At 35.8% G+C, this 144,179-nt stretch overlaps 1 protein-coding gene across 1 annotated transcript; it reads right to left on the bottom strand.

Annotated features, from left to right (window-relative positions):
* Positions 1-67,571: 67,571 nt before the first annotated feature.
* Positions 67,572-123,450, bottom strand: Clvs2 (clavesin 2). The gene is made up of 5 exons (XM_042670926.1): positions 122,941-123,450; positions 107,246-107,420; positions 77,134-77,244; positions 71,774-71,994; positions 67,572-67,659 (listed from the first exon to the last, which is right to left on the bottom strand). The coding sequence occupies exons 1-5, from the start codon at positions 123,327-123,329 to the stop codon at positions 67,572-67,574; spliced, it is 984 nt and encodes a 327-aa protein (XP_042526860.1). The 5' UTR covers positions 123,330-123,450.
* Between the last annotated feature and the right edge of the window lie 20,729 nt (positions 123,451-144,179).

The raw sequence follows: 144,179 nt of genomic DNA, 5'->3' as shown, positions 1-144,179 counted from the left end.
TAGCTACTCGAATAGATATAAAGCATACATAACAATGAATCCTACTCCCAGTGTTACCTAACAGAGTGCCCTAGGACATTTTACTACATGAACTTGTATATCTCTCCATGTGTATACTAGGCGCTTGAAGAAAAACAGTCTGGCACAGTGGAGACTGACAAAATAGCTTTACATAAGCTATGACATTGAAATAAATTCCTGATATAATACTTTTGGATATGACATTGGTATTCTTGCTGAGAATTTTTTACACTTATTGTCATTTCTTTCAGTCTCATTATAAAAATTAATGAAAAATAAAAACATGACATTTTATTTTAATTAGAATTTAATTAAAACAGATAAAATGATAACAATATTAGTGGTAACTGTTGGGCTTACCTGATTAAAGTTACAATGATCATAGTGCTTTAAAAATATACAAACTGTCATCTGTTTGGATTTTTCCACCAAATAAAACATTTCTAGCCCTTCCAAGTATGATGTTTCATTTTTTAAAAATGTTCTTATAAAGTTGATGTACAGAGGGGCTACAGTTCTAGAAGTCAGGTTATGAGTACATTTCCTTTTGAACCCTTCTGTCATCCTTCCCTCATTCTCTCCTAGTTTATCCCCTCCTGACCTTCCTCTTCCCCAAGTTGTATAGCTCATTTCCAACATAGTGTCTAGTGGGTTTCACTGCTGAATTGGTTCACCCTTTGTCCATGTGCTTCTCCTTTCCCTCAACAAATCAGATAAATATATATATATATATAAGACAAAACATAGAGAAATCAAAAACAGCCAATGGAGAGACATGATTAACTCAACAGCAGTCTATACATTTACATAGTGAGAATAAAGGAGGGCAATCTTAGGAGAGAAATGTAAGGGCTCAATTGCTATGTGAGTATGACCATATAAAATGATGCCTATTGAAATGAACTCCAAGAAATGGATGCAAGAGGGCTTCTTTTATGTGTTTGATTTCAAAGGAAAAGATATAGGGTTGATTCAATCTCCTTGTCTTTTTTTTCTGTGCCAGTGTTGGGGCTTAAACTCAGGGCCTGGCATTCTGCTTGACTTTTTGGCTGAAGGCTGGCACTCTACCACTTGAGCCATAGCTTTACTCCTCATTTTTTGGTAGTTAATTGGAGATAAGGGTCTTAAGGACTTGTCTACCTGGGCTGATTTTGAACAGTGATCTTCATATATCGCCACCTGAGTAGCTAGGGTAATAGGTATGGGCCACTGGCACCCAACAAGGCTTTGTCTTTGATAGCTCATTCGTAAGTTGTTTTTTAGTGTTTTTTTTTTGGTCATACTGGACATCAATATATAAGCATTTAAAATCTGGATTTTGTCTAGTTAGGATGTTTTCTTCCTAGTATTCTACATGGTCCCACTTTCACTCCACCTTAATAATTAAAGGTGTGTAAAAATATTTATTTTACCTAAGAGTTTCAATTTTTATTTAGTATGCAAAAGGCCTGATAGGTCATCACTCTAATGAGATAGATTTTTTTGCAATTTTCTTTATTAAAAATGCTTCTTTGATGATTTTTTTCTGTTCCATGCTGTATTAAACTCCTCAGATAAATATTTATATTTCAGACCCAGTAGTGCACAGATTCAAGGATTGCGCTTTATTTTCTCTACTGGAAAAATAAAAGCTCTGTGGAGAACAAATGTTAATGACAAAAAAACCAAAGATTATTTAGCCCTTGACACATACAGAAAATGAAAATAATTCCTACAACAACATAGTGCCCCAAATTAGCTACTAAACCATGCCTTGAACGTTAATTTGAACTCACACCTTCACTGTGTTACTACATATCTTAACTAATTTTTCTAGCAGCTTTCCAATTATAATTCCTGTTAGAGCTGTAATTCTTTCAGGTTGGACTTATTTTTTCTACTTGAAAGTTGAAAAGGCCTCAAAAGCTTGTCACACTTATTCTTTTTAACAATAAAGAAAATAAGTTTAAGAGCAGTTGACTCTCTGAGACCTTCAGAGCCCCTTTCTCCTGCCCCCACACCCTCCCTACATTCTCTGCATAGGCACATGTGTGAACCCACATTCAGAATGAGAAGCCATTTTTATATGTTCAATGTATACAGTTGGTATTATCTACATAGAAGGCACTTCTTTTGCAAAAGAAACAACACTTTAAATAGAAAAGAGATGTTGTTATAAGTTTTAGCAGTTTTGAGGAACACTGTGGTAAGCAAAAATTTATTTGCTTCTTTGGAATGTATATACATGAAAGAATATATTCAGGATGGAAATATATTAAACTTTTTCAAAATCAAATGATATGAAAAGTACGGATGGAATGTGTAGCTGCATAGTAGGCCTGTTGGCCCAAATACCCTGTTAAATGCTTTCAATCCTACTTCTAAATAGGATTATAGTCTTACATACCCATTCTATGCAAACACAAATGAAAACAACCTGTGTTCTTTTTTTTTTTTTTTTACACAAAAACATCATTTAGTACTCCCTTTTTAACAGTGTTGCTCCAGATCTTTGAAGACGTTTTCTAAGATTACTTTAGTTCAATTTTATCTCCTGGTGATTATGAAATTCTTATAGATTGAATTTACTTATGACATGAGAATAAGAATTTTATTTTTTGAGTTTTGACTATTTGAATATTCCTTTTTATGTAGAGACTGACTAAGCTTTATGAACATTAGTTCATCTGATTTTTGTATCCATATTAGAATTCTTTAAATGTATTATCATGAATCTTTAAGTAGTTGTGAATATAATGAATATGTCATGCATCTATACTTACATTTTCATTTTTTCAAGTTTTATCATATCAGTTTAAAATTAAAATAGTCTAATTTACTTTTCTTTTCCTTTATTAATCATTAGGGCTTCAATTTTAAAAGGATCTATGTATGCTAGGGTCATGAAGTTTCTTTTTCTATGAACTGCAGAATATTTGTTATCTTTCACATTTAGGTTTGTTGTGTAATACAGAAATGTAAGAGCTCCCACTTTTGGGCATTTATCCAAATGTTCACAAACAAGACCATACTAAAACTATCAGCACAACTGTATTTATTGCAGCATTATTTACCATAGCTAAGATATGGAACCAACCCAGATGCCCCTCAGTAGATGAATGGATCAAGAAAACGTGGTATATATACACAATGGAATTCTATGTCTCCATCAGAAAGAATGACATTGCCCCATTTGTTAGGAAATGGAAAGACTTGGAAAAAATTATATTAAGTGAAGTAAGCCAGGCTCAAAGAAACATAGGTCCCATAGTTTCCCTTATTTGCAATAACTAGTATATGTCTTAGACAAGCAGAAACGGTCAGATAAGTTGATGTTAGGGAAAATGAACCCCAAGATAAGGACTCAAATAGTTTTTCTTTTTTGCTACTGTTTCTATCGTATTTATAAGATGATTTCTTTGTTGCTTTGTATGTCCCTCCCCCATGGTATAACCCCTGTTTTCACTATATTTGATGTTGGTATAATTTGGGGAGGGGAAGGAAAAAAAACAATTGTTTAAATAGGGATACAGGTGGACCCATTGCAACAATGAGCTGTTGAAAAATGAACTTTACAACTTTGGTGCAGGGAGTGGGGGGGTGGCAAGGGGAGGGAGATGGGAAGAGATGGTAAGGGGAAACAAAGAAGGAGACAACAATGCTTGATAAGAAATGTACTCATTACCTTGCTCATGTAATTGTAACCCCTCTGTATGGTATTTTCACAATTAAAAACATAAAGAAATGTAAATCCATTTCTGAATTATCTGTTCCCTTTTCTCTGTCTCTTTTTATGTGCATAAACCACAAGTTTTATTCATGATAGTACTGGAGATGTTGATAACTAAATTTCTCAATGTATTTTCTTCACTGGCCTTCACCTGCTAATGTGATCTGTTGAAATTGTTTTCCATACCATTGATTTTGCTTTTATGTTTATAAAAGTAAACTTTGAATTTCAATTGTTATTTTTTCTATCTTGTTCAAATTGATAATGACATTTTTATTTCCACCTTTCTTACTCTTTCATGTATAACTAAAACACGCATGTATATGTATGTATATATATGCATTTTACCCTAAGGATTGCTTTTGGTTCCAATAAATTTTCTCACATTCATTAGCACTAAGTTAATATTTTAACTTTCTTATTTCATTGTGACATTTCTTTTTTATCTATTTTTTATTTTTATTTTTTTGTGAAAATACCAAACAGAGGAGTTACAATTACATGAGCAAGGTAATGAGTACATTTCTTATCAAGCATTGTTGCTTCCTCCTTTGTTTCCCCTTCCCATCCCTTCCCATCTCCCCCTCCCCCGCATCCTCCTTCACCTCCTTCCCCTCCCCCCCCACCCCCGCCAAAGTTTTAAAGTTCATTTTTCGATATAACATCTTGTACATTTCATTGTTGCAACGCGTCCACCTGTATCCCTATTTAAACAATTGTTTTTTTCCCTTCCCCTCTCCAAATTATACCAACATCAAATACAGTGAAAACAGGGGTTGTACCGTGGGGGAGGGACATACAAACCAACAAAGAAATCATGGTATAAATATGTTAGAAACAATAGCAAGAAAGAAAAACCATTTGAGTTCTTATCTTGGGGCTCATTTCGCCTAACATCAACTTATCTGACCGTTTCTGATTGTCTCAGACATATACTAGTTATTGCAAATAAGGGAAACCATGGGACCTATGTTTCTTTGGGCCTGGCTTATCTTCACATTGGCCCATTTGTTAGGAAATGGAAAGACTTTGAAAAAATTACATTCATTGTGACATTTCTTGAATGCACAGGTCATTTAAAGCATATTAGTCCTTTGAAGACAATTAGTGGCTTTCTAATTATTTTACTGTTTGACTCATACCTTAATTAAACTGTGTGTTTTCAGTCTAGGTTAAGGTTTTCTTTACCTCAGTCAATTCCTGCAATCTTGAGCATTTGTTGCAATGGTAGGTTTTATCAATATTAATTATACTGGTTGCATTTTAGGCATGGCTTTGGCTTTTCGTATTGTCTTTGCTAATTTTGCTGAAGACACATGCTTTTAAACCATTACTTGTTTGTATATTTATGTTCAATGTATAATCTTCAGAAACTACTAAAACTTGGAATTTGCAAAGTTGCTCTTTAACAAAGAGAATAAAATTCATTAGAAATGAAAAATGTTTTATAAAGTAGAAAATAGAATAACACTTGTAAATGGCAGTATTCCATTGCTAATATCAGTCTAGTGATAATTTTTTAGATAACCGAAACCTTGCACAACCTTTCTATTAAAAATTATCTATAAAAAAGTCTTCTTTGCCTAATGGTCTTCGTAAGAAGAGTTAACAAATTATATTTGCTCCTTTTCAAAAAAGTTTCACTGTGGATAATAAATTACTCATCTTTGTAGAAATATAAGACTAAGATTTACAGTATTAATAGGCCAATTTAAATAACAGAAATTTAATATCTTCCTAGAGCTTTGAAAATAATGACAATCTTAAATCTCAACATAGGACATACCAGTAATATTTTTATGTCAAAAGCTATGATTTATACTATCACTACCTTCAGTTTTACAATTATAACTTTGATATTTTAACAGTCTTGTTATTCTTCTAAAGAATCCTTGATAAAGAAAAAATCACATTTCATTTCATTGAGTTTTGTTACAGCTTACAATTACTTGTCCATTGAATGGATTTATGTAAATTCTTTAATTGTCAAAAACTGTTCAACACCAAAAGACTTAAAATCAGCTCATGGTGTTGGTATTCTTTCTACTAAAGTTGGTTATTATAAGTTGATTTCAGGGTCTTTAAATCATTGGTCTTAAATTCTCTTCTCTAACAATTTTTTCACTTAATTTTTATGTTACAGTAATTTTTGCATTCCAAGATCAATAGAAGAGAGGGATTAGAAGAGGGTATTTTGTACAAACCTGGAGGAGTTCACATTATTATTTTTTCCTTCAAATGTCTGTCCATTCCAGTAGAAAGTTTTTGCTAGTGTTATTGGAAGAATTTTAAATGCATATTCAGATTTTGTAGATAATGGATTATTCAAATCTTCAGCACATTCTTCCATTGTCTTTTTAATGGTTACAGGATTGGTAGCTTTTCATTCCTCTCAGTCTCTCTCTCTCTCAGTGCTCAGTCTCTCTGTGTGTGCATACACTCTTTTTTGTATCTTATTTCATTTTTATTTCTTTTAAATTTAATGTAATTTAATTGCAAAGGTGATATACAGAGGGATTACAGATACATAAGTAAGGTAATGCATACATTTCTTGTCAAACAGTGTTACCCCCCTCCTTTGTTTTCTACCACTTTCCTTCCTTACTTCCCCTCCCCACAAAGTTGTAAAGTGCATTTCCAACATAGTGTCTTGTGAATATTGCTGTTGCATTAGTCCTAGCAGAGGATCATAATAGCTATGTGTGTATGACCATATAAAATGATGCTAATCGAAATAAACGCCAAGATATGGAAACAAGAGGTTTTTCTTTGTTCTTGTTGTTTTTAATGTACTATGTGATTTTTTGTTTTTTGTTTTTTATATGTTCTTCCCCCTATGGTATATCCCATATTGTTACTGCATTTGATTTTGGTACCCTGGTATTATATATACATTTCTTGGAATTAGGAAAGGGAAGGGGAACAACAGAATGGTAAACAAAGGACAGAGAGGAACCAAAGCAATAGCAATATACATAAGACAATATGCTGGAAATGATCTGCACAACTTGGGGGGGGATGAGAGGAGAGAAAATGAGAGGAAAATGAGGGAAGGGGTAACAAGTTTGACAAGAAACATATTTATTACATTGCTTATGTAACTGTTACCCCTTAGTACATCACCTTGACAATAAAAAAAAAATCTTTTTTTTATTTTTATGAAAAAAAAGACGACTTGTGTTTTTGACTATGCCTGCTAAGCCAACATGTGTTCATAGAAAACCATCAGTTTCTCTAGAAGAAGGTTCTGAAGTTTTTAATTTGATAACATAATATAACTAGAACTGTTTATAACAGTGATAATATACCATCAGAACCATAAAGTGTTAAATATCCCAGAAGTTCTGTTTTTTTTAAACCAAGTAAGTACAAATATTATCTCTGAAAAAAATTCAAGATATGATCGTTTTAATTTTTCAACTTTATATTTGTTCCTTTTTTCTTAAAAATGTAAAAGGTTAGCAAGTCAATAAGGTAGTTGAAGGCACATTTTTAAATGCTAATTATCACATTCTCACAAGAACATTATATCTCATTATATCTCTTCTACTACAAGGATTATCCTCTCTCCAGTCTGTGAAATTATTCATGTGAAGGTAATAATTCTCGAAAATAAATTTGAACTTTTTTCTAAAAGTCCTGTCTACTCAGGTTCAAACTTCATATTCCTGACCTCTATTTTATTAGCCTGCTGAGCTTTTCTATGTTTTTTGTTTCATTTTCTTCCCACTTAACTTTTGTTTGGTAAGGTTTTTAATCTAGGAGCTCATTACACGATCAAAGAAGAGTCCTGAAAAATATATGGAAGGAAAAAAAAAAAACATGTTAACAACTGTCCTTGTTTCTCTACCCATCTTAAAGGATAAAGATCTCAAGAAGATAGCAAGTCCACACTTCAGGGCTATATTCACATTTTAAAAGAGTAAAGGCTTCTGTCATCATTGACACATCCCCTAGATTCAGGCTTTTCTCTACTAAAGCTCATTTGTCACAGCTCTTCTTTTCTGCTTGGTCTACTGTAAACTGAGAATATGAGTAGAGAGAAATACTTGTTCACTTGAGGACTGGAAGTTAATTGTAACATGAGAGCATCACTGTTAGAGATAAACTTTCATGCCTATATTATTCTGCATGTTTATAATTGACAAACTTCTTTCTGTCACTATAGTAATTTTATAGAAATTTTATAGTAATTTTCTAGAAATTAATATACATAAAATTGTATGCATACTATTGGGTTATTTTTTTAATTTTACTCAACTTCTAGCTTTGGATCCTACTCTAAAAATTATGCATAGCAGCACTCAGAGACACAGTGGGAAATTTAAAGAGATGTCACATATTTGTAGATTTGGGAGTGAAATATAATGACATTTGTCCAAAGCTATGTATATGTGTACCTTAATTAATATGTAACTTCAATATTAAGTTATACTAGGATTCTTGTTTTGACATGAAGTCTTTGAAAGCTGTATTTTCAGTGATTGTTGCACTAAAAAAAAAGAGTTCTGCATGAAAGTTAATATGGAGAAAGAAATAATGGTGGCAATGTCCATGTGGAATTAGTTCATGCAGAAGGTACATGAATACGATGAGGAAATAAATATGATTTAAAGAATGAAATAAAAATGTGATTACATCAAATATATTGTTCTTTCAATTATTAATATTTTCTAATAGCCACTCTACAGACAATACAGTTTGAAGCTAGCTTGAGCAGGGCAGTCTGTGAGATGTTTATCTCCAATTAATCACCCCAAATCTGGAAGTGGAGCTGTGGCACAAGAGGTAGAGCACTAATGTTGAGTAAAAGTTAAGGGTCAGCACTATAGCTCTGAGTTCAAGCCTTAGCACAGGCACATACATTAAAAAACAAAAATAGATTACTTAAGCATAACATATTTTGTCAGATGATCATACAAAATGTATCAAATAATTGTGATGATGTACTAAATATTGGTATACATAATATATATGAATATCCCTTTCATAGGCTATGAGAATTTCGATTTCCTTTTGATTTTAAAGTTTCTTTACTTGTTCTTTACTTTTTCATTCCATTTTAGCTTCTAAAAAGTCTGCTTCCTCTTGGCAGTTGTTCCCTTTCTAAAAATCAGGTGCCCACAAAGCATCTTATCTAGTAATGTTTTTTTTAAGAGAAAGTAATTTAATCAGCATATGTAATTTTCTGCTCCCCTGCAATTCATTGCCATATCCTAAAACCACCTTTTTCTCCATTTAGTTCAATTTCTACAGAGCTGTGGGGAAACTATTATGCTAATAATGAAACAGATAAGTGGTTTACTTAAACTAATTTAGCAAACACATCCAATTACTCTGCAACCATTTTGAACTTAACAAGAAAAGTTATTATAAGCACAGGAGAGAAAAGGCTTGTGGGGTTTTTTTGTTGGTTTTTTTTTTTGCCCATCTTTAGCAAAAAACTTCATTTGTGCCCAAAAGTTCCTATCAAAAGGATTAATGGTTGACTGGTTTAAGTCAACTCTTCCAACTTGAAAGTTGCCATAAAAAGAAAGCTTGTGATCCAGCTTGTGTCTCAACTGTAAGGTTATAACACTGATTGGTTAATAAACTGATAATTATGTCCCCAAAATAGCTTCTCTGTTGATATACCTATAAAAGCCAAGTATTGGCTCTCTTTTTAAAAGAGATTGATACACATTTCCTGTATTAGTTTTAATTATCTCTTGGGAGCGAATGTTTTAGATTATACAATACATTGCTTCCCAATAAGAATTTTAAGCAGCAATCTCATATTCATTCATTTACAAGCATTTGGTGAACATCAATTGAATTCCACATACATACCCCAGCCATTGGTGGATGACCAAGGAATGACCAAATTTTGAGACTTTTAGGCATTTTCGGTTCTGAAGGAGAGACAGATCAGTGAATATGTATAAAACAATATAAAATGATAACCAACATTGTATTATGAAAACCTAGAAGGGATGGCCTAGGTGGTTTAGAAAGTGGCTCAGTGGTAGAGTGCTTGCCTTGCATGCAGGAGGCCCTGGGTTCGATTCCTCAGCACCACATAAACAGAAAAAGCTGGAAGTTGCACTATAGCTCAAGTGGTAGAGCACTAGCCTTGAGCTGAAGAGCCCAGGCTGAAAACTCAGGACCCACGACCGAAAAAAAAAAAATGACTAAGGAGCATTTACAAGGAGAACTAAAAGGTGAGGAACAAGGTAATAGAAGGCAATTTCAAGGAAAGGAAATATTATAAGAAAAGGAATAATTCCATTGTGCATATATACTACATTTTCTTGATCCATTCATTTAGTGAGGGGCATCTGGGTTGGTTCCATATCTTAGCTATGGTAAATGAGGCTGCAATAAACATAGTTGTGCTGGTAGCCTTAGTATGGTCTTGTTTGTGATCATTTGGGTAAATGCCCAAAAGTGGGATTGCTGGGTCATAGGGGTGCTCTATGTGGAGTCTTTTGAGGAACCTCCCTACTGCTTTCCAGAATGGTTCAACAAGTTTACACTCCCAACAAAAATGCAGTAGGGTTCCCTTCTGGCCACATCCCCTCCAGCATCTGTTGTTATTAGAGTTCTTGATTACAGTCAGTCTAACTGGGGTGAAGTGGTGTCTCAGTGCTGTTTTGATTCACATTTCTTTTATGGCGAAGGAGGTTGAGCATTTCTTCATTTGTTTATTGACCATCCTTCTTTCCTCTTCAGAGAAGTTGCTCTTTAAGTCTTTAGCCCACTTATTTATTGAGCAGTTGTTTCTTTGAGGATTTGCAAAAACAATGACATTGCCCCATTTGTTAGGAAATGGAAAGACTTGGAAAAAATTCTATTAAGTGAAGTAAGCCAGGCCCAAAGAAATGTAGGTCCCATGGTTTCCCTTATTTGCAATAACTAGTATATATATAAGAAAAGCAGAAATGGTAAGATAAATTGATGTTAGGTGAAATCAACCCCAAGATAAGAACTCAAATGGTTTTCCTTTCTTGCTATTGTTTCTAACATATTTATAAGATGATCTTTTTGTTGCTTTGTATGTCCCTCTTCCACGGTATAAACACTGTTTTCACTGTATTTGATGTTGGTATAATTTGTGGAGGGGAAGGGGAAAAAACAATTGTTTAAATAGGGATACAGGTGAACCCATTGCAACAATGAGATGTATAAGATGTTATGTTGAAAAACGATCTTCACAACTTTGGCAGGGGCTGGGGCCAGAGATGGGAGGGCAGGGATGGTAAGGGGAAACAAGGAGGAGGCAACAATGCTTGATAAGTAATGTACTCATTACATTGCTCATGTAATTGTAACCCCTGTGTATGGCATAAAAAAAAACTTAATTAAAAAAAGAAAAAGAAGAAAAAGGCTCAGTGTTGTAAATGTTTAATGTGATGACAGTTTAAAAAAAGCAGGAATAATAATGCCATGTAGAAGCAAAAGGTAAGTGGTAAGTTACAAAGAGAATGAAGCGGTACTAAGGAGTCCCTTCTGCTGAGGTGAATGAGTGGGATACTCATGGCAGGGAAAATGCTGACTGAGTGTGATGGCGCCTTCTGAAATCCTAGCACTTGGGAAGGGATGAGGATCATGCGTTTCTACCTTAGCACCTTGCCTTTCTTCCTGAGCCCTGTCTCCCACATCTGACTATTCTATCTTCTTCGTGTCTATTTCCATCCTTCTGTTTCCTTGGTATTCAACTACCTATGGTATGACCCTGGCAATGTTGTAAATCATCTCTGTGCTGCCAGTCCTCCCCCCGTAGTCCATTTTCCTCATTGCCTTCAAACTCAATAACTTCATCTAAATGTCAAATTACATCATTGTACTACCTTCCAGTTGGTGATACACAAAGTATAGAGTTCCAAGTCGACATAGGACTGATCACACTCATGCTCTGTGCTTACCAGATTCCGCTCAGCTGACTACCTTTAGCCTTTTCTATCACCGTGTTTTGCAATGTGAGAACACTATTCGTTGTATTCCTACTAGCACATACTAAACTTTCAAACTGTAAAGTCTCAATTTCCTCATTTTATACCTATTCCTTATGAATTAATTTCATAGTTAAACCTTGGAAGAAAATATGTTAAACCTGCAAGAATGAGTAAATTGAACTGCCAATATAAACTCTGGAGACGTATGTTCTCTTTGAATTGTGAATATTTGAACACTGGAACTCTATTTAACTTACAAATATAAATATCATGAGTACCCAGCACAGTTCCCAAATAAATTTATATCTATTTATGAAAAAATTGACAAATTAATTTTAAACAGTAGACTTGTCTAATTATCTTTTGTACATAGACTCAACTGAGAAATTTTTCTTTCAGACTCTTTATTTGACAAGAGTAAAATTGTACAACATGCCTTAATTTGTGGGAACATTTGAGAAAGATGTTTAGATATCAAAGAATTCAATGACATACTTGCAGTGTTCCGTTTTCAGAATTATTCTAGCTCCCATTCTATCATTGTCTGATCCCTTGACAGTTTCCCTAATCACAATCCTTGTTTCCCTGAATTACTCCGGTCATTGCATGTGTTTAGACCAAATTACCTTCTCAGTTACAGAATTATGTCTTCTAAGTTGCAAAAAACAAACCTCACCCACCCACAAAGAAAACAGTTCCAATAAGAATAAAGTCAGATTCATCTCGGTAGCCTGCCTTAAATTTACGCATTCAAACTTGGCTTACTCATTTCTCTCCTTTATTTAAATGATCATCAGTTTCCATTTTCTCACTGGTGGCCCAGTGGGAAAACTTTCAGGTTTAGTTTCATAAGAAACAAATAATAAATGTGTCATTGATCCAAGTTTCTTTCAAAGTCATGTAACACCTATGCTCTAATCAAACACATCATTCCACACACACAAATTTTAGCCTGCTAGTTGAAGGAGTATGTTCTCACATAACTGCATTAGCTACTCTTCATTGTTTGTCAGCTAGAAGGAAGATAATGCCATCAAATAGTGTGGAAGAACTGTTTCCTTCTGTCTATGATTGATTGGGGCTGAATTAATTCTGTCAGGTCATCAGGTCACATTATAGGGATGAATCTAGTAGCTATTTAATGTTTGTTTGGTTTTTTTATTTTTTAACTCACAGACCTAAAAAGGATCTTTTGTTTCTCAAAGTGTTATTTTAAAACCAGCAGCATCGGCAAAATCAGAAAAGTTCCTGAATGGCCATTAGGATCTGGGTTTCTAGGCTTCTGTGTTAAGGAAAGATCATTGACTTATAAAGCCTTTGTCTGGTAATATGTAATTCATAGAAGCAAACACTCTATTTCAAGAAAAAAAAAAACCTTAGACTACAGAAATTTAGATGTCCATGTAACACTATGTTCTGATAGTGACCAAAATTAGATGTTATTCATAAAAGAAAAGAAAAAGATCTGGAAAAGGAAATTCAGTTCACATCCTGAGTCCCTGTTAAAAATTTTTATTAGTTAAATCATGAGAGATAGAAAGAGATCACATGACTAGACCATTCTACAGTTCACATTCTTCAAGTTCACAATGCAATTTAATGTTGGGAGAATATAATAATGGTTCTGATCTATATCCCTCATGTGCTCAAAGTTCGATACACATTTTGTAGTACTATTTACAGGTAATGAAACAAGATTAGGTATAAAGTTACTCCCAAATTGAATTTTTGTATCTCTATTGAATATAATACATGGATATCACTGAACATTTTAGGTTAAGAGTTACTTTTCTCTACAAGGATTTTGAAAAACTATTGAAGTCAACATTTTTTGGAATTTCTAAGAAACAATTTTTTTTTCTTTTGGTCTGTCATGGGGCTTGAATTCTGGGCCTGAGCGCTGTCACTCAGCTCTTCAGCTCAAGGCAAGTGCTCTACCACTTGAGCCCCAGCACCACTTCCAGATTTTTTGTGATTTATTGGAGATAAGAGTCTCAGACTTTCTTTCCTGAGCTGGCTTTGAACCATGATCCTCAGAACACAGCTAGGATTATAGGCGTGAGCCACTGGCATCTGGTCAAAGCAGCATTTGTTTATTTTTTTATTTTAAAAATACTGTACAGAAGGGTTACAGTTACACGAGCAAGGTAATGAGTACATTTCCTATTGAGCATTGTTGCCTCCTCCATTTTTTATGTCATACAACTTTATTCTAAACTGCTGTATAGGTTTAGTTTTTGTTCTTTTATTCTGTGGAATTTATTTGTTGAAGATATATGACCTTTGTCTACACAGAACTCCATATTCTGGATTTTTTCTCATGCATTGCAATTCTCTAAGAGTATTTAACCTGTTACTCTCTGATCTCCTATGTCCTGTACACTAATGATTAGTTCTAGGACTTAAAAGATCTAGAATGACAGATGGATAGATGAATGCATTTCTTCATTCATACAAAGGCACCTTATGAATACTTTCTTTTGGAAGCAAGCAAAAACTATCTGATTTGTATGTCATTCTATGAAATATGCATGGACTTAGTATTGAGGCACTAATTGGGCCTCAACTTCCTGAACTGTTCAAGAATAAGGATATAATTAAGGTCAGATAAAGATTTTAAAACAAGTGCCAATGTCCCCAGCTAAAACTTTATGGTAATTTTTAACACTAGCATATAAGATGATCCAGCCTGCTGAGAGAGGCCATATCTTTGTAGTCATAGAGATAACTGGTTTTAGGAATTCATTAGCAACACAGAGATTGAGAGCACATAACTGACACACACAATTGGCTCCACCCAGATGTTCCTCAGTGGAAGAATGGATCAGAAAAATGTGGAATGTATACATAATGGAATTCTACTCATCCATCAGAAAGAATGATATTATAGCATTCATGAGGACATGGAAAGACTTAGATAAAAGTATATTATGTCCCTAACATCAACTTATCTGACCTTTTCTGCTTGTCTCAGACATATACTAATTATTGCAAATAAGGGAAACCATGGTACCTATGTTTCTTTAGGCATGGCTTACTTCACTTAATAGAATTTTTTCCAAGTCTTTCCATTTCCTAACAAATGGGGCAATGTTGAAGGATGCTGTAGCTCAAGTGGTAGAGTGCTAGCCTTGAGCAAAAGAGCTCAGGGAGAGTGCTCAGGCCCTGAGTTCAAGCCCCACAACCAACAAATGAAAACAACCAAACAAATGGGGCAATGTCATTCTTTTTGATGGAGGCATAGAATTCCATTGTGTATATATACCACATTTTCTTGATGCATTCATCTACTGAGAGGCGTCTGGGTTGCTTCCATATCTTAGCTATGGTAAGTAAGGCTGCAATAAACATAGTCATGCTGGTAGCTTTAGTGTGGTCTTGTTTGTGAACATTTGGGTAAATGCCCAGAAGTGGGATTTCTGTGGGGGGGGGGAGGGGTGGGAGGAGAGGATGGGCTGGGAAGGGGAAACAAAGGAGGAGGCTACAATGCTTGATAAGAAATGTATTCATTATCTGGTTATGTATATATACTCTTCAACTTCCCAGATGAATATACTGTAAATATTTTCACAGAAAAGAGAGGACAAGTATATAGGTAATAGATGTTAATTAGCTTAATTAATCATTATTTTGAAACATATATAATTATAACATCAAAAATGTGCCTATAAGTATATAAAACTATTATTTGTCAAGTGTATTTATAAAATAAGATAGAAAATTCTCCCAGTGAAGAAAATACCTTCAGATTATATACCAACCTTGTAATGCTCTGAAAGACCTAGGGTATAGACTCTCTAGGTAAGGTCCATATGTATTACTGTGTCTTAACTGGAATACAAGGACTCTGATCAAAGAAAGGCTGATTGCTCAGAGTGACCTTTGTTAGGAGAGTCCTTAGGTTTTATTTTCCATAAAATGTGAACTAATGGGCCCTGCCTGGATAAGTCTCTAAATCTCCCTGAAGCAATTTACAACCTTTTTTCTGTGCCCTTCAATCCTGAGACCCAGCTCTGCACAAAGAAAAAAAATCCAATGTTGAAGCATTGTCTTCTAACAACATACTTGACTTTTTGCTAGTTGCTCTGCAATCCTCAGAGTACCAGAGATATCTTTCCCTGAGGGAAGTTCTAAATTTCAAATTCTTATGGGTTATTTTTCAAAGTACAAAGGGTAGTTCAGGGATAATAAATGGCATTATGATTTTTCATGAAAATAACAAGTATATATCCAAAGATTCCTTAATATCTGACTGATTAACTGGGTCATGTATTCATTTCTAGAATAATCAACATCAAAAACACATCTATTTTCATGCTTATTTCAGTTTTGGTGCATAGCAAATTGGTAGTAAACAAATCTGGTTCTGATGGCAATGCCTTATATGTGAGAAGGTCTGGTACAGCATGTTGGATTTGATCTTTTTCATTCAGTGTAAGCACTAAGCATGGCTACCCAGGAAAAACAGAACCAAATGTAGAGGCCCATTTCTTTAAGATGTATACATCTGGTAGCAACAATAGATATTTAAAAACCTGAAATTGCATATGGCTACATTAATCAAATCTGTGTTCAGTATTAAGAATTAAATGTTTTCTTTTAATTAAAAAATATTTAAATCAAACTTATTTCCAGGGTAAACATCTTGCAATTTTATTATTGCCCTTTAGTATTATTATCATACAATGGCAACTTAGACTTGACTATTTTCTATGTATTATAAACATACAAATCACATATAAAATGTTATTTGTATAATGAAAGCAACAAAATATCGTGGTCATTACATGAAATGAAAAGAAAAACTTCTGTTAGAGCCACCAGCCAATTTGTTAACAATCTTTTATTATTAAAGTAAAGTACACTAAAATGATGGGGGGAAAGACAAGAAAGCCAAAAATAAAGAAGACTAAAATTCTAGTTTAAGAGTCTTTAATATTTAATGGGGATACTATATGGGGTACATTTATTTTAAAAATCTTCCAAATTAGGAATAGATATATCCTTCAGTTAGTATATAATTGTACCTTTAGTATACCCAAGGATTTTTCTGCCAAAAAGAAGGGGAGGAGCTACTCAACAAGTCCTGGTTTTGGGCTCTGGTGTTGATTTTCTTCTGCTTCCTAGATAAGAGTGGTCAGCAGTTGAAAGTCATACAATTGTAGGAGTAGGGGGAAGAGTACTATGTAAGATACATAATACCTATCAGAGTTAGGGATTTGGGATTCTACAAAGTAAGTCTGAGCATCACGGAGGAACAGATTTTACATATTTTTAGCTTTTCTTGTCCTCAGGCAAGCATGTATTTTGGATTTTAATATTTCATCACTTTTCTTGCATTGTATTTCCTTTAATATTCATTTTATGTCCACTTCACTAGTGACTTCGTAATAAAAAAGAATTTCAAAATTGAGAAATGGCATTAGAAAGAGACTAGAAAATTGTATTATATTTGAAACGTTTATATTTCAGTGCAGTTGAAATAGAACTGCTATTTTCTAAAATTTGAAGGCTTAGGATAATCAGCAGTGAATTTTTTTTCAGAAAAAGTGTTAGAAACATTAGTTTTTATGATGACATTTTTAAAAGTTAGAGTGAAGGAAAAGAGGACTATCCTCTATCCAAAGGATACAAGAAGTAAAGTAACCCCAGAACATACTAGGATTTTAATCAGATCATTGTAAGACCTTAGCAATGTTGGAAATTATAAACAACTCCAGTGTTCTTACACCAATATTACCTTATGACTCTTAAACCCAAGCAATGTGTAACAATTCTCCTAAATCAAAAAGAACTTTATTTTAGAGCAGGGGCTGAGGCAGAAATATAAATATACGTAATTTATTGAGGAAGTAGTCTTCAAGGAAGAGCCATGAAAGAGTCTAGCAAAGATGTAGTTCTACATAGAGTCTAACCTTAATAGTGGACAGAAAAGAAATAAAGAAAGGATTTGGGGATATAATTTTGTTTTTGCAAAGCTGTATATATTTATGAACTTCTGAGTTTTATACTACCTTCTAGGGAAATCATGTAGTAAAAGGATAGTAGGATATTATTTAGTTAGGGTCCCATCATTCATACGTAAGTTTAGGCCCAGGTCACAAAATAATCTATTAGCTGCCAACACATGTGGTTGCTCCAATGGGTACTTAATTACCAGTAAAAACATTAATGGCATCTGCTACACTTATCCTATAGCTAAAGTGTATTCTCACATCCATTCATCCATTCATTAGACAAGTATTCATTGGAGACAGGATGTGAATACCACAAAAATATGAACAAAGAAAACCATATAATCTGTCATTTCAAAGTGACTACAGAAAAGTTTCCTACAAAAATGAGCAACACATTTTGAATTGAATTAGGACAGGCAATAAATGAGCATGGAATAATTTTTTAAATCATCTAAATAACAAATATTGTGGTAACTTTTGACAGATACAAGTTGAAACTTGTAGGGACCACTTCAATTTTTTTTTATTCTGGAGATTAATCATGGCTTAGACATTCAAATTAAATAAAGAAAGAAATTCTAGGCAGAAGAAATAAAACGAGTAAACATATAAGGATAAAATTTATGAACAGAGTGAGTAAAAATTGGCTGAGCGTACTTGTGAAGATAAAGTGATACATTCTTGAAATAGAGAGAAAAACAGTATGAAAGGAAAGGTGTAGCTAAGTTCAGATTGTGAAAGGCCTCACATTCAGGTTTTCTCTAGGCAATGATAAAATGAGAGAAACTTCTGTGGAATGCAGATATGCCTTGTCTTAAAACCATGGCTCTCTCATAGGCAAATATGAATAACCAAATAGGATATTTACTGCTAAATAGCCCAATATATACTATATTTTATATATTACTGAGGAACATTGTAAGAAAATTAGCTGTCTGTAATTTTTGAACATAAGAAAAAGAGCTACAAATAACATAATAATGTAAGAATTAATGATAATGATAGAGCCTAAACAACCTTGTTCTTGTATGAACTCTGTAAAGCATACTTGCACAAACTGGAGATGGTTGATCCTACTGTACTTATGTCCTACTGTATGGATTACTGTTGCTAGGCTACAATCTTGTACCACCAATTGTAGAACTATAGCACCATTGTAATGTTTATATTTCTGAATACATATAAGCATTCAATAAGTAAAGTAAAAATACAACACAATAGAAATCCTTCGGCAGCTTTAGCATGTGCCAGAACCACAAAAGTATGAGTGGTCTAAAGTTCACCAAGCTATCGCTATGACTGAAAATTGTTCATTAAGATGATTAGTTAAAATTAGCATACACAAAGTCCTAGGCTCAATTTCCAGCACCACAAACAAGAAAAACAATAATAAAATGTAGATATATTACGTATAGGGAAATATCTAACACCTAGTTTACTTCACTACTTCACCTTAAAGATATACTTACATTTAGGAGATGTTTACAGTTGAAACTTTTGTGTATTTTTTTCTATCTCTTACCCCATACAATCAGTCTAATCTTGAGGGAAAATTACTCTATTGCCTTCTATATTTAATGGTTACAAAAGCTATTTACAATGAACACTTTAAGATATATGAACTCTTCTTTCTGAATTATGCACAAATATGAGTCCAATATCCATTTAAAATCCAGAATTTGAATTACTATTTTCGACCAACACTATTTTCTAAAGCACTTAAAAAAATCTGGTCAGCATCATTGAACTTTGTTATAAATTGGATAGGTATCTAAAACAGTAATTTGAGTGTTATTACATGAATGAACTATGTAATTTAATCATTATTCCCCCTATTAGTAGACAATTAACACGCCATGTAATTGCACTGTTCAATCAGGATGGCAATGGAATGGAATGGCAACAGAATTAAATGGAAGTGTGAATGTAGAACACTGTAGTTTTCACTGAAGACTCACACATTAGGTTTGCAGTTACAACTGTTTGATGATGATAATCTAGTGTCATAGTAGACTACATACTCGAAAATCAGAAGGGATTTATTTTGGTTAACAATTCAATTGAGTTTAACAAATATGTTCTTAGGAAATCTTTTTGTGCTCTTACTGTTTACAATAAAAATTACAACAAATATATTCTCTGAGTTTAAGAGTGATGCAAATAATACTGTCTGTCAAGTTATAGAAAGGCAATGCATATTATCACAGGTCAAGTAGTGAAAGAGTGATAGTAGAGTCTATAGGCATGGTGTTTGATCCCTCTCAGTGGTCAGGGAAATGACCTAAAGGCAGGATTCATATAAATAGGATCTAGGATGAAGAATCACATCAACAAACAAATTAAAATTTTAAAGATAGAATAGTAAATAAGGTATATAATAAGAAGGCAAAATCGACAAATTACATGTCTGTTGTTCCACTTTTTCTGTAACTATACTTATTTCCTAGGCGGTAACCTTTATACTGATAGCAGGAATTGTATCTCCAGCCCAGATACTTAAACTATAAACTCCAATTTTTAAGTCAATCTGCTACCCAATGTCTCTGCTACATTGTCTACCTGACATATCAATCTTATACAGAAACCAAAGTAAGCTCCTAATTCTCTAGGATTCCCTGTCACTAATTGAAAAAAAAAAAACCTACCTGCATTCACCTCAATCACTCAGGAGGAAACAAAAGAAGTTGTTGATTCTTTACTTTCTCCAGATACATTATAAATGTGATGACGTTTTGCTACTATTATCATTGTTTTTTGTCTTCCAGTCAACATCAGCTCTTTTCAGAGTGGTAATTACCTTGCAGATGTTCCCGACAGATATCATTCAGATCCCCACAACATTCACAATAATTCCTTTCAAGTAAAAATTATATCACAATATCTTTTCTTCAAAACCCAATAGAGATTTTTCATCTTCCTCTGAACAAAAAGCTGTGAATTCTCTTCTACCAGATGCCCTCACCCTGTGTTCCTTCACTTCAGCCTGTGCTCAAGTAGTTCCCTCCTGAGAGGCCTCCGTTAATTCACAGTCCAAGAAAGTACGTTCTGGTGTTCTCTATATCATTATTCTCACACACACACACACTTTTTTTTAAAACCATATCACTTCTTCTGTCCCTAAAGAAAGGAAGTTTAACTTCTCTTGCCAACTGCATTTATCTCAAGCCCTGCAATAGTCCCAGACATATAAGCGCTCAGTAGATTATTTTTTAAGTGAACAGATGATTATTATACCTTGAGATTTGTTGAGCAAATGAAATCAGCTGATAATAGTTTCATGTGGCCTCTTGTTACCAGGAATTAATTAAAGAATTACCATAGATACCATCTGCAGTAGGATGCCAATTAACTGGCTAATTGACTAATCTGTGTCTTTATTCCTTTATTCAAAAGAATATTTATAGAAGACCCTTATGTATTTGATACCAATATTCTAGTGAATAAAACACATAGTTTTTAATCTCATGGGGATGAATGCAAGTGGAAAAGAGAGAAGTTCCAGTACTATACTTAAAACTAAGTGCTATAAGCCCGGTGCTGGTGCATCACACCTATAATCCTAGCTACTCAAGAGGCTAAGACCTGAGGATCATGATTTGAAGCCAGCCCAGTCAGAAAAGCCCGTGAGATTCTTATCTTCAAGAAACTACTCAGAAAAAGAGAAACGTGCTGTGTTTCAAATGGTAGAATACTAGGCTTGAGCTCAGAGATAGTGCCTAGGCCCTGAGTTCAAGGCTCAGGACTGCCCCCCCCTCCAAAGAAAATGTAGGTGCTACAAATCTGGGTGCTGGTAGCTCACATCTGTAATCCTAGCTACTCAGGAGGCTGAGATCTAAGGATCAAGAATCAAAGCTAGACCAATTAGAAATGTCCATGAGACTTTCTTATCTCCATTTAACCACCCAATATAGCGGGAAGTGGAACTATGGCTCAAATAGTAGACTCTCACCTAGAGCATAAAATTTCAGAGACAGTGTGTGGGTCCTGAGTTCAACCTCCAGGACCAGCACACACACACACACACACACACACACACACACACACACACACACACACAATTTTAAGGTAATGTTCAGAGTCTTTGACAATGATCACCTATAGAAAATGTTTAAAGCGAAGAAGAATGACAGAGTCCTACCCACTTGGAAGTCTTGGATGATATATCCTCATCAACTCTCTATAATTAGGAAGTTGGTACTTCAGGGATATCTTAAATGTAATTTAGAACTATAACCACACTTGTTATGGTCACATTCACAAGAAGAGAGAAGAGAGGAAACATACGGAAAAGAACATAGATGCCAAAGATGGAAGTAAAACATAAAGAGCAACATGGTAGCACTATCTAGCAGAGATCAGAATCATCGTAGTTTGGGTATCGCACACAGGATATACTTCTAATTCTCAAACTATGAATTAATGCATCATATATTCCAGAAATTATTTCAATATGCATCATTTAATTACAACCTTATTTTAAACATTCATTATCACAGGCAAGCTTTAGTTACAAAACTGTGTGTAAGTAAATCTTTCATTTAGAAGGAGAGAAAACGTCTTTTTTATTTAACGGTTCTAAGATCATTAAAATCATTTCTTTTTCTGATAATTTTTTTTAAAGGTGGTGATTTAATTGTTCTGGTTTCCTGCTTTCCCATTTCAAAGTGGTCTTTTAAAATAGAACTTCTGACAGCTCTGCTGGGCAGACTAGAAACTTTAAATGAGAGAAATTCAGCAACTGATAAATGAAGCACTGACATTTTGAGAAAGAACTGGGAATTTGTCTATATAATCCTTATGCCGAACAGAACAGCCTGATTCTACTTAATCTGATGTAAGAATGGAAAAAGACCTTCACTGTGGTACCCTACCAGAGAGCCCAAGGTAAGACCCCAAATTGGATGTTAGTCTGCTCCATTATTGCTCTGGGCCTGGGAGCTTCCATCTCTGCTAGAAAATTAAGTTGTGATACTGACCTATTGCTTAAGTTTTTCTTAACACAGAAAAACTTTCCAATCAATTCTGAAGGTCCTCTGTAGTAGTGCAATGTTACTCAAGGGTATGATATCATTGAAATTGTTATTATTAATTATGCTACATTAAAATTTGCCTTATCATTTGAAAAAAATGAAAGAGATCAACTCTATAATTCCTGGGATCATTTTCTTGACTTTTCACATTGGAAACACTATTATTCCACTGCTCATTCTTTTACCATTCAGTTTCACAGGCAACTAACTTGTAGAAAATTTATACTCCCCACAACTTCATTTTTGTTTGCATTTCTGCATATCATTATTAATTATAATCAGAAAGTGAACTTTATATTGAAGAGGAAATCAAACAGGACAAGCTTGCTTTTGGAAAAGTTATTTGAAGGATATTGTTAAAAGTTCTCTTTGAGATGTGTAAAGAAATAGAGATAACTAGCCAGGCGCTGGGGGCTCACACCTGTAATCCTAGCTACTCAGGAGGCTGAGATCTGAGGATCACGGTTCAAAGCCAGCCTGGGCACGAAAGTCTGTGAAACTCTTCTCTCCAATAAACCACTAGAAAATCGGAAGTGGCACTGTAGCTCAAGTGGTAAGAGAGTTAGCCTTGAGCTGAAGAGCTGAGGGACAGCGCTCAGGCCCAAAGTTCAAGCCCCATGACCGACAAAAAAGAAAGAAAGAAATAGAGATAACTGTCAGGTTTATAAGCATAAAATACCCCTAACCACTTGTACAAGTATGTGTTGACTTTTCCATGTATAGATCAGATCTAAGACTTATTCCAAATCATGAATAATTCTTTAGCTAATTATGTACTTGGTAGTAAGACATTGAGCTCCAACTTCTCTGAGGGTGGCATCTTATTTACCTTTCTAATGATCTATGAGAAAGAACAAAGTATTTAAGAAAACCATTGAGTAGAGTAAAAATGGGTAAGTTAATTTGCCTTTGTTTGGCAACACCTCATTTATTAATAGCTTATAACCCGAAGGCACATTCTGTAGCTTTCATCAGATATTTAGCTGTAGCTAATAAACTGTCAGTTAAAAAGAAAATTCAAGAAAAACCTTGTTCAGCACATATTTGGGCTCAAGATACCTACATACTAATGAACCATTTGATTTTGAAGATTCTTTGTATGCAGGGATCTTATCACTCAAGTTTTAATTTAAAAACTGTAATGTCACCATTAATAAACGTTCAATAGACATTTTTGTTCTTAAACTTACCTGTGTTCTATTCAATATATACTTGGCCTCTTAGAAGAATTGACATTATTAATAAACTTTGTTTCCTGCTCATGAAAGCATACTATTGTTATCTTCTTTCTTGTGATATACTCCAGATAAGAAATATAAAAATCCAAAACAGAACACTCATGCGTCAGGCTGATTGTATATATTTGTTTTAAATTTACAGTGACTATATAACTTATTATCTAAACAAGGAAACTTTAGGGTTAACAAAAAGTATTATTAATAATAATAGTTGTTTTAATCAATATGGAGATTGGGGCAGGAGAAAGAAATATTCTCCATGGGAGGAGCACTAGTGGGAGGAGATTAAACTAGCAGTGAGGATGAAAGGAGGATGACTATGGCCTAACTCAACTGTTTGCAGAGAGAAAATAAAACAATGAAATTTCTAAAGTTATTTTGGTAAGAAGAAAAAACAAAGGAGAATGACAGAGGTATGAAAATGATTGGGATCTATTATTAAAATTTGTGGCATGTAATAATTAAATTCCATACTCTATAACTAATGTAAGCTAAAAAAGAAAAGAAAACAATAATGTTGAGACAACAGGCATCAGCCAAAGAGCTCTTTTTAAAAGTAATAGACCTAAAGGAAAAAAGTAGATAATTGTGTCCATTATCGAGAGTCACCTATATTGTTCTCAATGAAAATTAAGGGAAGAGCCTGCTACTAAAACAGCAATACTAGTTGTCAGTTATTAAAGAACTAAGTATCTAGATCATGATGCTACATATATAGTTTCATTTTGTCACAAAATGCTGAATATTTGTACCCATTTTATAGATGCTGATTGGGTTTAGAATTAATATTCAGCAAAGATTCACTTTAAGTCTTGATTTTCAGCTGATACAGTGTATCATTTTGGAAATTTAAGCTCCCCATTTACAATATAAATAAAAACACAGCGGTAGGGGCTGGGAAGGTGGCTCAGTGGTAGGGCGCTTGCCTTGCGTACATGAGGCCCTGGGTTCGATTCCTCAGCACCACATAAGCAAAAAGAAAAAAGCTGGAAGTGGCGCTGTGGTCAAGTGGTAGAGCGTTAGCCATGAGCTGAAGAGCTGAGGGACAGCGCTCAGGCCCAGAATTCAAGCCCCACGACCGGACCCAGGAAAACAAAAAACAAAAACACAGAGGTATAGACTCTAGGATTTTCAGTATTCAAATTTTAGGAATCTCTTTCAGCTGAGCACATGCATATCTCATCCTAGATCTATACTTGTAAAAATAATGAAAAAAATCTCATTCACTTTAATTAAGGAAAAAAACATGTACTTAAATATTTCAAGAAGGAATAATTTTAGTCCCATGGACTTTCCTGCCTGGCTGGCTTTGAGCAGATGATCAAGTATCCTTTCAATAAAACCGCAGTTGAGACAGATGTTATTTGTAAAGAGAGAAGTTATCTTAATTTAAAGAATAAAGAGATGGAGATTATTTTCATGTGTGAACATTGAACCTTTTGGGTTCTCTTGAGGAATCTTTTGAGGTCATTTTGTTATAAAAATTGATAATATGGTGTGCCATTTTAAATCATTTCAGAGGGAGAGCGTATAGAGAATGAAAGAAAATGTGCTTGTATTACAGCTGGCATTGTAATCCTTGCTTGTCTATAAAATAATGGGATTAATGAGACTATAGTTTTCTTGTCTTATTTGTTTAATTTTACTTGCTCTTGTCATTTTAGTTGTCCTTTTATATTAGACCTTCCTTTTTTGAGAATCTTATAGTTTTATATAATTTAATTTCATATATATATATATATATATCCCCACTTATAGTCCATTCTATATTTTTATAGACAGAGATGAAGAGAATAATTTCTTTTTTTTGATTGGAGAGGATATATTTTTAAAAATATGTTTTCACAGAACTTACAAATTACAAATTAACCACTTGAACAAAGATAATTTGGAGATTTCCTTCAACATAATACCATCTCTGGCTTTGCTTTTGTATTATGTGCCTTAAGTGACATATGGTAATATATAAAGTGAGAAGATGCATCATAATTCAAACTCTGAGGGGTAAATCAAAGAGTAAGTGTGACATCCCTCAGAATGGAAGAGAAAAACGAAGGGAGAATTGGGTGAAAATCATAATAGAAGCTCTCTTTTTAACCATTCTTTATAGTTTATTATAATGGAATGCTTAATGTCCTTCCATATTGTGTTTTAAGAACTTTGCACATGCTGTTCCTGTTTGCATATCATTTTTCACTATAACTCTCCTTGGAAATATATGTAAAAATATACCTTTTGCCCAACAAAGAGTTATTTTGTTTGCTTCTTCATTTTCAGGATGTTTGTTCCTCCTCCCAACCATGATGGTGCAGGGGAAAAATGTCATCTCTTACTTTTACCCACTCTATTTCAGCCTCTGCTAAAGTGTAGACACACTCTAGGTATCCAAGAAATACATATGAGTGAATGTTCAACAAACCTGGGTTACTATCAGGAGTTTGAAGTGCCATTCTAACGACCTCTAATGCTGAGCCATGTTCAGTATTTACGTTTCTCCATAGACTCTACAAGACTAAGCAGCTTTCTTCTCTTCCCCCCAGATCAACTGTACAAATCAAATGATTGTAGCGATCTCCAGATGTCCACCAGTGCATAATTAATCATATATGTATCCTAACAGGTACTAAGATAGTTGTAAATTTAGATACTCCTTAAACAAGAAGTATTTATTCAGTTTTCAGTGACAGAGATGATGGGAAGTTGTTTTACTCTCTCAGATAGCCAATACTGTTATTTTAGTATATGTGTAAAATTCAGAAACATGTAATTCAAAAGAAAAAGATGGATTACCTACCATGTGACAGACAGGGTGCAGCATTTTGGCTTCATTGATGTAATGTGATAGACCTTGTTTTAAAACTTGTTATAACTAGACTTGTACAAAATTTGAAGGGTATAAATAGAGATTTAAGTTTATAGATTAAGGTGCTTCATACTTTTCTAATTTGGATTCAAAAGGTTTAGATCCTAGAGAATGATTAATTTAGCTGTTTGGGCAAAAAATACACTGTCAGTTAATAATTTTTCTAAAATGTCTAACATCCTCTCAGATCAAATAAGACTTTTGATTCATCTTCTCAATGTGAATAGAGGGATTTCGCTAGTGAGTTCATGATGTATCTATTAGCATCATAAAGGATGAAACAGTACAATGGGAACTAGGTATCATTATATACAGTGAAATAAATGAGAAACAGAAAGACAAATATCACTTTATCTAACTTATAAGTGGTATCTAAATACATTGATCTCCGTGTAGCTGAGTATTGACTAGCAGCTAGCAGAGGTGGAATAGGCAGAAGAGAATAGGAGGAAGGGAGAGATGGAGAAATGTTGCTCAATAGTACCAAGTTACAGGTAGATAGGAGCAAGACATTCTGGTGTGCTATTGCATGGTAGAGGCTATAAATTAAAATAGTATATTATGTATTTCCAAAGCTAGAAGGGATTTTGAGAGCATTACGAAGCATTACAAAGTAATGCTTAGGAAGATAGATGTTGTACATTGCATACATGTACTAAACATTACAGAATACCCATTAATATGTAAAATTTTTATATATCAGGTAAACATAAATTAAAAAGAGAAATAGATAAAACTTATAGAACTAATTATAAAATAACAAAAAAAGAAAAAAAACTTTTGTATTTTCTTACTAGTAAAATGGAGATTACAGAGGTAATTTGGGGAGAGGTGGAATTTATCAATTAACAGAAGAACAATAGATTTTTAAGAGATGACTGATCTTCAGGGAACTGTTGGACAAAAATAAAGCGTTCAATATTTTTTGTTATTATAAAAGTTTGGGGAAGAAAAAGGATGGGATATTCAAAGAAACAATGCTTCAAAACCTTACAAGGTTGTCAAAAGACAAAATCATATGCGCTCAAGGATATAAGTGAATTCAATTACCATAAACCTAAAGAATTCTACAGAGAGATACATCATAATTAAACTTCACAAAATTGAAGGACAGAAAATGAAAAGCTTTCATAGATAACCAATGCATTACTAATAGAGAACAGTAATTTGAATGAGAATGAAAAGAAAGCAGTACATATTTCAAGTGCTGAAAACAAAATATTGTTGGCCATGAATGTCTCATGATACCACCCACCCATGGTCACCAGGCTCTACTTTATTCCAACCTTGGGTAAGTGAGGATGCTCCCACTGTGTGTCTTTAGAGACTTCAGTCATGCCTACATGTGGGGAAAAATAGGTCTTGAGAGGGACTTTGAAAGGGACTTGGCTAATGGAGAACTGGCTATATTCCAGCCTCGCTGCTACTGCGAGGCTGAAATCTATAGTAAATAGTAAATCTTCCTGTAGCTTCCATTTTTCAGTGCCAAAGATTGAAAATAATGTAGCAATTTTCCCCCAAAAAATGCTAAAGAAGGTTTTAGTGTGCAAGAGCCTGATTACTTTGCGCTCCATATTGAAAAATCTATGAATTCAGAGAGTGCTTAGCAAAAACGATATATATATTACATACATATTATATATTTTTCTCTATAATCCCTAAGATTTCACTTAGTGAGGAGAATGAATGTATGACTCTTGGTGAGGAGTACATGTTATCAACAATGTAACTATTAAAAACTATGTATAATTTCAATAGTTTTTTAGTGCTATCCTCTGAGAGGACCATAATCAGGTCTTTTAACTAATTTAGAAGCACAAGCTTTAGTTTATAAAACCAATCAAGCACAGTGATTGCTCATTAATGGAAAATTAGCACCTTGAGAAAAATTCTGGCCACTAATTACAGAGTGCTAAATTCAGAAAATTACCTCCTGTAGTAAATTTAAGTCAAAATAATTAAATGTGTTGACAGAGGGATAAAGACATACACGTGAAAATATCACGTTATAAACCGAGACTTCTGTTCATCCACTTTTTTAAAAAAAAGATTGATAGCTCATTCTGCAAACAAAAGAGAACCCTGATTAAAAATTATATTTTAAATTATTTCCACTATTTTGTGGCTCAGAAACATGAATTTTCATATTACTATGAAGTTATTCTCTGTCTGAGGCAAAATACACTTGTAAATACAAGAAGAGTTATTGGATACTGCTTTAAGTAATGCGATGTAAAGTATAGTGTGGTCAATGTTATGGACATGGAACAAATTTTGATTAAAAATATATAAACTCTGGCTTTAATTACCTGTGGGACTTTAAACAATTTTCTTCAATTCTCTTTTCCGTTTTCTTCATTTTAAAATTGGTGATATATACCATAAATAGGATTATGGCACAGGTTAACTCTCTGTATTGTGTTTTACATGGTAGAAAATTAATTATGCAAAAAATACTAAAAAATGATGATGGTAGGGATTAGTTATGCTTCAGTCTAGACATTCCAGCTGTTCAGATACACAGTTCCAATTATAACTTGATGTTTAAGTTAAAAAATTCAAACATATTAACATATATTTTAAGTAAAATGTTAGTCTTCTAAAAATTTAAAGTGTGAAAAGATTTTAAAAACTGCATTATAGCAATGTTTGCTAAAATATGGTATGAAATAGTCTATTGTTTCACAGAATATTTCTGTATTTTATATAATTATATGCTGTCTCTGTCACTATACATACATATATTAGAATGATAACATATTATGAATATATATACTTTCATGTAATCAATACATATATTTTATATAATTTATCTTTAATTTTATTTCAACAATATAATTTTATAATGAGTTCATCTATAATTTTATAAAATTCAACTTAGGTAGGTCTTTAAGGTGAGATTATGGAAAGAAATTGAGTCAATTTAAAATAGATTTAGAAGTTTGTCATGGTAGTATATGTCTATAATCCTAGCTACCTAGGAGGCAGAGGAAGGAAGATCATTAGTACCCATTCTAGCTAAAATCAAAAGAAGAAAGCTGTTGATTTTGTGATGAAAATAAAATCATGAGAAGCACTAAATAAATTACAGTACAGGATATATTTGGTGAGTTTAAGCATGGTTCTTTAACCAGGAGGATGTAATGTCCTTTTTTGTGTAAGTCGTGATACCTCTGAAGTCAGAGAGTTGGGCAGATGAACTCTAACTCTATATAGAAAAAAAATAATTAAAAATGGAAAATCTGCCTGTATCTCCTCTACACAAACCCAAGAGTAGAGAATTCTTGGATTTATGATCATCTTCTCTTTAAAACTATCTTTTAAGGCTGAAGAATTACAATGTGTCACTAACAGACTATTTTTCAAAGTCAGCCTTAAGCACATTTTTTTGCCATTTTTTTCTCCCATCATAATAATTCTGTTTGAGATACACTTCTTTCCAGTCCCAACAGAGAATGTTCCCTTTAGTTCCACTGCTTAAAGAAGTTAGAATTTGCCCTCAAAATTCCAATTGTTCAATCATAACATTGCCCAGGAGTATTATAAGGATTCTTGCTGACCAAAAGAATCTTCCATTTCCAGAAATTTAAAAAAAAATCTGTAAGAGAAAATTATTGCTATCCTTAGTGCTTATGTACTGAATTTTGGGCAGAGAAACTATTTTCATTGCTACACTCCAACAACAGAGATTTTGCATGTGGATAAAGCCTAGACTAACACTATCACTTTCCCATGTCTTGCTGCTTTTCTCTCTAAACAGACAAAGCATAACCTTGCCCCCAACACAAACATACTACATGCAATCACATTTTTGTAAATAAAACAGTATAACAGGTCATTTTCTAAGGAAGATATGCCCTATAAAACAAGCTGTCACTTGCTCTACAAGCCCCACTTATTATCTCTGCACAGCTTCTGAAACAATACAGTGTTCTAGATGCGTACTAGTAGAATTATTCTAACAGTCACAGGAAGAGAAAACTCAGGTTTCCTTTCCCGAGTCTTTTGAGAAGATATAGCTATAATTCAATTTGGAATACAGCAACTGTCATCCTCATCTCTGATGTATACCTAAAATTTCCATCAGAGCTTCTCCTTTGAATTTTCTCTTGACTCTCACAATACCAGACAATCTTATTTACCCTTTGGAGAAAATAAAAGTCTTTTGATGTAGTACTGCTGAGAGAACAAGAGTAACTCTATCTTGCTCAGGCCACGTTTTATGTTTAACTTTCTGCCTTTGTCCTAAGCCCTGTTGACCAAGATGTTTCTGAGAAGTGTCATTGTGCTGAGAGGTATCATTATGTGTTGAAATTGACCAGAACCTGCACAAATTACGAAACCACCAGACCACAACTATCCTCCCACCCCTCGAAACAGATGGCCTATCCTGCTGACGCTAACCGCCCTGCAATGCTACCCCTAGCCCTGAGCCAATCAGATTTGTACTCATATGTAATTTTGCTTAAACACCTGGTTAATGTATCTTTTTGTGACTTTGTGGTTTTTGCCTTTATAAACCCTACTGAAATGTTGCTCGGGGTCTCCTCCCTTCCTCTGCTGGAGGAGGCCCGAGCCTAGGCTTGTTCTGAATAAACCTTGCGTTTTGCATTGTCTGAGTCTCTGGTTGTCTCCGGTGGTCTTTGAGGAGTGGGCATTTCACTACTGTGTACTTCAGCTAAGATTACTCTACTCTAGTAGCTGTCTTCTTTTTAAGAAGCTATTCATAGTCATTTTAACCAATTTCAAACTACTCAGAAGTATGCTGTGTCACTACTCTTCTACAATGGTAAACGTTTTTTAAAATAAAAGTTTTCTTGCAGGGGAGAAAAAAATGAGTTATCCATACTGTAAACATGAAGAGAAACAAGATGTATCACATTCACAAAAGCCCAAATCTCAAATTTAATAATTTAATATAAAGTCAAAATAATAGAGCCTTCTATCTTGACTACAAAAATTAAAAGAAAATCATTTGTTCAGTACCCAGTCTCTAATATTTACATCAATCTATTTTTGACAATCAGTAAAAATATTATCATGACAATCAAAAAAAGAGGGAGAGAAAACTGGACAACCACTGAGGGACTACAAATACTACACATTTAGAGTTATCAGAGGAAAACTTTAAAAATGATTAAAACAGAGTAATTAGATAATAAAATGGAAAATTTTGTTGAAATTTACAAAGAATTTACAAAGATTATGCAGTGGCATTCTAAAATAAAAACTATAATAACAAAAGTTATCTTTTATAATAACAAAAGTATCATCTTTGTTATTGGTTTGTATTCAGGCAATGACAAATATTTAAAGTGAAGTATGAGGAAAAATAATGGAAAATATATGTATAAAAGACTATATATTGAAAAGTCTTTCTATATTATGTATAATCTTTCTATATAATATATTGTATATTTTCCTTATCTTATACATATATATTTTATATAATATATAGAACCTCCCAATGTGATCTCATGAAACAGGCTACGATGGCTGTACATGGGTTCCTAAAGCCAGCAGATCAATGCATACCTAGCATCTGGATATACTATGTGTCAGTGGCCTAGACACTAGCTGAGAGATGGCTAGATACTTCTGGAACTGCTTCTATCCACATAGACCTATTCAAAGAAAATATCATGGCTCTCCAAATCCCACCAGTACCACAAATAAGCTAGATTTCCCTGACGTCAATAGCATGAGGTCTGTTCCATTTCTCTCTTTCTCTTCTCTAGGTATATATCTATATATGCATAATATGTAAATAATACACAACAGCTAGAAGATACACAGATGCATGCACATATATGACATATGTGTGTATGTATGTATATAATTCAAACTAAGAAACAATTTTTTTTTTGGTCATGGTGCTTGAACTCTGGGCCTGAGCGCTGTCCCTGAGCACTTCAGCTCAAAGCTAGCGCTCTACCACTTGAGCCACTATGCCACTTCCGGTTTTCTCCTGGTTAATTGGAGATAAGAGTCTCAAGGACTTCCTGCCAGGACTGGCTTTGAACTTCGGCCTCCTGAACAGCTAGGATTACAGGCGTGAGGCACCAGTGCCCAGAAATTCTACTTTTTGATTGTATCTTCTCAGCCCAACCCTAGAAGTCTGGTATATCAACAACAACAACAACAAAAGTTTTCATGAAATATACTAATTCCATACTTTGACATAAAAATATTAGGAATTCCAATTTTGATTGGCTTGAAAACCTGTGGTGTGTTGGTCAGATAAGGAATTTTAATATGAAATCAGTTGAAATTTAATGGACAAAGTAAAAAGAATCAACATTCAAAATTGAAACATAATTTTCTTGAATGTGGCTAAAGAAAAGTCAGAAGTTTACCTTGAAAATGAAAACATACTTTAGAAATAAAGCATGAGATTTGGTCTGGAGATTCAGTGTTCATTTGGTTTATTCAGTCTATAAGGCAATAAAGCAAATATTAATATAAAAACTTCTGTGATTCTATTTATATATACTTTAGAAAGAACTTCCAGGTATTACTATAAATCCTTAATATATTGTTTTAGCACTACTAATTTAATGCGGATGTACTCTAAATAAAGTTTCACATTGTTAAGCTCTCATTGTTCTCAGGGGAACAGAATTCTTTGTCCTCTGTGACTCTGAATTTGATATTATGTCTAAAATTTTATGTAGCAAGGGCAAGGCTATATTGGAAAATCCAAGCATTGTAAGTAGCATTGCATGAGAAAAACATTAATCACTTGCAAAAGTTCAGTTATCATCTATATAATTTGTTCCAAACTATATATTTAATTATATATATACATATATAAAATGAAAAGGCAAATCATATGCACCCAGTTTTTGAGACCACTTTATTATGTAAAATATGATCTATATGAGTTAAACTCTTCAACTCAATTCCAAGTCTATCCTGTTTTATATAATGTATTCAAAATGAATGCTCATGCCCTACTTCCAATGTAGTATTCTCAAGTTGGTGAAAATCATATTACCATGACCTTGACCCTAATAAGGAACAAAAACTAATCTGGCTGTATTTTGCAGATACATATTTTTGCTAATGTATCTACTCAAGATTTCATTTGTTAAAAACACACCAGATAACAGTGTAACATTTCTAATGACTATCAAGATAATGTCTTAAGTGATAATTTATAAGATAATTGCAGAAGTTCTATAATAACACAAATTGAAATACTATGATGAGATTTACTCTTGAACATTGTAACTGCTTCTGCAGGGAGTTGAAGAGAGTATCTTTGATTATATTAACACAGTTAGAAGGAAAGAATTTACCAACTGCATACTGTTAATTTTGTTCCATGGTTCAGCTTCATTTGGCTGCATTTCCCCTAAGAATAATTTGTTGAAATGATTCCCTATAGCCATGAATGATGAGATTATAAAATATTATAATTCAATTGTTTGTAATTACAAAGTTAAGTTTTTGATACTCTTCATCTTTTAGAATATGCGTAATGTGTAATCAAACTCTTTCCATTTTATTTTTGAATTCCTTTTTTTAAATTTAATTTTATTGTCAGGTGATATACAAAGGGGTTACAGTTACATATGTAAGTTGGTAAGTACATTTCTTTTGAATTCCTTTTTGTATTCTACTCAAGGTCAGCAATATAACACTAATTGGATCAAATTCCCTTGAGCACAGTCTCATCTCTTTCTGATGCACAACAAAACAGAGTAGCTTTCATTGTAGATACAATAGAGGGCCCTAAAAAATGAAGTGAGGACAATACCATTGGATATTTCTAAATGCAAGAATGATTTTCTGCAGAGATGAATCTTACAGCTTTTGCCTTTCATGTGTGTATTTATATTATCATTTTACGAAAGCACTATTTCCAAAGAGTTTTTGAATGTATATCTCTCACTTTTAATAAGAAATCCTAAGTTATCTGTAACTATTTATAAATGATGTTCATATCAGTCCTGGTTAAAGGCAATATGCAGACCTTAATTTGTCTACCAGGTAAAATAGGAATAATTTTCCCTTGTACATTGTTGCTAATGAATTCTTTCTCTCTTTAGATAGGTAGGCAGGTAGGTAAGTAAGTAGGTAGGTAGATAGTGTGTGTGTGTGTATGTATATATACATATATATGCATATATATATATATGTATATCACTCCTTCCCATATAGTTATAAGGGAGGCAGAGGAGGGCTCCCACACTCACCATCCTGCCCTCATTCTCCAGGCTGCACCATACCTTACCTGTTCTCTATTCTCTGCCCTGTCATGGACTTATGAAATGCACTTGGCCTCTTTCATTCTGTTGACAAGCACTATATACCTCCTTATTGTCTTCTATATACATTTATTAAAATAATAAGCTTTCCATATGACATTTGAATTTGGTGGAGTTCATCATGAGAACTTTAAATACAGAAATTATGTAAAGGTGGATGATAGAACTACATAATTTAATGCAAAAATTTGCTGTTCATGTTCAGGAGGGAAAGCATCCTACAACAAGTAGCCAGTATCCTAAGTAATTTACCTTTATTACTGTAGTTCCTCTTCACTGTAACACTAGGAGTTATAAATAGCTTATTAAATAACTATTTTATAAATAATGAAAGTAAAGCTTCAAAAGCAGTAAATTTTTCAGAGGTCAATTGCCTACTTAGGAAGATAAAATCTTAACTCGGGTCTATTTTGCTGAGAGAGTTCACAACATTTCCCAATTATTAATCTTAACAAATGTGCAGAGTGGTTTGAGCTGAAGAAAGCTAGGTTCTTTAAATGACTAGAGACCCTTTAATTCATCACTTTCGCTAACACTTCCTACTGTCACATGACTCTTACCAAAAACTGCTAAACACTGAAGACATTTGAGGTTATGATCTCTGACCTGACCACTTTGTCAACTGGTAGGATTATTTCTCCTTTGCTTCTCTTTCTGGTATCTATTCTCAAAGAGTACCTGTTTTATATTTGCTATTCATTTTTAAAAATTAAATTCTGTACATAAGAAAAAAATCTGTTATTTGCCTTTCTGCAATTTGCTTATTTAAGATCACTAGTTCTATTTTCCTGCAAGCAACCTGATTTAATTCTTCTATTGGCTGAATAACCCATAGGATACCAGCAACGAGGAACAATGGGGCCTAAGGCTGTCACTAGCAACCTTGGATATCTGTTGCCTTCTGCAGCAACAGCTTTACCTCTCCCATGAACCCTGTGGACAGGAGTGGGACTTCTGCTTGTACATGAAGCACTGCGTAAGTAGAAGGTTACTGCTCTGAAGGAGCACTGGAAGACTCCAGGTGATGTGGTGTGGCTTCCATGACCAGCAACTGCCTCTCAGCCTCTGGGAGATGGTGTTCATAGTCATGAACAATTCCATCTCAGCCCACCTAACCCAGACAACCTCAATTTCAGAGCCTACAACATGGTAAGAGGGGAATAACAGAAAAAGACTTTTAAGACTCTTGGCCTGGAACAGACATTTTAATCCTACCCATTATCTTGCCCATGTAATTGTAACTCCTCTGTATGGTATTTTCATAATTTAAAAAAAAGCAAAGAGTAGGGAAAGCAATTATTTTTGCTGTTGTTGTTATGTAACAAAGTAAAAGGAAGGTTGGAATCATTTTAAAAAAAAAAGAAATGCAATCTGAAATATATCTCAACTTCCACCACAAGTCCTACAGCCTACTGGGGGCATCCATCTTCCACTGTAAGTAGAGCACCTATTATTCCACCTGGCTACCTTATTGTCATCCTATCTCTGTACCTACCAGGTGGCTACCTTTCCAAAGTGTGGTACCAGTAGCTTGTATTAGTAGCCCCTCTGGAAGCACTGTTCATGTTCTTTCTCTTCCTCTGCAAGCTTCTACATAGACATCAGGTCTACCATATCTTGGTGCAACTGCTCCTGAGTCCTTGAGCTGGATGCTGACCTCATGACTCAGAAGAGGACTCACTCAAGAACAACGTCCTGGAGAGCTCCCAATGGCAGCTGCGGGCCCTTCTGCAGCATTTCTACTGCTTTGTGTGCAGACCTTCCACTGATATCAATCATGTACTGAGACCCTATTCTGTTCCTATCTTGAAATGGCTACGCAGAGGGAGAAAAAAAAAGAGAAAGAGAAAAAGAAAGTGAATTATGACAATGCCCATCAACAAAATTTTCATGCAGGAAAGTGAAGCAACTTTGATGTGACTGGGAGAATAATCCAGTCAAGAAATGCACGTGGTAGCACTGGTACCTAAAAAAAGAAGAGCTGACCAAGATGGAGAACATTCAGAAATGGTTTCCTGGGCCAGAATACATCTGCCCTGGAAGAGTAAATAAGGATACTCCAGTATTTTAATAATAAAAAAAGGAATCCAGGAAAGACAATTTTAAGACTGATAAAGATATGAAAAGCCACAAAAAGGAGAGATCACAATGAATTCAGGTTCCTGAAATTCTTCCTGAGGTATCAAAGCTGATGGTCCAAGGAAAACAGTGGCAAAAATGGAGCTTATCTGCTAAGTGGAACTGAAATTATGTGGACCACAGTGTGCTGTGAAAGAATCTTGAAATTATCATTGCTAAATCTAGCAAAAGTGCTACTCCCACTTCTTCTACATAGACTCTCCAGCTTCAGGAGACCAAAGACAGAACAGTGACCTGTCAATGTTCATTTTAATTCCTGGTGATAGAAATGACTCTTCTGATTTTCTATTCTCTCACATTCTTTCTTGAACTCTGATCATCTTGCAAGATAAATATTTTCCTGATATAAAAAAAAATGTAGCTGTTTGAAAAGCAGATTTTACATAGGAGGAAAAGGTAAAAGAATTTGATGAAAAGAAGAGCAAACTGAATTTTGAGTACTATCCATTTCTTGGTTAAAAGCATTTTCTTGTTTCTCCTCTTGGAAAGCATTAAAAAAAAAAACACCGATATTCTCCACTTTGCCTACCATCTGCCCCACTTCATAAATAAATCACAGTGTAGTTTTCCAGTCTATTTTGTATGCTTTCCCCCAAAATCTTACTCTACAGCCTATGTTACTAGATCACTCTGCCTGAGATATATCACCCTCCCACACACACAAATACATACATTCTCCACATCCTTACCATGTTTTACAATGTCTTTCTCCAATAGTCTATCTGGAAATGATTTTGTTAGTCCTCAAACACAAGAATAATTATTGTCTCCTACCTTCACACTCTATAATTGTTTTTTACATCCCCAACCCTACTTTCAATCAGAACAAATTAGCTCCTTCCACAGTGCTGTCATTGTACTTGAAAATTCTTCCCTTTCTTATGCTGCATTACATTTACTTGTGTTTGTGCATCTTCCTTCCTTACTGGTTTGTAATGCCCTAGAGAGTAACAACTGCTTCTTATTCACATTCAATCCTAGCAACCAGATGAGCCCCACCAAATATTAGATGTCCAGTATGTGTTTGTTGAGTTAAATTGAAATGAAACCTTGTCACAGAGGGAAGAGTGGATCGGGCTCCCCATGAACATTACTTTTATTTATTTAGATACCCAACAGAGCAATCAATCATGCAACAATTTGTAAGGGTCATAAAAAACGAAAGCAACAAATGTAGCTCTGTAGTAATCTTGCTATTTTCTAGAAGCAAGAGGAACTTAACAAGCCAGCTACATAGATTGGCTTAGCTGTGTTTATTTAAGGATTTCCCTATAATTTGGCTAGCATTACTTTAAAAAGATGGATATCCATGCATAAGTAAAAAAAACCTGCAAATAATAATTTTTAAACTATTAATAACATGTTTTCCATTTAATAAATTGTCATTGGATACATGTTTAAGGGAACTGTAGATTGAGTTTATTTCTTTAATTTCTCATGAGCCAAACTTTTAAATCATGGAAATAAATTACTTTGAGTAGCTTGAAGGCTACCTGAAAATAATTGCCTATATTGTGATGCCATATAAAAAATTAGGATTCTAGTATGAAATAAATGCTTTCAGTCAAAAGAGGGTCACATTTATACAAATAAATCACTTTATGAGATTGGAGCAGAATCTCAAATAGAGAGCTGGCATTTTATTAATGTGGTTTCCCTTTGTTTAAAGAATAAGGATCGTGAGCGCTAAAAAAATATAATTCATAGAAAATGAAACACAAGTGGCACATACCTGCATTTCCCAGGTACTTGGGAGACTAAGAAAAGAAAACAACTTCAACTTAGTTATATGAGGCCATCCTGGGCCACACAGCAAGACCCCATCTCAAAAATAAGAACTAAAATAAACAGAAATAATACATATTGGTTTATCATTTTCATATAGAAAAATATAGAAAAAGATAAACCAGTATGTGCCTATGTGCCACTCCTAACAAATATCTATTCGAACAGTATACATTAAGTTTACAGTTTGAATAGTGTGCTGGATAATCCTTAATCCATTGTTATTGAAGTTTAGAAAGAAACTCTTACAGTACATTTAAATTTTAAAGAGATAGTATAGATACCTGTTGTTCATACAGAGCAGCCACCTTTGCCCATTTGTTCCAGAATCCCTAAGCAAAGACTTGAAATTGCAGATCAGTGCATACTATTAACTATGGGGTTTTTCTTTCCTAGGTACACACATAAATTTAGTGTCTTTTATCATCATAACTAACTACGTTAAATTTATCATCTTCACTAAGTGCATACACAAACTCTGATGCGAAGTTTGCAGTCGAGATATGACAGCAAGCATGACATAAATTTTTTCTTCACAACTCCTGGCATCAAAGATTTGTTCTCACTGTTGGGCTGAGCAACCTGTGTGTAGAATCTTTTCTGTCAAGCTGAGAACTTTCACCTTGTCATGCAACACTCTCCCACTTCTCTTCACTACCAGCATCCTTTGTATTGCACCTTGAGGCTATTATTACGTAAAATAAAAGCTACTTGAACATGAGAGTGTGCAGTAGCTCAACAATCACGTTGATAACTGAAACAGCTACTCAGAAACCAATGAATGGGTAGCCTACTCAGCATGGATATGCCAAACAGAGGGATGAGTCACGTCTTTGGCAGAATGGGAAGGAACTGTATGACACAGCATATTTTATCATATTACTCAGAATGATTCACAATTTAAAACCTTGTGGATTGCTTATTTCTGGAATTTTCCGTTTAGTATTTTCTGATAATGGTTGGCCATGAGTAATCAAAGTTGTGAAAGTCATAGACAAGGAAGGCGTAGTCTTTTTGAGGATGCTATATAAAAGGTACTAATTCTAAATCAACTTTTTATTGAGAGCAAAAGGAAAATGATTTTTAGTTATCCAAGCACCTTGTTCAGATAGGCATATAAACACATTTCTATTAATAAAATTCAAATTTAAAAAGGACTATCTTCTGTTTTCCTCTCAGTCTAATACCAGTTGTTTGCACAGAACTTGTGTTCAAATAATGATTGTGAAAAAAATCCAACTTATTTATAAACTAAGTCTAAATTAAGAAACGGAGTGTATTTTATATTTTTATAAAGACCAATATTACTATCTCCTCGAAATAGTTACTTCTCCAAAGAAGAAATCACAGATCTATTACTTTTAGCTATTACTTCTTTGGAAGAGTTACAACTTGATTCTAAAAGATTAAATTCTAAAAGATTAAATTATTGCTTCTTATGGTGCTTATTAATTTCAGTGGGTAAAAACAAGAAGTCAATTCATTGTGAATTGTCACAAAGCCACACACCCAGGATAAATGGTAATAGAATAGATGGGGTTACTGGACTTGTTTTTGGCATCTGTATCTTCATAATGAATACTCAAGCTGAGCATGGTACGTTGGGGAGGCTGAAGTCGGCCTCGGCTGCACAGTGAGGTGGAACTCATTTCAAAAAATAAATAAATAAACCACAAAATGAGAATTAAAACTCATTGGTATATGCTTCAGTTCTTACAGGTTTTCATTCCCATTGGTCAGGCAACCTCTCTTCCTGTGTCTAGTTATGATTAAATAATTTAAATATCACTTCTTAGTATCCTATCAAAAAAGGATTATATATCATAGATATGTATATAACTAAGACCTATATGTATCTATAGAGATATTCTATATATTGTACATCTATATATGTTCATATACAATTGCATGTTCATATACACATGTACACACCCACATATATATGCAAATATACAAGTTAAGTTGTTTTATTCTCATTTTAAGAAGAATAAAATTCAAGCTTTTGAATTTGAGAAAAGATAATGACTTTCTCAGTGTCATTCTGTAAGTAATGCAACTAATTTCCAAATTCAAATAAAATTATGCTCTGGGCATAATACAAAAATATCTTCACTTTATCATAGTGAAGGAGATATTTTATCTTATTTTATCAAAGAGTTAAGAGTGTATTTGTGGAAACCACCCTCAGAAGCTCTACAAGGTCCCAGGGGAGTCACCACACCAGGACTGAGGTGAGGACTCAGAGAATCACTCCCCCCTAGCCATTAGGAAGCAGTGGAGATTAATGATCAATACATGGGTTGGCCCACACAATGCACGAGGTTACCAGAAACCACTTAGATTTGTCACCATATATGACCTCAATCCACTTCCTTCATCAAGAAAAGTTGGCCATTGCTACAATGGCTAATATCTTCAAAGGAGTTGACAATAGTTGGTCCTATGAATGCTTGGACCTGCACAATATTTGCCAAGCCTAGATTGCAGATCACAGCTGATTCACATCTATTCAAAGATCTCCTGCTTTTAAAAAAAAAATCTCCTGCTTGCAACATCCACTAGGACCAGGCATACATTATCTCATTAATATTCGTAAAGTTGTTGCTCAGAATCCAATTCTTAGCTCATTTAATTACTTCTCAAACTACCATCACCACAAATTTCTGAACTTCTTTTCTTGAAGACTTAAGCACCTCTTCACAGTTATATCATCTTTAGTACTTGTTACCATACTAGGTGAATACAATAGCATCGTGGTGGAAACATCCTGCAATGCTGACTCTGTTCAATGATCTCTTCTACTTCATCTAAGCTGCCTGCTCCGATAATCACAACCTGAATCCTGACATCTCAACACTCATAAAGTACCCATTTTAAATATTCTATTCTTCCAATCATTTCTCAAGTACCCAGATCTGTGCACTAAAATAAAAAATAATTATTCAGAATAACTCATTGAGATCATCAATGTCAATGTATCAGCTATGGACAAATGTTTTATGTTACTCTAAATTTCACATATTTGGTTCTTTTTAATTTTTTTAATTTTTATTTTATTGTAAAGACGCTGTACAGAGTGGTTACAGTTACCTGAGTAAGGTAATGAGTACATTTCTTGACGAGCATTGTTACCCCCTCCTTTGTTTTTCTCCTACTATCCCTAACCTCTTCACTCCCCTTACTCCCTGCCCCGAAGTTGTAAAGTTCATTTCCAACATAGTGTCCTGTGAGTCTTGTTGTTGCAATGGGCCATCCTGTGTCCTTAGTTCAGCATTTTGTTATTCCCCTTCCCCTCCCCAAATTAGATAAATATATATACAAGATGCAGGGTACTAAATTCAAATACAGTGACAACAAAGGAGATACCATAGGGGGAAGAACATACAAAAGAAACAAAAAAAAATCACATAATACATTAAAAACAACAACAACAAAGAAAAAGCTCCTGTGCCCATATCTTGAGGATCATTTCATTTAACATCATCTTATATGGTCATGTACATAGCTTTAGACCTTATCTGCTCATCTGATAAGATTATCCTAGACATACACTAATTATTACAAATAATTAGAGAACTATATTTCTTTGGGCTTACTTCACTTAAGATTTTTTCCAAGTCTTTCCATTTCCTAACAAATGGGGCAGTATCATTCTTTCTGATGGAAGCATAGAATTTCAATGTATATATGTCTATTATTTTTCTTAATCTATTCATCTACTGAGGGGCGTCTTGGTTGGTTCAATATCTTGGTGAATAGTGATGCGATAAACATAGTTGTACTGGTAGCTTTGTGATCATTTGGGTAAATGCCCAGAAGTGGCTTTGCTGGGTTGTAGGGGAGCTCATTGTGTAGTCTTTTGAGGAACCTCCATACTACTTCCCAGAGTGGTTCTTAGACACCAAAGTATTCGTTGTCAAGGCTGCCTGTGGGGAGGTTATTAGTGCTCTTATAAAATAGATTCGGAAGTTTTTCTCCTTTCTAACATATGAAGACACACCAGCCTCCATAACTGTGAGAAATAAATTCTGTTACTAAGCAGAAAGTATTTTTTGTAACAGCTGAATGGAATAAGACTGTTATTCATCCTGTAGCTCTCACTTTTTTAGCTAATATCTTTCCTCACACAACCTGTTTCATAGTCTCTTCTGCCACAATCTTATAGAAACAATTAATTCCCCAGTTCTTTCTTCTTTGTCACACCCAACTGAAAAATTCACAGTAGCAAATGAGTTCATCTATAACATTTCTCATTTATTCCTTTAAGATCTTCTGTGTTACCTGCTTAAACTGCCTCCTCCTCTAGCACTTCAAAAAGTTGTTCCTCTAAAGGACAATGTCACCCAAAATGCTGTATCCCAGGAAAACAACTCCTTTGTCTTTTCTACAGGACTCATCAAATTGACCAATGACTTCTTTTTCTCTCATCCTTCTAGATATCCTCTTAATTTTTCTGACAGCCCTTTGTAATGACACAGGCACATCTTTCTCATACAACAGTCCTTTGCTACTGGAATTTTCCAACGTTCAGATGTACGCTATCTACGTATCTGAAATTATTCCCATTTCTTAAGTTTGTATATCTAATCTTGTTTCTTTTATGTCATGATTTCAAAGCAACTTTTTTTTTCTTTTTTGGCCTTTCCTCTAAATCTTCATCCCAAATCCACCTACCTTACAAATGTCACTGTAAATTTCACCATTACGTTGTATATTCATTTAATTAAATTCTAAGTGATTCCCCTCCAATTTATCTAACACTGTTATTGAATAAAATGGAAAATAACTTAGGTATAATCAATATAATTTCATACCATGTTTCCTAAATGTTCAAGACTCCAATGAAATATTTATAAGATTTATTTCCTGAACCCCTATGAGAGACCTTATATTCATTTCTCTTTGGAGCTGTACTTGGCTGTTCACAAATCTTTTCAAATACACATTGTCTGGTTTTCCCTTCAAGCAAAATTTCCAATTTTGTTTGCTTGTGAGCACCAATTATCTCTCCCAAGTTTAAGACAATCCTTGAAAGACCAGCAAATATGATGGTGATGATGAATTTATGTTGTATTACTCTACAAAGGAGAAATTGTAAAGTCTGAATGTTAATAATATATGTGGTAGTTTCCCTGTATCTGCTGAGTGACCTTGTACATGTTTCCATTCTGAATTGAATATGCATTCTGTGTGAACAGTCACAGGTTTTTTTGTTTTCGTTTTTTTTAAATTTTTTATTGTGAAAATACCGTACAGAGGGGTTACAATTACGTGGGCAAGGTAATGAGTACATTTCCTATCAAGCATTGTTGCCTCCTCTTTTGTTTTTCCTCTACCATCCCTTCCCTCCCACCTCCACAACTACATCCCCCTTCCCTCCTTTTCTTCTTTCCTTCTTTCATTATTTCCTTCCTTTCTTCCTTCCTTTTTTCCCTCCCTGGTACCCACCTTTCTTCCTTCCTCTTCCTTCCTTTTTCCTTTCTTCTTCCTCTTTCCCTCACTCCCTTCTTTCCTTCATTCCTTCCTTTCTCTCTCTTTATCCCTTTCTCTCTTTCTTTGCCAATTCTGGGGCTGTCCCTTTGCTTTTGTGCTTAAGACTTGTGTTCTTTGACTTGAGCCACTTCCAGCTTTTTGGTGATAAATTGGAGTTTAGAGTTACATGGACTTTCCTGCCTAAGCTATCTTCAAACCTTGACTTCAGATATCAGCCTTTTATGTAGCTAGGATTACAGGCATGAGCCATCACTGCCCAGCTCCATCATACTTTTTAATTCTTTGTGTCTCTCAAGGATATAATGGTGAGTAATGGTGAATATATTTCTGCTCCATGAGATGCAGAACACATAAATGGTGACTACATCAGTGAGCTGGTGAATATAACCAGCATCGTTATTAGTAGTGAGAGCCCTGAATAAAATACTAAACTAAAATCAAATAAACTAAAATCAAATAAAGCTTTGTGACAAACAAACTTCTAGAATTATTCTTTGTTTGTATTTCATTGAAGGAAAATCCCTGTTCTTAGTACCAATCCATTTCCAGCATTGTGTAGGCATGAGCTGAGTGCCTTCTCTCATTAAGACTTTTAGAATTAAAGTCCTCTAGTTGAGAACAACATCCTGTCTGTCTGACTTTGACTCTGGAAAATATGTTTATCAACTCAGAGATGAATCATTGCAGCTGAATCGACAATCCAGGGCCGCATTGTTATTTTCCACTGCCACAGCAGCCCTTCTCTTCTACTTATATCTGAACCTCAGCACACTCCTGTTCAATAGCAAGACTGGCTTCCTTCCAAGACTTCCCAAATCTGATAACAAAATCCTAGGAGGGCAGACCTGACCGAGGCTAGCTCCAGCTCTGTGAAAGGCAGGCTTCTGCATTTAAGTGGTATGTGATGGAGTTGGCAGCCACTCTGACTCATCAACAAACATGAGTCGGAGAACAGTGTGTCCTGAAATGATGTAGGGCAAAGCAGAGTCTGATTTCAGCTTTGTTCTCTACTGATTGTTGGTAATTTGAAAGAGAATTTTGATTAAAAAGGTTCATGTTGACTTTTATCATTCATTAAAAAGAACGTATGTCCTCTGTGAAGCAACATACCATGGTGTTTAAAGAGAGCTGCAATCTGAAAGTGTATTTCTCCCCAAAAGTTGTATGTTAACATGTTCAGTCCCTTTGGAAAGTGCTTAGACCATTGGAGCAAAGTCAGATAAAAGAGGCCCTTGAGGATTCCTTGCATCATGTGCTACGTAAGAGTAGAGTAAAAAGACAGCAATCAGTCAGAAAACAGAACATTGCCAGAAGGTACTTCTGTTTTGATCACATATATATATATATATATATATATATATATGTGTGTGTGTGTGTATGTATATGTGTGTGTGTGTCTGTGTCTGTGTCTGTGTGTCTGTGTGTCTATATATGTGTCTGTGTATATATATATATATGTATATAAAACCGGCATAACCTTGTAAAACTACATTTCTTTTGTTTACAGAACACCCAATGTATTGTATTGTTCTAGCAGCCCAAATGGACTAAACTGCCAAAGATACATATTTATGAACGAGAAATACCTGGATTTAGATCCTGAGATTTACCACCTCATGTGTACTTGAAAAGATTAATCAGTGCAAAGTCAGCTCCCTTACCTAGGAAATTTGGCTAACTTTTGCAACTAACATATGCAGTGATTTTTAAGGAAAATATGTATATACAAGAAAATATATCAAAGGCAATGCATAGACCAAGGTTCAAGTTATGGGCTCAAACCCTGGCAGATTAGAAAAATCCTAGAGTACTTTTTATTATGTCAAAAATCATAGGGTATGATGTATAAAACTCAGAAGTTGCTAAAACAATCTACCTCTGTTTGGAGACAGTGCTTGCACGGGGTTTTCAGTCATGTTGGCAATCCCTCTAAGAGATATCTATTTTAGCTAATTCAGTGCAATTGACAACAGTGCTGAAGTTATCATTTACTATTCTTTTTTTTTTTATTATTATTTCGGGTCCGGTCGTGGGCCTGAACTCTGAGCCTGGGTGCTGCCTCTCAGCTCTTCAATTGACAACAGTGCTGAAGTTATCATTTACTATTCTTTTTTTATTATTATTATTTCGGGTCCGGTCGTGGGCCTGAACTCTGAGCCTGGGTGCTGCCTCTCAGCTCTTCAGCTCAAGGGTAGCGCTCTACCACTTGAGCCACAGCACCACTTCCGGCTTTTTTTTTTTTTTTTTTTTGCTTATGGGTGCTGAGGAATCGAACCCAGGGCCTCAAGCATGCAAGGCAAGCGCTTTACCACTGAGCCACCTTCCCAGCCCCTCATTTACTACTTTTGACACAGTTTCATAAGATATTTTATTCCTGCCGGGTGTCGGTGGCTTAAGCCTGTAATCCTAGCTACTCAGGAGGCTGAGATCTAAGGATTGTGGTTCAAAGCCAGCCCGGGCAAGAAAGTCAGTGAGACTCTTATCTCCAATTAACCATCTGTTTTGACCATATATGTATATGTGTATGTATGTGTGTGTGTGTGTGTGTGTGTGTGTGTGTGTGTGTGTGTGTGTCTGTGTGTCTGTGTGTCTGTGTGTCTGTGACTATATATGTGTCTGTGCTCAGTTTTCTGACCATGTTACTTATATTTGTGGAGGTGCAGATCTTTGCGACAAGAGTCTGCTTGCATTTGCAAGCCGACTCCTAATTCTACCTTTCAAAATGTGGCTTCTCTCTTTTCTTGCCATATAACACTTTAATTACTAAAAATAATTACATTTTCATTCTATATCAGGGGCCAGAAACATCGAGATGTTTATAGCTCTGGTTTCTCTTAAGATTTCCCTTCTTGCCAGTCAAAGAAAATACAGAAAAAAATTTATAAAAGAAGAAAGAAATCTTGCCTAGTAGTAAATCTGTAAAATCTCCAATCACCTGTAATAGATGCCACACTTGTTCTCAGTTATCACAAAATAATAAACTGTTTACCCAAAATAATAAAAAGCAATTGTCTGGTGATTATTTTCAAAGTGGTTGGAATTTCTACATAAACTTCAAACACGAATTTCCTTTTCAAGATTGTTCATTCTGATTTTCAACTTGCATTTTTTATTTAGGTTAGCATTTAATGTAGAAATAATGATACTAGAATTTTCACATCACCAATAACTAACTAAAATTAGCTGAACTGCATTATTTTATACTGCATTATTTTATGGGTACATTTTCTATTCCTTTTAGTTCTGACTTTGTCGATACACTTTACAAATGTGTGAATGGAAAAACTACATTGAAGAGCCAGGGGCTGGTGGCTAACATCTATAATTCTAGCTACTCAGGAGGCTCAGATTTGAAGACTGTGGTTTGAAGCCAGCCCAGGCAGGAAAGTATGTGAGACTCTTATCTCCAATAAACTACTCAGAAAAAGATGGAAGTAGCACTGTGGCTCAAGTGGTAGAACACTAGCCTTGATCAAAAGATGTTCAGCGACAGCGCCCAGGCCCTGAGTTCAAGTCCAAGGACCAAAAGCAAACCAAAAACAAAAAAACTACATTGAATAAGAGAGACTTTTTATTATTATTGAAAACCAAAATGAACTCCAATAGTAGTTGTATAATCTAACAATGTGGATTATAGAAATCATGTTAAGTCTAATATGTTGCTAATTATACTGCATTATACTGCAAAATCCCCATTAATTGAATGACTTTAAAGTTTAGGATACCTTAATTAAACTAATTTTCTAGTAACATTCTATTATTTTCAAGTAGCAGGAAGTTGTAGTAAAATAATTTAGATGTTAAGTAAGTTTTCAAACCTTGTTTCTACTATTTGTTATTCTGAACTCATATTAAGGAATCCTCCTTTTAAAATGTAAACTGTGGAAAAAAGTCTTTTCCTCTTATGAAAATAGTAGTTGGTATATAATATTTTCTCCCTTATTTCATTTTTATTAAAATATTTATAATAGAATTAGTTACATATTAAAATAAGTAAAGTAATAAGATAGCATTCTCAGTGACTTAATAATTAATAACCATTCATTTTATTGAATATATTTTCCTTTTTTGAATTTCTTCAAATATTTTCTACTTGTACATGTAATTTTTATGTGGGCCAGTAAAAGTGAAGGATAAATTCACAAATATACAGTTTGGCATCAAAAAAATAATCAGTTTCAATAAGTGTTGATATTTCATTCCTAGAAGTTGTATCAATGTAAGGACAATGTAAGAGAAAATATTTTCATCACTATCTCCTTAAGAGAATGTTAACAAACTATAGAATACTTTGAATTTATATCAGCCTCAGTTTGAGTATGGCATAGAATCTTTTCCAATTATTAGAACCACTCTACTTTTCTTTGAACTATCTGTTCATTACAACTGTTAATTTTTTTCTACTGAATTATTGTTTATCTTATCAATATCTAGAAGCCTTTTGATATATTAGACAGTTGAGTTCTTTATCTGTGATATGAATTGACAGTTTCCTAATCTTCCAGTTGTCTTAACACTGATTATGATTTTTTCCATTGAGAAATTTTAAATTTCCATTAATCAAACTTATTTTTTATTTTGAAATTTAAAATACAATTAAAGAAGTCTCTATTCCAAGGTTATAAAGGCATTCATTTGTGCTTTTGTTGATAAATGTTATGCTTTTCTTTCTTATTTGAAATTCATTATTGAATTTCTCATAATATATTGTATCTGATATATATATATATATATATATATACATAGAGAGAGGGCTATACTGTTTAAAACTGTCACTCCTTTTCCCAAAAAGTAAAATAAGTTTAAAATAAGTTGTCTTCAACTTACAGTAGAATCTTAACTATGGTTTTCTTTAAATGCACTATATTACAAGAGTACAGTCTGTGTGACATTTACATCATTATTGAAGATACAAAACAGTGTTTTTGTACATTTTTAAAAACACAAGCATGCATTTAGGAAATTAGACAAAATGATATTCGCTGAGTAACTCAATGTCGGTGATCTCCAAATGCAACAATAGCAATGCTGAGATAATCTCAGACAAAAGCAGTAAGAGAGTTGTTGTATTACCTTATAATAAAATTTTTTCATACTTAGATTAAAACAATTTATTAAGAGCGATTCATTTTCTCCAGATTTCCATTTTTTTAAGATTTAAGAAACTTAATCTCTTTAAAATCCTAGCACATACAGTACTGATGTAAAAGCATATGTCATATATTCTCAAAATCAGGGAATATTTATGAATCATCCAATGAGAAGGCCTCTCTGTACTTTACAGTATCACAAATCTCCAAAATACTGCACAGCGGTTTGTCAACTATAACAATAGCAATAACCTGAAACACCCTGACCTTAAATTACTGATAAAAATAGAGAAGAAATAGAGAGGAAAGTTAAGAGGTATGGTAAGTAGCTGTCAAGTTGCTCCTTTTTCCATCAGCTAAATAAGGCTATTAGAAAGGGCACACAGAAAAGTCGCAGGATAATTGGCTTCATTGAGAGCTATCATTTGACATACAGGTAAGCCTGGTGAAATCTCATGTTAGCGCTGGATTGGACTCATTTCAAATCCATAGATTTCCACAGTCCTATAAATATTGGGAATCAAGCATGTCCAATCTACTTCTAATCTGAAGGTCCCAACTGCTGCTACCATTCTTTTCATTGATGGAAGTTTTTTTCTAATGAAATACTGTTAGATAGTTTAAGTAAATAAAATAATGTGAAGAAAATCAAATGGGGTCCTGTGCAAAGAGAGCTGAATTTGAAGAAAGAAAATTAAAAGAGCCAGAGAAAAGGGTATGGAAATCAATACTAGCATTAGACATTTGTTAAGGGATTTTTTTTAAAGAAGGAACATCTATTTTCTCAAAGAAAAATCATCCCAAAGACCATGTGTCCCACGAAAATACACACTCATGAGAGTCTAAGTTTGGATGCTTTAATGTTTTTTGAGCAAAGGAAGTCAGTTACGTCTTAAGTTCACAAAGGACCACGGCATCCAGCTTGTACTAACAGAATCCTCCATTTGTATTAACAGGACTAATGACACTCTATGTTTTATCCAGGCTTTGGTTGTTTGCTGATTTCTTCTTTGTTTCACCAGAGAAACTTTTGTTTCATCATGAGTTTTATTAGATGAGTTACAGTCAATATCATGTGATCCTTCTACTCTGCCCATACTTAGATTTTTCTATGATATCTATAAAATATCTATGAAGACATTTTATCATATGGCCACTTAACAAAAACTAAATATTCTCATGGACTTTGCATATAAGCAGGAAATCATCCATTTAATGATATCCAATTACTTACCTTGAAACCACAGTGGTTGGTGCTTTCTGTAACTGAGCTTCAGAGAGTGTGCAGAAACCTTCCCATGGTTCTGCTTGTTAGCAATAAGAGCTAAGTGATTAAATAGAAAGATTAATTTTTCTAATCTATCAAAATTTTGAAAATCTTGTTTTCTGTTAGTAAATCTAGGGTCACTTTTCAGGTATGATGGATTAAAGTACAAACAAAATTTACCTAAAGAGGTAAATTTGACTCTGGAAGATCATAATTGTGAGGTGTATTTGCTTTAATAACTCCCAAATAAACACCAACCCTAAGCAGAGACAGAGAGCATAAATCCTATTAGGCTTCTCAAATCATCCTAGGTAAGGAGAGTACATTGAATTTTTTTCATAAAATGTGACCAGATTAATAAAAGGATACATAATAAAATTTAGTTAATATGGTTGTAAATATTATTGCCCTATTTAAGATGTGATAAAGCAGTGTGCTATAGGTCAGACAATTTGCAACTCATCAATGAATTTACAACACCTTTACTTTTGTGTCTGTCACTAGAATGTGACTCTTAGAAAGCAGGGCCTTGTTTTGTTTATGCTTATGCTCTGAACATAGTTAAGTGCTTTAGAAGCTTATTAATTTTTTTTAAAAAAAGGAGAAGTCATCATGTACTCCACTGATTTCAAGAGGAAGACTTTCTAGGTGACACTGCTGTTTATAGAGATTCTGTCATATAAAGAATCAGCAAGAGTTTTCTCATAATTTGGGATGATAAAAGTTTTACCAAATAAACAACACCTTCAAAATAACATCATAAGATAGCCTTATGTATTCATGAAGTCCACTCTGAAAGAATGTTGCTCTTCCAAACATTAAATTATTGGTCTCATATTTTAATGACAAATTTACAGCTTTTTTCTGGATTGGTTATGGGGCTTGAACTCAAGGCCTAGGCACTGTCCCTGAGCTCTTTTGCTCAAGGATAGTGCTCTAACATTTTGAGCCACAGCTCCACTTCCAGTGTTTGTGTGGTTAATTAGAGATTAGAGTCTCATGGGGACTTCTTTGCCTGGGCTGGCTTTGAATGATGATCCTAAGTTCTCAACCTCCTAAGTAACTAGGATTACAGATGTGAGCCACCTGTGCCCAGCCAAAGTACAGATTTTTTTTAATCTGACATTATCTACATTCCAAGCAATTTAATATCTAAAGATAGAATGGGCACACGTACATACCTATATTTCAGAATCTAGAGTTTCATTTAATGATAGTTTATTTAACAGAGCTCCATTCATCATCACAAATCAACAAAAAACTGAAATAGTGTTTTTAAAAATGAACTGAAACATTTGTGTTATGATTTTAAGAAAATGACAAACAATGACCTATTAGAAGATATTCTAAATCCATCACAAATTAAATTTAGTTGATAAAATTTTTTTCAAAGAACACATACTTAGGACTTGTTCAAAGAATAATTATGAAAAGAAACAAAATTCAATAGAAAGAACATGAACTTTAATCTTCCATATACTATGCATTTTGGAACTCTTTATTTCTATAGTATAGTACTAGGGCATTCTTAAAAGTTTGTGTGAAAAAATATTACAGAGGCAAATTGATTCCACTGTACAGACTGACAAGGATCAAATAGCTATAAATACAAGAAAATCCTGCCTTGTTCCTGAGCAAAAGTCATTTTTCTATTCTCTATAGAAGACTTTCCAAGGTAGCTGTTGACACTGATTGTCATATGTTTGTGTAACTAATGATGATCATGATTTCTATTGAATGGCAAAGTGCTGCACAGAACACAATGAGAAACATAGCCTTTAAATGCCCAGAGCCACTAAAAGCCTGTCTGATTTATTAATACCTTTTTAAGCATTCTTCGGGCTATACTTCCTTCATCAATAATGCCTGGCAATCATTTGCTTTCAGTGTCTTCTTAGTACAAGGCCTATTGGACCAAAGTACACAACAACAATGTTCTTGAAGAAAGGAATAACTTAGGTCGGTAAGACCAAAATGATAAACTAGAAAAGATGAAAATGAGAAACACATTACATCCAGAGCCAAAATTTAAGTTAGTTACTGAAATTAAGGTGCACCCAGTTCAAACACTTCATAGTGACAATCTGGATAATTCAGAACAACAAAGAAGATTATTAAGGTTCTAATAATTTTGCTGACATTTACACAGAGGAGAAAGTAGAAGTTTGGATCCCATGTTAGAGTACATGAACATGAGCAATTCCTATTGCTATATCTCAGACATATAAATTATCTAAAGAAAAGATATATATCAAATACAAAATACAGTTGATGTAAGATGAAGGTTAAAAGGGTTTCTTGTAATTTCTAAGTCATAAATGGATCTTAAATCATCAAAAGACATTTTCTTCACTTATACACAGAAAAATGATCACAATTGTTTTCTTGCGGTTCTTCTTCCTTTAGCTTTACAAGGAAAGTAATTATGGAAGTGTAGACTCTTAAACTGGCTTCTAATATTGGAGGGATTAGAATATTAACTCTCTGCAATTTTAAAAATTAACTAGGGGCAGATCACCAGGTACCGGATTGCAGAACAGCGGATCGCCAGGAACAGAGAAACCTACCAGCCGGGAGTCTCCAGGAGGATCCCACCCCCACCCCTCACTCTCCACCGGAGCGGAGAGGCTCCATCCGCCAAAGCCGCCCGGCACCAGCAGCGCCACAAAGGGACCTGTCGCGATCGCAACGACCCGGCGGGGGGCCGCCCAACCCAGCCCGCAACCACCCCAACTGAACTCGGACTGCAACAACAACTGACGACCTACAGGGTGAGTACCCATCAGGGGACAGGGAATCCATCAAGGGAGACCAGAGCTGGAGGGAATCCCCAGACCCTGACCTAGACTCCCTACCCCAACACCCGGACCACAGGACCCACTAAAACTGGGAACTGTTCGAGAGCCCCACCAGCCGGTGGAGCACACTCTGCTGGCCAGGCCAGAGCAAGAGCGCCCCGGGAAGGGAGCTTAAATGCTCAAGCCAGGAACAGTGCCCCTGGGTCAAGACTACCAACAGTAGAAGAAATTTGAACTGTGTCCTCCAGGCTGCATAACCAAGGTGGTATACACATTAGCACAGGCCTAACGAGCGCGCTCCAGGCTGGGGCCGGAACCAGGCCAGGGGACCGGCGCCTGAACAAAGCAAAAAGGGTCAGAAGTGGGGCTGTGGCTCAAATGGTAGGGTGCCAGCCCTGAGCTGAAGAGCTGAGGGACAGCACCCAAACCTAGAGTTCAAGCCCACAACCAGCCCAAAACAAACAAAAACACATCAGGAGCCCATAGCAGACTCCAGTATTTGGGAGAGTGCATCCAGAGCATCTGATCTTCCCAAGAGCACCCGCAGGAGCAAACACAAGCAGTCTAGGCTGCTCAACCCTTCCAAAGGCGGGAATTGCTACAGCAGAGAGCTGAGAATCCTAAGTGAATAGCAGCTGGAAATAGGCTCCCAACAGAATCCAGATCAGACACAGACTCTCTCTACCAATAGAGAATCAGCAACCAAGCAAAGACAGACACACCAAAACAAGATTGAAGAGCAGTCTCCTGAACCCCCATGCGAAAATCACAGAGAAAAATCACAAGGTTTACCACTACCCAGGACAGCAAGCTCACCTCAAAAGCCAGCAGCCACGCAGGGGAGAGCCCCAGTGGGAGCAAAGCAGGAATGGAAGACAAAAACTACATCCAAGGGTTGCTGGAGGCAATGACTCAAGAAATAAAGCGAGAAATGGATCAGAAATTGAAAGAGCACAAGGATGAACTATCAAAAGATATACAGGATATCAAACAAAAATTGGATGCAAAAATAGAAGCTGCACAAACCTCAGTAAGAAGTGAGATAAACGCCAAATTAGAGGTAATGCATACTGATATCACCTCATTGAGAGGTGAGATCAGTACTCTGAGAACCAACATTGAATCCATAAAGGGATCCATTTCCATCATGCAAACCACAATAGAAGCCACGGTCAACAGAGTGAATGAAATGGAAGGTAGAGTGTCAGATACAGAAGACAGAATACACCAACTGGACCAAAAAGTGACAGATATGGAAAAATCACTCAAATTAAACCAAAGGGAAATTCAAGAGCAAGCAGATAATGCTAAAAAATTTAACCTTCGCATAATCGGAGTGGACGAAGGTGAGGAATTCCAGAGCAAGGGAATGCAACACCTATTTAACAAGATAGTCAATGAAAATTTTCCCCACCTCAAAAACGACCATCTTAACTACATCACAAAAGCTTATCGAACACCCAACAAGCAAGATCCCAGGAGAAACACTTCTAGGCACATAATAGTAACAATGATGGATCTGAATAACAAGGAAACAATCCTGCATGCAGCAAAAATGAAGAAGGAGCTATACTACAATGGGAAAAAAATTAGAATCACTGCAGATCTCTCCACACAAACAATGAATGCAAGAAAAGCCTGGGAAAGCACCATACGAGCCCTGAGAGCCAATAACTGCCAACCCAGACTGATATACCCGGCAAAGCTAGCATTCACATTCGATGGAGAACTGAAAACTTTTAATAGCAAAGAAAAACTAAATGAATACATAAACATTAAGCCAGCATTACAAAGAATTCTAAGAGGGGGGACACAACCTGAAGAAAGCAACCAGGAACTGGGACCTGCCCCAAACAGGCATTACTCAAAGTCTAACTGAGCAAGCACAGGAGGAAAGGAAAGAAGAAAAACTTAGGAAAACGGAATGGCAGGGACAACAATGCATCTCTCTATACTTTCTCTTAATATAAATGGGCTGAATTCGCCAATTAAAAGAAAACGAACTGAGGACTGGATCAGAAAACAAGACCCATCCATCTGTTGCCTTCAGGAGACCCACCTCTCAGCCAAACATACAAACAAACTCAGAGTGAAGGGGTGGAAAAGGATCTACCAATCAAATTCCCCCAATAAGAAAGCAGGTGTAGCTATCCTGATATCTGACAAAATAAACTTTTCATTAAAATCAGTACAGAAAGACAAGGACGGACATTACATATTAATAAAGGGAACAATCCAAGAGGAGGATATAACCATCATCAACTTATATGCCCCAAATATCGGTGCACCCAGATATGTTAAACAAATGCTCTCAAACTTACAGAATAAAATAGATCCCAATACGATAATACTAGGAGACTTTAACACGCCACTCTCACCAAAGGACAGGTCTACCAACCAGAGGATTGGCAAAGAAGCTACCGAATTAAGTGAGGCCATACTTCAAGCGGAATTAACTGACATCTACCGAGTATTTCACCCTAAAACAACACAGTACACATTCTTCTCAGCAGCTCATGGAACTTTCTCCAAAATAGACCATATCATAGTTCATTCAAGGAACTTAAGCAAATACAAAGGGATCGACATAATCCCCTGTATCCTATCTGACCACAGTGGAATCAAGCTAGCTCTCAATAACAAAGCATACCGCAGAAATTTCTCTAATACATGGAAATTGAACAGCACACTCCTTAACAAGGCCTGGGTAACAGAAGAGATCAGAGAAGAAATAAAGCATTTCCTAGAACTCAATGAAAATGAAAACACCTCACAAAGAAACTTGTGGGACACAGCAAAAGCAGTCCTGAGGGGCAAATTTATTGCCCTCAGTGCCCACATCAAGAGAATGGAGACAGACCAAGTAAATAATCTCATGTTGCAACTAAAACAGCTAGAAAAACAAGAAAAAATGGGACCTAAAGCTACTAGACGAAGCCAGATAACCAAATTGAGAGCAGAGATTAACCAATTAGAAAATCAGAAAACCATAACCAAAATAAACCAAACAAAAAGCTGGTTCTTTGAAAAAATAAACAAAATTGATGGCCCGTTGGCAAGATTAATTAAAAAAAGAAGAGAGGAAACCCATATTAATAGGATTAGGGATGCCACGGGAAACATCACAACACGTACCCAAGATATCCAAACAATTCTAACAGACTACTTTCAAAAGCTATACTCTCTAAAGGAAGAAAATCTGGCGGAAATGGATGCATTTTTAGAGAAATACAAGTTACCCAAACTGAGCAAAGAAGAAGTTAACCAATTAAATAAGCCAATATCCTATAACGAGATACAGGAAGCTATCAAAAGTCTTCCAACAAAAAAAAGCCCAGGACCAGATGGATTCACAGCAGAATTCTATAAGACCTTTAAAGAAGAACTAATACCCATACTCCTCAAGCTCTTCAGAGAAACAGAGAAGGAGGGAGCTATCCCAAACTCATTCTACGAAGCCAATATCACACTCATCCCCAAACCAGGCAAAGACCCAACCAAAAAGGAGAATTACAGGCCAATCTCCTTGATGAACACAGATGCAAAGATCCTTAACAAGATTCTAGCTAACAGAATCCAGAAACGCATAAAAAAAATAATACACTATGATCAGGTAGGCTTCATCCCAGAGACACAGGGATGGTTTAACATACGTAAGTCAATAAATGTAATCCAGCATATCAACAGAGCCAAGGTCAAGAATCACATGATTATCGCCACAGATGCAGAAAAGGCCTTTGATAAAATTCAACATTCATTCATGCTAAAAGCTCTGGAGAAAATAGGAATAGAAGGAACATTTCTAAAAACAATAAAAGCCATTTATGACAGACCAATAGCCAATATTATACTTAATGGGGAAAAGCTACAACCAATCCTCCTAAAAACAGGAACAAGGCAAGGATGTCCACTGTCTCCACTCCTCTTCAACATAGTCCTAGAACCCTTAGCCAGGGCAATAAGGCAAGAAAAAGACATTAAAGGGATCCGCATAGGGAAAGAAGAAGTGAAACTATCCCTTTTTGCAGACGACATGATACTATACCTCCACGATCCCAAAAACTCCATCCCCAAACTTTTAGAAATCATAAGTCACTTCGGCAAAATAGCATGATACAAAATAAACCCACAAAAATCAGTTGCCTTCCTATACACTGATAACGCACAGGAAGAGAGGGAAATAAAGGGAGCAACCCCATTCACAATAACCTCCCAAAAAATAAAATATTTAGGAATTAACCTAACCAAAGATGTAAAAGAACTATTTAATGAGAACTATAAAAAGTTAAAGAAAGAAATTGCAGAAGACACTAGGAAATGGAAAGACCTCCCATGCTCCTGGATAGGCCGACTTAATATAGTAAAGATGGTGATACTTCCAAAATTAATATACAAATTCAATGCAATTCCTATTAAAATCCCAATGACGTACATCACTGAAATACAGAAAACAGTCCAAAAATTTATATGGAACAACAAAAGACCTAGAATAGCCAAAACAATTCTAGGGGATAAAGACAATATGGGAGGGCTATCCATGCCGAACTTCAAACTCTACTACAGAGCTATAATCACAAAGACAGCATGGTACTGGCACAAAAACAGACCCGAAGACCAATGGAACAGAATAGAAGATCCAGATATAAATCCACAGGCCTACAGCCAGCTGATATTCGACAAAGGAGCCAAAGACATACAATGGAAGAAACACAGCCTCTTCAACCGCTGGTGCTGGGAAAACTGGGCAGCCACATGCAGAAAACTAAAAGTGGACCCCAGCCTATCACCATGCACCAACATCAACTCAAAATGGATTAAAGACCTTAACATTAAACCTGAATCTCTGAAACTACTGCAGGACAGAGTAGGAGAGACACTTGAACTAATAGGCACAGGAAGGAACTTCCTGAACAGAGTCCCAGGGTCACAACAAGTTGGAGAGAGACTCGACAAATGGGACTACCTTAAAATAAAAAGCTTCTGCACAGCTAAATCTATCGCAACTAAGCTAGAAAGACAACCAACTAATTGGGAAAAAATATTTACCAGCAATATATCAGACAAGGGGTTAACATCCTGTATATACAGGGAACTCAAGAAACTAATCCCTCCCAAACCTAACAAACCAATTACTAAATGGGCAAGGGAACTAAAGAGGGACTTCTCAAATGAAGAAATAAAAATGGCAAAGAAACACATGAGGAAATGTTCATCATCCCTGGTGGTGAAGGAAATGCAAATAAAGACAACCCTGAGATACCACCTTACCCCAGTCAGAATGTCCCACATCCACAAATCAGCCAACGACAAATGCTGGAGGGGATGTGGAGAAAGAGGAACCCTATTACACTGCTGGTGGGAATGTACACTTATACAACCACTTTGGAAAGCAGTCTGGAGGGTCCTTAGAAAGCTAAAGATTGACCTCCCTTACGACCCAGTCATACCACTTCTAGGCATCTACCCTGAACAACAGGAACCAATATACAAGGACACGTGCACCTCCATGTTTATTGCAGCACTGTTCGCAATAGCTAGGATATGGAAACAACCTAGGTGCCCCACCACAGATGAATGGATCCAAAAATTGTGGTATCTATACACAATGGAATATTATGCAGCCATTAGAAATGACAAAATAATGGCATTTGCAGGGAAATGGATGGAGCTAGAAGGAATCATGTTGAGCGAGGTAAGCCAAGAACGAAGAGACAAACGGTACATGGTCTCCCTCATAAGTGGATGCTAAATCCAAAAGGTTAGTGATACGACAAAACTAACAGGACTTAAGAAACAAAGAACTCCCGCTCATCTGGTTGAACCACTACTAAATATCCTCATGCTGCTGATCACAAATATGGTATATAACATGTGAACACTGTTATATATTACAGACTGTGGTAGACAATTTGCTCCAGGGAAGTTAGAATGAACTTGTGACTTTGAAATTATGTAATCATTTAATCACAATCAAAAAAAAAAAAAAAAGAACCTCGGGGAAGGGAGGGAGGGAGGGGATGGTAGGGGGAAAACAATGGAGGGGGGTAACAATGTTCAAGAGGAAGTGTACTCATAACCTCACTCATGTAACTGTGACCCTCTGTATAGTAGCTTTACAATAAAAAAAAAAAAAAAAAAAATTAACTAGGATGCTCAAATGATGTTAAACACTATGGTTTTAATAACAAAATGATTTGTCTATATGAGGTGATTTTGTAATGTCTCAAAGAAGTATAAGTTATGTATATGATAGCTATGGTGTTCAATAATCTAACTTCAAAAAACAAAAATAAAACAGACATGAAACTCAGGCCTTACAGATCAGATTTGAGAAGAGGGAGATGGAATTTTTGGTTCATGCTTTCATCATTTTTCCCCTCTTGAAAGATAAATAACAAAATAGTTTGTTAATTAAGAAAACAAATAAAAACACCTCTTGTAAAACACATACATACTATTTGCTATTATGTAGCATGACTTCCTAAAAGCATGAAACTGTTTTAAATTGGCTTCTAAGTTCCAGATACCATACAAGGCACCACTAATTTTCTTTTACTAACAATAAACAGACAAAAATCCTTGTTGTGATGGAGTTTATATTCTATTGGAGAAAGATACAAAGTAAGATAAATAAATAAGCTATGGTGTCATGGGTGATAAATTCTATTGACATGTCACAGAAAAGAAAATATTGTGAACCACAAGACTCACTGATTTTAAACAATATGAGAGGCCTAAGAAGAGAACTTTGAACAAACCATGAAGGAGATGAAAAAATAAACAATGCACACCTGGAAGATCAAGACAAAGGCAAAAGTAACATAAACAACTTCAGCACAAATAATAAGAATGATCACCTTGCAACAGAACAATAAAGTTAAAAAGAGATTGTTAAGAGATGGTCTAAGGAAAGTCAAGGTATGGGATGAAAGGAGGTTAGAAACAAACAAAATAAAAGCATTTACCAACTACTTTCATGGTGAATAGGGTTAAATGGCAGTCCAGACAGAAGCTCTGGTAGTCCGCCACACTGGTGTTTTGTGGTGTCACATCAACCCTCCTTACCCACCATTGTAAGTAGCTACACTAAATTTATTCCCAGTCTGGATATTGCACTTGCTGCTATTAAGTTGATTTCCCCTGAAATAGCTGTCAGAAAAAGAGGCAATAAGATGTACATCAAAAGATGTTGTACAAAAAAATTCCTTGGGTTTGGCCAAAAAGAAATCATAAAGTCTTGGACTACAGATGTGTAGAGATATGACTTAAGTGGAAGATCACCTGCCTAGTAAACTCAAAGCCCTAAATTCCAATCCCAGTAGTTAAAAATTAGAAGAGAAGGAGGAGGAAGGGGGGGGGAGTGGAGGGGGGGGGAAAGGAGGGGCAGAGGAAGAGGAGGAGGAAAGGGGGCAGAAAAAGGAGGAGGAGGGGAAGGAGGGGGAGGGGGGGGAGGGGGGGGGAGGGGGGGAGGGGGGGGAGGAGGGGGAGGGGGAGGAGGAGGGGGAAGGGGAGGAGGGGGAGGAGGGGGAGGAGGAGGAGGAGGAGGAGGAGGAGGAGGAGGAGGAGGAGGAGGAGGAGGAGGAGGAGGAGGAGGAGGAGGAGGAGGAGGAGGAGGAGGAGGAGGAGGAGGAGGAGGAGGAGGAGGAGGAGGAGGAGGAGGAGGAGGAGGAGGAGGAGGAGGAGGAGGAGGAGGAGGAGGAGGAGGAATGAAGTCAATTTAGTAGGCTAAGGTAACTGTAGCTATTGTATGCTACAGTCCCTTTCACTTGAATGCATGACTTTTCTCCACAGGTTAAGTAAATCACATATTTGCCTTTTTATGTAAGTATTCTCTCTTAACTAAGGTTGAAATTTTTATTTTTCTTAAGATTTTGATTTTGCATTATTTTTATAGGACTTATTTAAATCAATTGAGGTATTGTTTGTGATTCACATTTAGGATCTTAATATCTAGTTTTCTTGAGAACATGAAAATCTTAGTGGTTTTCTTTAATGACCATTACATTTTTATATACAATTTTATGCAAACTTTCATTGAGGAGTTTTTCTAGAAGGTATAAAATATTAAATATGGTTTTTAATATACTAAAATTTAGTATTTAGTATACTAAATGTGGTTTTAGTGAAAAAATTACATATTTTACTCTTTAATATCAAACAAACAAATATTAGGAATGTTGAGGTACCCTAATGTTAATAATCAACAATTTCTTTCTAAATACAACTATTGTCATTTTTAGAAGAGGTATTAGAAATTTCCAAATTTCAGATGTGTCTCTGAATTCAATGCCCATCATATGCAAAAAATGCATGTTATTTAACAGGAAAAAAAACACTATTTAAAGCTATAGAACACCATTTATATTATATTCTAACAAATTCTCCTTTGAAAGATCAGAGTGAACATTATGGAGCAAAATACAAATAGTCTATGCTAACCATACGAGTCACATTTGCACCAAATGATAGTGTATTTAGTATTAAGAAACATAGGCTCCATGTTTTCCCTCATTTGTAATAATTTGTATATGCCTAGGATAGTCTATAGCAGAGGGTCAGCTGCAACCATATAAAATATGCTTATCGAAATGGTCTCCTCGATGTGGAAAAAAGATGCTTTTGTTGTTTTGTTTTTCTTTTCTTTCTTTTTTTGTGTGAACTGTTTGCAGTTATTTCTTTTATCTTTTACTCTTGTCTCCTCTGGTTTTTTTTTTCCTGTTTCTGATTTGCATATCCTTTGTCTTATATATAAGTTTATTAGATTTGGGGAAGGGAAAGAGAATCACAGAAATAGTGGGACAAAGGGTGAACCAATGCAACAGTGACACTCACGGGACACTATTATAGCAATGAGCTTTACCATGTGGGGGGAAGACAGTGTGGGGAGAGGGAAAGTGAGAGAAAACAAGGAAAAGGGTAACACTGTTCCAAAAGAAATGTACTCATTACCTTACTTAGGTAACTGTAGCCCCTCTGTACAACCCCTCTGTACACACTTACAATAAAATAAAATTTTAAAAATAAAATTAAAAACTAAACTAAAATAAAAATTAGCTGCACTCTGTTAGTTCACGCCTGTAATCCTAGCAACAGGACACTGAGGTTTGAGGATCACAATTTGAAGCCAGCCCAGGCAGAAAGCCTGTGAGCTTCTCATCTCCAATTAAAACACCAAAAAGCTGGAAGCAGAGCTATGGATAAAGTGGTAGAAGCCTAGTCTTGAGCACAAAAGCTCAGGGACAGGGTCAAGGCCCTGAGTTCTAGCCCCAGGCCTGGCACATACACACACACACACACACACAATTCTCAGAAGACTTATTTGATATCTTTGAACACAAAAATTATTTGATTTTGAGTTTATTTCTTCTTTAACCAATCACAAAGCCTGATGTAATGAATTAGAAATAAGGCAATGCTATCGATCTGTGATACGTAAGCCAATTATAGCTCACTACAATACTTTCAAAGAAGTTGGAGGTTGATTCATGCTTAAATTTTTGTTCAAATTGGTTTGATTCTCATCCAAGTTGATCTTATTTACATAAGAATATTTTTAGACTAAGTGTACTTATATTATTGACAATATTAGAACTGAGACTTGAAACTTAAAATACTGACACAACACCTTATAAAGTTTTCATATTTTCCCAACATTTACTGTAAAAGTACATTTGTTGTAGCTATAATAAATTGGTTTCAAATATTTTTATTTCAACAGTATTATTTGTATTCTTTGAATAAAAGGCCCAGTTGAATGCTTTTTTACACAAAATTGCAAATTCTATACTTTTCCTATGGTCTTTCAATCTCATATTTACCACATCAAGGATTTCACAGCACTAGTTTTACTGTGGAGTTAGATTTCAGATATTTATGGAATAAAAACTTGAATTCGTGAAAAATATTATATTTTCCAGGCTATTAGGGTTATGGCCTAATGTTACAAAGCCACATTTGTTTATATTTCTATTTACTAACCCTTGGAATAGTAAATAGTTGCACATAATTTCAATAGTCGTTTTCAACTAAAACAGGACAAATTCTTCTTTTAGTCTAGTGTACTTATATATAAACTACCTATTCTTATAGAATTTAATGGCTTCTCAAAATTTAAAATGTGTTACTATGTTTTAGGCTAAGTATCTGTATAGGTTTAAAATGGAACATGTATCTAGGACAAACACACAAATATCTTAGTGTAAAGTTCAAATATTATGCCAGAATTCTACCCATTTTACTTTGTGTGTGGAAAATCTTTCTAGAATGTACCCATGGCTGATAGCAACTTGTCAAATAATCATTAATAAATATACACACAAAAAGAAGCAAAGAGGCATCATCAACCAACCAGACAAGGTAGAGCTTTAAATAAAACAACAGAAGAGTGCATAGGCAGGCCATCTGCAGATTTGCTTGCTATAACTCTTAAAAGATCACAGACTGTCCAGAGGCCTGCAGGTTGCTTAAAGAGATGAAGCCTGTGCCTGAAGACCCACTGCCACAGTTCTAAAGCTTTCTTTTTGTGAAGAGTCCTAATTATATTCCCCCAAATCTAAAACAGCTCTCCATCTTCTTGATGCTGTAGACTGACTTGTGTTCCCTCAGAAATATTACAGACACCTTAATGTTTAATTTAACAAGGTGACCTAGTTAACAATATTAAAGAGAACATACTTACTTGGATTTTCAGTTTGTAAATGTGTGAATCTTTGTACTGTAAAGTATAGAAGCATTTTATATGAAAACACTTAAGACTGTCTCTGCCTATCCTGATACAATTATTGAAATAAAGGAAATCATGCATGACCACTTTACAAACTTGCTTGAGAAACTCTTAACACCTGAATATTATTTTAGCATATTGATATGCTTCAAATAGCATGGATTAAAGTTACTATATTCAATTTACACAATAGATAATACTGTACTAAAGTCTTCAAAGCAAGACCTTAAAGATTCTTCTTCAAATGATATTTATGCTTTACTCTTATAATATAGATGCATATATTGGATTTTTGAAGAAGTCAAAATAAAAAAATAACTGCATGCCACTATCTCTGCCTTGTTCTATTTTTAAAGGCACTTCATATTTTTGAGATTATATTTTCTTCCTTTTTAGACAGCAATCAAATATGTGTGCAAATATCCCTGACAATGTGAGAAGTGGCGTTATATGCTTTTAAAGCAGATGTCCTGAAACTGATGAAAGAAGTCAAAGAGAAAAGATGGAGCAGCCACGGGTAAAGAAGTAAATGGAAGTGAGATGTATAACTCAATGATGTATGATTACTTTGCTAGGTCATAGGGTATCATCCCTAAAACACACACACACACACACACACACACAGACAAGTGGAAAGGTAAAGTGTATAACTCAGAGTGGTGAGAAAAATTCACTCCATTCCAGTGTGGGTTTGAGAGTGAGTGGTAGTATACTATTCAATTAAAGGAAAAGAATACAAAGGTGCTTAATTACTAGGTTATGTAACTATAGGCATAAGTGTGTGACCTAGAAAACTATAAAGGAAAAAAATGTGCCTAAACAGTTAGCTGGTGCTGAGTGGAAAATTTAGAAAGTTGAACCAATATTCCTTGACCCTTAGCAGTTTCAAAAACTGCTGAAAATTAGGTTACTGACAGACTGAACTAGATATAACAATTTCAAAAACTGTCATTGCAATTCATTCTTTCATTTTTAAATATTTTACAAAATCTAAGCCATTTCTCAACTGCTCATTTGAAGAACAGCAGATAGTCAGCAATGCCAATGCACAATTTCCAAGTGTGAGGTACAGAAAGAGCGTGAATGAACTAGTTATTTATATAGATGACACTATCTTTACAATAGAAGAATGAAAATGGATATGCTGACTGGCATCAAAAACAAGTAGACTTCTGGAAACTGGCTAGAAATGGTGCACAGCATGAGAAATTCGTGTAAATGAACAGTTGATTGCCTTTCTGTGCTTACATTGTTTCTATTTTATTCCAGTGGATCACACTGCACAACACATGTTTATAAGGCCCAGGGATACAGAATGTAGGCCAGATACACAAAAAATAGAATGATATTGATGGTGAGGATTCCCATAAAGATAAGAAGTGCTATAGCTTTAGTCCTCAGTTCATTCCGATCAGAATCCTGATAGTCATTATTCCCCTGTTCTCAACTGTAAGTTGCCATTCTAAAAGTATTTTGAGATTCATGGTAATTTTTGTACTTCCATAAACATTAGAGTCATGATATGCAGCAGATTAGTATACTGGTTTGATTTGAATACTTTTGGCTGTATAATTATAACTGGGTATTTTTCTTTTAAACTTTTGGCTAAAAGCTACAAATGTTTAAAGGTTTCCATGTTGGTTTCCAAAGAGTTCTTAAAGATATGGTTTTTTTCCTTTCAACAACATGTTCTAATGTAAAATCAGTCTCAAAATTCATCATGTTTGAAGGGTGATAAGAAATCTTGCTTTATCACACTGAAATTAAAAATAAAGTTTCAAAATATGTTTTGAAAGTCTTTATGAAATAAAGCTTTTATATAGAGATTTCAAGTCTAAATTTGAGCTATTATACTCTACTTCCAGTACTCTCAATTTTTTTAAAAAAAAAATTATGTCTCCTGAATGCAACCAATGCTTTCAAACTTTTAGCAAAGAAAATGTTTATATACAGGAATGGTTAGGACAATTGACTAGGATAAGTAACATAATTCTGAGAAAAAAAAAAGTTTTTTCTCTGTTTGCTTAATACATACCTATTTTGTGTCCTGTTGCTTTCTTTGAAGAATAAAACCTATGTCACTAAAGTGGCATATACTCAATATTGTATTATACAGTATATTGGAATTCCCAAAACTAGGTACCCTGTTTCTCACCATTAATTTCAGCAAAAGTCAGTTTCCAAAATTAACATCTCACAGAATGATCTCTAAAATCATTTAGGATTTAATTTATAGGCATATCACATCCAGGATTTATTAAAATTCAGTAAATATACATATATATGTGGTATATATATGTATATATGTATATATTATGTGTAACATGTATCCACATTTCAACAAGTGCACAATAATTAGAAATTAACCCCTTATTTTTGTAAGTGGTTATATTCAAATTGAGCTGCCAAAGTACTACTATGAAATGATTTCTCATTTTCTTGGCCAAAAAGTTTGGGGACATTTTTCTTAGAGTACATCAGCCAGGAATACATCGGGAGTGATGAATAAAGAGCACATTGTGAAGACAGCAAATTAGAAAGGATCCACTCTCTTTTATAATTCCACATAACAAATGAAGAAACATCTTTTTGTAAGATTAGGTAAGTTCAAGTGTTCAATTCACCAGCTCCTCTGCCACTGTTTGTCTCCAGAATGCTATGAACGTGACAGTCTTAGAGCACATTATCTCTGAAATGAAAATTGCTAAATAGAAATACATTTATCAGAGTAATTTCCTAGAATTATTTTGTTCCGTTGGCCCATTCAAATGATGCTTGAATACAGACATATTTTCTGAGAAAAACAAGGAAACAATTCACTATGATAGCAGGAATATGGCTTCATAGGAAACAGGGCTACATTTAATTAGCTTTGATAGTTTGTCTTTTCAGCTTTTTTTTTTTTTTTGTCACACTCCATATCACTGGCTTGAACTTTTGAGGCAATCTTTCCCAAATCAAATAACTACCAAAATTGTACAAACTTGACATGAAGATTACATTGTATTTACAAAGAAGTTGGCACTTACAGAATAAATTATCGACCTTTTTGTTATTTGTCGTTGTTGTTGTTAAATCCAGCCCAGGGCACCCATGGTTCAGACAAATGAAAGAGCCTGATGCCTTGTTATGCATTATGCTACATTAACATCAATAAGTAGGATTCCAGATAGTCCTTTCTCCATAGTGCTATCTCTGTTGTGAAAACCAGCACTTCCCATTCTAACCCATAGGGTGGTGTGGAATGGTTATTAGTCCAGAGATAGCAAAGGCTGCATATTTTCTTCCTCATTTTTATCCATGCGTTTTAGTATTGTGGGGTCCACTACTGATTGTGATCTGGAAAAAAATAAAATTGAACTCAGTAAATTAATACCAACTCATTATCCAGATGGCATTCTCTTCTCTGTCTTTTCTTTGTCATTGCTTCTCCCAGACGTGTGGATTTTCCTCTCCAGGAATTTATGAACTGTGGATGCTGCACATTGAGAGAAACACTTATGGTGCTGATTGGCATCACATAGAAGAAATTATTCCCTCTGGCCAAGTACAAGAATGAGCAAGAAAGAATTCTAAATGGAAAATAATAGGCTTATGTTCTCCTCTTCACAATGGAACAGGAGTCTTCTCTTGGTGGTAATGAGAAGTTCTAGAGAAGGACCAATGTTTTCCAACAAAACATCCCCAAATGGCAAAAATGACTACAGTGAAACAATTGTGATGAAAATGGAATTGAAATGATAAGTGACTTGATTCCTGCGCTAACAAAAATCTATCAAACAATTTCAACATAAATATACAATTTTCTTTAAGCACTTTGATTTATTTTTAATGATTACAACAACAAAAGAAAGGAACATTAAAACAAGATTTTTGTTCAATTTCCCTCTAGAACATGTCAGTAAAATTGTTCCTTCTGAAGCTTACAGAGATGACAGAAGAGTTTTATTTTGAAAGTGAAACTCATGTTTAGGCATCAAGGCTCTTCAGGTAAGAAAACACATAATTTGAAAAGGCCTTTATTATGCATTCATAGCAGGTGGGGCTGGTATTCCTGTTCATCATTAGGAAACAACAGGAAAGCAGGATGGAGAAAAATCAATGAAACGTGCCTCTGTTGAGGCAGGAAGTTGCAGTCTTAATAGCTACAGCATTAAGGAAGCAGCTGCCCTTCTAAAATTCTCCTCTGTAATGAATTCTTCCCCTGCTGCTCCATTCCAGCCAATTGGCTTTTGCTGTGGCAATATGCCTCTTCGCAGACCTCATTAACTTTTGAGAAGAAAGACTATAAGCCAAATAAAACTGCACATGCTAATGAAAAAGAATAGCAATGGAACTAATTATCAGAAAAATTACAGGATTAACTGTCACTTGACTCCCTCATTTAAATGAATTTGTTTCAAAAGAGGAAAATGAAGGTAAAGTAATTTTAAAAAGGTTTGTTTGCTAATATCCACTACTTTTTCTGACTATTAAATAAGCATTAGGTATCTACAATTGCAAAAAGGAGATTGTTAGGTGACTATGTGTGTATGTTTTTAGGGAGAAGAAAGAAAAAGGAAAAAGAAGAGTGGATTGAGAGAGAAAGTTAAAAAGAATATAATACAGGACACAATATATAATACATCATAAGACCTCAATGCCTTTATTTCTAATTAATAAGTAATTTCCATACTAAAAGTATTTCAGTATTTTATATTTGGAATGCAGAAAATGAGAATAATGATTTTCCATAATATCCTTTTAAAAATAATGTACAGAAACACACATATACACACAAATTATTGTAAGTTTGTATGCTCTATGATTTAAAAATATTGTTAACCACATGACAGGTTTAACAAAATTATATTATACTTCTTGACTTAGGATTACATTGCTGATTTGTATATAAAAATGCATTACAGTTGTCTTAATTGTTGGCTGATGAATGCTGGTTCTGTAAGAACAATTGCTCAAGAGAAAAAACAGCCTCACAAAAACAGCTTTGATTAAGATTTTCTTTGTTATTTAGTTGCATCAATTGTGCATTTATTTTGTTCAATTTGTTTTAACTCTCATGAAAAAAGTATGGTTTGTGAATATCATACTGTTAATGAATTGGCTTTTTCTAGAAAGACTAATCATTAACTCTTACTACATCTCAGGAGACTTTGAAAACCCCTGCTCTCTTTGCAATGGATGACTTTCTTTCAATGATGAATAATAATAATTAATAATGTAAAGTTAATTATCCAGTATTTGTTTATTATGTAGCTGCAAAATTGTTCTACATCAAAGTGTTTGCAGCATTAAGTTTTGCAGAAAGGTAGATTTCAGCTCTGGTTGCTGTGACTATTAGCTCTGTGATCATGGAAAAGTTAACGTAGATGAGGTTTTCTTGCTTGTATAATAGGGACAAGTATAGTGAAGATCAGATTTGATACCATCTCTTATATTTGTGAGTCCCAGCGCAAATTCTAGCAAGTGGAAATGATATTGGTTAAATAAATGTCTTATGGGACAGGATTGGCTGTGCATTGAAATTTGCTACCATGTGGTCCGACATCATGGGGAGATTGCTTACTTTCCCAGTTTCTTGTTCTCACTAATAAAATAAGGTTAGTGCTGCCTTATAAGTTGCTACAAGAAGTAGATGAGTCAATATGTACAAGTCAGTAGAATCGAGCTTGGTCTAGAGTAACAATAAATGTTCAATAAAACCCACACTGCAAGTAATATTGCTTATTTACAACTGTTGTGTGACTGGCACTATTCTAGGTCCTGCGGGCATCAGGTTAAAAACATTTTCCCAAGGTAAGTATTCAAATGTTTTTTTGTTTTTTTTTCCTTTCATGCAATTGTTTCTAACGTATTTATAAGATGATTCTATGTTGCTTTGTATGTTTCCTCCCCCATGGTATAACCCATGCTTTCGCTGTATTTGATATTGGTATAATTTATGGAGGGGAAGGGAAAAAACAAATCATTTCACTAGGGATACAGGTGGACTCATTGCAACAATGAGATGTACAAGTAGTTATGTCGAAAAACGAACTTTACAACTTTGGTGAGGGGTGGGGGGAGGATTGGGTGGGGGGAGGATCGGGTAGGGGAAGGGGAGGAGTATGGGAAGGGATGGGAAGGGGAAACAAAGAGGAGGCAACAATGCTTGATAAGAAATGTACTCATTATCTTGCCCATGTAATTGTAACTCCTCTGTACGGTATTCTCACAATAAAAAATAAAATAAAATATAAAAAGACACTCCTCAGTTCAGAAAGACAAATATAATGAACTTCTTAACTCTTGTTAAGAAGATCTTATGACGGTGCTCTCCCTCCATAGATTTACACAGGAAGTTAAGTTCATCTTCCATGTCTGTCCGAATCAATGCTCTCAAAGGAACAACTACATAGCACCTTTGATGAGGGAAGAATTTCATACCTCTCAATCTAAAGATAATATAAAACATGGGGAGGCCTGAGAGTTACAACTTCTTGTTATGCATCTCTGTAGATCTGCAGCTCCCCACACACTATCTAAGAGAAAACAAGAACACAAGTATTTGTCAATGTGAGAAATGAGCTTTAGCTTTACAATGAACTTGTAAAGGCTAACCTTGTAAGGAGACAGATTATTGTTAGACCAAGATTTGGCAGATACATTGAAAAAGTACAGAGGCTTTGAATGTAATGTTTGAATCTAGGTGTGCATGCATGTGACAATGTTTGAATCTAGGTGTGCATGCATGTGACAATCTGTAACTGTCTGTATGTTCCCTTTCTTTAAAGAAAATCTGACAGAGGCACCTTACAATAAATTAACTAACTAGAAGGAAGTCTCTTATTCTTACAGGAAAATAAGTCCATTCCCGATTTCAACTGTGTGATCTGAAGTATTTCTTCAAAAGCCTTAGATATTCAGAGTATAGTTAGAAAGCTTCTGGATGTGATGTCTTGTTAGGATTATATTAGATTTCTGAGAATATAAAGTTTAAATTTTCTATTTTAAAGTGGACAAAGAGTCAGACACACATGTATTTAATAACAATATACATCATGATGAGAGAATGCTTCCTGTTGTCCTAAAAGAGCTAAACTTGTAGAAGCAGAGAGAGAATGGTGCTTAATCAGAGATGGAAAGGTTGGGAAGGGAGGAGGGCAGGCAAGGGTTAAAGGGTACGAAATCTCAAATAATGGGTACAAAGTCTGGCAATATATTTTAGAGTATAGTGACTATAGTTAACATTAATACATTTTATATTTGCAAATGACACAGAGAATAAGTTGAGATGTTCTCACCACCAAAACAAGTGGACTTCGTCTTTGACATTAAATGCATAGTCATTCAATCATGACAACACAACAGAGTATAACATCTCACTAGAAAACTGTGTGTGCACGCACGAAAAAAAATGAAGTTAGTCTCCCAATGTAGCTTCAACCCATTTCCCAGAATGCCCTTATCCTACCTCTTCATCGACTTGGGGGAGAGTTCCTTTTCTACTTCTTTCACAGGCATGCTGTAGGGGTCCATGTTGTATTCGCTGTCATCATCATACTCATGGTCCAGCAGTGTTCTTGCCCATGTGCCCATGTCATAAGGGGGCAGCATTCCTCCAAACTCAGAGGGTAGAATCTCAGGATGAATTAGTTGGTGTAGACTGTTCAGGTTGTTACCATGTAAAAATATCTACAAATGAAAGAAGAAGGGTTGGAGCCAAACATACAGAGGAAATTATTACCACCCAAATGCTGCAGGGAAGAGCTGAGTACAAGAGAAACGAATAGGAGTTCTTCCTGTCTGTTAAAATACTTAGCCCTTTCAGCTACTCTGTTGAAACAGGCAGGGATGGTACTATTATCCTAACATTTCATGTAAAAACCCTGAGGCACAGGATTGTTTACTTTCTAGGTCAGATCATTACTGGGTTAGAGAGTTGAAACCACAAATTTGTTTTCCTGTGTCCTAGTTAAAAGCATGAGCAGAATAAGATGTGCAATAGATCTGCCCATCATAATCTTAGTTGGGTAAACTTGAGGATGTGCATAATGAATGCTGTTAAAATAGACCTTTGCATCAATTACAGAGCCAGCCCAAGACATAAAACCAAAAGATGTCATCAGTAGACCTTTTTCTTTCCTTCAGTGGGAATACTGTAAGCAGGAAATTTGTCTTTATAATCCAAATAGGTGATGTAAGGAAGAGAAGGACATTATCAGCCACATGGTGAAAGGCTGAATGAGGTCTGTGTTCAGGGATGTATGTATTCAATAGTGTGCTTTAAGATTTCCATGTTTATTGTCCAAATGGAAAATCAAATAAGGGATTAAAAATGGAACATTATATGTATACATTATTGATTGATAGCATTGTCTGTATGAAACTTTTCTTAATAAGCTAAAGACAAATTCAGCACATATAGTCAAACCGGATGCAGTTGGCTCACACCTGTAATCCTACCTACTAAGGAGGCTGTGATCTGAGGATCATAGTTCAAAGCCAGTATGGGCAAGAAAGTCCATGAGACTCTTTTGTTTGTTTGTTTGTTTTTTATTGTGAAAATACCGTACAGAGGCGTTACCATTACATGGGCAAGGTAATGAGTACATTTCTTATCAAGCATTGTTGCCTCCTCCTTTGTTTCCCTTTCCGGTCCATGAGACTCTTATATCCAATAAATCACCACAAAACTAGAAGTGGCACTGGGGCTTAAATGGTAGAATGCTAGCCCTGAGCTGAAGAGCTGAGGGACAGCGCCCAGGCCCAGAGTTCAGGCCAACAACAACAACCAACAACAAAAAGATACTCAAAAATTGTGTCTCCATCAAGTGCTACTGCTTTTTCGGTCTTAACACTGACAATCAACCTTCTTTGATAAACTATCTCATTCATCTGATATAAATGTTTTTAATACACAGTTAAAAGCTATAGTACATAAGTAATTTAATTTGTTGCTTCAATGTTAAGATCAATAGCCTAACACATGCATGCTTTTCCATACCTTTAGAATCCACAGAACTACATACCTAGAAAAACAAAGGCAACTCAGTCTACAACATGAATATACTTAAAGGATTAGAGTATGTAATTCAACAAGTATTTTAACAAATGATGGTGAATTAAAACCAGCTGGCAGCAGATCATTGGCTATAATACAAAGGGAGAACACTACATTTAATACATAATTACAGGCGCCTACAGAAGAATTAACGTAGGTTAATTACAAACTTCACACCTTGCTAATCTTCAGAGAAATCTTCAGACTACAGCAGCAAATATTTATTTCTACATATATTCGTGTACACACACACACACACACACGTACTCTCTCCTAGTTGCTTTTCATGAGAACTGTTTCTCACACTATTTCTTATATGAATGCTAAATTCTAGAACCTACAACCCTACTTTATCAATATATGATCTCTTTGAAAACATGTAAATTGTGTTAAAAAAAAAACAACTTTACAATGGTGAATGTAATCTAGACACAATACTTCGTTCTTCTCTAATGCTCTGTTATCTCCTCCCTCAGCGTCAGTTCAGCTTTGGCCTGGCTTCACTGAGAAAACAGGGCAGCCAGATGAGATCCACCACCCAGTACCTGCGTCCATGGGCTTTGCCTACACTGCTAGCACAAAAAACTCTACAAAGGTCAATCTTACCATCAGCATGCTAAATTTCATTCTCTGTGCTCTGCTCAGTTATATTTCTCAACAGTAGTCCTCAAATCACTGAATTCCCCTCTTCATCTGAATCTTTTTAATTTGAGGAAAAGCAACTATAACAACAAACCATTGAAGCATACACCAAAGGAGTTGAGCATATTCATTGTCTTCATTCTTTCTTCCCATTTTTCTTGAATTCAATCCAAACAGGCTTTGTGTCCCACCATTGCAGAAAAACAGCTTCTATCATGATTGTAACTCATTGCTAAATACAGGGCCCAATCCTCACTCTTCGTTTTGATTGAACAACTCTCTTCATTCAAGCATTATTTCCTGAATTATTTCATTTCTAGCTGGGTGCTGGTGGTTCATGCCTGTAATCCTAGCTACTCAGGAGGCTGAGATTTGAGGATCTTGGTTCAAAGCCAGTCTGGGCAGAAGAGTCCATGAGATTCTTATCTCCAATTAACCACCAGAAAACACTGGAAGTGGAACCATTGCTAGATGTAGTAGACTACTAGCTTTGGGCAAAAAAGCTCAGGGACAGTGCCCAGGCCCTGAGTTCAAGCCCCATGACTGACAAAGGAAAAAAATGAATTATTAAGTTTATCCTACCTTGTTAAATTTTTAGTTTCTCAGATGTTCAAGAACCTCAGGTTTCAGTGCTTGGGCCTACTCTTTTGCAACCACACTTCTTCCTTGCTGATTTCATTCATTTAATTCATTTAGTAAACACCAGGGATGTTTGTCTTGAAATTGTACTTGTACCTAGAACTCTATAAATTAAAATCTACTTTCTATATGACAACTCCATGTAAGTGGTCATGAACATCCCAAACTTAACAGATCAAAAGCTAAACTCAGGACTAGGAATGTGGCCTAGTGGTAGAGTGCTTGCCTAGCTTGCATGAAACCCCGGGTTTGATTCTTCAGTAGCACATACACAGAAAACGTCAGAAGTGGTGCTGTGGTAAAGCACTAGCCTTGAGCTGAAGAGCTCAGGGACAGAGCCCAAGCCCAAGTTCAAGCCCTACCCCTACAACTGACAAAAAAATCTGAACTCAAAACCATTCCCTAATACATCTCCATCCCTATTTCCAGTTAATCCTATGACAACCTTTCCAATTACTCAGGCCCAAACTTTCAACTCATCTTTTATGATAAGAGAACTCAGTATCTACTATATATAGTGCTATCTTCAAAATATATTCTAAATAGTTTCTGGCCATCTCAACCCATAACTCAATACCTTAACTTATAAATTAGACTATTGTTATAGTCTCCCAACTGGTTTTCCTACTCTCCAGTAAGAAATACAATAATTCTGCATTCTGCATTGTTTATATAAATATAAATTAAATACATTCAACTTACAATTATTTTCAAAAGAAAATTTCTAAGCCACATAATTTTAAATTAAATAGTATAGGTTGGATTAACTCCCCTCCATGTGGAATAGTGCTGACAATGCATCTTTCTAGGTATTTGTTAAAACTGTCAAATTAAATCACAAAATGCCCCAAACCTAATACTCTCCTAGTTTGCTAAACTTAATCTCCTCCAGTCCTTCTCAGTACAGGATTATGTTGTTACAAGTTACTTCTTCAGTCAAAGCTTTCAAGTACTTCCCACTTCACTGAAAACCAATATTATTGCAATGGTATAAGATGATAGATGTTCTGGTACACAATAACCTAATCCATATGCTATCACTTTTCCCCATAGCTTATTTTTGCTCCATCTTTTCTGGCCCCCTTATGGTTAGTACAATTCAGTAGATGTATGTTTACCTAAGACTTTTGTCTTTAATAACCTTTCTGCTGGGAACTTTCCATACACACACACACACATACACACACACACACACACACACACACACACACACACACACACATCCAGTTGTACAACCTACTAGCTGTGATTCAGAGCAAATTGCTTAAACTTGTATGCCTCATTTCCCCATCTATGAAATGGGAAAAGTAACAATATGTACCCTAAAGCATTGTAGTAAGGATTAAATGAGTTAACATATGTAAAGTGTTGAGGGCAGCATGTGGCACTGAGTGAACACTACATAAGCATTCATGATGTCATTTGTACTGAAAGCCCAGCAGGCATTTTGGATAACCAGATCACTCCTTCATAAAACAATGCTTGAGAGTGCAATTGTGAGGCTTTTCAATCCCCTTTTTGAATTTTAAAATATGTATAATTTGATTCTTGATGGTAGAAAAAATTCTCAATACAAATTGTACTTCTGTACTGAGTTCTCCTTCCTAAAGTACTGAATTGCTTCCAACAAGTTCAGAAAACCCTCCATTCACGAATGATAGGTACAAATTTTTGTACACAATTAATGCACTTTTGCAATCATAATGAAATCTTTGTTATACTAAAATACATAAAGCATTTCTTAACATTGAGAAAACATTAGTATTATCTTCCACATAGGCTTTCAAAGTAAGTACATTTTATTGTGGAAGCAATCATTTGGAAATTAGACACATGCAAGGAAGAAACAACAGCTCTAAATATAGAACAAGATGATTTACATTTCTATATTAACTCTACAACCTTACAACTGCACCTATGAGTAAGCAAGTTACTTACCCACTTACACTCACACTTACTGCCTTAGCTTTGAAGAAAATATTTGCTAAATTTACTCTTTAGAACTGAGAATAGAAGAGTGATCGCCAGAGGCTGAGGAGGAAGAGATTGGGGTAGGTTTGTTTGTGGGGTGAATAAATAAAAGGAAATATATCACAGTATGGTAACTAGAGAATGATAGTATCATATATATATATATATATGTATAGATAAAGGGGTAGGAGAAAGATATGACAACAAAATGATATGACAACATAAACATGCTATATGCTTTAGGAGATAAATAAGCCTAGATTACTTTGAATATCCTAAAATGAATATGCTTGTGTACTTTTCAGATATGGCACATATATTGTTTTTATATTTTCATAGCAATGGATGTGATAAGACATTTTTAGATGCCCTATTTAGCACGTACTGCTGAAAATTAACAAGGCCTCTTATAGATGGAATATTTGTATAACAACATAGAAACACATTTTACCATAGTGATATGCAGACAGAATTTTTCATAATTCAGTGATTTTAGTAATAGAAAAGCAGACACATACCCTTTTCCGAGTCTTCTCCTTGAGGAAAGGTCGGATCACAGTGTACAGGGCATGGATATACCATGGTTGGTTGACAAAATGAATTCCTCCAAATCGTGCTGGGAAGCTATCCTAGAGGAGCATGGAAGGAAGAGAGGCAAGTCAGACTTTTGTGCATGAGGAAGTTCAGGGAAGGTCGTCTACCGTTCAAATTGGTTATCCTGCATAGTAAAATGACATTGTCTGTGCAGTTAAGAAGAAAGAATTTTACTGCATTGTAACTTCTATCCTGAAACAAGTAATTTGTAGACAAGCCAATCGTTACAAGAATAGATAGCTGAAAAGAATGTTAGCACTTTCAGGAGTGTCATATTTTACTCCTGAAAACTGTTAACATTATTACAGTCCCAGAAACACAAATAGATTAATTAGAGCACGGTTCCTATAATCCTAGCTACTCAGGAAGCTGAGTTGTGAGGATCCTGGTTCCAAGTTACTTTAGGCAGGAAAGTCCACGAGACTTATTTTCAATTAACCACAAAAAACCAGAAAGGGAGTTGGCTCAAGTAGAAGAGCATTAACATGGATCAAAAAAGCTCAGGGAGAGCAACCAGGCCCTGAGTTCAAGCCCCAAGACTGAGTTAATAAATAAATATTCATTAAGTAATAAATCCATGTTGAAAAAATGGTTTATTTAAATGTTTATCATATACTATATTTAAATTAAAAGATCTTATAAAATTTAAAAGTAGTCATTTATTAGGTGACTGCTATTAGTTCCTAGCAACCTAGTATGACATTAATTTCTCCTCCAATGGTTTCTATGCCTTCAAATCTCATGCTTAAAAATCCCATGAAACAATGGCATCAGATAATCACAGAAGACTATTATCATCATTACTGTTTCTGATATGATTCTTCTGCCTAGATATGAGTGGCAGAGTGATACTCTTGGTGGTTTTCTAGACTATAAGAGCTTTCTTTCACATCCTCCCCATATGGGCATAGCATCTAGAGAAATTCATGGCCTCACACTAGTGTATTTCTCCTCCATGCTAGCTCAGATTCTCACCGAAGAACTTCTTATAACCACCATTAAACTCTAAAGCTCTGGGCTACATTTTCAGCCCTTGCCTCCAGAGCTGCCCAGGTTTCTGTGTTTGCTTGACTCAGATGACTTGTCTTATGTTCCTCAAAATTCAACAATGCAACAATGCATCTGGAAATATTTTTGTTGTGATGTAGCTAACATGATCTTGCTCTAAGGCAGGGAAATCTTTTTTTAAAAATTTAGGCTGCTATACTGCTGAAGCTAACCTACTTAACAGGCTTTAAAAATATATACTCCTGCCAGGCGCTGGTGGCTCATGCCTGTAATCTTAGCTACTCAGGAGGCTGAGATCTGAGGGTCATGGTTCAAAGCCAGCCCGGGCAGGAAAGACCGTGAGACTCCTATCTCCAATAAACCACAAAAAAAACAGAAGTGGTGCTGTAGCTCAAGTTGTAGAGGGCTCCCTTTGAGCTGAAGACTGCAGGGACAACGCCCAAGCCCAGAGTTCAAGCCCCATGACCGACATATATATATATATATATATATATATATATATATATACACTCCTGAATGAGCATTTTATTTCCAAAACAGAAGTGAATAAAGACCACCTGGTCTTTAAGTTCACCACTAAGCCATTAAACCCAGAATCTTTGTTTACAGTTCTTAAACGTTGAGAATCACAGGGAGACCACAGAATGGCCCGAAAAATCAATATGTAGTATGTACACATAACTTATACATAATGCCACGGACTTTTAAAAACAATTTTTGATCTATTTCCAATGACTTAATCACTATGGAGGCAACATGAAAGAGGAGGGAAAGCCTTGACTTTCCAATCAAGTAGATCTCGCTTGAAATTCTGACGTAAGCACTCATCAAGGTCCCCCCCCACTCTGTGGTCTTCGTTTCTAACAATGCTCCAGGTTTAGTAATATTCGCCCCCCCTTCTTCTGTATTACCCAATAAAACCTCAACCTCAGACTACTATGCTTGCTTCACTTGCTTTTTTCACAACTGTACTCTACTACTTGAGTCATGCCTCCAACCCAGATTTTGGCTGGTAAATTAGAGGTAAAGTATCTTTCCTGCCTGATCTGGCTTCAAATTATCAATTATCGTGATTATGTTTATTTAGTTAAAATATACAACAAATCACTAAGAATGATTATCCAGTTTTCAACTTTCTGAGTAGCTAGGATTGTAAGCATGAACCATGAGTACTGGCTCCATGAAGCCCTTTTTTGGGGGGTCCAGTCGTGGGGCCTGAACTCTGGGCCTGGGCGCTGTCCCTCAATTCTTCAGCTCAAGGCTAGCGCTCTACCACTTGAGCCACAGCGCCACTTCTGGCTTTTTTCTTTTTGCTTATGTGGTGCTGGGGAATCGAACCCAGGGCCTCACGCATGCAAGGCAAGTGCTCTACCGCTGAGCCACCTTCCCATCCCCATTAAGCCCTTTTTAATTCCCTTCTCTTATTTCTCCCTCATCCATATCCAATACTGCATTTGTCAGACGATCCTGAGATTGTCTCTTTTATGTCCACCTCTACTAAAATGATGTCTGATATACCCGTGATCAGATTCCATTTCCACTCAAGTACTAGAAGGATTCATGTCAGCTTTTAATCTTGTAGATTTGGAAATGGAAGCATTGACCAAGAATTAAAGTGCCTGTCGAAGGATGCAGTAGTCACCACTATTAAGCTAGCTCTTCAAAGGGACAGAGTGTGATAGTCAGGATGTGGGTGTACTAACTCTCTCCCATTTCTTGTTCTTTTTCAATTTTATTTCATTGTAAAGATGCTGTACAGCGTGGTTACAGTTACATGAGTAAGGTGATTAGTACATTTCTTGTCCATCATTGTTACTCCCTCCTTTGTTTTTCTCCTGCTGTTCCTTCCTTCCTCACCTCACTCACTCCACCCTTCCCTCCTTACCCCCCCCCCCCCACAAAGTTGTAAAGTTCATTTCCACCGTAGTGTCTTGTGATTCTCATTATGGCAATGGGTCATACCGTGTCCTTGTTTCAGCATTTTGTTATTCCCGTTCCCCTCCCCAATTAGGTAAATGTATATGGACACAAAAAGTTTTCCTCTGTTGTTCTTTTGAATGTACTATGAGTTTTTTCTGTTCCTTTTGTATGTTCTTATCCCTTCGGTATATCCCCTATTGTCACTGTCTTTGATTTTGGTTCCCTTCCATTTCTGAAGTACCATTTAGGAGGTAAGTCTCTGGATAACAGCAGAAAATATGGCCACAGTATTTCTGGACCTCTGAATTTTAAGTTTAGAAGTAGTACTCCCTTAACTTCCATTGCTTCAGCTCTTCCAGTGAGGATTATTGCCTATAATAAACAGATATTCTTGAACTATCCAGAGAGATTTCTGCTTTGTGTAGTGAACTGAGGCAAACTCTGCCTGATTCATTGTTTTCCCCAAGCTAGTTAACATAGTGTGTGTGTGTGTGTGTGTGTGTGTGTGTGTGTGTGTGTGTGTGTGTGTATGTTTGTGCGTTTTCCATAGAAGAGCTAAATGAACTTCATTGCGCGGAATAGACTCTAATATTTACAATGTTCTGAACTACTTTTCTTCTCTGAGCCATAATATTTTTACTAGTGAAGAATAGAACCTAATAGAAATGCTAATAATGGGAAAATCTGTTATATATTGAGCAAACTTCATACATAGAGGACTACAATACTCACACTCAAGCACAGTTTACAAATCATGGCAATCAAACATAGCATTCCAGGGTCTGGGAAGGTGGCTCAGTGGTAGAGTGCTTGCCTTGCATGCATGAAGCCCTGGGTTCAATTCCTCAGTACCACATAAGCAGAAAAAGCGAGAAGTAGTCCTGTGCTCAAGTTGTAGAGAGCTAGCCTTAAGCTGAAGAGCTGAGGGACAGTGCCCAGGCCCAGAGTTCAGGCACCATGACTGACAAAAAAATTAAAAAATAGCATTCCATGGAACATAATACCACTAAGACGCTGATCATTGACTTTGCCGGAGACACTGCTTTAGACAGAAGACAGTGACAGAAAAATTGTGCTCCTGTTAGTGAGTGTCTTGCCAAAAGAGGATGATGAAAGCTAGTGAGATTTCTACCTTCAAAAGCCTGTGCTGATTCATCCAGTCTCATCATGATTTTTCCCTTGAGCAGAACACTTTGTGCTTGGTGCACAGCTTGTTAGTCTAAATGTTTTAGAGAATGGAGAATTGGTCTGCCAAATATCTAGCAGAAGCAGCACTTCTCTTAGGCTTTATTAACAATATACCCAAACAACTATCATTCTTTGGAAAATGGTGGGTTTAGAAGTACCTCCAAGCATGCAAGGTTTGATATTCCTCAAAAATGGAATGTTATTATGAACATTTACAAAATAAAGATCAAAGTCCTATATATTCTCCTCATTAGAACCATAGACACTATAAATGAAACAAATATATCCATTACATATACATATCAGTGAATTATGTATGTATTTGTACCAAAAATGTTTGCCTCAATATCTGTTTAAGAAGAAAAACTAGAACACCTAAACTATTAGCATTACTCAAATTTGTAAATTAATTTTGATGAAATATAAATATTGAGTGAGGCAATATTATTATATATTATGAGATTGAAAATGATATAACAAACAAAAACTTCTAGTTCAATCAAGATACAGTTCGCAGCCACAAATAAGGGTAAGAAGAGCTTTCCTGAGAGTCAAATTCACAACCAGTATATTATTTCACAAGTAGGAATTCTAGGGTTCCTCTATCAGTCTTATTTATGTATCCTCACTGGGCATAAATTATATGCCTCACTCATAAAACCAGAAGTAAACTTATCTAATTTATTTTAATGGTTTCTTTTCCCCTTTCTTATACTTTTATCTAAGCACTTTGAATTCTTCTACTTTTTCAACTGGTACATGTATCCCAGCCAAAGACATATCATGATAAATTGTTGCACTCAGCTGTTATGTATGACACTTCCAATTCTGTGAGTGTATTCTTAAAATTATGCTAGGATCTGAAAGATTGCGCTATTCCTTTATGACACTTTGAGTAGAAAACATGTTTTAGTGGAAATGTTAACAACAAAAAATTAAAGATCATTTATGACCTTACCAACCATAAAAAAGAAGAATACTAGCTGGCCACTGGTGCCTCTCACCTGCAATCCTAGCTCCTCAGGAGGCTGAAATCTGAGGATCATGATTAGAAGCTGGCCTGGGCAGGAAACTCCATGAGACTCTTATCTCCAAATAAGCTACTCAAAAAAGCCAGAAGTGGCACTGTGGCTCAAGTCGTAGAGCACTGTCCTTGAGCAAAAGAAGCTCAGGGACAGTGCTCAGGCCCAGAGTTCAAGCCAGAAGTGGCACTGTGGCTCAAGTCGTAGAGCACTGTCCTTGAGCAAAACAAGCTCAGGGACAGTGCTCAGGCCCAGAGTTCAAGCCAGCACCAAAAGGAATACTGTAAGTACCACTGAATGCTTCCACTCTTCTCAGGCTTTGCATGGCTAGTATGAAACTCTTTTAAAAGTCTGGAAGATTAACAATAGTCATTTACAGCAGTCCCTAGTGCAACCAAGGTGGAGTTTGTACCCTTTCATTAGTGGGAGTCTAATGGACCACATGCTCAGTGCCTGTTTCTCTAAAAGAGAGCCTTAGTACTAACAGCAAATGTGATTATTGTAGTGATTATTGCAACAGCTGGTACAGCTGGTTCCCTCATTAGGATCACCACTCTTCAGCTGTATTTAAACTTACTAAGGTTGATCTGTTATGACATGCTAACCACACTGTATATTTTTGAGGTAGTATAACAGCTATATACCTTGTGGATATTGATTACAAGTTTGTATCAACCATTTGGATATATGCCTTAGTCATCTTTTAGAAGGTTCAGATTCCCACTCCCATTCCCCCACCCACTAGAATCTGGACCAGAAACAGTGGCAGTTATAGGAGGGATCCAACACACCGTATCCCATCATTAGCCACAGGCAAGGAATTCTCTGCCATTCACGACAGATACAAGGATTTTCACTTACACATTCTAAGTAGTGTCTTCCACCAACTGGAGAGAGACAGTTGGGAAACTATTTAATAACCAGCTAATGGAAATTTGTGTCTTTCTTGTAAGTGATAACGATCTCTATTTAAATAAATACAAATAACACATTGAAGACATGAGATTAAAATCAAAATAGGCGCATTTAGAAAGATGTTTTATCTCAGCCATTGACTCCTCATTGCTTATTAAAATGTTCTGTTACCCAGGCAGAAATACAAAAAGACAACTTTGGTTAGATACAAAGAAATAATCTATAACACACTTGGCTTCTAGGTTCTGATGACAGACCCAGTATTTCTCAAAACAGACTCAACACAAACAACTAATTTGTAACCTGTTTTGTCTTCATTTAAATAAATAGGCACAAACATCTCTCTTTTGTGAATAAAGCAGATGTGGTATGTTCACAGCTGCTTTTTCTGTCAGAGAAGTTTGATAACAGATTGAAGTAAGTTACAGCCCCCTAGACTCATATAAAGACACCAGACTTATTTAAGTCAGCCCCTGCTGCTGTTTGCCTAATGCCACCAAGAAGTGAGAACATGACAGAAGCCATCCTCACTCATCCTCAAAATGCATGAAGCATCACATGAGTCAAATCTGATAGCAGGAAAGAATCCAAAGTAAAAAACTCACACTTTGTAAAAACAAACAAATGAAAAAAAAATGCCACATCGTCTGGTTCCTAACCAAAGGTTATTTTATGAAAACCAAATGTACAATAAAGGTGACAAATAGCTACAATTTCTGAACAAAATAGAATATGTAGTAATTTCTTGTAACCTGTGTTAAGTCTTATATTATCCATCTATACATTAGCTGACAGCTGGAAAGCCCTACTCTTACTTCAGCTGGTATTTCAATAATGGATTAGGTTTCCCACTTGACTTTCAAACTGCTTTCAATAACACACAACCAGAAGTGCTGATGCTCCCATATCCAAAATTGCCAAAGGGGAGTTAAGCTGCAGAACTGCTAGAGAAACTAAGAATAGCAAATTGCAATAAGAATCAGGCAAAAGTTCCTAAGTGGCTATTTCAGGACACAGTTGCCTTCATCAAGCCTGTGAAATTAGCCAAGATTGTTCCTAAAGGTTTGAAGCCAACCCCTAAAGGTTTGGCAAACCAGGAATTATCACATTCTATTTGAAGAATATAGACTTATAAAATATGAAAAATGAATTTCCATTCCTACTCTTTATGTCTCATGATATTACTTCTAGGCCTCAATTATAAAGACGCTGTGATTCATTGAGTGAAATTTTATGTAAGATTGGGAAATATTGGAATCAACTTTAATTTACTTCACCAAAAAGGAATAAATATAATTTGATAATATGGAATATTAAAGAGCCATTGATATGCTATATTAAATAAATTCAAATTTGCAAATATATTCAGAATATAATAACAGGGTAATAAATAAGGAAAATTAACTTATTTTTGAAAATAGAGAATACCTAGAAAAATACTCAAAGATAAACCTGAATAACAAGGATAATAGGAGACTTATTCTTAGTATATTTTATATTTTACAAATGTTCTGAAATGGCCATGTACATTTTCTATATATATATATATATATGTGTGTGTGTGTATGTGTATAATGTATTCAAATATTTTTTTTCTTTCATGCGATTGTTTCTAACACATTTATAAGATTATTTCTTTGTTGCTTTGTATGTATATCCTTCCCCACAGTATAACCCCTGCGTTCACTGTATTTGATGTCGGTATAATTTGTGGAGGGGAAGGGGAAAAACGAATCGTTTTAATAGAGATACAGGTGGACCCATTGCAACAATGAGATGTACAAGTCGTTATGTCGAAAACGAACTTTACAACTTTGGTGGGGGAGGGGGGTGGGCCCGGGAGGATTGGGTGGGGGGGGTGGGGGGGAGTATGGGAAGGGATGGGAAGGGGAAACAAAGGAAGAGGCTACAATGCTTGATAAGAAATGTACTCATTATCTTGCCCATGTAATTGTAACCCCTCTGTACAGTATTTTCACAATATAAATAAATAGATAAATAACTACCTAAGGTTAGGTAGTTTTTAGTAAATATAAAGGAAATATAAGGGGTCTTTACCATAAAAGAGATTATATATTGTTAAAGAGAATAATAATGAAACAAGAAAAGGAAATGTCCATATCATTTATGAGAAAGGAAAATAAAGATTAAAAGATTGGAAAGAAAAGTTGAATGAGGAAAAGCAGTATTTGGAATTGATCTTGAAGTATTGGTGACTTTCTAGTGCAGATGAGTCTTAGGGACATTGGTTTAGCAGGAGTAAGCATCCTGGAATAAGTTGACATATATATGTACATGCATGTATGTATATGTGTATACATATACATAGTGAAATCAATGTAGACACATTCAGTTTCAAAACATGGGACCAACATCTGAATTCCAGGAGCTGCCTAGATTCATAGCATGTAAAAAGTGGAGGGACAGAGTAAGATGTGGGGACTGAGGAAGATAAAAATGGGATGTTTCTGTTGAAAATCCTTAGAATAAAAAACAGAGATTTTTATCTCTTGACCTGCCCAGTTTGTTTGGTGATTTCCATATTTGTTTCCACTCAACTTAATTCCTAGCAGAAGGAAAATGAATACAGATGTATAAAGACCATAAAAATGTAAGATCAAAGCTGTTAGCACCAGGAAGGTATCTACAGCCTGAATCCTGGTCCTATAAAAGTGGACATTATAGAAAATAGGATAAAATATTGTCTGTACAACTATACAAATGATTGATTGAAGGAAGTGCATAGGTAAGAACTGCTGGGCAGAGGATGCTGCATCATAATCTTAGCTAGTTGTAGCAGAAACTGAAACAGAAAAGGGTCCTAGTCAATGGGCAGTGTGTGTGATGTGTTGAATTTCCAGTGTCAGTGCAACCTTTCTTAGGAAGATTTCCACAAGCTGTGCTAATTCTGGCTATGGTAAATACACAGAAAAAGCAGAACAGATCTGTGAATACATTTTTTTAAATGCACCTTTTCCCTGTGAAAATAATATGTGTACTTTAAAATAATAATGAATAAATACATTCTCCCCTATTTTAAGTCAAGGACCAATAACATAGAACTTGCTCAAGTGAGCTTGGAGAGAAGAGATTACTGAAGCCAGCATGATGGTTTTCCAGTCATTTGCCAGGACACTTATAGCTTTACCACTTCCTTCCAATACTGTGTGGTCTCCATATGGATTGTGAAGCAGTGGTTTATAAATGTAGCCTGAGAGAATCTAAAGAAGTTTCAAGCACACAATTCAAGTACATGTTGTTCATAAGCACACAATAGGACCAAAACACAGGTTAGAGGCAGCTCTTGTGGCTGGTATTGCTAATGATGAGTTCCTATTCTGTCTCCAAACATCTCCTGTAAAGTCTGGGGGTAGAGAGGATAAAGCCTCAGTTCACTTAACCAGAAAATAAATATTTTCTTTCTCTTATCTCTTAGTTCTATTGTAAGAAGAGCACAAGACTTCCACTACGGGTCATTACTCCTTTCCCCAAATCCAGAAACACTTGATGTATGTAATTTTAAATGCAAAAGAAATGGGAATTTCTAATTCAGTGCTTCAAAGATTTTATTGTGCTTTCCTTCCACTTACTATAAAATCCTGCTGATACTTATCAACTTGGATTAATTTAAGAAAATTCAAATTAAACCACCAGGAAATGCATATGGCCTAAGAATAATTTTTCTTCTTTCTGTACACTCCTGTGACTTTATTGCCAAGCAATAACTGCCCAAAGCTATTTTCTAGAAGTTGTCTAACAACTACAAAGACATCTGACAAATAAGTTGTTTTTAAAACAAAGCATTCAACAAGTTGTTCAATCATGCTGCACATCAACAGAGTATCTATGTCAATTATTAGCACCTACTAAGTCACATGAACAAAAAATACAAACATCTCAATTATTCAAGCATTCTTATCAGGGCATCAAGACACATCTGGAACATTTCCTTCTACAATCTCAGCAAAAAGTTTCCAGTTACTTTTGTATAATGTACTCAAGGATGCAACCTGACCTACTTGTGGTTTGCATTTTGAAATACTATAGACCCATAGGAAATCACCAAAAACAATCTTTGTTTTTATCCATGACTCAACTTCCCCCAGTAGAACAATGTAGTAGCATAAACCACAAACCCAGGAAGCTGTCACTGGTATAATCTTCAAGCCTTGTTCTCATTTTACCAATTTTATAAGCACGCATTTGTGACTGTGTGTATTTATGTGCTCCTATGTAAATTCATCATCTGTGTATTTTTGTATGAAACCTACCATATTCAAGATACATGAATATTTTATCACTAAAAAGCCTGCTCATGGTACTCCTTCAGTGTTACACCCTAACCCTCTGACCCCCATTCCTAACTTCTGAAAAACATTTATCTCTTGTCCATCTCTAAAATATTATTGATTTAATAACTTTACGTATGTAGTAAAGTATGTCACTTTCTGAGAATAACTTTTTCACCATGTGTTTGATACACATGCAAATTCCAAATTGTTGAATATTTCAATAGGATTTATTCTTGGATTTTCTTTTACTTTATATTGCTAAGTACTGTTGTATGGTACAGATATGCAGGAATTTTAATTGTTTATCATGTAAGATTTTTGTTTGTTTTCCCTTTGGAATCATACAAATAAAGCAGCTATGAACATTCAAGTATAAAACAGGTGAACATGATTTTTGTTCTATGATATGTTTCAAGAGTGCAATTGTGTGATTATAGTCTCATCCTTTATTTAATAAGAAACTTACAACTATTTTGCAAAATGGCTACTTTTCATTCATGTCTGAGATAACCCAATTCTATAGTTCTTGTCTAATATTTGTTTTATGTTTTCACTTCTTTTACTAATAAGCCAGTCTAAGAGTTAGGCTGTCATATCTCATTATGAATTTGTAAAGGTCTTTCATGTCCTAGATAAAAGTCTTTTCTAAGACATATTCTTTGCAAATATCTTCTTCCATTGTGTAACTCATCTTTCATTTTTAGCAGGATTTCACATAGCAAACTTTTTGTATATCTTTACATAGTTGTACAAAGACATTGCCACTTAACAAACGTTTATGAATACAATATATCTTGATCAGTTTCACCCCTTTTAGCATCCTCACCCCTCCCTCCATTACTCACCCCTTCTCATACACTTCTTATAGAAAATTTTTGAAGAGGTTCAATCTGATGATTTTTTAATTGATCGTACATATAGAATCAAACCTAAGACCCATTTGCCTAACCCAAGATCACAAATATTTTGTTATATTTTTTCCAGTAGCTTTATTGTATTTTATACCCAAACTTATTCGAATTAATGATTGCACAAAGTCTGAAATTTGAGGTTCTATTTTTGCAACTGGATGTCCAATTGCTTCCAGCACCATTTGCTGAAGAAAGCTGTATTTCCTCCATTTAATTATGTTTTCTTTTGTCAAATGTCAGTTGATCATATTTGGAAGGTCTATTTGTGAATTTTCTATTCTGTTCCACTGACCTATGTGCATTGTTCTCTAAGTTCCACATTCTAATATTTCCCACATGTTATTTATTTATAGTATATATAATATATTTATTTGATAAAAATAAGAGCAAAATCTATTAGTATTTAATAAAATGTTTTTCAAATATAGTCCTAGGTTGCTTTTTGAAAGAGTTTATTTTTTTCAGAAATAACTCTTTCCAATGGAAAACAGACAAATCAGCTTGCCATTTTCTTTTAATCTTCTAAGTTAAGAATATGAGTATTAAATATTTCTTATAAAATAGAAAATGAGAAATATGTCAAAATAAAAATATCAAGTATAATCCTAAACCAAAGATACATATCTAAAGATGGAAAAGAAAAATTAGTAGGAAAAATACAACTAAAAAACAAGTAGTTTAAAAAATATGAAACTCCTGATGTACCTGAAGCAAGAATAGACAACAAAGAAATCCTTTAGTTTTGGGTTTGGGTTTTTTTGGTGGGGGGTTGGGGATGAAAAGATCATGGGGCTTAAACTCAGGGCCTGGGTGCTGTCCCTGAGCTCTTCTGCTCAAGGCTACTTCTGGATTTTGAGTAGTTAATTGGAGATAAGAGTCTCAGGGGGACTTTCCTGCCTGGGCTGGCTTTAAAATGAGATCCTCAGAGCTCAGTGTCCTGAGGAACAAGGATTACAGGCATAAGCCACTAGCATGTGGCTCCTTTAATGTTTTTGATTTAGAGATTAACCTTAACTTTTTAGGCAAATTTTTTACATGATCTTAATTTTATTCTTGAGGCAACAATAGCACAGCAATTTTTAAATCCTAACTAATTAAACAGTTGTTCGTCATGTTAAGCATTTACTCTATCATAATTTCAAGTATGCTTACTCCACTTTACTACGTTTGTATTCATTGGTCAGTGGAAAAGAGATTAAACTTGATTATTAAAACTTGGCTAGGTTTAATACAAACAATATATTCGATATAATCTTAAAGCAGTAACACTAACTCATCCATTTCTAAACCAGCACATTGTCTTTTCCACTTTCTTAGTTTAGTTCAAAAGACAAAAAGAGTATTTTATTGGTAATATATTAAGTATTGTTATACAGAATTTTTTGTCAATTCTCTAGTGATTTTAACACACCTAACAAGTATGAATGTTTGTTCTCTAACTGAAATAGAATTTATACACTCTGTTTTAGGCTAGAGAGGCTCTGATGGTTTATTGAGGATGATTCTCTGACTTAGAATGCCAGACTTATCACATGCATTTATTTCACCTCCTCCTATGGCTCCATTAACTATGATCTAGCTAGCTAGCTATCACCTATCTATCTGTCTGTCTATCTAATCTATCTGTCTGTCACATTTTCTTGATCCATTCATCTACTGAGGGGCATCTGGGTTGGTTCCATATCTTAACTATGGTAAATAATGCTGCAATAAACATAGTTGTGCTGGTAACTTTAGTAGGGTCTCTCCAATTCTCTTCAATTTAGTATTAGAAGGCCAGGTACAGCAATAAGACAAGATAAAGGGGATCCAAATAGGGAAAGATTAAGTGAAACTCTCCCTGTCTGCAGATGACATGATATTGTATTTAAAGAATCCCACAGACTCCACTCCTAAATTACTCGAGCTGATTCAAAACTTTGGCAAAGTAGCAGGGTATAAAATTAACCCTCAAAAATCAATGGTTTTTCTGTATGCCAATGAGAAGAGTACAGCTGAATTCAGGAAAGCAACTCCATTCGTAATAGCTCCACAAAAAATAAAATACCTAGGAATTAACTTAACCAAAGAACTGAAGGACCTCTATGATGAAAACTTTAAAAACCTGAGAAAGGAAATCAAAGCAGAACTTAGAAATTGGAAAAACCTCCCAGGCTCCTGGATGGCAAGGATTAACATCATGAAAATGGCAACACTTCCCAAGGCTATGTACAAATTCAATGTGATACCTATCAATATTCCAACCTCATTCTTCAAGGAAATGGAAGAGGCAATCCAAAAATTCATATGGAACAATAAAAGACCCCAAATAGCAAAAACGATCCTTACCAGAAAGAACAGTGCTGGAGGAATATCAATACCAAATTTCAAACTCGACTACAAAGCCATATTATCAAAACAGCTTGGTACTGGCACAAGAACAGACCTCAGGACCAATGGAATAGAATTGAAAACCCAGAAATGAACCCACAGACCAATAGCCATCTAATCTTTGATAAGGGAGCTAAAAAAAAATAGAATGGAAGAAAGACAGCCTCTTCAGTAAATGGTGCTGGCAAAATTGGTTAATCACTTGTAGAAAACTAAAGCTAGATCCTTATATATCACCCTGCACCAGAATCAACTCCAAATGGATCAAAGACCTCGAAGTCAAAGCAGACACTCTGAAAACATTACAAGATGGAATAGGAGAAACCCTAGGTCTCCTTGGCTCAGGCCGAAATTTTCTGAATACAGACCCAGAAACACAACAAATCAAAGAAAGGTTGGACAAATGGGACTGCATGAAATTGCAGATCTTCTGTATGGCAAAGGACATAGCTAGCAAGATCGAATAGAAAGCCCACAGATTGGGAGAAGATCTTCACTAGTCATTCAACAGACAAGGGTCTCATATCTAAAATATACCTGGAATTCAAAAAATTAAATCCCTAAAAACAAATCCTCAAAGAAACAACTGCCCAATAAATAAGTGAGCTAAAGACTTACAGAGAAACTTCTCTGAAAAGGAAATAAGAACGGCCAATAGACACATGAAGAAATGCTCAACATCTCTAGCCATAAAAGAAATACAAATCAAAACAACATTGAGATTCCATCTCACCCCAGTTAGAATGGCTATAATCAAGAACTCTAATAACAACAGATGCTGGAGGGGATGTGGACAGAAGGAAACCTTACTGCATTGTTGGTGGGAGTGTAAATTTGTTCAAACACTTTGGAAAGTAGTATGGAGGTTCCTCAAAAGACTCCACATAGAGCTCACCTATGACCTAGCAATCCCTCTTTTGGGCATTTACCCGAATGATCACAAAACAAGCATTTGTTTTTGCAAATGAAAGTACCTTGATAGAGGCACCTAAGAAAGTACAAATTTGCCATTCCTCCATTTGGCGATGAGCCAAATGATAATCTTCCAGAAATGACTAAAACTCTCCTTATAAAATTATTTTGAATTCACTCTAAAGTAGATTTGAAGGCTTCATGTTTACTCCACTTAGTTGGACTAAAGTAGGTTTGATCTTAGATATTATCATTAAGAAGATAAATACGTATGGTCATTTGGATCTGCAATGCTTAGTTGCATTCCAATATTAGCAAGACTATGTATAGAGACAAAAGGAAAGCAGATTTGGAGAAGACTAAACATCACTGAAGACAGCACTGACCTTTATGCTTTGCCAGCAGAGCATGAGCAATTCTCTAAGCAAGTAATGATATATGAATCTAAACAACATATAGTTTTATGTGGCAGGAAGTTTGACTTCTAAATGACTCATTCCTGTTTCACACTGCTAAAGCGCCAACCACATTAAAAAAAGAACATTAGATGAAGTTTTTGCATAACTGGGATTCTACTGAAGATTAAACATGACACAGTTGGAGAACCCAGTCTCTTATCTGTTCTGATAATGGCTCCAATAGGCTAGGGAGGAGATCAAAGATCAAGCACTGGCAGAAGTAAACAAAAAAGAACTAAATTCACACATTGTATTTACAAAACCATAAGGGAAATGGTGTAAAAGAGAAACAAGAATATTGAAAGACAATCGGTAATAGCGATAAACTGTACTCCCTCTATCTTTTTTTTTTGACAGTAACATTTACTCTACTTCAATTTTCATCTCCATTTGGCTTTGTGAATAGCCAGTGCACAAAGGTTATAAGATTACACTAAGTGACAGCATATTGTGTGAAGCATATTGCTTCAAATCTAATAGCAATTCTTCATGTTGGATATCCACGAGAGCTAGTCACAGAGTGTTTTTAACAAAATTGCTTCATATGCCTGTGGGTTTTTTAAGTCGTTAATGTAAAGGTGATATACAGAGGGTTTAATGTTACATAAGTCAGGTAATGAGGAAATATCTTTTTGACAGTGTTACCTCTTTCCTCATTTTCTCCCAGTTTTTCACTGTCAACATACTACCCCCACAAGTTGTATAGTTTATTTTCAACAATTCTAGTGTCACTAATTCATTTGTTTAACCTTTGTGCCACCATTTTTGTGCTTCCCCTTCCCCTCCCCCAAACAGATACAAGTTAGATACAGACAAAAGGAATATCTGTGTTTTAATAAGCAAGATCCTTATATGAATTCTATTATTCAATCTTGGTAACATATATGCTTGATGACATGTTTGAGGTGAATCAATAGCATGTTGAACTGTTACCCATCATTCATCACAGTGCTCCTAAAGCTATTTACCTATACTCATCCTGTCAAGTCAAAACTTAGAGAGAAAATTCAAGTGTTTTAGAGTGGTATTCATACTCTTCTACTATTTGTTCTCAGCAAGTTTTGCAAACTTATTTTCTGCTTCTCTTCTTTAGGAATGCACTGAATGAACACAACCACAGTAACCTCTTAGCTGATAGCAAATTGTATCCTTCCTGTCTACAACACCAGCAATCGTTCAGCACCGAATGCTTCTAACAGTGCATTTATTTCCTTTTAAATTCCTTCAAGAGCCTCCAATGATATTTTTTTTCTTAGTCCTTTCCCAAAGTAAGATCTCATTTTCTTTTCCTTTCTGCTTCTTCAATGTATTACTGTTATTTTTTGTGTACCAATCTTGGGGCTTGAACTCAGTGCCTTGGTACTGTCCCTCAGCTTCTTTTGTTCAAGGTTTAACACTCTACCACTTGAGCTACAGGTCCATCTCTAGCGTTTTTTTTTTTAGTAGTTAAGTTTATTGGAGATAAGAGTACCATGGACTTTCCCGCCCAAGCTGGCTTTGAAACATAATCCTCAAATCTCAGCCTCCTGAGAAACTAAGATTATAGGTATGAGTTACTGGTGCCCAGCTTTACTTAAAAAGTGTTTTGAAATTAAAATTAACATAGTAATGAAATATATAAGGATATGCTTTTCTAGTAATGAAAAAATTTTCTATGATGATCAAAAAAGAATAGTTTTATTTCTTTCTCAGTGTCTTAGATTTTGGATACTATAACAAGAATACTATAAACTAGTTGGCTTAAGCATTTATTTCTCACAGTTCTAGAGCTGGAAAATTCAAAATTATGGCATAAGTATGATTAAGTGAATGTCTTCTCTAAGGAAAGCAAGAAAGCAAGCAAGAAGGAAAGAAAGAAGGAAGGAAGGAAGGAAGGAAAAAGAGAGAGAAAGAAGGAGGGAGGATATAAGGTAAGGAAAGAAAGAAGGGAGAGAGAGAAAAAAAGAAACAGAAAGAGAAAAGGAGGAAGGGAGGGAAGGAAGGAACAAAGAAAGGGAGAGAGAAAGATAAAAGAAAGAGAAGAAAGAAAAAGAAAGAAGGAGAGAAAGAAAGAGAAAGAAATAAAGAAAGAATGAGAGAGAGAGAGAAAGAAAGAAAGGAAGGAAGGAAGGAAGGGAAGGAAAGGAAGAGGGGAAATGGAGAGAGGGAGAGAGGGAAAGACAAAACAAAGGAAGTTATCTTTTACCTCTTCTTCCAGAGTCAGATCCATCATGATGGTTTCATCCTGATAACCCAATGACCTTCTAAAGGTCTTATTTCCAAATATAATTAAGATATTAAGATTTTGACATGTGAACTTTAGAATAAATCCTTTAGTCATTAGCAATGAATGGCCATAATATGAATTTTTAAGAAGACAACTAGACAACTAGAATGCACTATGTAGAAACCATATCTTGAGAGAAATAGAGGAAGCAACCAAATACATTTGGAGAAGAAAATTACGTAAATGAGAAATATCAGATGTCTTCAAGTGTTATTTACAACCCCTTTGCAAAAGTTATTGCTAATATGGAAACAAGAACTATCATAGAAATCTGTCACCCTACTGTTTATTTCCTGACACTGATCTATGGGCCACCATCTCGTAGCATTATAAAGTTATTATAACATATGTCATAAAGTTTAAAAAGCGCTATAGATATTTCTGTGTTTTAAGTTAGGTTGCTTGAATAACAGACTGCGAAACCAAGAGATACTTAGGGAACTCTCATCAAGGTGTGCTGTCAGGAAAAAAAATCTCATGAGAAACTGAAGTGAGACAGGAGGAAACATTCATATGCAATGCAGTCACCACAAGGTCATAGTTGACTCCACAAGATGATCTGGATATGCGGTGGCCATTTTGGTTTGTTTAGAATGGAGTCAAAGAGACACTACATTTCTACGTCTTCATTGGCCTGGTCACTTATGCTTATATATGCTCCCTAGAGGCAAAACCCACTGGCAAAGTAGCCATCATTAACAATGGCAATCCTGGTGAGGAACTTGGCTTAGTAAGTCAATAGCTAAAGCAACTAACACTTGGGAGAACAGTTATCATGTGCACACAAAAGAAGGCTCTGGCTGGCACACAATACTGTCCATCACAGTTCACCTCCTTGTTCTGCTTGTCTCCCCTGGTTTCAAGATCATCCCACCAACAACCACTTCCAAAATAAACCACAGGTTTATTTTACTGTGGAAATTTAAGAACAGAAAAGGCGCATCATACATCTCAGTTCTCACTCCAACTACGAGTCTTTTTTTTTTTTTTTTTTTTATTTTCTATTAAGTCATTTTAAAACATCATTCAATTGCATTCTGAATAACATTGGTTTTGATGAAACTTGGGTAATAATTCACATTATTGATATGCCCTTTTATTAATGTGGTTTTCTATAGGTATGCTTTCAACTATTTCTGTTAAAGTCCAACTACGAGTCTTAAAGCATTACCTTCTTATTTTGATTTTTTTCCCCCAGCCCTGGGAAATGAACCCAACCAATGGACCTACTTTTGAGTCTAATCTCATCTAGAATCCCCACTCAGTTATTTTGTTGCTCTCACTCAAAGGATGAGGGAGAATATAAGAATGACGCTTCAGGGCGGGGAAGGTGGCTCAGTGGTAGAGTGCTTGCTTCACATGCATGAGGCCCTGGGTTCGATTCCTCAACATCACATAAACAGGAAAAGCCAGAAATGGTGTTGTGGCTCAAGTGGTAGAGTGCTCACCTTGAGCTGAAGAGCTCAGGGACAGTGCCCAGGCCTAGAGTTCAAGCCCCATGACTAAAAAAAAAAAAAGAATGATGCTTCAAGCTGCCAGATATTAATATCAGCTTGATCCTGGTGTCCAACAGCCCTTGAAATGGCTGAATAACTTCCTTACTCAGGTGTTCAGTTATTCAAGCACATGGCTATGGGTCCCTTCTGAGCAAATTGCAAGGATTCATTCCTATAACCCTAGCTGTTAAGGAGTCTGAGGTCAGGAGGAGTGTGACTCAAAACCAACCCTAACAAAAAGTTTGTTGAGACTCCATCTCAACTAATATAGCTATTAGTTTAGGGACACATACGTACCAATCATTCCAGATACACACAAATCTGAGATTGGGTGGATTATGATTCCAGGTCATCCTGGGAAAAGAATTTTTAGATTATATTTCAGCAGAAAAAGCTGGCCATCTTAGCACACACCTGTTATCACAACTACTGCAGAAAGCATAAATAGGAGGATCACGGTCCAAACTGTCCAGAGCAAAAAGCAAAGCTCTGATTCAAAAAGAACCGGAGTAAAAGGGCTGCCCGTAGAACACCTTGTAAATCTCTCTGTTCCAACCTCAGAATGACCAAAAAGAAGACAAACTCCTGAAATGTAGAATTGAACATTGTAGGATTCTCCATCTTGGGGATGTACATGCTTTTAGTTAATAGATTTTAAGTTCATTTGTGTTGGGCAACTTAGAGCAAGAAACTGGATGAGACTCACTTTTGCTGAGAAAACTACTCTAATCCTTTTCTTTTTTTTCTTTTCTTTCTTTTTCTTTTGCCTGTCCTGGGGCTTGAACTCAAGGCCTGGGCTTCTTTTACTCAAAACTGCACTCTATCACTTGAACCACAGCATCACTTCCAGCTTTTTCTGTTTATGTGGTACTGAGGAATCAAACCCAGAGTTTCATGCATGATAGGCAAGCACTCTACCACTAAGCTACATTCCCAGTCCTTAATTTCTTTTTGACTGAACGCTTTTAAAGTAATACTTTATATGCTCCCGCTTATCTTTCTCAAAGAAACACAGTTTAAAATAATGACCATAGGTCCCTCAGTGTTAGTACGGTAAGCCTACTGGACCATTTATTAGAGTGACTTTACTCAGCTTACTTCAGATGTTTAAATGCCACCATCTCCACTTTCAATGCTCAAGAATTTTTTTTTACCATGTAAATTATCACATAACCTTTTGTGGTTACTCTTCCTCTTCCAAAAGGCTGAAATGTTGGACACTTTATTCCATTGTTTTTTTTATAGTTTCTTGACATAATCCCATCTTATTCCCTTTCAAGTTTTTTTTTTGGGGGGGTGGGGGGGAGTGGGAGCTGGATGTTGACCTCGAGCTTCCTTTGCTACAGCCTGAGCCATAGGGCCATTTCTGGCTTTTCTAAGTAGTTAATTTGAGTTAAGGGTCTCAAAGACTTTCATGTCCAGGAATGGCTTCAATCTCAGCCTGTGGAGTAGCTAGGAATGCAAGCATGAGCCACCGGAGCCTGGTTTATTCCCTAGCAGGTTTTAAGAGTCACATCTCTAAAATATGCCTTTAGTCCACACAAAAACAGTATATGATCCTTCTTTTCAGCAGCTGCTGAGCTACGTAACAACACTGAGTCTTGTTCTTCCCACAAAGAACCCACCTTCTAGATGTAAAATATGAGGAGAGAGATGCAGTCATAGCTCCATGAATGTCTTCATGTGGTTTTAGCAGGCAATATTTGTGATAGTCCCATCTTATATTCCAGGGAAAAACAAATAAGTTCCATGTGTTTTAAGTAACAAATTACTACTATAATCATCTTTAATCATTGTCTTACTATCTGCAGGAGGCAAGGATTATAAATTTGTTAAAGAATAGTTCTGGGTCTGGGAAGGTGGCTCAGTGGTAGAGCACTTGCCTTGCATGCATGAGGCCCTGGATTCGATTCCTCAGCACCACATAAGCAGAAAAAAGAAAAGAGTAGTGCTTATGCTTTTTCAGAAAGGTGCATTATTTATGGAATATGACATAATAGGGAATATTTCACATCAAACTTCAATTGATGAGTTTTATATGAACTTTAACTAGTTGATTATATTGGAAAATAATTGGATTTCTATTTTCAAGGCCAGTATTTTTGTTACATAAGTGTACTTACAATAGATTCTTGAGCACAGGGAAGGGTAGAAGTAAGTTCACCCTTCTCTGCCTAGGTATTATGCCCATCTTTCACATATGATATATTGTTTAATTTTCATAGTAAAACCACATGGAAGGCAATAACTTCAATGTTTATATGTGACTAAAAAGACTGATGTAGTTAAGCATTCAATTTCCAAACCTGAATGTTCTGGAATCAAAGTCAAGTCGAGAATTGATTGATTATAAAGGCTGGTCTATTCTAGAAGTTATTAGAAAGTGTAATTTTTATTAAATATAGTCTTATAATTGTTTCATGAAGAAAACAAGTAAGTGAAATATGATATTTCTAGAGGTTGTCTTGGGCATAACACATAAATCACAGTACATAACTTCTCCTCCTGTTCTCAGTGCACAATGTTCTATGTTTGAAAAATTAAGTAATAAATAACACTATGGGAATTCTCCAGGTGGAAGGAATAAGGGTGTTAATTGTATTTTCAATCTCAATATATAAGTTTCTAGTAACAAATATGACAATACCAATGACAGGAATGAAGTTTTAAAAAAATGTCTAATTAGGAAAACTATGACTACTTGAAACTAGCCATGACTCAAATGCTTCACCTGTGAGATTCAGGGATAATGAAGGAAACCACTATATTTGCTGTGACCTCGGCCTCTTTTAAGAGTTAGGGATATTGATTTTAAAACCAATGATAGCAAGAGGGAAAACAAAACAAAGCAAAACAAAAACAGACTCACAACTCAGAACAGCACAACCAACTGAAATTCACGGGAGCCGTCCTCGGTGCTGCTCAAGTTAGCCTAAGACTTTGATGGTTTCTATGGAGCAGTGGAGTCACTTTAACTCTTACTTAAGATCCTTTGTAGTTCTCCATATTCATGAAACTCTAACACAGCATAGCTCTCTTTTGTTTTCAGGTGAATGTGTTTATTTCCCTTTCACAATTAAATTACCTCCCAAAGTTTAGCAATATAGAATTATTCTACTATGGTGAGATATCTGCCCCTAAGTCACTACTAAATGTACTATAAAAATCTATCAATGTCCAAGTGAGGCAGAAAGAGACATGATGTAATAGCCAAAGGCATCATTCTCATGGTATCTTTTGAAACCAGGTAAGAATGTTTTGCATCTGCCTGAAACACTATCTAGTTATAAATAAATGTTTTCATAAACTTTACAGTCTTACATCAGGTATGCCCATACCAAGTTACCAAAAATCATGAGTGTGTCTCTTGGAATTGTGAACTTGTGAATAAGTATATTCACTAGCTCCCCCTAGGAAAAAATTAATTCTAAGGATTTATATCAGGGGAAATCATCATAACACATCATCCTCACCACCACTACCACTGTGCTATCACCATCATCATCCACATCATCATCATCATCACCATCACCATCATCATCCAGCTATTTCCATGTAGAAGAAAATGGTATTCTATCCCCCATTATAATGTAAAAAATATGGCTTTGGCCTTCATCTCTATCATTTTGTGATCAAAATTAACTAAAGATTGATTTTAAGGCATTAAAGCACTTCAAGTCAATATGTAGCAGTTTTTTACTTTTCTCCACAAGCTTCAAAGACACAGAAGAGTATACTTAAAATAAAATTTCAGCATTACAGAAAGTCAGATCTGAATAATAACATTAGTATATCATGTATTAAAAAAATTATGAAACATGAAATCTATGTGTAACTTTAATTTCTGTTCCTAAGAATATGTGGTAGTTAATACTTTTAGCTATTCCTCCCACTAAGAACAACTAAAAATCTGAATATTACACATGAAACAAGCTACTTAGAAGCCTTATTACCCAAGGACTGGCATGATGCTAAGCTCCCAGACTTAGAGTCTATACATAAAAGTTCAACCAAACGTATTCTCCCTTGTCAAAGACTAGCAAAGTGTATGTTTCTAAAACATTCAAAATTTTAGGCAATATCTTCTCTAGTCTAACCAGTGATACAGGGGAAATGTGGTCTGACCTCCCCACATACCCCGCAAAACTTGAAAAAAGAATCTAAAGTTGTGTCCTCATTGAATTATAATGATGTATGTATACTCCTCTCTTAGCAGAGTGATGTCAATAAAGGCTAAGAAGGTAGGGCTTTCTTGTTGTATCAAGTTCATATTCTTTTAGGGATATTATACAATCATTTTGTAAGTTGTTACTATAAAAGAAGAGTTTATATAAATCTTTTTATTTCTGCAATTATCATGAGATCTTTTAAAAGTTTATTGAAAGTACATGCAATCAGGAAACAAAAACATGATCAAAGCTTTGGGTTCTAGAGGATCTAGTACTACAGTATGAAAAGCAAGGCTACAGCAATACAGGAGTAATACAAATGGAGAAGAAAAACTACTTCCTTTACTTATTGAAGATTTCATTTAGTATATGTATTGAGCACATGAACGCTATATTCCCAGATGTATGTTTGTAACTATTGACATTAAGTAAAGTCCTAAAATGTTTACAGAAAATTGCAGGTGCCTACAAAATAACAAGAATTTGCTTGAAGCCCCAAGATTCTGTTTAAAAAATGCCTAACAACTACAAAATAATCATTTTAAAGTACTAAAGGAAATTTATTTGGTATCTCTCTATTTAGCAAAGTTCAAACAAATATGGAAGCAGAATTAGCACAATCTATAATTTTACCTTCCCTATACACTTTCAGATTTAAAAGAAACAACAGAAATATAACAACAAAAGAATCCCATATGTGAAGCCTCTAAAATCTATGAAAGTGTTATTCTAACACAAAGGTAAAATAATTGAAAAAAATATGGTGACAGCTCTAAGATGTATCTAATAAATAAGAGGAAATAAACCATAACATAAAGAGAGTTACTAGGATACCTCCACAAGGAAAATGAATTCCTTAAAGTACACAGCATAACCACAAAACTAGGAAAAAATCATGTAATTCCTTTATTGATTTATTCATTTTTACATTGGTTAAAATATAGTGATTTCTGCATGTTTTTATCATATAGAAAAATGGTTAAAGAAAAACTTTTTTAAGCAATTGATAAACACTGGCAATTAAGTGCATCCTTCAGATCCTACACTTTTAATCTTGACAGTTATTCTATTCTCTCTGCCCATGCAATAATACTTGATCATCAAACTATTTTGTACAATTGTGTTATGAACAGTAACAAAACGATTTGTGCACTGAACAATGGTATTTTAATCAACCATTATATAACACTTTAGGTTTGAAAATGTACTCTGAGGCTCACTCCAGTATAAAAATTTTTCACAAAATATTTCTTAGAATATTATTCCAATGTTGTGACCCAAGAATATGTTGTAGAACTTATTAATCATTTGTGGATGTTTTTCAAGTTAGGGTACCTTATTTTCTCTTGCTTTCATTTTTATGAAAATTAAATTCTCAAGTCAAATTACTCTTAAAATCAAGGCAAAGCAGCAGAAATCTCTCTATAGTTAGTATAACAGTTAATGTGTCATCTTGAGTGTTCTGATATTTTACTAAACATTCTTTTTGGTGACTGGGAGGATGTCTCTGGAAAAGATTAACAGTAGAATTAATAGGCAGTAAAGCAACCCCCGATTCTCTTTCTCTCTCCTTCTCTGTCTCTTATTCTCTATTTCTTTGCTTTCTCTCTCCATCTCTCTTCCCCTGAGCTGTTAACACTGGGTCTTTTCCTTCCTTCAAATCTGAATTTAAACCATAACTTACCATAGGCTCTTCTGTTTCTCATTAATATCTATCTAATATCTACACATGCACGCATGGACACACAGGCATATAATTTTTTTGAGCTCTCACTTTGTATCTGGGCTGGACTTGGACTTTGATCTTCCTACTGCCTCCTGAGTACTAGGATTGCAAGTATACTGACACAGCAAGCTAGACTGTCCACATATTAGCATTCTAATTGATTGAAAGCTTTCAAAATGCTGGTCAATTGAGATCATAGAAACATATAAGTATTACTTATTCATTAAGTGGCCTAGGAATAAAGTCTAAGTAGGCATTACTATTATTGTTTCTCCAGTTACAGAGGTGAGAAAACCAAGCCCAAAGCATAAAGCTCCTCATAATACTCATAATGAAAGATAAATAGTATTTTAATTTCCAGAACAATCTTGAGAAAATAATAGATGAGACCATTGAATCCCTTTCCTCTAAGACTCTAGCAATATGAAGACTACTTGAATTTTGCATTACAAGCAAAAACAAAAAAAAAATGTTAAATGCTATTTCCAGAGGTTTGAATTAAAGATTCATGAGAAGACACTTATGAAGGGAAATGACTATCATACACCAATTTTATTAATATCTATGACCAAAACTGACAGCACTTAAGTCTTAAACTAAAATTTTAAACCAAGTTTTTAAACTAAAATTTAAATGCATGTTCACAGTTTTCAGTGTTTATTTGAAATCTGATAAAATAGCATCTTCTGGGGAAGATGTATCTATCAAGATGCATTCATATTAGTATTGAATAAAAAGGAAGACATATTTACACTTAGACACCTCTCTGTTCTCTAGTTCAGGATATATCTAAACAAAGCCAATAAAATTAATACAGAATAGCTCATATGGCCCAGCTTTCTATTATAGATCATTGTTTTCTACCCATGCATCACTATCCAAAACAAAAAAGTGCTATTCACTTCTTTCCTTTTGTGCTTTTAATTATTTGGCTATCTTAGGTCAAATGGTAGCAATCTTCTTGTCAGTAGCAAAAATACATAAAAGTATTACATGTTTTTGATAACTACTAAATGTCTTTAATTTAGTAAATATGTGTGAAATCACTTAGAGCATACATCTCTTAATGATTTTAAGTTTAACACCTACTTCAGCAACTGGGCAGTTTCAACACATTTCCGGCAAATTGAAGAAAACAGATAACACTTTTAAGGAAAGAAAAAAAATGCAATCATTACATACAGAGCTGACCTAGCTGATTACAAAAACCTGCACAAGCCTTTACCAGCTTGCTAAGCTGAATATTATAATATTTTTTTGCCTACATAGTGTCAGTTTTTTTTTAAGAAAGACAATGTTCTACTTTTGAGAACTACTAAACCCCTCAGTCAAACCACTTTCACACCATAAAATAATGCAGCTTTAGGTTTTCCTTCATTTTGTTTTAGGTTAAGGAACAACTGACAGAATACACACTTAGCTCAAACACATACGCATGTGATGAGCAAAATGTCACTTTCTTTACACACTGCTCTTGTCACTGTTTCTCAACACAGCTCTCTCTGTGCATATAAAATGCGGAAATAGATATTTCCATCTCTAGGCTGTGTGAGTGAACACAGATCATGAATTTGTGTGCTCATTTTCAAAATAGACATCAAGTCAAGACCTTTACCCATGATGCCTTAAGTTTAAAAGGTAGCTTGTAAGCAAGAGGTTTCTACTCTTCCATAAACCATTCTAAGCCTGAAAACAACTGTCAGATTAACAACCATAGATAGATAGATAGATAGATAGATAGATAGATAGATAGATAGATAGATAGATAGATAGATAGATAGATAGATAGATAGATAGAGATATATAAAGATCTATCTATATATCTTTAAAAACAGCCTCCAAGCACACACTTCTTTAGTTTTATTATGAATTTCTAATTTAGTCACATCTCACTGTTTCTTTTTATACTCTTCCTTAACCACCTTATATGCTCACAAACACATGTACAATTACAGAGCTGCCAGAAATCACAAGTCAGATTTGGAAAACTGAATAAGCTAAAGCTAGACTGAAGGTAATTCAGCTACTTACTTACTAGCCTTAAACAGTGATGATACAAGCCATTACCATGTCCTCTGTTTTGGCAAGATTCCTAAATAGAACTGGCCTTTCAAAGAGTCAGAGCCAGAATTTGTGACTGCAGCACTTTTTTTTTTCCATCCACATGAATGCCCCAAGCTCTCAGAACTAGCAGATTGTAATGCTGTTGGTAACACTGGGCCCTTGAGTCAAATGAAAGGGCCAGGGAATTGATTACATATTCTTTATTCTTTCGCAAGTCTTACTTAGTAAGGGCTCTTAGAATATCTGGCATCATGTTAGGAGCTTCACAATGGCCCTACATCTGAGTTTTATGTAGAAATTCAAAGATCTATTCAACCTCTTGTCACAGCCAAAGCCTTCGCTAGCAAGCCGTGTCTTGGCAGGATTACACTGCTGAGCAGATGGAGTTAGGGGATGCCTGTGAAACTGAAAGCAAAAGCACAAATACCCATCAGGACCACACTAAGACAAAGAACAGCAACAAACAACCCAGGTAAAACCGGCATAAACTTTCAAAATTTACAAATTGGGAGATTCTACCTTCTGAAAAATGTAGTTTCCATATTTCAAGAAGTTTCCAAGATATTTTACAAGAAAAAAAATAGAAAAAATACAGCAAAGAAACCAAAATTATCAAAAGTATACAATTTAACCCCAAAAAATTTACAGTCTTGACTGTGTTTCAGGTATTTCCACTCATGCTTCCCAGGCAGACATCTTACAGTTGACAAGTCACATTCACTTAATCTTATATTGATTTTGTAAGAAGCTTCATGTTTCTATGATGACCCTCATCAATTAACTTCTTGTAAGTAGAAAGACAATTTTCTCCTTCTCCAATGAAGTTGAAATATTTTCTCTTTACAGCAAAGCATCTGATATTACTTCTTACCCATCAATAAATATGTTAAGTTAGTTAAAATAGCTGGTACCTTTCATGTTTTGAAAATATTTGTCGATTTTGCACTGTGGAGGCATAGAATTGCCTTGGATCAAAAGTAACAGTAGATTATCAGTTCATACTTGTGTTTACATAGATCCTTTCCATTACCTGCAAAAAAATATATCTTCTCTTTGACCCCAGAGAACTAGGAAGCAGGGTACCAAACAGGCTGCTCACAATAGGGGGACCTTTGCTGTCAATAGTGTACAACCACAGGCCAGCTACCATGATTTTTTTAGTTTAATATGCACTGTTCATCCAAATGGGGAAATGACCTTTATGAGGATTGAGAGATAAATGGAGCTTAGCCATCTTTCCTTAGGGACAGACCAGGAATCAACCAAAACAACATTCATGAAATACGCTGGTCTTTGGAGTCAGACAACCCAGACTCAAACCTTACCATGTACTGGGAAAACTTGGCTAAGTATCTTAAACTCTGAAATTTCATTCCTTATCCTAGAACACAGGAATGATATAGTTAATGGTAGTTTTGGAATTCTCTAGGTCCAACTTTTCCTCCCTTGAACAAGTCCATTATTTTATCAAAAGATTTTTTTTTCCAAAACGGGCGAGTAGTCATTACACCATCCTGTCCTGAACTTTCTTTCCTATGCCTGAAGTCCACAGCTAGAGTGTGCAACAAGCAGTCTTCCATCTCATACACTGAGATCTGAGTCTGGCCTCCCAGACTCATCTCTGTTTATTTCCTTGTTTTCATTCCTCATGGTAGCCATGACAAAGCAGACTCATAATGTGTTCCCAACCTCCTATAGTCCTGTATTTGTCCAAATCTCCGTGTCTGAAGCCTCTTCCTGTACTTGTTCCCACAGCAAGCAAACTTTGACTCAGCTCTCAAAGCCCACGACATCTTTACCACCACCACCTTTCCAGCTAGGTCTGGAGCTTCTTTCAAAAAAAACCAATATTAAATGTTAGCAAAGAAACAATCTCCTTTTTTCTCGAGTTTCCGAAGTGACAGTATATTTTCTCCAGAATCCAGTGTGTAAATATCTAGACTTTATTTAACCATAGAGATGTGATAGGAAATAAATACAATGGACAAATCTAGAATACGAGCATTCAGACTCCCAAAGTCAATCAACTATAATTCATCACATAGTAGGTAGTCACACATTATAAAGAAACAATGTACATCTAGACAAATATGCCTTATGAAAAATTGCGGCAAATAAGCTACATAGATTATATACATATTTACCCTCTCTCAATCCTTAGTAATTGTCTCTGGAGTTAATAAAAAAATGTTTAAGACAAGAGTGAGGTTGATTCACCAAGAGCAAGTCAGAACTCTCGAATCAGATAAAGCCTATGTGGAAAAGAAAGATCTGTGAATCTTAGTCCACAGGCAAAACTCAAACTGCATTTGATTTGTCTGAGATATTCTTTCATCAGGAGGAGTGACTCACTATTGGAGGGTCAGCAGTCCTCAATTTTAACTTGGTTAGAAATTACTCTGGAGTGGAGAACTGGATTATTCATTGTTAAAAATACCTGGCACAGTAACTTAATTTGTTTTATAATAAAATATTCAAGTGGGGCTGGGAAGGTGGCTCAGTGGTAGAGTGCTTGCCTTGCATGCATGAGACCCTGGGTTTGATTCCTCAGCACCACATAAGCAGAAAAAGCCAGAAGTGTCGCTGTAGTTCAAGTGGTAGAGCACTAGCCTTGAGCAGAAGAGCTAAGGGACAGCGCCCAGGCCCAGAATTCAGGCCCCATGAACAATGCTATCACTCAGGTAAACTTGCAAATCTTTCTAGGAACTCAAAATCAATCCCTTAAGCATTAAAAACAAAGTAGCATGTAGTAGAGAGAAAGCAGAAGCACATTCTAAAAGTTATACAAGAACTTCACCATAGCAGGAATATGACATGACACATAATACTTTTTTTATTCTTTGCAATATTCCCAAGCAGTTAGTTATCATTCCCTAGAAAATGCACTATATATGAATTCTATGTGACAAAAAGAAACACCCCAATTAAGTGTGAAGAAACAAGTCAATAATTCAAAACAGTGACTTTTATATCCTAGAGAGCAAAAAAGAAAAACATATTGATTAGCCTTAGGCAATGTGAATATATTACTGATCCATACATACCAAGTTTACTAGGTTAAATGGAGTAATGAAACAAATATTTAGTCAATAAATATAGAAATAAGAAGACAAAAACAAATAGCTCATAATGCAAATCTAAAAAAATGTTTCATGTGTCACGTCCACATAAAAGTCAGCTTTATACAAATCTTTGTTGATGTAGTGTTTTAGAATTTGTGCTCAAAACTATAATGTCTTGTATTTTGTTATTCTATGGGACATTCTGTATTATGACACATACAGTAGAAATCTAAAAATAGCAATCCATGTATTCTTACCTGTAAGCCTTCAATGGCTAGTCGCAACATGCTGGGTGTAAGTTTAGAGGCTTGCTTGAAGGTGAAGTTACTCCAGTCTATGATCAAAACAAACCCATTTACTTGAAGCTCGGGATCTTCAATCATAGCTTCTAAAGAAAGTAAGATGGCACGCAAAATATCCACCAATGTGTACCTAACAGCAACAGAGAAGTTCTGAATTAAACTTGAAAACTACTTTTGAAGAAACCATACAAAAGTTTCCATTTCTTTTTTAGCACATTGATTACCTTTAAAATATTTCAGAAATAATGAAGAAAAGATACCTGTGTGAAAAACTGTTTTAAAGACGTTTACCTTATGTGGACTCGGGCACATATTAAAATTTAATATCTTAGAATTTTAATTTCTTAATATCTTTCACCCCAATTAATAGCAATGCTTTCAAAAGTATACTTTGTTTCAAATTTTATACTCATTTAATTTTCTCTTAGGACAACCTGTGATTTTTCAAAAATCTCACTTCAACTACCCTCAAAAGTTGGCATTGCACTTTTAAGTGATTTAAGAATGCCTTCAGTAAAACTGATACTATGCTTCTTAATTCTGTTGTCCTTCTATGTCTAAGAGGATTAAATCTGTACATTCACGCGAGGGAGAATTCAAAATATTTTATTTTTTATTTTATTTTTTGTTACTTTTTTTAAAATTGTGAAAATACCGTACAGAGGGGTTACAATTACATGAGCAAGGTAATGAGTACATTTCTCATCAAGCATTGTGACCTCCTCCTTTGTTTCCCCTTACCATCCCTGCCCTCCCATCTCCACCCCCCCACACACACACCCTCCCCTGCACCAAAGTTGCAAAGTTCGTTTTTCGACATAACGTCTTGTACATCTCATTGCAATGGGTCCACCTGTATCCCTATTTAAACAATTGGTTTTTTTCCCTTCCCCTCCCCAAATTATACCAACATCAAATACAGTAAGAGCAGGAGTATTTTAAAATGCACATATATGTACAGAATGTATACTATTTAACAAAAGCAGTACAAAAACATTGCATTTTTACTATATTATGCATTATGACTAATCAAGAGATATTTAAGTAGAGAATATTTAAAGTATATAGGAGTATGTAAATAGTATGTAAATTGTTTGCCGTTTTATATAAGGAACTTAAGCATCTAAGGCAACTATGTTGGAAAATTTTGAGAATGAGGTTTGAAGGAGTCTTAAGAGTGAACAAGAATGCATACCAAAATGTCAAATGAAGTTTATATAGTTTGTATCAATAAGATGAAAGAAGACAAGCTAGAGGTATAGAATGAATGAAATATAAATGTAACCAAAAGGGGCGAAGTCATAAAACTTTACCTATCTATTGTAGTACAATCCCTCCAAAATTAGAGATTGGGTAATTTTCTTTTACTGTTCCTTAGCATTCTAGAAACCAAATAATTCTACCTGTTCCTATAAACATGTGCCCAGATTAGAGTGTCAACACTGGCTTTAACTTACTTACTTCCTCAAGAAAGACAGAAAAAGTAGCTGGCAATGTGGCTCAGTGGTAGAGCGCTTGCCTTGCATGCATGAGGCCCTGGGTTTGATTCCTCAGCACCACATAAGCATGAAAAAAACAAAAAAAGCCAGAAGTGACGCTGTGGCTCAAGTGGTAGAGCACTAGCCTTGAGCTGATGAGCTGAGGAGCTGAGGGACAGCGCCCAGGCCCAGAGTTCAGGACCCACGACCAGACCCTAGACCCAAAAAAAAAAAAAAGAAAGACAGAAAAAAAGAACAAAAATAATAACATCAATATGAGAGCCATTTTTAGAAGTAAAATGATTAAAAATTTGATAATTAATTCAACTCGAAGCTATTATTTTTTTACAAAAAGGAAGGCTGGTACGAATTTCAGCTTCAGAGCCTGAGAAAGTGGTAAAGTCTTCCATTGAAATCAGTAGTGCTGAGAAAGGATACCATTGACAATGTCTGCAAATGAAGCTAGAACCTATGGTAGTTGAGGTATGTGCAGTATACCTGCAAAGATAACTATACTCCAGAGAGAGCTCAAAAATGGAAATTCTGCCGTCAGAACCACATAGGGCCTAACTCCCAGGAAATGAATGAGGCAATGCGGTCAGAGCTGAGTGAACAGTGAGAAAACCTGTAGGAATGCCTAGATTTTTAGTAGAATCAGCAAATTAATGGAGGATGTTTATAATATCAATTTTCATACAGCCAACATGTCATATTTCTTGTCTTGAGACATTTGGGTTGAAAGGCCTAGGAAAAGCCAGAAAGAGATCTGGGCCTCAGGGAAAAGGTGGAATGGAGAGTAAGTGGATTATATAGGAATGATACAAGGGCCGCTTAAGAGGGAGGAGTTCTATTTTTACTTCTAAAAACATTTGAAGGCAAATGAGCAAAACATAGTAATTCAGAGTAGAAAACTTAATGAATACTGGAACTTCAAGTGATTTCTCACCTTCTCAAGGCCTCATTTTTCCCCTCTGTAAAACCTGTAGTTTGGGACAGAATATCCTTTAAGACTCTAGCATCACCCAAGCATATGCGTGATATCAGACAGCCAGATGGAATCTCTGCCCTTCCCCCTCATTACCTGTGGTCCTTGGTATGTCATTGATTTATAATTGTGAAATTAGGTACCTTTATCAAAAAGAAAATAGCCTGTAGCCATCTCTTTGATCTCACATTTGGTGGAGAAAGGGGAAGTTGAGAGTCAAAGAAATGATTCTAGTGAGAGCATGCACACAATTCTAGGTAGGTAGACTCTAAATTTTGTTGCCATGGGAGCCCTAGATATAGTATACTTGAATAGGTGTTATCAGAATTAAAGAGTATTTTCCTGAAAAAGTAATGATCATTTTTGGGATAAGCTATTAATATTGCAAAATGTATAGACCAAATGATTATTTTTAACCCATTTTGGAGATGTGTAGACAATTACAGACCTACAGACATGATATAGGAATATTGTCTGAATATACAGCATTAGAAAACTTTTGTAAAGCTCTATGATTTGTTTTTATGATTTGTAAAATACACATGCTTGAATGTCTTTAATATCACATCATGGCTGGTCCATTCTCATTGTAAGTATAACAGCTTCACTTAGTATTGTGACCTGAAACATCATGCTAAATGTAGGGAAATTGGGGTGGGAAGTCTATATTTCTGGTTAGAATTAGGTAAATTCCAGTCATTTTATTTTCTAAAATTCACAATAATATCATGACAAAAAGTCTAACCCAAAATGTTCCCTCATTATAAGAGCTACTTATCCTTTAGTTAATCATGAGACTATGCAATACAATTCATAAAATAAAAATGTAACTTGAATTTGAAACTAACTTTAGAGGAAAAATGCTTTTGTATGTAGAGGAGAAAATTATGGGACCAGTAAGGATAGAATGCAAGAGAAATTCAATGTTTTGCTTCTGACTTTTCTTGGAGAGTGTGGATCAACATACATGTTAAAGGATGCAATTTGCTTCAAATATCATATTCTAACTTGTGAAAATCAAGAAAAAATATCCATATATACATGCCTGCACACATATATGCACACACATGTACTATACATTACAATTATGATAAATTCTATTTAAATGTATATGTGTGTATGTGTGTAGACATGTATATGGGGGTGTTGCATCATTAAAGGAAACAAAATAAATGAAAGCAGTTTTGCAAAGCTATCAAGAGTAAGTCCAACTAGTTTTAAAAATTTAGTGTCTTTCTACAAGAACAGAACTAAATGGTCTTCTGAAAAATCAAGTTCATTTAAGAAAAGAAACATTTTTTAAAAATCCAGCTAGCTGCATTCAAAGGGCAGGTCACCACCATTCTGACTTCCCGCAGCCCTGTTGTCAAACACGTCATATTATTACCATTAGCAGCTCAGCAAGCTACTCCTTAGGAGAACATTATTAATAGAAGCTTTTACCAAAGTCTATAAAATATACCTCCCAAAGAAATGTTGTATCTATGACTTTATCTCTTGAAGAAGCCTACTATCATTTTCTTCTTGTAAGTTATTTTCAATGGCTATAACTTACAAATTGGGGGTCACTATAATATGTAAGATATTTCACATGTTCTTGTTTGGGATTTGTACTCATGCTGGATGAGCTCCTCCATTGCTATTCTTCCTTGGCACATTGGAAGAAAGGCATAAATATAACCCCTGCTTTCACTGTATTTGATGTTGGTATAATTTGTGAAGGGGAAGAGCAAAAACAAATCATTTAACTAGGGATACAGGTGGACCCACTGCAACAATGAGGTATACAAGACGTTATGTTGAAAAACGAATGTTACAACTTTGGGGGGGGCGGGAGATTCGGGTGGGGGGAGGTGGGGAAGGGGAAACAAAAAGGAGGCAACAATGCTTGATAAGAAACGTACCCGTTATCTTGCCCATGTAATTGTAACTCTTCTGTACGATATTCTCACAATAAAAAAAAACTAGCATATTTTTGCAGCTTTTGACTCTTGATTGTGCTTCCCAAAATAGCATTAACTAAAGCTTGAATTGTGGAAAGAATGATGCACAACCCATAGGAAGGAGGAATCACAACACCAACAGATCATTTTACAACTGATACCAGGCCAGGTAGATGATTTGTTTTGAAAGAAATCAGAGCTGCTGTTATGGAAAAATTTGGTGGAGAAAATGTTGACAACATAGCTCCTACTGATTCACTGTATAATCAAGAGGAAAACATCTAATCCCTTCTGAAATTTGTCAGTTATAAAATCATCCTTCCTTGCAAAGTAGAATGTATGCTCATGAATTAATCATTTGGGGCATTTTTATTGAACTTGATAAAAATGTATTTTTAATGTAAAACTTAGAGCAATACCAGACACACACACAAAGGGAACTATATATAAATATGTATGTATATGTATATATCTATATACATATATATATCCCATTTACACTTGAAAGAAGATAATGAACTTTGCTAAATCTCTATTTTCTCTTTAAAAAGTTTGGGTAATAGTTTCCTCATGGACTACAATGTGAAATATTTAGTCCAATGCCTAGCACACAGGAAACACTTCAAATGCTGACTTCATAGATTGCTGAAGTTATATGACTTTTCTTCCTCCTACCATCATATATGCTATTCTTATTTTTTATATGTTTCAAACATGTGTTCTTAACTTCACAGGATTGTTGTGAAGATAAAAATGGAAATGATCAAAAAAATAATGCATGCAAAGTTTTAAATAGTTTTAGATTAGAGTAGATCCTGCAAACATATTTGCTAGGATCATTACTATTGAAACTCTTTAGTGTATCTGATTCCCAGATGCCATGCTGAACTTTCCACATTGAGTTATTTCTTATTTTCTGAACACTCAATTTTTTTTTTACTCTTGTTGCTCTTCATTCTTCCAATCACATAAATATAGAAGTTGATTTGTTCTGCTGTTTTCTTCACATAGAATCCCAGTGTCCTCTAGTCATGACTCAACCCTTTGAAATAACGATACTGGGTCTAACTGGTGCCATCTTGGCCACATGGTGGTGATAGACAATTGAGATTAACTGGTGCCATCTTGTCTTCATGATAGAGGCTGGGAAATTTGACTCCCATGTGATGGGCATGCCTGAATTCCTAGAGGCAGAGGTGGATATTTGGATGATAGGTTACTGGACCTTTCAATCCTGTGCCTTGAATTTGGGAGACTCTTGAGTTTCCTGTGACCGTAGCCACACCCCTACCCTGACGCTATTTAGGCCCTGATCAGCTCAGGTGACATTACACCATGCCTCATGTTCTTTGTCTCCTGGCTCCTGGCTCTCCTTTGGTCACCAGGGTGTTCTGCTGGAGTTGGTCTACTCTTTCTTCCTCTCTTGTTCTCATGGCTCAGTTTTCTAACAGTGTTAAATATATTCAAGGGGCTGCAGGTCTTTGTGACAAGAGTCCATCTGCAGATGCCAGCTGTCCAGTAAATAATCCCAATTCAACCTCTCAAAATGTGGCTTCTCGGTTTCTTGTGACTGCGTTCCTATACAGCACCTTTAGCCAATACACTGGTGAATGAACCATCTGCATGCCCAGATCCAATGTCCTTCCTAAGCAATATTCTCATTTTTACAGCTATTATGTAACTATTAGGACTTTACTAAATCTTTGTTTCCTGAAATATTCCTCTGGGACTGCCTTCATTATTCAATTAACAAAGACTCACTTTTGGAGATACCATTTTCTTTCTATCTGCATTTACTCACCAGTTTTATTGCCTGCTACAACTGCATTACTCTTTTTCTTTCTCTCCTCCTTGCCCTTTTGGAAATCATTCCTAATCTTTCCTAACCTATTATGAGATGAGTACTCTAAAAGACTATGCATAGCACTACTCACCAGGATCCTGACTAAGCTTCTCATTTTCTTCATAACCACACCTCTTACTTTACAAGACTAATATAGACTCATTCCAGTCTGTCAAGCCAAGACTTTGTCACACTCATTCCCCAACTAACAAGTATATTCCTCTCCTCTTTCTTTATTTCAGTCTATTGGGGATAACAGTTCCTCCTCTCTTTCTCTAAGTTCTATCCTTCACTACCTTCACCTCCAACAACCTCTCTGTCAATCCTGACTGCTTGCTCGCATTCTAGGACTGCTAAGTTTGTGTGTTTATCTCATAACTAAAAACATGTAAGCTTAGTATAAATCATATTTCACTAGCTAAATATCACTTTTTCTCTTCATTACCCAATAGTACACATTTTAGCTATGCAATGGTATGTGCTGAAATAAAATTATTTCCCAAGGATACAAACTGATGATGCTTTACTTCTTTACATCCTTCCTGCAAAGGATGTCAAAGTACCATACTTTATTATCATTCCTGTGTTACATCATTCATTTAAGCTTCCTATTTCACCCAAACAGAGATAAATTGTTGTAAACTAAAGAGAGGGACTGAGGTCTTGCCATGCATTACTGTAAACGGGAAATATCTGCAACTAGGAGATCGCTTTCTTTCTCTTTAAAAAGAAGGTATTTTAATGAATGAAATGTTGAATATGTTTTCAAAAATACTTAAGAAGACCAAAGGAGCTTCTTCTCCTACCAGTGGCCATACAATTTTGAGAGAGGCTTTCAGACTCATGTGTCCCTATTGGAGTTCATCTCTCAGGCTGTAACATGACTTACAGTAAGTACAAAGATCAATTTAGATCACAACAGGTCATATCCTATTGTTTTCCAACCTTTCCAGCAGGACAGGGGAAACACTGGGACACTGGCATTACAATGAGGAGCACAACAGCCAGACATTTCCCTTTGTCACTAAATCAATCAGCCATTATTAAATTCTTCATTAAGGCTGCCCCAAACCTCAGTTTTCATTAAACCACATTTTCTAATGTCTAAAGCACTTTCAGTTGGAAAGGTACTTGGGGGAGAAACAAAGGAGAAGAATTATACTTTGTAATGCTTCAGGGTGTCATTAGTGCTAAAGCTGATGAACCTACCTAGGTGTTTTATATTACTGAATGGTAATGATAATAATACCTCCATTTGTGTAACAGTTTATGATTTTCAAAGCAATTTCAACTGTATTATTCTAATCTCGAAATAATTGTGAGTCGATGAATGAGCTTTGTTCCTATTATTCTACAGAGGGCATCTAGTCTGAGAGAATTTAAAGAATTTGCCTTGAATCACCATGGAAGAAAAGAAGAGAGCCTACATTACAAGTCAAACCTTTCTGATATCAAATAGTTCTATGATCTTCTCCCCATACCTGGAACAGAATTTGATGTATAGCTCAACTGCATTTTTCTCAGTGGCATGTATGTCAGAAGATAGAAGATCAATAACCACTATGGCACCTGACATTGTACTACTTATGCTTCAGCCTGACCACAGAACAGGCTGAAGAAAAACATTAAGACATTCATGACAGTAATTGTGGAACACAGCTCATCTACAAACTCTGCAGGAAATGATAACTAAAATGTTCATCGGCTGGCTTCTATCACTGAGCATGGATGAACTGTCTCCCCCTTGCTTTAATTTCACTGCAGTGGTAACACAGGTGAGTGGGAAAATGATAATCACTGGAAATGAAACATCTAGAAACAAAATTAGGTTCTCTAAAAATGGACAAAAAAAGAGCACCTATTCTTGCCAAAAATAAAAATAATCTATAACAGGCTGACTTGTACTAGAAAAAATGTAAGCACACTAGGAAGACAAGTTATCAGGGCAAAATCTTCTACAAGTATGATAACAAAAGTCTCTGTCTTAAAAAAAAAAAACTTGGTTTTTCTTTCTTCCTTAATTTTAATTCAAGCAAGGAAGGAAAGAATTAAACTCTCTACTGTGTATACCAGGCTGGTCTCAAAATCACCACATAGTCTAGGCTATATAAGAACTTTCTATGCTGTTAGCTCAGCCTCCCAAATGATGGAATTGTATCTGTGTGCCTGCACACCTAACCTGCCTTAATTTTGTCTCAATTGTCTCTAATTTTATATTTAACCAAGATATTTGAACCCAAATATATTTTTATTATAAGGGCCTAATTTGTTATATAATTATATTTCTTTTCCCTTTGATTTAGGTTGGCAGCTGTACACTAAACCAAGTGACTGACTCATTTACTAAGCATATGATCACTAGAGAAATAGTTACTGATATGATACATAATGCTGAAGTGTTTATTCTTATTTATTTATTGAGCTGGTACTGGAGTTTAAACTCAGAATCCTACTCTCTTTCCTTTTCACTCAAGGCTAGCACTCTATCACTTGAGCCACACATTCACTTCCAACTTTTGTTGTTGTTGTTAATTGGAGATAAGAGACTCAAGGACAACAAGGTCAACTGCCAAAAAATAAAAACAAAAACAAAAAAACAGTTGTTCCATGTCTTGGAGTTCATTTCAATTAACATTATTTTGTATGGTCATATGTACAAAGCTATTGAGCTATTATGATTCTCTGCCAGGAATATCCTAGGTATATACTAATTATTACAAGTGAGGGAAACCATGGTGCCTATGTTTCTTTGAGTCTGACTTACTTCACTTAATATGATTTTTTCCAAATCTTTCCATTTCCTTACAATAGGGGCAATGCCATTCTTTTTGATAGAAGCATAAAATTCAGTTGTGGATATATATCTTGATCTATTCATCTATTGAGGGACATCTGGGTTGGTCCCATATCTTAGCTATGGTAAACAATGCTGCAATGAACATAGTTGTGCTGGTAGCTTTAGTGTGGCCTAGCTTGTGATCATTTAGATAAATGCCCAGGAGTAGGATTGCTGTATCATAGGGGAGTTCTTTCCTCTTATTTTATTTCATTTTTCTTTTTTCATTGGTTTATCCCTGGGAATCACTGTCTTTGATTCAGGTACCCTCCACCTTGTTTATACATTTATCTGATTTGAGGAAGGGAAGAAGAATAACAAAATGCTGAAAGAAGGACAGCGAATGACCCATTGCAACAATGATACTCACAAGACACTACATCAGAAATGAACTTTACAACTTGGAGCGGGGGTGCGAGGAATAGGGAAAGGAAGAGATAATGGGAGAACAATAAAGGAGTAGGTAACAATGTTCAACAAGAAATGTACTCATTACCTAACTCATATAACTGCAACCTCTCTGTACAGCACCTTTACAATAAAATAAAAAATTAATTTTACAAAAAGAGTCTCAAGGACTTTTTTTCCCCAAGCTGGCTTCAAATCACAATCTTCAGTTCTCTCAGCCTTCTGAGAGGATTGCCCCTGTGAGCCAAAAGTGTTTTAGAATGAATGAATGACATAGACTAATAATTTTTAAAAACTTACTTAAGTGAACAAAATAAGCAATGTTTCTTCTGCACAGCTCATCGTTGAAACCCAAGCTCTAATAAACAACAGCCTCCTCAAACATTTGTCGCATCTTTGCTAATTAATTATTTAGAAAGATTAAGTTCTCCATTGGCTATTTGATGTCTAAAGGATCTATTGGCTATTTGATGTCTAAAGGATCTAATACATAGCAGCTGTATCTGATACCTCATCACACCTCATTGTCAATAATGCTGCTAATTATGAAAGTACATTGACCAACTTCCTTGACTGAAATTGTTAAAGTCCAATCTTTTTCTCCAAAGTGGAGGAAGTATATTAGTTTATTAAGGATGACTTCTGGGTTTACTGTTGTTTCAGAGTTTAAAATATTTTTGAACATTTCTTTTGAGTCAACCTTTCAGGGCACTGTCATAAGCTGAAATCCCTCATTCTCTTCAAGTTGCACGTTTGAAACATGACAATAGCCTGGTCAAGCTAGAACTAATTGGTATCTTACTGAAGGTTAGTCTTCATCATTTGTCTTTGTTTCTTTGCTTGTTTGCTATTATTTCAGAATTATTTCACTAATTAATGCACAATTGCCCCAGTTTTCAGACTGTCCTATTTTTCTGAGGTTTCTACAATTCTCAGTGACATTTTTCTTTTTGCCCCCTTCATTTTCCTATTGCTAGCCTATGAGTAGAGTGTAGAATCCAGTGAAGTTCTGAGATTACTTGTTCAAAGAGCTTCCTCGCACTATGGAGGCTCTGTTAGGACAGAAATCCAAAATAAATGCACTTGTCATTGCTAGGTTTAACATAAAATCCAGCCATAGAATCAATCACCTAACAATGTCTCCAGTATATTTTAATAAACTGAGATGTCTTTTTAAGACACTCAAAACAAAACATTTTTCCTTTTTTTTAAGATTACATAGTTTGAATTCTTCCCCCTAATTATCTGGTTAATTTCCCTTAACTATCTTAATCCATTCTTAATCTATTTTATATTTTAAAAAAAACTAAATAGCTGTCATCAAAGCAAATCTGTATAGTCTGTTTTTTTTAATGGTAGGCTTTTGCTACAATCTTTGATTCTGAAGAATGGTCACAATATTTCGTTAAATCAGAGCACGATCATAATTCAAACTGAAGCCACAGATACTTGCCAATGTATATATTTCCTTTTTATTGAAAAAGTCACACAAAAGGAACAAGCAGACACTGTGTCTAACTGATTTGTTTTCATCCTCTTACGGAGACTGTCACTTTCTGTGAGGTGACAATCAATGTTCATTATGACAAGCCAAAGGTACAACAGGGTGGTCATTGGTCTCCTAATCATCACATCATTAAGAATCTCTTTGACTCCTGCTACATTTTATTGTTTCCTGATTACTATTAACCAGGTTCCAAATAAGTGATTCCAATAAGGTACAGTAAACTATAGAGAAACCTTTACCACTCTAATGAAACCTAGAGAAATAAACTACTACTAGCAGGCTGACAATTTAGAGTCCAACTCTCATACAACATCATCCTTACATTTCACTTGACATTCTTTCACTTATGAACACACTCAATAATTTTGTATTAATGAGTTTCAACTTCACAAATGTTTGCTTTTTTGCCCTTGGACCTGACTTCTATCGCCTTTAATTCTAAACTTTCCTTTTCACTTGGGACAATTTCTCTTTTAGCTACATGGCCCAGTAGCCCAACACTGCTAATAAAGCCAAGTGGACTAACAATTAGGGAGGAAGGAAATATGGGCTCCATGTCTACTGCATTCCAGCCATGCAGTGAGTTTATCAGGTTGTTTATAATTCTGTGCTGTTTATACCTGCTTTCAGAAATTTTGTTAGGCAACCGAAAGGAAAAAGATAAAATTGTATGAATCTTTTCCAAGTTACACCTGCTCAATGACTTTAAGCAAATCATTTGAGCCTGTGTTATATCCTTTTTAAAGAACCATAGGCCAAAGTAAAAATCATTTTGACATTTCAGAATTACCATCATATTTTGATTAGTTAGAAAGTGAGTGTACTGCAAATTTTACCTGAGTCTTCCTATAATTCCATGGAATTCTATAAAAATTATAGAAATGATCCAATTTTTATAACCTTACAGTATTATTTCTATTTATCCTTTTATATACCTTCCTGTTTTCAGAGTCCTGAAGAGCAGGAAAAAATGTCCTACAAATTCCTGCTTGGAATTAAAAAAACAAAAACAACTGCATAACTTTTGGTTCAGGTGCAGTAGTGCCTGCTTATACTTCTAGCTACTTCAGAGATGGAGATCATGAGGATCTCAGTTCAAAGCCATAGCGGTGGCTGTCTCTCAAAGAACAAAGTAAATTTGGTGGTGTACACCTTTAATCCAGTTATTCAGGAGGCATAGATGGGGAGCTGAGATTGAGGTCTGAGGCTGTTCCAGACAAAATGCAAAAATGTAAGAACTTACCGAAACAATAGCTTCCTTTAAAAATGTGTGCTAGTGGTAGAGCACCTAATCTGCTGAGCAAGCACAAAGACCTGGAGTTCAAATCTCAGTACCAAAAATAATCAAAACATTGTAACTCTTTTTTTTTTTTTTTTTTTTTTGGTCGGCCGTGGGGCTTGAACTCTGGGCCTGGGTGCTATCCTTCAGCTCTTCAGCTCAAGACGAGCGCTCTACCACTTGAGCTACAGTGCCACTTCCGGATTTCTGGTGGTTTATTGGAGACAGGAGTCTCACGGTCTCTTCTGCCCAGGCTGGCTTTGAACCGCGATCCTCAGATCTCAGCCTCCTGAGTAGCTAGGATTACAGGCGTGAGCCACCAGCGCCCGGCAACATTGTAACTCTTAATACAATTTAAACTCTTCTTAAATTTCTATTGCAGCTCAAGTGCTGTTATAAATATTGTAGCATGCTTTTCATCATACAGATTGGTTGTTTCCGAGGACTTTGTAATTTGTTTTGATCAAAATTCCTCAAATCATGGTTTTCCTTTATGCTTCAGAATTTGTATATTAGTTTTATTACAAATAAAAAGGAATATTTTCTTCTACTTTATTTTTGGAATTTTCTTATGTAATCACTTATGCTTTAAACCCATTGTTTGTGGGTGTTTGTTGTTGTGGGTGTTTTTGCAACAACTCTACTTTGTAAATAAAGTTGTTCAAGTCTAAGAATATGACTTTTCTCCAGAGACCCATGGGTATTTGGACTGGGTGATGCAGGTTGGATTATCAGACTTGACAAATAGGAAAAGAAGGAGAAGAGAACCCAACTGATAGCATACATATGTAACAGCAATAATAGCAAGGTATCAATAATGCAGGAAAGTGGCAGAGATTTCTGTAGGGCTCGTTAGATACGCCTTGACACTAGGCAGTGGAAATACAGGATTCTCTCTGAGAAGAGCAGGGGATGTACAAGCACTTCCATGGAGGTTACCATCTTACTAATTTCAGTGCAGAGACCACAGAAATTCTTATACATATATCATAAATGTGCAGGTTGCCGTAGGATGCCAATGCAGCTGAATTGTTTACCCAGTGCTCCTTGTCAGTTGGTATTTGTGGATTTGGAATATGGGATAGGTAGATAGAAGGAAGGAACTATGGTTTTGATATACAAGGGGAAGAAATAATTGAAATTTAGACAATCTCTAAATCACTTACATACATTTTCATCTTGTACTCATGTCCTATAATTTTTTTATTATAATTGCTCCTTTGCCACCATAGAAATAAAATTCAGTTATTATTTTATAAGTCATGACAATATATATCCATAGGACCTGAATTCTCACTTCCAATTCTCACTTCCATGTGCAAAATTTTAATATTTATAATTTTTTGTTTTATAAAAAAATCTATAAACTATTCAATAACTATCCCCATTATTGATTTCTAGAAAGGTGTTTTATTTTTAGTAACCTGTGTGTTTTTCTACATTTTTTATGAGCATATATCAACAAGCACAGGAGTTTTGCTGTCAGAATTCCTAGATGTGTTCATGTGCTTTGAGCCATAATATCCTGTCTTTTATATAAATTGTATGTCATATACAACTGAAATTTGATTTTTTTAGTATATCCTGAGTAACTACCTCACCTAACAGGGTATCTGTGACTTTCATCTCAATCTGGATTATAAATCAGCATGAATATTGATTCACTTTTAGAAAACTAAAATAGTTCGGACCTATGTGTGTGTATCTCTGAGTGAAATCTGCTTGAATAAGGATATCTCCAATAGACTACAAGACAAATATTTTAATTTATAATCTCCACAGTTCTTCTATCATTATAGTTCAATAATGAAATAGTTCTAATCTATCTGGAATAACAGGTTCTTTGCCCAATTTCATTTTCAATTTTTGATATGAACAACCATTAGTACACATGACTCTTCATTGTACTTCTCAAGAAAAATGAGCATACATAACGTGGTCAGTGAACTGGATTTCATAGTCCTTTGAACTTTTCTAATTGATTTTAAAAAAAAGAAAATATTTTCAAGGAAACTCCCTTTCCTCCCAATGGTTAATTTTCTCCACAAGTTTCTTAACATTATAGAAAGGTGGTAGTTTGTCTATATATTTAGCTTTAAAAAAAAATCACAGTTCTCTACCTTGAATTATTGGAGCAAAGTGATCAATCAAAAGAAAGAAACTAAAATTTTAATTCAGTGTATAACATCATAATAACTGAAACTTATCTGGGAAGGTAAAGATCTCTCAGGAACTGTAAAAGTCACTTCTAATTGCTCTAGAGATAATTTAACCAGATGCAGCCAAAGTCACCATCAACAGAACTAAAAATACACTGATGTTTAACAACTAGTTCTTACAACACTCAGCTTGGTAGCTTTCATTTAAGTCACAATAAGTGTATTTAACTTTGGCATAATTGAACTTCCTTTGCTCAAGAGCCTTTTCTAATTTCTTATGTCTTTCATCCTCAGAAAATAATTCTGATTGAGGAAGGAGAAGTGTCATCGTCTACATTTTTCTGTAATAATGAGAAAATAATTTCTCCTCTACTAAACAACAAATGAACTTAAAAGCCTAACAGCTGATCTATTTGAAGATTTTCTACTTCCTTCCAAAAGATGAAAAATCACATCAGACAGAAACATACTCTTTAGATTAGTGACAGGTGTAGAACAAGCACACCCGTCAGCCTTCATTTTCAATGTTGCTAGGCATGCTCGGCGACAGAAGGTACAACTCTTCCTTCTCTCTGAAGTGACATATATGGTATGCCTTCATCCACATATCGCAAACAGAAAAGTTCCCAAGCAATAAAACTACTTATCCTTGATTGAGCACTAGGTTATTCTAAGCAGTGAAAATACCAGTACTAAAGATGGAAAGAGGAGTGGGGGGAGGGGAAGGAAAAGGAGGAAGAGGAGGAGCAGGAAGAGGAGGAGAGTGATGATGATGATTGTGATGGTGATGACCATGATGATGATGATGATGATGATGATGATGATGATGATGAACCTACTTTAACGATTTCTTTCAGAGAAAGAAAAGTTGCCTCCATTCTTTACACATTTTGCTATACCAATTAACTTCCTCAGGAGGTGAAAAGTTGGACATCTTTATTTAGAAGTTAAGAGATTTTTTTTCTTTTTTTTTTAACTCAGCATAATAATGTGGTTCAGGAAGCACTTAAAACTACAGCAGCAACTAAGTGGGAAAGGAGAGTTTTTTAAAGTACAAATACAGACCACTCTCTTCCTAGAGGTCCAATTTACTTCTGGTTTCTCAATTGAAAAGGAAAAAAAAAACTCATCAAAAATCACAAATTATGGAAATATTCAGAGTAAAGCCTGGAAGAGAGAGATCGTTAGCACAAGTTTAGATTCAGCATTTACCTGCTCTGATCCCAGTTGGCAGCAAAAAGGACTAGAATCTTCCTTCCATAATGGTCCAGATTGGCCAGGCCCCCAGGAAATCCATCCTTCAGAGCCTGCTTAATGCCAGGATCGGTGGCCTTGAAGCTTTTGAACATGTCCAGATTCTGCTGCCTGTACTCAAAGTACTGGGCCAAGAGTCGAAAGGCCTCGAAGTGATGAAACTTCCGGGCCCGCAAGAAGCGTAAGATGAAAGCATCATCCGTGCGTAGAAAACCAATGTCCGGCCTGGTGATGACCATATCCCTCACCTCCTGGATGTCCTGGTGCAATGTGTCTGGGTTCTCATTGAGTTCCAGGCGAGCTTTCTCCAGAGTCTCGGGAGAGAGACCAGCTTGTAAGTGAGTCATTGTTCTATGCTTCCTGAGCCTTTCCCTGTGAAACTCCAATGGACTGGACTGTCCTGCTACAAACCTGGCCCTGGCCAGGCCACCTTCCAGCCCCAGGTCTCCTTGCTGCCTGCTCCCTGTCCTTTATAAGAAATGTTTCCTCTTCACCTCCAGTAAAGTACCCTGTTGCTCGTGCTTTCTCACAGGCTCACTGAGGGGGTAGAAACTTCTACCCCAAGCCCCTAAAAATCAGCGTCCCACGTTTGTTCCCTCCTCTCTTTCCTTTAAATAGATGTGAATCTCTCGTCGGTTCAAGAAGCCTTGTCTCTTCTGGTCCTTTTTCTCTCCAAACGAAACACCTCTAAGCCTACCTCGCCCGGGTACCTCTGATCTTGCTTCTGTCCTCTTTTCCTGTCTTCCAAGATGTAACAAAAACAACCCCCACGCACATCTCAGCCCCAGCGCTTTGGGTTCTGCGGCGGTCCCTGGCTGAACGAGGCGCCTGCCAGGGATAAGGAGAAGAATTCTGATTAATAATAAGGTGGCTCTTCACCGCTGAGCTCCAGGGCGGGGAGCATCTGAGAGAGAGAGAGAGAGAGAGAGAGAGAGAGAGGCTTATTCTATCCCTCTCCCTCCCTCCCTTTCTCTCTCTCTCTCTCTTATTTATTCATAGATGCTATTTTTAAAAGATATCTTTGTAGGATTTACTTAAGATTCCTGATAAAATTAGGATCGATTTTGCAGGCAGTCCGCCTTCCCTTCACCCCTCTTAGATACACCCTGATCTCCTAAGACATCAGCAAGGTTTGGGGTGTCGGTGGCACTCAGGTGGGCACCCCTACCCCCACCCCCAACTTCTGCCTTGCTCTCTCTCTTTATTTCAAGGGACTTGTGGCGGGGGTGGGCGTCAGGGCGGGGATGAGAGGATGGCTCTCTGGAGATGTACGTATCAAAAATGAGAAGGAGGGGCGGTGGAGGGAGTTGTGGAGAATGACATATTATTTAGCTATATTAAAATTAAATATCTATATCTTTTCTATAACCCCTAAAGCAAGAAAGAAGAAAGAGCAACCTGGTCCTACCAGCAAACCCGGAGGCGGGGACGCTAAGCAATGCGGCACTCCCTGGCATCCATCAGCCCTGGCTTTGGCGGCGGCGGGGGCGACAGCAGCATCAACTCCGCTGGGTGGGCTGGAGCGAGCCGAGAGAAGCGGCGGCAGGGGCGGCCCGGGCCGAAGACTCGCTGGGGAGCAGCCTGGACCACATCCTCCGAGGGCAGCTAGAGCGGGTGGGGGTGGGGGCTGATCTCACATCCAGCCTGGGAGCCCCACGGAGCTAGGCTCACCAGCGTCCCAGGTCCTCTCCCGGCCCTGCCATTCCGTCTTCGGGAGAGAAGAGAGGGTGGGAGGGGACCCGAACGCCAGGATGGAGAGGGCCCCTGGAGCAGCCGCCCGTGCCTTTGTGCGCCCCCAGCGCGGGCGGTGGGCGCGGCCTCCCCCGCCCCGTGCGCTCCGGAGCTCCCGAGTTCTGTGCGCCCCTTGGGCTGCGGCTGCGACTCCCCGGCTGCTGCTGCTGCTGCTGCTGCTGCTGCTGCTGCTGCTAAAAGAGGACCCGACGCAGCCCAAGTCTCCTCTAATTATCCCAGCCCAGATCGCTGCAACGTAAGCTCCCCGCTCTCGCGCACGCACTCCGTTCCTCCTCTCCCAGCAGCTCTGGGGCAGGGTTGCAATGCTGGTGGCATTCAAATATCCCAATTTCCAAGTTTAGCCCGCTCTGGGTCCCTACTCTCCCCCAGCAAACTGCTGAAAGGGGCTTCTCCTGCGGCCAGGCTGGGGTACCCACCCCTCCATCTCCCCCACGCCCCTCGCTCACCCTTTGTGTGACAAGACACCCCCCCTCCCCCCCAGTGGCCTGGAGTAGCTCTGAATCCGGTGCTAATTCGCACTGATGCGTTTTCTGGTTTCCGTAGGAGGTAATTCGGAGGTGGGAGACATACGGAAACATGTCGTACTTTCTGCCTTCGTTACAAGCACAGATGTTTAATTTTAGACAAGAGTGGAGTGAGTGGTCCCAGCACATTGTTGATGATGAAGCTAGCCTCTGGAGGAACTTATATGAATAGTTTCTCAATCATAAATCTCCCTGTGAAGAGGATACCCATGGAAGAGGATGAACAAGTGAACCAGGGCAAAAGAAAAGTTATTGTCAAATGAAAAAAAAAATAGGCAGGACACATTTCTCATCTTAAAATATGCAATTCTGAAGATATATATATATATATTCTTCTCAGTTTTATGCAGCTATATACTGGAAACACCATAAATAAAGAAGAGCCTGAATTTATGGTCACTGGAAATGGGGAAGGGACATGTTTTTTTTTTGTTTTTTTTTTTCTACTTTAAAGCACAACATGCATTAAGGAACATAGTATGAAAGACGACTAGCTGTAAGAAAGAAAGGGTCTTGAGTTCCAGTCAACACCCCACTGTAAGTGCTGCACAGTGCTAGATTATGTGAAGAGGGTGCTCTGGACAGTTGAAAGAATGTTGCCATGCACTGACGACCATTAGACCGTTAGACCTTCAAATAACAGACACAACCTTTTGTTGTTGTTGTTGTTGTGTGGCAGGCCTACACCATTTTTAAGGTAAATTAACGCAGAATAACGTAGAGACCAGAAAAAGAGTAAGTCACACACATGCACACACACGAGTGTGCACACACACGGACAACCATGATTCTCAACAGTATTGCCCCACTTCTTTCATTACTTCTAGAATTCCAGCTATACATATATAGTAGGCCCTTCATCTTTCCATTTGATGTAATATGTATGATTCTAAATTTTCTTTTTTTGGGGAGGGGGGCACAGTTGTGGGGCCTGAACTCTGGGCCTGGGTGCTATTTCTCAGCTCTTCAGCTCAAGGCTAGCGCTCTACCACTTGAGCCAGAGCGCCACTTCTGGCTTTTTTCTTTTTGCTTATGTAGTGCTGAGGAATTGAACCCAGGGCCTCAGGCATGCAAGGCAAGCGCTCTACCACTGAGCCACCTTCCCAGCCCCTGATTCTAAATTTTCTATCATTTTCTTTTTCTATCTTTTGTTCTCTCAAACCTGTTTTAAGTTGATTAAATTTCTCTTCATCTCTTCCTAATATGCTGTTTTCTCTTTTGGCTCTCACTTTATTGAATTTTTAACTTTAATTACTGTGATTTTTTTCACTCTGATATTTGTAATGGATACATACAGAGACATATAGATAAACATTCCTTAGGTTGTAAGAAGCTTGATAATTTAGTCTTTAATATCTCAAGGTCTAGAATTGTGGATAAAATGGTAGTGTAAATTTCTTAGCAAATATGAAGCTATAAGTTCAAATCTCTGTACTAAAACAACAACAAAAATAAAAACCTTTCAATATCTGAGTCTTCATTAGATCTACTCTATTATTTACTAATTTATTATCGCTGCAGCTTTTTCTCTATGTCGTATTAACTCCTTACTACTAAAAATACTATATGAGGATTGTGTTGTGAGCTGATCCTGTCACTGGGACAAAACCTGTGCAGGTGGCATAGCACAGTACACATGGAGGTTACCTTATATAGCCAACTGCTCCTGGGCTGCAAATATACTGTACATATATTACTGCACAAAAATATGCTGACCAACACAATGATACATATTTGTGTATTTAACTATAAGAAAGGTACAATAAAAAAAATTCAAAGTTGTGACCTGATGCCGATGGATCATACCTGTAATCATAGCTACTCAGGAGACTGAGGTCTGAGGCTAGAAGTTCGAAGCCAGCCCAGTGAGGAAAGTCCATGAGACTCTTATCTCCAATAAGCCACCAGAAAATCGGAAGTGGCACTGTAGCTCAAATGGTAGAGCGCTAGCTTTGAGCTGAAGAGCTCAGGGACAGAGCCCAGGCCCAGAGTTCAAGCCCCATGACAAACAAAACAAAACAAAACGACACAATTGTGTAGAGCACTCTCCATGAATAGAGTTACGGGACATTTAGTAAGGGCTAACTGATTATGAAGGCCTAGGTCATGACTGTACGCTCATGTAGAGTGCATAATCTCTGCATATTTAGACTAAAATTATCTTTAAAAAATCTGTAATTAAGGTATATATAGAAATTCCTCTGATGATACAAAATAATATTTATCGAAATGAATTCCAAAAAAATGAAACCAAGAGCTTCCCTTTCTTTTTCACTGTTTTTGTTTTCTTTCCTTTTTGTCCTATTTGTTTGTTGTTGTCTTTGGGAGTTTAAGGGGAGGCACAGATACAGAGGGACAAAGGGTGAACAAATGCAGCAGTGGGACTCATTGGACACGATGTTGAAATGAGCTCTGCAATGTATGGGTGGGAGTGGAGGGAAAAAACCTGTGGAGAGCAAGGGAAAGGATGACATTGCCCAAAAGGAAAAGTAATCATCATTACCTGACTTAAGTAACTAGAACCTCTCCTTTGAAAAAGAGATATATAGAAGCTATGTACTCTGAGGGAATTTTGTTTGCGTTATGAATCACTGCATGGTGGTACATGCTGTAATTCCAGCACAAGGGAGACAGAGACAGGAAGCTTCCAAGTGTAAGGCCAGCTTGGTCTACACAGTGAAAACGTGTCTCAAACAAAAGAAAGAAAAAATGTAAATGGAGTTTCAGTCCTTTGCTCCTCCATGTGTTATTTCAACAAATGTTTCTCAACAACTCACACTATAAGCCCTCTCTTCTCTTTTTTTTTTTTTTTTTTGGTGGGGGGCAGGTCTGGTCGTGTGGCCTGAACTTTTGGGCTGGGCTCTGCCCCTCAGCTCTTCAGCCCAAGGCTAGCGCTCTACCACTTGAACCACAGCACCACTTCCAGCTTTTTCTGCTTATGTGGTAGTAAAGAATCAGACCCAGGGCCTCATGCATGCAAAGCAAGCACTCTGACACTGAGCCACCTTACCAGCCCCAATCATCTCTGCTTCTTATTTAACTTAATATTATAAAACATATGGCAGACAAATTATTTGAAATATCGGGGTTTTTCCCTAAAAATATCATTTGAACATTACACTGCTATAGTTTATAGTTTCAGATGGTCAGATAGGTAAAAATTTAAATAAAATCCCAAATTGTATCCTTTTAAAACCCTTTTAAAATCTGTTTCCCATGACCTTTCTAAATAGATTTTCTCTACTATTTCCACAATAGTACATGTGAGAACTTTGTTCCATAAGCCCATAGAGAGCCCTTGGATGACGATTCTTGAAGGCAGGTTTCTCTTTGATGGTGTTAGCACCTTCCTTATTCTCCCTGCTTCTGAGTGACATAGCTCTCCATAGCCAAATTCAATGTTGGCCACCCTGAAACCATCTCTACTTCCAGAATCAAAGTAATATGTAAACAAAAGCACCAAATTTGCAGGTCATGAAGGACCTAGCAGTGTCTCTTAAAATGTTATGCAGCCTGCAGTAGGTCAGAGGGAATGCTGGCAATTATGGAAACTACAGACTGGAAAGCATCCACAGCTTCTATGAGTCCTGATTTATTTTCACACAGCATAGGCTAGCAAAACGTCTACTAGTCTGCCAGATTCTTCATGTGTTTTTCTTTTTAATTTATTTTTTATTATCTTTATGTAGCTGTACATAAGTTGCCATTTAGCAAAGCAGTTTTCAATACTCTCAATCCCTCCTCTGCCCGCCCTTTCCCTCAGTCTTCTTACTTCTGTAGGATGTACATTGAATTCTACACTGCATCTTTGTCTATGCTTTTCCCCTAGACTCCATCCCCATCCCTTTCAAGTACCCACTTCCTGGGATTTATTTTGTTGGACTTCGACTTTGCCTTTAAAAGGAATTACACTGAGTTCTCCCTTGAATCTATTGAATTTCAGTTAACACATGTGTATACACCTACATAACACCTGATGTATTTGCTTATACATGTATAAGCCAAATCTAGCTTCCACACATAAGGGAAACACAAATCTTTTTTCTCTCTGGGCTTGACTTACTTCACTTAACATACAATTTGCAACTTTAACATTAATATTTCCTGCCAAAACTGATCCCTTTTTATTCCAAAAATGAGATTCTAGGGACTTGTACAGATGCTGAATGTCCAAATTGTATTGCTGCACTGAAGTTTCCTATACCTCACTTAAGCCATCAACTCCCGGGAACGCGACTGTCAGAAAGTTAGCCTTACTCATAGTATCTGTGTGATTGGTAAGCCACAGTACCTCAGACTTCCTTAACTGACCTACAGGTGGGCCCAGTTCATAGAACTAAACTGTAAAATATGTCCGCAACCTTTAAAGGCTGACAAGCCATCTCCTATTCTGCTTTCTTCATGTTGGTCATTTACCCTGTGTCTACAACATCGCTTTTTATCTAAAAGCAGACATAAGTCATCAGGTGGAAATTTCTTCACAGCGTTATCCTGTTTCTGAGTGCTTTCCTACCAGTCTGAAAACAGTTTACTCCTTGCCCACCTGAACATGCAGCCAGATCTTAGGATCTACTGCTACTAAGGTCATGGCTAGGAGCCTGTCTGTCCTCTAATGTTGCATCTCAAAATTACCTCCCCTCCATACAAACTGGTAGAGGCTAGCAGCAACTTAGAGAGCATGCACGGCTCAATATTTCATCCTTTAGCCAGGAACCTTTTTTCCAACTCCACCAAGATTACGATTTAGAGAAGACTAGACCTTGAATAGGTCAGAATTCACCCTTTCTGTACGTTATATATGTTTCTTTTTACCTTGCAACAAGCTATAGTGGATCTGGGGTTGACTACTGGATGGAAAACTATTAGTTAATCACAGGTCAGGAATTCTGCCATGTAAAAAGGCATCATGGCTGAACTTCTAGACGTTCATTTCCAGAGTTTGTGTAGCAAAGGCAATATTTCCCCATACCTCAGCAACATTATCCCCTATGCTTATCATGTAATTATGGAAAAAACACAAGCAGTTCTCACATAAGGGAAAGCATAAGAACAAAAATAATATCATTAAATGGTTAGTAGCAATTTTTCCAACTAGTGTTTTGAAGGTATTTCCTTTTAGAACACTAATCATTTCAAATCATATTTTACTTCCATCTTCTAATCCTATAATCCTCTAAAGAATAAAAAAACACTACCAGCAAAGATAGCTGTGTTTTCAGGAGTTCAAGTTAGAAAGGAAGAGCAAAAGAGTTTGATTTATATTCATTTTAGAATAGAAGAAATAAAACACTAAGGTCATGATTTCAAAATTAGTTAAAGAATAATGACTATGTATGTCGGTAGAAATCCCTGAGAAATAAAATCAGGAAAATGTTTTGCAATTTAAACATTTGCAATATCCCTTACCTCATGCAAGTGGATTAATTGTGCCCCTACAATTACCATATACATTCTCCCAGTGCCCCATTACTCTATACTCTGGACACTATGGAATAACAGAGTAATAAATGTTGTCTACAATGTGACAAAGATTGATTAATATCCAGAAGCCAAATTCTCAGTGCTCCCTTAGGACCTGAGCTTTCTCATGCTAGCTGGAAATAAGATTGCATGATTGATGGGGGAAAAAATACACAAATATATTTGAGTTTTAGACAAGCAAGAAACAAGGATGGGAGTGTAGCTTCCATGGTGGAAATGTTTACCTAATAAGTATAAAGTTCTAGATCCAATCTTATATCCACACAAGTGGCAAATTAGGGTGTATTCTTAGAAAGAAAATTTTAACCAGACACCAGTGGCTCACACCTGTAATCCTAGGTACTCAAAGAAGCTGAGATCTGAGAATTGTGGTTTGAAGCCAGCCCTGGCAGAAAAGTCCCCATGAGATTCTTATCTCAAAGTAAATACTCAAGAATGGGAAGTGGTGTTGTGGCTCCAAGTGGGATAGCACTAGCCTTGAGCAAAAGAGCTCAGAGACACTGCCCAGGCCCTGAGTTCAAGCCCCATGACTGAAATTGTTTTTTAAACAAAATGAAGAAAATTTAACTTTTTGCAACAGGTTCACCAAATTCATAAATTTAATAACTGTTCTGTTAAAAGCAAGGGGATAAAAATTGATTGTTATACCTACAATTGATGTATCAGGACATTAAATAATTTGTTCAATCTTGATGGGTTTGTATTGCTCTAAATATCCATAACACTTGGTGATATGTAAAGAAAAGAGATTTAACTGACTCATAATCCTGACAGCTGGAAAATCCGAAAGGCATGGTGTTAGCATTTGATGAGGGCTTCCTTGGTTGCATCACAACAGTTCAGCGAAGCAGAAATGCAGAGGAGACTGGAAGTAACTTCACTTCACCTACTGTCAACAGACCTTAGTTGTATGGGAACTGCATTCCCCCTGATGGTGGTGGCCTCTTCCTACCTAATTACCTTCTATTTGGCCTCAATGCATCATGGTTTCACCACCTCACTAGCGTCCAAAATTCTTGCCCATGAACCTTTGGTTATAAACCGTTGTTAGTTGGTAGCAGATATTATTCTATTTTTTATGTATTCGGGGTATGAGGATTTGCCAGATAATATTTTGTTCCTATATATTAAGCATTCCATGATAAACTCATAAGAAAAAAAGAAATCAGTACTTCAATCATAGGGACTGTGACAACCTACCAACAGTATTAGAGTACATAGTGCAAGTTTACTTAATATGATTTGTGTTGATTTTGATTAGACATATAATCCTTCATCCTCTCTGACTTTTCTACACTCATCCAATTGTCTATTTAAAGAAGATATCAAAATGGCTTTACATTTTAGAAACCTGATGTCTACCAAAATGATATAGATTGTAAGCTCCATAAGTCTTTCTACCACCTGTCTCTTTCTTGTCCTTTTTTAACCATTTGGAAAAAGCTGTGCAAATTATACATCTTCTCTTAGTCATCTTTATGCTTTTCAATGATGCAATAAAATTTATACTAATCTATTAATAATTAACAAAGTCTTGCTACATCTTTCTTAAAATCTGCAGCATTTATCCCGTGAAACTCTCCATTATCATCTTTAGGATTCTATGATACAATAATGATTTCCATTTTCTATTTTGAGCTCTTGTCATTATTTATTGGCCATTTTCAGCCTGACAATTTTGTTCTAAGCCTAATTTTAGGTGGAAATCTGGTTTTCTTCTCCGAAACGATTACTTGTTATAGCATTATTTATTTAGACTACTTACACCCACACAATTCATGCCCTGGTAAGTGCTCTAAAATATAAAGTGTAGCATCTTTGGCCATCTGTAAAAAGTAAGTGGCACAAACATAACACAATCCTTTATTTTGATGACCAAAGAAGTGCCAAAGTATATAAAGAGTAAGCAAAGCTAGAGGAAGACATAATACTCATTTCCCAAAGTTGTCTTGTGGAATGGATTACATAGTGTATCTATCTCCTAAATTATGTATTTATGTCATTGTGAATTTTGTATAAGCATATATTGCTTTGATTCCTATGAAATATGAAAGAAAATGTGACAAAAAGAGATATAACAGACATCATTGTATCAGCAATTTGATTAAATAACATACATTTGGCCTTGATTTAGTATGGGTTTAAACCTGTAATAAATGTTAACTATTATTATTAGCTCACCATATATTTCAAGGTTTTTTCTTCTCCCAGTCATAAAATATGTGTGTTCTTATAGGCTGATACCTCTCTCAGGTCTTTTCAAATACTCTCTATGCCTCCCCCTTACCCATACAAATGTTTTATATATTTCTAGGCAAATTATTCTACAAAACTCAAGACTTACACAGTCTTGGACGTATTTACAGATTCTATGATTTCCTAAATGCAGCACACATAATTCCAAAGTCATCCACTGAAGACCTCTGGGCTTCTTGTTCCATGTTGTTTTTTTTTTCTTTTTTGTTTTTGGGTCCGGTCGTGGGGCCTGAACTCTGGGCCTGGGCGCTGTCCCTCAGCTCTTCAGCTCAAGGCTAGCGCTCTACCACTTGAGCCACAGCGCCACTTCCGGCTTTTTTCTTTTTGCTTATGTGGTGCTGAGGAATCAAACCCAGGGCCTCATGCATGCAAGGCAAGCGCTCTACCACTGAGCCACCTTCCCAGTTCTGTCCCATGTCTTATACACTGATTAAGCTATTGCACAAAATAGAAAAAAGAATCAGAAATCTATTTGATCGACAAATATCCCATCATTGTCCCTCAGAGTAGGTATGATCTATTCGTCTGCTTTTACCCCTTCAAAGCTCGTGAATCTTTCTACTGGGGCATTGTCATTCCCCAGGTCAGGCTCTGAACACATCTATAACTGTCTTCTATTTGTCAACTATCCCAGTTTTATACTATTCTAACTTCTTATTCATAATATGGGTGTTTGCTGAGCAGAACTTACAGAGAGTAAGATGAAAAATGTGACCAGGCACTGATGGCTAACACCTGTAATCCTAGCTACGCAGAAAGCTGAGATCTGACGATCTCGTTTGAAGCCTGCCCTAGCAGGAAAGTCTGTGAGATTCTTGTCTCCAATTAATCACAGAAAAAGCTGAAAGTGATGCTGTGGCTGAAGTGGTAGAGTGGTAGCCTTGAGCCAAAGGAGCTCAAGGATAGTGACTAGGTGCTGAGTTCAAGCCCTAGGACCAGCAAAAGAAGGAGGAGGAGGAGGAGGAGGAGGAGGAGGAGGAGGAGGAGGAGGGGGAGGAGGGGAAGGAGGGGGAGGAAGGGGAGGAGGGGGAGGAGGAGGGAGGAGGAGGAGGAAAATGTGTAAATCTGTAATAACAACTTCTGCTGCCTTCTGTGTTAGCTTCATTATATCTATTTCGTATAACACTGTATACATAGAATCTTTTAAAAATAATTTTGTTGAGATTAAATGATTACATAAATTTCACTGTATTGTGAGATAGTGATACTTAGTTAAAGTCACAAACACATTTTAACCTTCACAAGGCAAATTGTCATTATCATGATCTATAATGTTTGTGAATTCTATGAGCTTTGACAATAATACAACTATTTCTTCCACATCGGGTGATTTGTATGTTTCTTTCCTTTTGCTTAGTGTCAGCTGTTCCCTCTTTCCCTCTCATTCCCTCCCTCCCCTCGCTGCCCTTGAGCTGCTTAGTTCGTTTTCATCAATGTCCAGTGCAGCTGATGGGCCCCTATGTTGTATAGTTTCCCCTGTTGCCCTCTAATTCTGTGCCCTCCTCCTGGCTTCCCTCAGATATGTGTGTGCACCTTTAAAAAAAATACTCTTAGTGATCTTATAGAGGAGGAACAGGATTTGTGGAAGAAGTGGCATGAGCTGGCAGCTAAAATAGAAGCAGGAGCTGACTGGATGAAGAGGAAGTGCGGAGTGTCCCTGGCAAGAAGGACCATGTTTAATAAACTGGAGTCCAGTTTTCTCATTATGGAACACTCTATCCCAGGACAACCATTATTTAGGAAGAAACAAAGGCAGGTCTCCACAAATCGTAAGGAAACTAGAATCAGTCTGAAGGAAAACGGGAGCCTCTGCATGGTTTTAAACATGAAAATAATGACAAAAAAAAAAAAAAGAATTCCAGGCTACAGGAGTGCTTGTCTTTACCTTGCAATAATTCCAAATATTGTATCTCCTATTTGAGATATTTTCTCAACCCCCTATTTTCTAGAGTTTTAAATCCAAGTATCATTGAGTCTCTGTTCACTTCTTCATTTACATTTCTTGTTATGTTTTCTCTCTCCCCCTTTTTATATTAGTCCTGGCTCTTGAACTCTGGGCCTAGGCTCTGAGCTTCTTTTACCCTCTGTTCTCCTTAACCTTAACAGTGGCAACAACTATGAATCACTCATGATTCAACTTGAAGTCCAACTCATTTTGTGAACAGACTAATTTCAATCCATCCCTCTATAAACTACTGTACAAAAATCCTTCTATTTCATCATTTATCATCTACAACCTAATTTACCTGTTCTCTCTTTTTCTAGTGTCTATAAGCTCTGTAAAATGCCACTTTAGGGTTTTTAAAAAAAATAAATATCTGTTAAATTAATCAATAACATTTTGGCTTGCCCATTTAAAGACAGTCGATTTTCTATACCAAATTTCTTAAAGAATTCAAAAGCTTGACTAAGTATACCAAATGAAAGATTCTAATAGCATTTGTTTTAAAAAATAAGAAATAGCTTTATAAATTATGTGATTAAAATTGTATTAGTAGAAGTCAAGAAAAAATATATTAAATGGGTCTTCTCAATGCTATGTTATAAGGCTAGGTTACTCAAAACTCTATTAACAATTTTTTTTATTTGTGAAGCATGATGCTCAGGTTGGTGGTTTTGAATTTCTTTTACATTTAAAACCCTTTAATTTGATAAGGATGTTGAATGTAGGTAGACTTTGTATAAGAATCAAATGTTTTTATGGCTTTTTAACTAGTTATATATTTATATCTATTCAGGTTTATAAAATAGAAGTGGGAATATATATCTTTGAAACATCAGTAGTTGAATAAATTTCTTTCACATTCTGATAAATTGTTTTGTAGTTCTGCTATAAATTGAAATTTTCATCCTCAAACAAAATGGAAGTGAAAATTAACTTGTCTCAGCTATAAATGACACCTTGAAGTCCACTTAAAGCTACTCTACCAATTCAATCCTAATCACTATGCTTCAACTTTAAACAGAAATTCACCTACCATATGAATAGACCTTTTCCCTGACTCTGTGTGTTTTATTAGCATCTTTTCATGCATAACCAATTTTGATTAGAGCAGAACAGAGTCAGACATGTAAGCATTCAAAATGTTAGTATTGTAATTCCTCAAATGAGTCTGCTTTAAGGTCAGAACATTGCCATGTGACTCTACCTTGAATCTGCAGTTTTAGATGAACAAGGTAATATCATCTTTGAGAATCTACTCACAAGCTGCCAGAGCAAAATTAAAGCAATTCATCATAAGAGAAGACTGATTGTCTTAGTAAAATGGACATTGATTATGTACCAATTAAAGCAAGTATGACTCACACTGAATGGAAATTCATTGGCTCTATCTGTATAATAAGTGAGGGAGAACCCTCCCCTCACTCTCTTAAAGAATAGATCCATGAAGATTTCTGGAAAGAGGTAAATACCCTGTACATTATATAGTGTTGTACTGAAATTCAAGAAAGCTGAAGAAGAGACCCAAAAATATGCATCCAAGCAAACATCAGACACAAGCCTACATAAAAGTCCTTAGCTGCCAGCTGGCCAGAGGAAGAACTGTAGAGAGGCTCTGGAATGGTGAGAAGATCTATGGTTTTGCCATGAAAAAAAAAAGTCCTTACTAAAGGAAATAACTGGTAGAGGAAAGAAAAATAGAGGCTTCTGGGCACGAAAGCCAAATCCATGTAGGGGAAACCATACTATATGAGCTTTGACAGTGATGTGTGTTGATGTCTGCTCACTCCAATGGGAATTTTACACCCTATCCTGTAATGAGTATGCACACAAAGATCCTCCAGTGGCATTTTGAAAACAGAATAAAGAAATTCTTGAGCTTCACAGGCTTTGTTACCTACCACTAGAATGGGGAGAGTGAAGGCCTTAAATCCTGCCAACTCCATTTATTAGATGCTGTAAAGCTTTTACAGTTTATACAGACAACAGTGCAATGAAACAAGAGGAATCACATTGCGCCTGAGAAAGATCCTTGTGTGGTATGAGTTTAGTAACCCACATGTAAATAAAGAAAACTACTGCTTTGACTAAAAAGCCTTCGAGCTTACTGTTTTTCATACAACTATCTGATCCTACAATGGATTATAGTAGAATTTTAATTGCTTCTTTTTCTGTCTTCATTTATTTGTATCATTAGTAATGTTCTTATGTTCTTCTTTCTAGCAGATCTTTTTTGGCATGCTTTCCTTCATGACAGGGTTAGTACACTGGTTTGGAGCAGTGTTTGGGGCCTTTTTTTGGGGGGGTCCGGTCGTGGGGCCTGAACTCTGGGCCTGGGCGCTGTCCCTCAGCTCTTCAGCTCAAGGCTAGCGCTCTACCACTTGAGCCACAGCGCCACTTCTGGCTTTTTTCTTTTTGCCTATGTGGTGCTGAGGAATCGAACCCAGGGCCTGATGCATGCAAGGCAAGCGCTCTACCACTGAGCCACCTTCCCAGCCCCTGTTTGGGGCCTTTTTAAAAAAATAATTTATTGTAATAAAAGTGATAAAGAGGGGTTACAGTTATATAAGCAAGGAAATGAGTCAATTTCTTGTTGAACAGCGTTACCCTCCTGCATTTTCTCCCACTTTCCCTCTCCCCACCCCCAACCTCCCTCCCTCTCATGTTGTAAAGTTCATTTCCAATACAGTGTTGTGAGTATCACTGTTGCATTGGTTCACCTTTTGTCCTTTGTCTCACCATCTCTGTGATTCCCTTTCCCTTCCCCAAATCAGATAAACTTGTATACTAAGGATACCAAAATCAAAACAGTGACAACAGAAGATAAAATATAAAAATGAAAGAAAAAGAAATAACTGCAAACAGTACATAAACACACACAGAGACATTTTTTCCATATCTTGGAGCTCATTTTGCTTATTTCCTATGGTCATATGTACATAGCTATTATTGATCAGGACCTTTTTAATTCTTCAGGACCACACACACACTCACACACACACACAAATGAACTTCCAAAAAAGAGAAAATTCAATATGTTGTGTCAAGCCAAATGGAGTTTAACTAACTGAAAATAATCTTGCCATTTTATCACTTAGAAAAAATATATATTTTGCTTGCAAAGAATTGTAGAGGTCATTAGGAATAACCATTTATCAATAGGAGTCTAAGAAAGGAGATCTATTTAGTGACTCTGTTAGCAATATATCCCAAGCACACATGATAAATTATCAGTAAAGATCTGACATTTAATGAAAACTTTAGTATACAGAACATTTTTGTTCTTATTGCAAGACAAGAAAGCACGGATATGAAAAACAAAAAGGACTATCAATTAGATAAAGATTAAAAATAAAGATAAAAAGAAAAATAAGATAACGATTAAAATATCAAAAAATAAAGATAACAATTAAAATAATATATATTCAAATAGTATACTTTATGCACACTATGTATTCAATTAATATTTCTACACTGCTTACAACTTAATGTAATTGAGCTAATATTTGTTGAAGTTATTCAGCTTTAGAATTTTCATAAAGCCCATAGGGAAAATGACTAATTCATTTTTATATACATGTTCCATTTAACATGCACTCAAATGGTTCTTATAATGCTCAAACATTTATAAAATGTACTTTATTTTTAATATTTTCAAGAAAATTTCTATACTTTATGCATTTTATCTTCATAATAACACAGCATTTGTTTCTACAATAACTCAAGTGGGTGAAAATTTTAAAAACAGTTTGAAAAATGTTACTAATAGTTGGAGCTGGTCATGAGTATATGTGGCTTTATGGTGTTATCCTTTCTAATTTTGTGTGCATATGAAAATCCCCATAATAAAAAGTTAAAGCAAATAAAGAGACTCCTGAAGCTCTCACTTGGGAGCATAGCTGGTAAATTATTCAAGTAAATGGTTTTTCCTGGTTGCTGACAACAAAGAATATTGGAAAAAGTCCAAAACTAAGAAAATTCAGACCTGGAGTTTCTACTTAAATTCATCCCATTTGAATGAACAATATATTCCTTAAAGCACTTAAATGAGTGTTTTTGTTAAATGTTAAAGAAAGGAAGAAAAGGAAGGAAGGAAGGAAGGAAGGAAGGAAGGAAGGAAGGAAGGAAGGAAGGAAGGAAGGAAGGAAGGAAGGGAGGGAGGGAGGGAGGGAGGGAGGGAGGGAGGGAAGGGAAAGGAAGGGAAGGAAGGAAGGAAGGGAGGAAGAATGGAAATAAGGGGGGAGAAAAGAAGGAAGGAAGGAAGGAAGGAGAAAAAAAGAAAGAAAACACTTTATAGATTAACCAAACAAAGCAATACTTTAAGGTAAAAAACTAGATATAGAAGACAAAAATTAAAATTCCTCTCCAGCACTGGTGGATCACATCTGTAATCCTAACTACTCAAGAGGCTGAGATCTGAGGACAGCAGTTTCAAGCTAACCCCGCAGGCAAGTCCATAGTGTGACTCTTGTTTCCAATTAATCTCCAGAAAAATGGAAGTGGAGCTGTGTCTCAAGGTGGTAGAAATCTAGCCTTAAGTAAAAAAGCTCAGGGACAGTGCCCAGGCCCTGAGAGCAAGCAAGATTGAAAGAAGAAATTCTCTTCAGAATTATGAATGTGAAATATATTTGAAGGAGAATTTATTTTAAAATCCATTTGAATAGAGTATTTTCAAATTCTATCTAATAGATGGGGGGTACTTTGGTAGACTTTTCATTTTTAAAACAAGACTAAAGGCAAGCTCATGATGAGATTTAATATGGCATTGTAAAGAAAATTGAATAGTTCATCTTAATAATCATAATATTGAGAGCTTCTCTTGGGACTCCTAGGTGGTAAAATCTTGAGAGCAAATGACTACTATCTCATGATGAATGCAACACAAATGGATTGGCAACTGTACTCGGCATGCCATCTGAGAACACAAGAATTTTTTTCTTTTTTCTTTTTTTTTTTTTAGAAATAAGAAATACTAGGCTTGCTTCTACACATAGTAATAGAAAAATAACACAGTACCAAGAGATGAAATGGTCCCAGAGAATCTGTAAGTATTGGTCAAACAAAGCAATTTGTTAAAGTTCTAAAGAGACACAGATCTGACTTTCTGTAGAGTAACTGACTACTTTAACTGATTCATCTCTTTAAACGTGTAATTACATATGGTGGCTAACAAAGCAGGTAGAAGTTGAAAGAGTAGAAACACAGAGTCCTGAACTGTTTATACATTAACTCAGGCCAAATGGATTTACAGTTTTCTGTCAATAAGCCAGACTCATACTACACTTAAACAAACAATGAGGGGAAGGGGGGAAGACACAAATTGGAGACCCATTAAGAAGAATAAAATATCATAATTATTAATGGTGCTAATACAAAAGAACTCCAAGATACAGAAACAAGAGTTTTTGGCTGTTGTTATTGATGATGTTGTTGTTAATGTACTGTATCAAGTTCTTCCTTTCTTCCCCTCCCCCTTTGGTTTATCCTGGTAGTCACTGTTTATGATTCTGATACCCTGTGTCTTGTAGATATGTTTATCTGATTTGGGGAAGAGAAGGAGAATAACAAAATGGTGAAACAAGGACAAAGGGTGAACCAATGCAACAGTGATACACAAGACAGTAGATTGGAAATGAACTTTACAACTGCGGGAGGGAGGGGCTAAGCGGGGAGGGATAGTGGGAAAAAACAAAAGAGAGATAACAATGGTCCACAACAAATGTACTCATTAGCTTACTTATGGAATTGTAACCACTCTGTACATCATCTCTGCAACAAAATAAAATTAAATTGAAAAATATTAATATTAATGTTTCACACTCTCCCCTTAGCCTCCAAGAAATTACACAAGCTGCTGCAAATCAGTATTAACATTTATCATTGCTTTTAAGCTGCTACAGTGATTCTGTCAATTACTGCAAGAAACTCTAAGCCAGGTTTTGTTTTGTTTTTTTATAACACTCTGGCTTTTCTCTTGAATATCTTAAGGGAGTCAGTTCTTGAAGTTGTGCTGTCTGAGTTTGAATTTTTCTTCCAAACCTTTCTCTGTTAGAATTTGCCTAATCTCTCTGAACTTTAGTTTTCAAGGTAGCTTAGCAAAGAATTTGACATGCAATATATACACAGTACTTAGCAGATAATAAAAATGTCATGCACAATATAATAAGCATACATTTTACAATACAGTATTTTTTCTTTTTATTTTCAGTGAAAACTGGTCAGTCATAAGCCAAGACATAGTAGCCACTGATACTGAAATGCACTCAGTTCCACAGGAATCAAAGATTCTGTGGTTTACTTTCTGAACATCTGTTTTATCTCCCTTCTTCCATTCTGAATAACTCAATTTAACTTTTTGATTGTAGTCACAAGTATATAACATGAAATCTACTCACTTAAAATGTAAATTTATGGTACAGTATTGTTAATTATTACAAACAATTATACAAACAATCTCTAGGATATTTTCATCTTGTTTGACTGAAACTACTGAACAATTCTCAATGGCCCCAATCCTTCAGACTCAGACAACCTGTTAATTTTGTTTTCAAGTTGAAATTATTTTTTTCAGCTATATTGAGACATAAATGGAAAACCAAAATGTACATGATATGCATATGTGCAATTTAAGCATAATGTGACATGATTTCCACAAGGTAATATAAGTATCACCCCAAATAATTGTCTACTTTGTGTGTGTGTGTGTTTATGTGATTCAAATAACTAAGATCTACTCTCACTTTGGAGGTGTAGCTCAGGTGTTACTATGGCTGCCTAGCAAGTACAAGACCCTGAGTTCACATCCCAGGATCATTGGGGAAAAAAAATTTAAGTATATAGTTCATTGTTACCAACTGTAGCTGCTGAGCTCTGTATTAGGTGTTTAGAACTTCCTAATATCATAGTTAGGCTGGGTTCCACGGTTCCGTGGCTATAAACTTACCTTCTCAGGAGGTCTGAAGTTTGAAGCCAGACCAACTAGAAAAATAACCAAGATTTCATCTCTAATTAACCATCTCTAAAATACTAGACTAGAGACATGGCTCCCATGGAAGAATCTCAGTCATTAGCAGACAAAAATACACTATAGTGTGAGATCATGAGTCTAAGCCTACAACTTGAAGTTTGTTCTTTGAGTTGACGTATACCGATTTTCCTTTCCTGACAAGCTCTAGTAACAAGCCTGCTACTCTGTGTTTCTATGAGTTTGACATTTTCAAAATTTCCTTCATGTATCTTGTTTATTTCACTTATAGTAATTCCCCCCCCCCCTTTCCTGGATTATCTGTGTTGTCACAAATGATGAGATTTCCTTAATTTTTAAGATTAAATAATATTTGACTATATGTATGTATACCAAAAGTTTCTTATTCATGAGATAAACTGAAGCAAAATAGTCATCTCTAAGATGCAGTTCTTCATTGTAAGATTCTTCTCACTGTAGGATATCTTATCTAATATGATGATTTAAAAAAAAACCTCTCTCAGGGTGGCATGCATATTTATATCTCAATAAGTATTCATTTACTCTCCTTCCTTGTATAATGTGATTCATCATTTCTTTCCCCAAGCCCCTTAGAGTTACTGAGAGGAGTACTTTAAGTTTCTCACTTCCTAAGGGGATAGAAATGAATCTCACATGATTCCCAGCAGGAAAGATATAATGATCTAATTCCACTATCAGAATAAAATGTTTCTTTTTTCTTTTGTTTCCAGTTCAAAGCTCTTTTCAAGACTCACCCTAAGGGGCTGGGAAGGTGGCTCAGTGGTAGAGTGCTTGCCTTGCATGCCTGAGGCCCTGGGTTTGATTCCTCAGCACCACATAAGCAAAAAGAAAAAAGCCAGAAGTGGCGCTATGGCTCAAGTGGTAGAACGCTAGCCTTGAGCTGAAGAGCTGAGGGACAGAGCCCAGGCCCAGAGTTCAGGCCCCACGACTGGACCAAAAAAAAAAAAAAAAAAAAAGACTCACCCTAGGACTCCAACCTCAATTTTATACAAATGCTAACTTTACATACCTGTCAGAAATATTGCTCATTATTATAAAAAAAATTGATATAAATATATATAACCTAGGATTCATGATTCATGATACAAATGTAAGACCAGGAGCAGTGTTCCACTGCAAACTCCACCAATTATATTTAGTCTACAATCTATAAAGTAAACAAAGAGAAAAGGGAAAACAATAGGAGGCACTGACTGCACCACTGGGTTCAAGTCAAGTAAAAATGGATACCTAAAAATAATAAGTACTGTGTGTCTTGAGGTACTACAGCTCACCATTTATAGTTGATATTTGTGATGAATTCAGTAACCTCCTTAGAGCAAGCTGTGGTTTTAGCTTCCATCTCTTCTCATAGAGACTCTTGGTGTTATCAGTCAGATGGATACCAGGCCAGATAATGGGCTACAATAGATTTAAGCTGATACCATAAAGTGGAGTATTCCATGTCCCCTTGTGAAGGATTTGTTTACTTATGAGCTATATCATTTATATGAGCTGTGAAGCCATTGGATAAATGACACTAAAAAGAATAGTGTCCACCGTATTCAGTGTTATCAGACAATCTTTGTGGTATTTTAAAGTTTCTACACAGTAAGTGACATAAACTTGAAAAGACAAGCTAGCTCTGATATCACTCTACTATAGATTTTTAGTTTCAGAACACATTAGAGCCCTCTTTATCCAACTTAACACATCATTGCTTTTATGGTTTTAGCTTCCTCTAAGTAATTTCACATTCCTACCTGTTTTTTCTTCCTTAAAGCTACACTGCTTTAAGTAGAATTAATAGAAGCAGTTTAAGACTAAAGAGTTTCAAGTTATATTAGCCATATTACATTTTAATCCATCAATATCTGCACCTTTTAGAACTGACCCACACTCCAGTAAAAAAGAAGCATGTACGTCTAAAGCAAAAAGTTCTGATTCAGTAGTATAATGAAAGTGTATTAGATAACTCACAGCTCACAAAAGACCATGTGTTTGTAACATAAGAAAATAGATATTGTGGCAAGAAATTACTGACTTACATTTTATCACACATTTTACTTTGTATCATATGTGTCTTCTAGATTTCTAATATTAATACCCAATTCAGGATTATAATGTTATAATAGATTGACAAATAAGGAATTGGGCATCAGGTAAGTTAAAGAGAGTAAAAGTTACCAAGTAGAGTTTCTATTTAAGGATTCAGTTGAGAAAAAAGTCATCATAGACTACCACATCCATATATATT

Source organism: Dipodomys spectabilis, unplaced genomic scaffold (genome assembly GCF_019054845.1).
Source record: "Dipodomys spectabilis isolate Male_0828 unplaced genomic scaffold, ASM1905484v1 ptg000001l, whole genome shotgun sequence".
NCBI lineage: Eukaryota > Metazoa > Chordata > Mammalia > Rodentia > Heteromyidae > Dipodomys > Dipodomys spectabilis.
This window is presented reverse-complemented; position numbering and strand designations above follow the sequence as displayed.

Coding starts and splice junctions, on each gene's coding strand:
- Clvs2 (XM_042670926.1), bottom strand. CDS start 123,329: ATGACTCACTTACAAGCTGGTCTCTCTCCCGAGACTCTGGAGAAAGCT. Junction 107,421..122,940: donor GCCAACTGGGATCAGAGCAG/GTAAATGCTGAA, acceptor TGTTGCTGTTAG/GTACACATTGGTGGATATTT. Junction 71,995..77,133: donor AGGAGAAGACTCGGAAAAGG/GTATGTGTCTGC, acceptor TTTCATTTGTAG/ATATTTTTACATGGTAACAA.